The sequence below is a fragment of the Lycorma delicatula genome, chromosome 8 (assembly GCF_047948215.1).
Source record: "Lycorma delicatula isolate Av1 chromosome 8, ASM4794821v1, whole genome shotgun sequence".
NCBI classification, from domain to species: domain Eukaryota; kingdom Metazoa; phylum Arthropoda; class Insecta; order Hemiptera; family Fulgoridae; genus Lycorma; species Lycorma delicatula.
The window spans coordinates 128,861,446-129,005,624 of NC_134462.1; the positions used below are offsets into that span (position 1 = coordinate 128,861,446).

The window sequence follows — 144,179 nt, forward strand, 5'->3', positions numbered from 1 at the left end:
AGGAATGGAAAGAAGCCAGCAACAATTGCCCAGTCTCTGCGAGTTTCCCAAATCAAAGAAGGAGTTTAATCATTCACGTTAGATATTACAACAGTCCTAAATCCAAAATTTCAACATTCTACGGCTAATCGTTTTTGAGTTATGCGAGATACATACACACATATGTACTTAACGCCACGCCGAAACCAGTCAAAATGGATTCAGGGATGGTCAAAATGGATATTTCCGTTGAAATCTGAAAAGCGAGATTTTTCGCGGTAACATTACTTCCTTGTTAATGACCTTTGAGGGAACTAGTTTAAGGAATTTAAAGCCCTTGCCTTCTTGTCATTTTCGCTGAAGCATTTGCTAGTGTGGTGATTGAAATGGCATTCTGAACGCTCTCGTATAGCTTACGGATGTTTGCTACTTTTGTCGTTTATACCCTGTCTTTGACATAACCCCAGAAGAAGAAATCCAGAGGTGTTATATCCGGCGATCTGGGTGGCCGGGAAATTGAACCACCTACCAGAAAACATCTCATCCAGCCTTTCCCTTACCTTAAGTAGCCGGCGGGGAAGCCCCACCTTGAGGGAAGAGGATCCCTGTGCTCAATTTGTGGGAACGCAAGCAAACTGTTGCAACATGTCGAAATATGTAATTTCCGTTTCAGTACCTTTAGCGAAGAAGAAGGGTCTTACGACTGCATCTTCCATGATACCACACCACATATTAAATTTAGGACTGTTTCTTTCAAACCCCTACCAGTGCTAAGCAGGGAATAAGAAAGATTTCCACTTAAGAAACATTTAAAATTTACTCAATACGACAATGGTTGCATGTGAAAAAACGTTTTACATGTTTAGCATACGACAAGACCCATCTTCTTACAGTTCCAGTAACATTTTGGTCATCCTTGCCGTAAGGGTTTGTCATATCAAAATTAGTTTCAGACAAAAGTTTTAGGTAAACGAATTCGATATTTTACTTAATAAGAAATTTACAGCTATATTTTGTTTTTTTTTCGAAAAAGCTCTCCCATTTCCAACCCCATGGTCCAATTTTGCCCATTAACGAATCTACCGAGATTTTGTGTCGTTATATTTTATGTATCAATTTAAAAGTGATTGGCGCATATACTCGTATAAACTTTTGAACTGATGGTGGGTTTGGGGTCTGAGGGATGTGAAACGCGAAGATATATCGAAATTTTCCGGAAGTCGAATCATGGTACCCATTACGTAGCTTTCTTATGAAATCTACCTAATAGGGCATTTCAAATAGGAAACGCCCATTTATTTTCTGTTTGTGGAATCGATCCTTTTACAATTCTTTGTTATTATTTGCATTTGTTTTATCTTCTTTTATATTTTTTACAATTTTTTTCATATTTTGGAAGATGTTTTCTGTAATTCACTATAGTTTGAGATTCTACCCACTCGTGGTTATCGGATGATAATCTGTCAAGTTGTTCACCTTTCAAAAATAAATTGAGTAAATGTGTTTTATGTCTCCTACCCCGTTAGGTTCTAGGTTCTGAATTGTCACCGATGTTATAGGTGACACCGATCTATTTTAATTAGATTGACGCCGTTCATAGGAACGGTGGGTTTTTTTGTTGTTTTTGTTACAACAGTTACTTGAAGATAACCGCTTGTCCAAAACACGCAAGTAGAGGTACAACAACACGTAAAAGTTAAGTTAGTTGAAGCAGTTAGTAAATCAATATTTATAGAACTGTTTTTCGCGTTTTGTACAGACGTAAATTCGAGGTTAAAAAGTAATTAATAAAGGTCAACTTTTTTAATTTTTGGAAAAAAATTGTAATAATGAAACTGCAAAACTAACGTTAAAATAAACTAAGACCAGACTACCGACGATTTTTTAAGTTAAGCTTTAAACTTAGCTGTAAACATGTAGCGTGACTAGTATAATCTGGTTGTTTTTTTACGAAATATAACAAGGACACCGGATGTGTTATGGTAACAGTTAATCATTTAAACGGTAAAATCTTAGGGGGTAAAATCTTCCTAGAGAAAAAGTTTTCGCGAGATTTAAATTAGTTTAAATCAGCAATTGCGACTCCTCCGGAGAAGGGGGCGCATTGCTCCCTCCATATAGTTAGTGTCCCGTTGTGGCGTACTCCTGGATTCATCACCTGTGATCATACGATTGAAGAATTCTTAGTCGTGTGACCGATTCTAAGTCTGGTCACCGCTACTTATTCACGGCGAGTCAACTTAAAGTCGCTTTTCCATTTATAAGGAGAAGTTTTAACTGAGTTTAATTTTGTATTTAAACTCCTCCATTCAGCGTTCCACTTGTTTCTTACTATGTTTGTTAGACGGTTTTTAACATCTGCCACTGCATCCAAGTCATCGCAGACTGTTGCCTTTCTGGCAGCTTCGTCTGCGATTTCATTACCTGTAATACCAGCATGCCCTGGAGTCCATACAAATACGCATCGCTGTCCTCGTTGTTTTAGTACGTATAAAATGGACAGCATGTTTGCAATTAGGACATCCTTAATGTTCTTGTTCCGAATTGCGACGAGTGCACTTAATGAATCGGAACATATTAGCACTCTCTCTTCGCAATAGTGTTCAGTGTAGCGAAGAGCTTGCTGAATTGCAGTGAGTTCTGCCGTGTAGACACTGGCCACATCTGGCAGTCTCCAAAAGTGGGCTTCTTCATTTACATATATCGAGCATCCAACACCATGTTCGGTTTTAGAACCGTCAGTATAAATTCTAATATGTTCTTCGTAACTACTGACGGTTGCTAAAAATTCCTGCTGGATGATCACTGCTGGTTTCTTTTTTATTTCTCCTTGAGAGAGATCCAAACTCGTATTTACCGCTGGCAAGAGCCATGGCGGTATTTCTCTAGTAGAAATTGCCAGGGAAAGCCCATACATTTGCTGCATATCTTAACAAAAGGATCTCTCTTCTATAATATAGTGGCATTATTCCGGCTTCAGACGTCAGACTAGCCGCCGGACTTGTGCGGAAAGCGCCTGTTGCATATCTTATTCCGCTATTATGAACTACGTCTAACTTAAGTGCGACTTTCTAGCGGATGAATATACGATACATCCGTAGTCTAGTTTAGATTGAACCAATGCTTTATACAATCTCAATAATGTCTCTTTGTCTGAACCCCAATTTAAATTCGATAAACATTTTATAATGTTTAGGGCTCTTTTGCATCTATCACTCAAGTCCTGTATATGTAATCCCCATGTAAGGGATTTATCCAATACTAGTCCTAAATATCTTACGCTATCTTTATATTGTATTGGATTATCGTCAATTGTCAACGCAGAGGAATTATTGTCAATTGACTTTGATGAGGAATTCTCTTCCTACAAAAGTGTACACAGCACACGTTTTCTCTGGTGAGAATTGGAATCCGTTATTCCTTGCAACTTCATTTAGAGCATTGATCGCTCGTTGCAATTTGTATCTCACCATAGCAGTCTTGTTGCTGGCATATACAATTGCCAGATCATCAACATTTCTACTGGAATGGCTAGTATCAATTTATTAATGGCAATGGTAAACAAGGTACCGCTCAACGGCGAACCCTGCGGTATGCCATTTTCCAAGATTCTTTCACATGAATATTCATTGTTGACGCGTACTTGGAAGGTACGGTCATTCATGTAGTTGCTGAGCAGTATAGGCAGATTGCCACGAATGCCCCATTCATGTATCTGGAGCATTATTATCGTGCTTCTTGATACGGCGATTATGTATATAATATGTAAATGTATTAATCCTTTTACTTCATTATATTTCCGAAACCATCGTAACAGAAACACAGTTCTCCAAAATTACTAATCTTTTTTTTCTTTAATGAATATCAGTAAAATATTTAATATTCTCACAAACATGAGGATACGAACGTGTCGAGGATCCAGGAGGCTCCGCTCCCTGGCTAGACGATCAAGCGAGCGAAGCGAGCCCTAACCGGCTAGTGAATCTAGCCGGTCTAGTCGGCTAGTAAAAATTAACCGAACTTTAAAAATAATTTATAATAAATATTGATCTCCGGTGCGGAATGGTAGCGTCTCGGCCTTTCAACCGGAGGTCCCGGTTTGGAATTCCGGACAGGCATGGCATTTTCATACGATTTTCATATTTTTCAAATTTCCATTTTTATATTCCCATGCACAAGCTTCTTTGTAAGCTTTCGTAGTGAATTTATGATTTAAAATTAAAATTAATAAAAAGGATTTGGTTTTATAAATAAAATTAATTAATATGTAATTTGTTTTTATTCATTTTTCTGTATTTAAAATTTTTCAGTTTCGTGAATAACTTATCAGTTTTGTTGATTATATGATATAAATGACACAGCGTGTTAATTTGAAGGAAAAAATTTATAAATATTATTTAATGTTCATAAAACATTAAAACATGTTCATGTTCATTAAAACATTTCTGGAATTTTTATAATTTCACCATTAAAACTCATATAATTTTTATTTTTATTCTACTTTAAAATAAATAAGAAATTTTTCACCCTTTCTGAAGAAAATGGATTGAGTATAATGTGGGTTTTTATGCAGTCGGTTTTTTTAAATTTTATTTTTAACGTTCCATTTGTTAGACAATTCTGCCGCAGGCTTCTCTCTTTTCATTTCATCTTAAAACATCTTCTCTTTTGATTTTATCAACTTACTTAATATTTATCATTCTTTTATATCTTTATATTGATTTTTTTTTTTAATTTTTATTTTTATTTTACAAATCTTTAATAAAAACAATAAAGTAGTTTAAAATATAAATCTAAAAATAGAATGATTTTCTTAAAAATGTTTTCATAAGGTGTGTTTCTTTTGCGAAGAAAACATAATAAAATATAAAAATGAATAGAATAATAAAAGACAGAAAAAGATCTTTAAACTGTGACGTTGCAGAAGAACCAGAAGTCTAAAGGCGAATAGTAAATGTGAGAAGTTTGTTAAGAGGTGAAATTCGTTGATAAGTTATTTAGACATTTAGACGTTATTAGACGTTTAGATGTTATTTAGACGTTCAGTTTTAATTGATTTCGTAGTAAAGGGTAAAAACTGATGAAAAAGTCGAAGATTGAAATGTGTAAAACAAAAATTTAGAATGCAGTAGTAAGTATATATGTTGTTAAAACTTTTGCCAAAAAGAATAAAAGTATCCATTTTTCCAAAGCAGACAACGAATCTGTTTTCGTATATCTCAACACATAATACAGAAAGATCCAAAAGTCGCGCACATCAAAATTAAAACGTTCTATCGACTACCGCACCGTGGGTTTTAACAAGAAGCCTAGACTCCATTTTGATGTATATTGATCGTACGACGCTGTCAATAGTGCTTTATTGCTTGGTAAACATATCGTTTTCTCAAGAGCAATAAGTTTTCATTGTTGAACATTATTTTTCCTGTCGTTCTTATGCTCATGTTATAGACGAATTTCGTGGGAAATATCGGATACGGTAGTGACTAACAATTCGACCACAGCGAGATTAATTCTCTGTTTTAGAGAATGCGGGTCAATTTTAGACAAGAAGAGAACCGGGAGGCAAGCCTTTTTTGACCGATGCTAAACCGAGTGAGGTTAGAAATGTGATGCTACGTTCGTCTTCAGAAAGCTCGAGGAGATTATCAACGCAATCTCAGATTTCATATAGAAGTGCTCAGAGAGCGATGAAGCGGTTCAGGAATCGAAGAAGCCGGATAAGAAAAAAAAGCGCGTAGTGTACTTACTGTACACGGTTTCGGTCAATTGTTGGCAACCGTGAATTCGCAGAGCTTTTCATCAGTGTTTTCTTCACTGATGAGGCGTGGTTTCACCTTAGCGACTACGTGAACAGTCAAAACACTAGAATTTGATCGACTGATAATCAATATGTATTACATGAAAACCCCTTACACTCTCAGAAAATAGAAGTGCGGTGTGCCGTATCGCGTCGTCGAATAGGGAGCCCAGTTTCTTTGAAACTACAATGAACAGTGTCGTATCGAGACATCATTACACAGTTTATTGCTGTTCTTCCAGATGATGAACGAGATTGTTGGTTTCAGCCGGACAGCACCATATGTCACACCGATGAAACCGTGCATTTCTTGCGCCAGTTTTTTGGCAAACGTATCCTCTCTAAAGGATTATGGCTCCCACGTGCACCCGATCTGACTTCCTTAAATTTCTTCCTGTGGGGTTACCTTAAAGGAAACAGCTATAAAAACAGGCCACACACACACTGAAGGAAGTAAAGATGAACATAACATAACGGAGATTACAGAATGAGGTCCACAGAGTGGCCTCAAACATGGTAAAAAGAGTACGAACATACATAATTGAACGGGGCAGCCATTTTGAGCATGTGTTGTGAAAATAAATAATATCTTTAAATATTATTACTTAAGTTCTTCTTTTTTTTATTACTTTGATGTGCGCGAGGCCTTTGAATCTCTACGTTGGCTCACGAGAAAAGATTACATTGTGTTTTCGTGACCATTTTTAAAATTATTAAATATCCATTTGAAAAATCTTCCAATTTATTCTTTAAATACTTTCTTTTACGGTATCTCTGACAATGAATTATATTATTTAGATATAATTTTAAAATAATAATAATAATAATAAAAAACACTAATGTTCTACATCCCGATCAAGTCAATAGCATCGCTTGAATTGGGAATTATCTTGTAATTTGTTTATGTTTAATCACTTATTTTTTTAAATGTTTTTATGTTTATAATTTACGTTACACACAGTCATCGAATAAGGTTCCAGCAATTTTAAAACTACTAGAGATAATCAAACGAGTATTTGTTTTTAAAATTCACCAACTCAAAAGTTTCTTTACAGACCTTAGAATGTTTCAATATAAACTCCGTTGGTCGCTCTGCAAACAACCAGCGTTAATCGACTTCTGCCCGAGTCCGCTGGATCATCGCAGGCGTAACTGTGGCAATAGATGATTTCCGTCGTCCTAAATGTTCTACATCCCTGATTATTTTCACTTTAGACAACTTTTTTAACGTATCCCCACAGAAAAAAGTCTAGGGTGTCAAATCTAGGCTTCTCGGAAGCCAGAGTACAGGACCGGCCCTAGCGATCCAACGATTAGCGAATCTTTCATTGAGAGCGCGTCGAACGCCTATGCTAAAGTGTGAGGCACACCATCTTATTGAAACAATACAGCAACAAACTGCACCAAGCGTTTATTTTTGGGGAATCATACTCAATTTCATCGAGTTGCTACGCCAAATTATTTAAGACAACGGATCACCGTTGCCACAATTACGCCTGCGATGATCCAGCGGACCTCAGAAGAAGTCGATTATCGGATGGATGTTTGCACAGCGATCGACGGAGCTCATATTGAAACATTCTAAGGTATGTAAAAAAATTTTTTGAGTCGGTGAATTTTTAAAAAGAAATGCTCGTTTGAGTAACGATTTTTTTTTAAATTGCTCCAACCTTTTTCGATAACCCTATTATATTACGTGTATCGATCAGAATAAATGATCTATATTTATTTTATCTATTAACACAGAACAGAAAATAATAGAAAAAAGCACGAAACCAGTCAAATGATTTATAACCATAAAAAAAACTGTACTTCAGTTTTTTTAAAAAAAACTTTCGTTTTTTTTAACCTAATCTAATTTGTTAATTTCTAATTATTTACTTTTATAAATTGTGTTAAAATGATGTTACGAAATAAGTACGTATTTATTTTATCTTATGTTTTAAAAAAGCTTAGTCATTTTTTTTTGTGCGTTGCGTAGACTATATAAATAGCCTTCAACAAATGTAGGCCAACGCTTTTAATAAGAAATACCTTTTTTTTAAATAGAATTTCACTGATCTACATCAATTGCTATAATCACTAATTACTTTTTTTATAGAAAAGAATTTATTTTATTTTTTTAATTAGTTTAAAGAATTTAAAGTTATAATAATTTATCTGTTGTATAAAATATATATATTTTTTTAAATTTAAGAATTATGTAATATAACACTTTTTTTTAGTTGGCATCAAAAGCCAACTGCGACTATTAGCCATTTATGATTGCCAACATTGTGAAACGAAACATTTCTAAGATGTAACGGAACTAACTAACCAAGTTTATTAGACGTAGAATTAAGTCATTAGTATATAATACTTGCTTCACGACCTTGAATTATCCAGAATTTTTATCCTGAAATATTTCCTAACTGTTGCAGAACGATCAGACTGCAAATATAGTTTACAGTATTATATAGGATGTTTATTTCGATTAATAATTCACTAAATTAATGATATTATGGAAATGTTTGATTAGGAATAAATAGTTTATTAATGTCACGGTTTATTTTTTAATATAAAATATCGTAGTTATCGTGAATATTTTTATATGGATTCATACTCATTACAATTTTCGTTCAATTAACCACACATCTCAGGAATGGTCGAACTGAGACCGAACAAGACTACACTTCACTTACACTCATACATATCATTCTCTTTCATCCTCTGAAGTAATATCTGAACGGTAATTGCCGGAGGCTAAACAGGAAAAAGAAAAGTCATTTTTTTAAAACTTTTTTCTAACATAATCCCACTTTTTTACTAAGCTGTACATGCGTACCTTTTAAAAAAAATGTATCTTTACATTTAAAAAAAAATTGCTTTCCAAATTCCCCCTAAACAAATTCCAAACTCCCCCTTCACAAAAATCGAAAAAAGCTATCTTTTTATTTATCACATATTTTTAACCAAATTTTGTTTTATGTCTTTGTAGGAATAATAGTAGTGGAAACGACCAAAAAAAAAAAATATATTTTCGAGGCAATATTGGGGTTAGGGGGATCAATCAAAATTTTAAAATATCTCATTTTTGGTCTTTTTTAAATCTTTTTTGGTTTATTTAAACTTTTAATAATAATATTACAATAAAATTTCATCATAATTCGCCCCCACTCTGAAAAAAAAATTCGGTACCTTTTTTATTGGTTGTACATTTTTTCCAGTGGAATTTGTGTTAGTTTCTTCCGTTTGGTAAACGATGACAAATCAAAAAAATTTCTTGGGAGGTGATTTCGGAGGTGGTGGTGCAGAAATATCAATTTGTGGTGTAAAAAATATAAATTTTGGGAATTTTTTAGACTTTTTTCATTTATCATTATTTTTTAGTTCAATCACCTTTAAGTTTATCACCTTTAAGTTCAATCAGCCTCTCCAAATAAATGGTTCTACGAGCATTATTAGTTTTAAATAAAATAATATACAATTCCGGTTAATTAAAACTGTAATTTGTTTAATGAATTCAATTAACCGTCGTACTGTCGTCTCAAACATAGATCGAATTAAACCCGAACAAGGCCCGTATCTGATATCCTGCGTACATATCATTTAATCTCTCATAGACTGATTAAACACTAAATTATATCGTGGGTACCGATTATAAAAAAAAATTAATTATAAAAAAATTACCGATTATAAAAAAATTTACCTCGAGAATAAGTTAGGAATAGTGATTACGACCCGGTGAATTCGACCACAAAATATATAAACCTTATTAAAACCTTGTAGTACAAAATCGATTAATAATATTAAGCCTTTACTGATTTCTAAATTAAAAAATTATACTCTTTGAATAAGCTAATTAACTAGCAGTTAATGATGTTAAAGAACAATTTAGATTCGGAGTAACAGTACAAGGTGAATAGATGCTACATGAAATGTAGTAGAAATAACACAGATGGACCACTAAATATAAAAATAGGAAGAGAAAAGATTACGGAGGTAGAAGAATTTTGTTATTTGGGAAGTAGAATTACTAAAGATGGACGAAGCAGAGCTATATAAAATTACAAATTACAATTTGTTGCGGCAAATCGATGATGAAAGAAGCATTTGGAAAAAATAATTAAAAGAAGAGACAGACTTATAGACCACATATTAATGCAACCTAGAATAGTCGCTTTAATATTGGAGGGACAGGTAGAAGGGAAAAATTGTGCAGACTGGTAACGTTTGGAATATGTGAAACAAATTGTTAGGAATGTAGGATGTAGGATGTAGGGAGTATACCGAAATGAAACGACTAGCACTAGATAGGGAATCTGCATAAAACCAGTCAAATGACTAAAAATAAAATAAGCAAAGTAATACATAAATATATATCGATAGTCCACATTAAAAAAAAACTGTTTAAAATGACAAAATATTATGAACACAATAAAAAAACACAAATTTTTTTAATTTATTCTAAAAAATTTCATCTCTAGAAATTTTGAAAACAAGAGAAAATGCGTGCCCGGTTTCAAATGTGAATAAAAAAACCAAAACGGTTGATTCTTTCAAAATTTATAAAAAAAAAAAGAAAAATAGATTTAATTCATTTAGTTTTAAAAATAAAAAAGTAGAATAAAAAAATCCTGAGTTAACACCATAAAAGTATATTAATCATAAAAACCCTATTTTGGTGGTAGCATTAAAAAAACAGGTAATATCATGAAACTGTATTTTTCATTCTGTTAGTGTACAAGTAGGCTAAGTAGGCATCATATAAATAATCTCTGAATGGTAATGGCAAAAAGGAACTGTTCCTGCTTTCGCCTGGAAAAATCAAGGAATAAGTGGAAAATATTGATTACAGCAACTCTATAATGTAAAAAATAAAAATTTAAAATAGAAATTACTGAGTACTCGTATGTTTAAGTATTAAATATTTTTCATTTTTAGTCGACTTTTAGATCCCGAAATTGTATAAGGAATATAAAGTCTGCGAATATTTTAGTTATCCAAACAAGCCGAGTAGAAAATAACGACATTCTTTTGAAATGTAACACTAGTTTTTGAATTTTGATTATCAAATAAGATACACCTTTTAATTTATTTAATTTTTTTTAATTTTGTTATTAATGGCCTCCATTTTTAGTCAAATCAGGTCTGACCTGCAATTATGTTTGAATCCTGTAAAAACTAATTTTATCTTTACGTGTATTTCTTTTCCACGGTAAAACACTTAAAAGCGGATGTAAAGTTGTATCTATCAAATATTTCTATTTTTCCCCAGTTGCCATGATAATAAAGAAAATCTTTATTAGAATCAATCTGTATCGAAAATCTTTCGGTTTAATTCGACTTGATTTTAATAACTTTTTGTTAACAATTATTGGTCAGATTTTGGATATTTTTATAAATTATTTAGTTTAAAACTACTTTTTTATTATATAGGAAACCTAAAAAATTACCAGTACGTTAAAGCTCTTAAACTCTTCCAAACATTAAGAGCTTTATTAAAGAAAAATAATGCCGTTGGCAAATACTAAAAAAAAAAAACTTGTAAAAAAATGATAATTTTTGTTTTATTTCACTAAAATAATAAAAGATACATCAGAACTGGTTAATTAATAATAAAATATAAATTAAATTGTTTACGCACTTATAGTGAATCAATATCGTTCCGTCTTTAATACTGATAAGCATTTTTAAATTGGTCAAAGCAGTTAAATTAACTTTAACTGGGACTGTAAATAATGTTGTAATACATAGTTTCGTGTGGTCATTAAATTTAGAGGGAAGTCGATAGCTGCTGGCAGCAACTGCTGTGTAAAAGAAGAGTATACTTAACGCAATGTGTGAGTGTGTGTGCGTGTGCGTGTGCGTGTTGTGAATGTATGTGAGACTGGGGAACGAACAGTGGGCTGAAGTTCAGCATTGCGTTGTTGCAAAATGGCGGCAACTGAACTAGGTCAACTGAAAATGAGGTCACTGTAGCTCCACGTGTCTCGATATCGTCCCAGCCCGTTCGTGGGTTGTATCAAATAGGACCTTAAATTCTAAAATGAACTCTACTTCGATTAACTTAAGCGAAATCACGCTAATATTTCGTATTTAGATTAAATAATACGGTAAATTATTTTAATTTACCGAGTTTTAATTGTTCGTCGTATATTTAAACCGGTTATGGATCAATTAATTGTTAATAAACAGATTAACCAGACCTATATTAACTCACAAAAATGTATACAGTTAACAGTAATATAACTTTTACTTCAATTAAATATGACTGGTAATAAGTTTTAAGCTATAATAAAACCAACTTTCCTTGTATAAAAATTCGTTTTTTTTAATTTTACTTTCGTTTATCTGTTAATATTTCCCTGAAGCAAGGTTCAAAGCTGTTCACTAATAATAATAAAAAATCATACAAAATAAATAAATTTAATCAAAGTACAATCCACTAAAACACTGATACAAGCTATGTTATTATTTTTTAGTATGAGTAACAAATGAAAGTAGACATTGATCTGAGTGAAAAACATGGTAACACATAATAAATGCTTAAAAAATTAAATTATCCAAACAAATTACACAATAGAACAATTTTTTAATATTGATTACACAAAAGTTTTGAATCACATCAAAACAAATTTTTAAAATAGCAGGATAAAGAAAAAAAGAAAATAAACTAAGGGTTTGAAAAGGGGTTACACAAACTGTAGTATTTATTAAATGAAGGTGGCCTTAAATTTCATATCTTAGGAAAATAAATTAATAACAAAATATAGTCATAGAACAGATTTGAAGATAAAAATATTTTTTTTTACAAATTACCAATATTTTATATTCATGAATTATAGATCATGAATTTAAAATATTGATAATCATGAAGCGACTTAAAAGGATCCCGTTAAAAGTTAAAAGCAACACCTTTTTTTTGTATATAGATTAATTTGTATACTCAAGGGCTGCTGACAGTGTGTTAGCGGGTTTGCTGTATTTTTTTTCTGTAATTGCTTTGAAAGTTTTGAAAGCAGTATAGTAGTAACTTTTACTGAAAATGTTTTCATTTTTCAATGACGTAGTTGATCTATGTTTCTGATGAATTTTCCTGTCGCTAGATGTGATTTTGAGTTTGTTCTGTATTTGTATGTAGCACAATGTCTAAACATATCTGTGGTTAGCTATTATTAACCTGTGCCAGTTGTTACATTCTATCAAGTTCTTCAGTGTACTTGTCAGCTGATGATTTAAATAATTAGACAACATAGCATAAATGAGAAAGCAGTATGGAGTGGTTAGACGTGGAGTGGGATAAGTGTATGTCAGTTTTAGACTGTATACTGTATGTAAGGTCAAAAAAATTGAGCAATTTATTGTGCAGTTCACTTGTTTGCAAAATTAATATATTCTGCAGTGAAATGTAAAATAAGATGTAATTTGCTGATGAACAAGAAGAATTTATACCTCTCCTTATGTTACATTATTTGGTATTATGTCAAACTATTAATACCATTATAATAATTTGTACCATTATAATAATTTTCACAGAGTCAGCCATGAAAGTAGAAATGGGTGAACCCATCAGAAGAGCTAGATAAATGTAGTACTTAATATTTATTGTTATTAATGAAATTTTAAGAACTATCACACTCAACAATAGAAAACTCCTCCAGCCTATAGGAAAATGCCTTCAGTTTAGAGAATAATTCCAACTACACATTTGATAAATATAACAACTAAATATTTCAGGTTTAATAAACAACAATTGTACATAAATGACTAATTGAATTTTAGAGATAATTAGTTAATTCAGATAGTTGCTGGACTCTTCCTTAATAAGCAGATAATACAATGATGACAATTCAATAAAATTGCAAAAAGAGTGCTTGTAATTTTTTAATGTTATGTAATTAGTTTTTTATTGTTTTACATCTGCTACGGTTTGTGTTAAGGTTATGTGTTCTGGTGATAAGTTGCAGTTTTTTTAATGATTTTTTTAGTATGTTTATGTAAAAATTAGTATGTTTAAGTAAAAAATTCACATTGAAGGATGCAAGTGCAAAGCTAGTTAGAATGTGTATGGTACATCCTGAATTTTGTATATATGTGAAGATCTTTATTGTGAATCTACATCACAAATCTAACCGATTACAAATAACCTAACCTACATTAAAGGACAAAGGGAACTCATTAAACATTCTATGTGTGATGAACTACAAAAAAAGGAGCAATAAGTAGAACAAAACACATAATTAACAGCACAAACAAACTTTACTGAAACAAAAACACCATTACTCAATACAACTGTATGAAGTAAATAAAAATAAAAACCTAAAAACAAGGGTTAACTAAACAAAAAAATACATCCATCACTCATGAACAAAATCTGAGAGAAATTAGTTCATAAATTCAAAAGTTTAGATAGAGTATGGCCTTCAAATTAACAAGCAAAACAGATTAATACAGAACACAGTCATTAGACTAACACAATGACTCTGGAATATTTAAAATGATTTGCTTAATCTGCACACTAATCTTTTACACTGGTAAAAAGGCATTTTTAAAAACTAAACCTTAAAAGTTCTCCATACAATACAGAATCAACATTTGCCAAGCATTTTGTAGGCACAAATCACAAATTCACCAAAATTGATAACAACCTTGGTATTTTACCCATACACGAAAACAGACTACATTCTAATATACTTGTATATTATGAAATCTATACATATATACACACACTATATTAAAAAACAGACAACTCAAATTTCAACTTCAAAATATGCCCAAAAAATAAAAAATACGCCAAAAAATCAAAACAAACTGCCTTGCTTTCACTGATGACTTGGCACTGCTAGCAAACTACATTGACAAAGTTAAAACACAGGTATTAGAACTTCTAGCATTGCAAATAAAATTTGTCTCAGAATATCATTTGAAAAGACAGAAATTATGCCCTAAAAACCAACAAAATTAAAAGAAGTAAATATAAATGGTAATAGTCAAAATAGAACCCAGTTTACAAACTAGCTAAAGTAGAAACATTAACTTGATGCACTTGTAAAAAGATTTTTCTATAAAAGCAAAAGTAATACAACACAGTTATAAAACCAGCAGCCACATATGCAGCAGAAACACTCTTCCACCTTAACGAACATTTAAAGACCAACAGACTCCAGAAAATCTAAAGAAGAATTAGAAGACTTGCATTAACAAAAAGTACCAGAAAGACGGGCAGTGGTGGATCATGCCTAACAAAGTTGTGTGCAAAGAGTTAGAACCTATTACTGATACCATGCGTAAGAGGAAAATAGGATTCTTTGGACACATGAGGATGCAAGATTCAAGCTTCTGAAACAATACAATCTTGACTTGAAAAACACCAAGAAAGGATGCAAATGGGTAAGAGAAATTAGAGAGAATCTAAAGGAAATTGGCCTTACACCAGAAAACACCACAGACAAGATAAAATAAAATAAAAAATCATGCTTCACACTCACAAGAAAGAAACACAGAACACAAACATTTTCAACACCAGAAAGGGCACGAAGATTGGAACGTATGAAAAGTACTGGGAGGATCATAAGGCCCAACAGTCCCTTTGAAGAGGCTTGGATAATGGACTGACTAAAGTGATCCTATGTGGTCATAAAAGATGAAATTAAATTGTTTATTTAATCATTTTAAGATGGACACCAAGTTAAACTGCACAGAAGTTGAAAAGAAATAATGTAGGTCCTGTGTAAGCAATGAGAAGGATGGATAAAATTTCCTGTTTTCCTAAATTCAGTAGATTAGTATCACGTGCAATATACAGATATATTGACTAATGTTAGTTTTTAAGTCTGGTCAGTTGACATAGTAGTTTTAGCATTCTGGCTTCTAAAGCAGTGGATCTTAGGTTTGATTTCTGGTGAGATCTGACATTTTTTCACCTATTTCATCCACATCATAAAAAGCACATTCAAGATCGTAGTATAGTTTACATTAAGTATGAGGATAGGTTTATGTACCATTCCTCTAATCAAACTGAATTATATCTTAAACATGCTGGTCCTCTGAAATAAGTATGATACTGTTTTAAACATAACACATACTAGGTCATATCTTCTAGCACGAATTATATATGAACTGGAATTCTGTACTGTTTTATGGTCAGGTGTTGTATAAAATATTTAAACTGAAATTAATATGAGAGTGTATTTCAAGAAGCAGCACTAAGTGCTAATTTGTCATGTTGATACATAATTAATGTAACCAGAAATTATAGCGATAAATCTGGACTGATCAATAGTGCAGGAAATGAAATTTGAGATTTTGTGAACTTTAATAGACTATAAACAATAGATGATAATTATGCAATTAAATATTTTTATTATTATTTATTACCCCACAAAAGGCTTGTGTTTTAATTGCTTCATGATTTTTAATCTGGCCACCTGGATTACAAATAATAAATTAGCTGAATAACATTTGCATAAAAATTTTCTAGAATCGCATTTTAATTTACAAAGTGAATAGTTCTTTAAAAGTCTATTTCATCAAGTTTCCTACAGTTACATATTATTATACAATGCTAGAATAAACGAGAACTAATCAGCGTAATAGAGGGTAGTATACTCATATTTACATGCAAAAGCCATTTGTTCATTCATCATGGTATTTTCATCAGCCCAAGATTGTGAGATTTGGTCAGAAAGGTGTCTTTGGTACTAACCGAAAGCTTTTTAAAAATATCAATTCCTAAGATAATATAATGGACATAAACCCTTATCCCCAAAAGAGAAATCTCTGATTCTCTAATACTTAAAAAAATTATAAAGTTGAAATTGTTATGTTGATAAAATAATAATTTTAAATATCTATCTATCTATAATCCAAACACCACTTACTTACTTATCATGATAGCTCCAAAACTATGATGATTCTAAAAGGCTTAAATTTAAGAAGTGCGATCCTTTTAGGTCCTAGGTGTTTTTTTAAAAAATTCAGTTCTTAAGAGCATTAAAAGATACTAAAATCCCTTCTAACCAAAGTAGGATTAAGTTCAAAATAAATAATTATTGTGAATCACAAACTTACAGCTGTGTAGATGAACATTGTTATGTTTTTGCTCTACTTAATGAATTTGTCCTAGAACCAAACTTCATGAAAAGCCGACATCATTTTTTCCATATTTTTTCATATAAAGTTTTCTTTTCAGTATGCATTAGAAATTAATACTGAAGAAGAATTAAATAAAAAATGTCATTGAAAAGAATAATTACCTTGCTTGTATAATATAAAGTAATAGTTTCTTTGAAATCTTTTAAAAATAAAATGTTTTTACATTATTTTGCTAATATGTACCACATATATGCTAGAATGTTTTAGTAGTACTGTGAGCTATCGAGGCATATACATTGCCATAGTTTTCACAAAACAACTTGTGATAAGTGAAGAATTGACGTATACATGTAAAATTCAATAAGCACTTTGTAAGTTTATGAAATTCAATTTTGTCTTTTCTTTATTTGAAATTAACAAATACAGTCAAACCAAAATTTTAGAACAATAATTATAATTTGTTATATAATAATAATAATGTTATATAGTGATAATAGAATTTAAATCTTTAACAGAACAAATAACTCAATATTTATTATTTATTCTAAATTCAGTTGTCTATATTAAACTATTGATGCATAAAATAGCAGTTTATAAGCATTATTTGAATTATTCATAGAAAAAAACAATTAAAGGTTACTATGGTTTCATGTAAAACACATTTTTTTAAATTAATTCTGTTTAGAATTTATTGTTAATATTTTTTAGAAACAACTAGCACCAGATAGGGAATCTTGGAGAGCTACATCAAACCAGTCAAATGGCTGAAGACTTTATAAATTAAAATTAAGTTGACTGTAAACATAAATCATTTTATCAATATCAATTTTATCATTTTTTGTTTGTCTAATCCGGTTGGTTAGAGATAACAAGAAATGGTACATTGCAAATCAGCCGATTTTGAAATCAAAAGTTCTAAGGTTCAAATGTTAATAAAGGCAGTTACTTTTATAGGTGTTCTTTGGTTGGTTGGTTTTCAATTAACCACACATCTCAGGAATGGTCAACCTGAGACTGTACAAGACTACACTTCACTTACATTCATACATATCATTCTCTTTCATCCTCTGAAGTAATCCTTTCATCCTCTTTCATCCTTACAGTGGTTCCAGAGGTTTCAAGAAAGAAAAGAAATTTTCAAATCCCAGTCATATTTAAAATATATTATTTTCAATAATATTGTTTTATTGATTGCAATAAAAATTGTCTGAAAAATAATTATTATGACCATAGGATCTTTGTACTTAATGAATATTTTTTAATAGTAGTGCATAAAATTGCGCATTGATTGCTGTATTATTGTTAAAATTTGTAAGTAGTTATTTATACCAAACCATTATCTAAATGATTATCTTTAGTTCCCTGATTGATAAAATCATATTTATCTCAGTTTTGTATTGTAAAATTGTATATGAGGTTTTCAGGTCTAAGTATCTAATAAGACTGTTTTCATTATCAGTTAATTAGTTACATTATTTTGAAATCTTACATTTTGTAGACTGAAAATGTGTTATTTGTATTTTGTCCATAAATAATTGTCATTTTTGTTATTTGCTTATATTGAAAATTTATATTTGTCAGTATTATAATTTTGTGCCCTACAAATTCTTCATTCAAGACTATATAAGCTGAATTTTTAACATACAGATAGCATTTTAACACCTTTAATAAGCAATGGAAATTATTATTGATACATGTATTGAATATTCAAACATAAGTAACAATATATAAAATACATGACATGAATGCATATTACATAATATTTTAACTGCAACCATTTTTGCGTGTCTAGTTTAGAAAGCTTTATTTTCTTGAATACCATTTGTGAAATGCATTTAAAAGTGGTTGTTTAAATACTTATTAATAAACACCCTGTTATAAATACATGTAGTGTATCTATTTCTCTTCATCAGCATATTTATGGGTTTATACTACCAGACCTTGTTCCGTAAGAAGTATTTGAGGTGCAAGAGACAATAGTTAGTTGCTTGCTGTGAGAACAGTCAGGCCTTTGGAGTGAAAAAAATGAAAATCTTATAAAAATGAAAGTTACTTATGTGACAACGGGTTCATTTCAGCAATATATTTGGCATGAGCTATATAGTTACCTTATGAATTTTATGAATAATATGATACACATTGCACAAACTTAATGTACAGAACATATCACGAATCGTACAGTATCTACAGATACAGTTCTGGGACCTGTTTTATTTGATTTTTCAGGTCAAAAACCATAAGAAATCATTAATTCTCCATCTTAATTAATAACCTAAAAATTTCAGTCTGACTGAATTCTTACCTGCTGATTCTTACTCATGCATTTAAAGAACTGTGTAATATATCTCCTCCGCTTGAGAAGATCACGATAGCTACACAGACAGATGATTATCAGGTTTCTGATATTGAAACTAAACTGGCGAATGGGATAGATGATGAGGAGGTGATGCTGTTAGCAGCTCGGCATTGGCTGGCATCAACTCTGACAAATACAGAGATGGTTAAGGAGATCCAAGCCAACAATGATGATTGTGTACACTTGGTAGATCTGGCTGGAAAGAATGGTGTAGATACTGGTGGTAGAAGTTCCCTTACAGGACTGGTGGCATCACTGTATAGGGAAAAGAAAGTAAAACGTGGACAAGTTATTAAAGATAAAACAGTGTGTTCTGTGATTCTGAGAGAGGAAGCGACATTGCCAGGCGTGATGAATTATACAGTTTTCTATAACTCAAAAGAGGAGGAAAGAGAGGTTTTGGCTGATTTCATAAAGCCTTCAGTTTTGTGTTGGGGGATGCGAATAACCTGGTTTTTTATTTTCCAAGAAGAAAGGCAGGGTTTTCTGTTAGAAGACTCCTTGTATATATTGGAAAGTGTCAAGGGAAAACTACTTGAGTTTTACTGAACAAATTAGAGAAAACAATGAAGAATTCTAAGAAAGACACAGCTGCAGCAAAAGCAATGAATAGAGAGACCAAGACCTTGGTAATCAAAGCACAAGACAGATCGTACACCAATCTGCTTAAATCTGTGAAAGAACAGGTGTCGGCAGATGAAGTTAAGGAAATCCTCTTCCTTAGAATTGGAAACAATGAAGAGGTACAAATAAGAGTAGCTAATGTAAAAGCTGCAGAGGCTGTTAAGGATATATTTCAAACTAAGACTGAAAACCTACAAATATCCATGAGATCAAAGAATGACAGACAAACCGTGGTACATGTCTGCGATATTGACAGCACCACCAACGAGATGACAGATAGAAGATCAGTGGCTGCAGCATTTGGAGAGGAAGAGGACTTTAAAGTGACCTCCCTTCGTTCTGCCAATGGATCGACACAGAAGGCCACTCCAATAATGGCTTTTAGAGCGACCAAGAAGTTGACAGAGAGTTAAATGAAAATAGAATGGGTACTATGTAGGACGTAGATAAGGAAAAATGAAGACAGGTGTGACAGATGTTGGGACTCTGGCCATGAATCTGCAAATTGTACAGTAAAGATAGAATGAGACAGTGTTTCAATTGCAACCCACCGGGTTGGTCTAGTGGTAAACATGTCTTCCCAAATCAGCTGATTTGGAAGTTGAGAGTTCCAGCATTCAAGCCCTAGTAAAGTCAGTTATTTTTACATGGTTTTGAATTCTAGATCGTGGATATCGGTGTTCGAACTGCGACTGTACAAGACTACACTTCATTTACACTCATACATATCATCCTCATTCATCCTCTGAAGTATTATCTGAACGGTAATTATCAGAGTTGAGTTTATTGAAACTCTGTTTCAATAGAAGGGAGGGTCACCATTGAGCACAATGCTAGTTTCCGAGAGTATGAGTAATATGTGGGGAAGAGGGCCATGAGACGATGGAATGTGTTCTAAGACGATGAAGATTATTCACCTTAATACTAACAGATTCAGGCAATTGGTTGATGTGGTTTGGGAGGTTTGGGAGGTTGCTATAAGAGAGTACATGTGGCCTCAGAACCACATGTACTAGAGATTGGAGAATACTGGGGACTGGACCTACATGATTAGTGGATCGGACGCAGACGGTGGCTATAGGCTTTCCAGCATCTGGGGTCCTGGTTGCTGGTAGTTCCAACAGTGATGGATCTGTGTGAGCAGACTTGGTGGATGTGGTAGTGATATCTTGCTACCACTCCCCAAATATTTCAAAGGAAGAATATGTTATGTTGGATGCACTGAAAGAGGTCGTTCGCCAGCACCAGGGACGGAACATCCTGCTGGCTGGAGATTTTAATTTGGAGTCACTGGAGTTTGGTGGTGTAAGGAGGAATTCTAGGGGCAACCTCCTAGCAGATCAGATTAATTCATGGGGTTTAACATGCATCAATGGTGAGGGTATCCTTTGAAAGGATACAGAGTAGTGACCAAGAAATTCAGCCAGAAATTACCTGTGCTCTCAGAGGAGAGAGTTAAAGCCAGCATTGTTGTCCTGTTCCCTGAGTCCCCACCACAGGTACAGGAAATGGTTGAAGTAGAGGATATACAGCCATTCCGAATGGAGGAATGCTTAGAGGCCGACAGGCATATGAAATTAAGAAAGAACCTGGGATTGGATGGCCTGCCTGTGGAAGTTGTTAAAATCATGTTAGACGTGGTGCTGGTGGCTATACTAGATATAATGAATTCTATTCTGTTGACTGGAATTATAACTTCTGGATGGAAGGCAACTAGAACTGTGTTAATTAGAAAACCAAATGTGGCTGTTAAACCAGGGACATACAGACCCATCTCATTGATGAACAACTTTGGCATATTGCTTGAAAGATTGGTAGCAAGATGAGTTCTCAGTGATATAGAGGACAAAGGAGGTTTCCATGAGAACCAATATGACTTTCCGTGGAGACAGATCAGCAATTGATGCAACTAGTAGAATTATGGATTGGTTAGATCAAACGGCGGCCGGCACTTGAAGGATGAGGCTAATTCCAGTGCTGGTCACCCTTGATGTAAAGAATGCTTTCAGTTCTCTAAAATGGGAAGCAATATTTGATGCAATAAGAGACAAGGGTATCAGAGGATCACTGCCAAAACTTAGTCAAGATTATCTGAACGACAGGTTCTCAGGTTATGTTATAAGAGAACACAACATTAGATTTAGGGTATGAATGGGGTTCCTCAGGGGTCCGTGCTGGGTCCCATCTTGTGGCCTTGTGGCGGTGAAGCATGGACTTCCCACTGGGGGCAACAGTGGTTGGCTATGTGGATGACCTTACAGTTTTGGTAATGGTAAGGACTTCAGAAGAAGTAGATGAGATTGCTACAAAGACAATCAGGAAAATACAAGTATGGATGAATGACAGGGGCCTGAGTCTTTGCCCTGAAAAAACTGATGTAGTATCTTTGACAGAGAGAAGAAGGAGACCCCAGATAGATCTGTGGGTGGTTGGGCACCAGGTGGAAGTCCAGGATGCTGTGAAATATTTAGGCATCTGGATGGACACCCGGAGGTCTTTTATGAGGCACAATAATGAGATTTATCTGTGTGCTGATAGAACAGTAAGGAATTAGGTTGATTGATGGGTAGGGTGTCAGGCTCATGACCACAAACATCCAAAAGAAGACTTTATGCACATGTTATTGAGTCTATTCTCCTATATGGGGCACCAGTATGGCATAGAGTAATGGAGACTGTACGTGGTTGCTATGTGTTGGAATTGGTACAGTGTCTCATGGCCTTACACGTGCTAGCTCCCTACAGCTCGGTGTCATTGGAGGCTGTGATGATGGTGGCAGATATTATTCCTTTGAAACTGTTAGCGGACTATCATATAAGGCATATGATGGCAAAGAAGAGAAGTGGTCTTGGGAAACAGTGATGATTGATTGCCATTCCAGATGGGACAATTCAGAAAATGGTAGATGGACATACCATTTAATCCTGAGGGTGGAACCATGATATGGGCTAAGTTATTGGCCTTCCCAGTTTCTGACCGACCACAGGGCCTTTAAGACTTACCTGCACAAAAGACGCCCCAGAATATGTTGTGTTCCAATGAATTAGATGGATTAATGAATGACAGGTATGTGAAGCAGTAGTAGGGACACTGTAGGTAGAAAATATAATTACCAAGATGTTAGAAGAATGTTAGAGAATGAACGAACAATGGTATTGCACAATCGCTGATTAGATAGCCAAAATCATGAAGCACAAAGATTGGAGGCTGTGAAGATGATGAACGAACCATCTAAAAGACTTGCAATCTGGTGAAGAGCTAGACTGGAGAGCAAAGGGGTGAAAGACAGCCCTCTGCTTATCCATCGTTCATCTGCAAATGCGTGGATGGGCGATGGTGATGATGCACGGAGACTCTGGATCCCCTGAGCTCCAACACCTCCCAGGGTCAAGTAGTACTTGTGCAGATCTGATCTTGGGAGAGGAAGAACAGTGAAATAGGAGTTTTAGTCTGTAGGGTGTAGGTTCACATAGGCACTTAACAACATCCAGCTAAACCCGTGCGAGGCCAACACTCCTCCACTTGTGGGGGGGTATGTAAATTGTATTTCTCTAACTCGAGAACAAAAAAAAAGTGAAATGGAGAAAAGCTTATAAAAAAAATTTGTTGTAATAAAATAGAGAAATTAATATTCAAATATCTGTCTGTTTGATGAAAACAAACTAATTTTCTCAAAAATTTGTATGACTAAATGAATGTACATTTATGATGACCAGTACCAGAACTAGATTAATTTTTTTTTCTTCTAAAATCAAATCATTAGTAAATATTTTTTTAATGTTCAGGTAATAAAACCTTTTTGGCTATTTGCCTATTAACAAAAAATTAGTAAAAATTGTGTCTATTACACATAGTTACTTAACTGACGGAAATAACATCCAGTGTTAGAAAAATTGGTGATCTACAGGAACTGGTTTATTTAAAACAACCATATAATGTACAATGTCTAACTTTCTAATGAAAGTTATCAATCTTATACAAAACCAGTTTTATTTTGTTTTCAAATAATGCCAGCTGAAAGACATAGTGACAGTTGCCATCATGATAACAATATTGTAGAATTACACATACAATGTAGTATGGTATATGTCCATGAAAGTCAATGATGAAAATTATTTAAAACTATAAAATTCGTAAAGGACAAAATGAACCAAATTTAATGAATGTGTTTTTTAAAATTATGTTATAACATTTTCAATTGCGTTTGTTGCCATATTTAACGACAATTGTTCTGTTTTTATGGTGGTTTCTCAATATTTCTTAATATGTTAGGCAGACACAATATTTAGAACTGGTTGAAAAATGTGTTGTATTATTCTTGTGCCTATTCGTTCATTTCAGTAATTGTCTAGTATTTTTGTAGTAAATTGTTGTGTGTTTACATACTTCATAATAATTGTGTGTATTAAGGTGTGACCATTTCTTTGTGTACAATCAAGGTCAACATTGTCAATGTTGTGGATTTGTGATTTGCATCTATGATATGGTTAGAAAAGTTGACTATGTTACTTTGCAAGTGTTAATTTGTATGTTTTTTTTAATGCTGTGTCTCATCTGATTAGTTTAGTACATTCTAACCTATACCTCTTTGATTTCAATTAAAATTTATCTTTATTTTAATTCTTCTTTATATATGATTTTTGCTCTTATGAAGTCAGGCAAAACTTTTTTTTTATCTACTTCACATTAATTTAAGGTAATTACTTTCACTCAAAATTAGGCCTCTTCAGAGAGTGAATTGCTTTACAAATACACTCTGAATTAAAAAAAAGGCAACTTAATTGTTTTTAGAAAAATATTGTTTTTTTGTTGAAAATAAGAAAGTCCAAAGCAGAAAAAAGATTAGTTTACTTTTTAATAAATTAAACCAATCTTTTGGGTTTGAAGTCAGTTCTGCCTTAATGAAAGAATATTTATTACTACCTCTTACTTTTCTCTGGATTGTAGAAAGGCTATACTCACTGTTTTCTATGTTATTGTATAAGCTTTCCATTATTTTTAATTTCCCAACTATTATTATTTTTTCATTATTCTGCTGCAATAAAAAAATTTAATCATGATTAACTTACAAATATTATGTTATATGTTAAAGTCTGTATGAAAGTGTTTTTGATGAATGTAGTTGACAATTAAGTCTAACTGACAAATTGAAAACCTACCTCAAACCTTAACACATTTCTTTTTAAAAAATTTAATACAAAAGATTGAGAGCTTATACCAATTATACTTAAATGCAACTATCAAAGGATATTTCAGATTGACTGGCACTTGGACTCATTACATGGGCTAGTAATCAGTAAATGTCAACTCCTAGCCTATGCTGTCATACCCCTAGTGACATGACAGCATTGCCTTAATACAAGTTTGCTCTTTGTAATAAATCAGAACACATAGTTCTTGCAGATACTTTGATCTTAGGTTCATGGCAACTTCTTATTACCACTAGTAAATTAATTATAAACATAGCATTTCTAATCGTTAATTAAAATAAAATAAAAATGAATTACTATTTACTTACATAAGTACCAAAAAAAAAAAAATTGAATAGTTAATAAACAAAATTGGCAGAGTATTATTAAAAATATTCCTTTAACATCACAACTTTATGAAAAAAGAATGAAATAATATAAAAAATTATTATTGTTTTAATTTAAAACTAACAGTACCAATATAAATGTATGGAAGACTTTTTAAAAACAATTGAGAATTATGAAACACAATGTCTTTGATGTCAATGAAAGACAATATGTATGAAAGACAAATGATAAATGTGATCATAAAAATAGTCCTGAGTTCAAATCCCAGTCAGTCATGGGATTTTTCACATGCAACAAAATTCCATTTCCATATCCTATGCACAACCTTCAAGTTTAAGTGGTGATATCAAGGCAAAAAAAAATCCAGTTGAATAAAACAACTTTGTTTAAAAAAATCTGCCTGGAAATTAATATTTTCCAAGATTTTGTTAAACAACATGAGTAAAATAACAAAAAACCTTTTTAGGTAAAAAAGGATGGAGACTAAAAATTTAAAAATATTGTGTTGGGTAACAAGTATTGAAAAATACTTGTCGACTTAAAACACTGTTTGCAGTGTATTTGTAAATAGAAATGGCAGAAAACTACACTTCCATATGAGAGACGCAAAGCCCCAGCCTAGGATTTCTAAAAATTTTTTAAACAAAAAAAGAATTTTGTTAAGAATTAAATGCACTTTTATTCCATTAATGTTTAAATAAAATTCTAATTAACTGAGAAGGTAAAAAAAAATAGTTCTTGACTAAAGAGGTTGGTGCCCAAGCAATATTTTTAATATATACTAATTAATTAAGCTTTCCTCCAGTGATTATTCTATTCAGATTAGTCAGTAGGTATTAGTTGTAGAATAACAGACAGACAGATAAATATTTAAAATATTTTAAAAAAAGCATTAAAAACTCAAAAATTTCCATATATAGAAAAATATTTTTGTTGTATTAGTAAAACCTCAATCTCTTGATAATTATCACTAAAATCTAAATTTGTTTTATTTATAAATTTGCAGTCAGGACTTGATTTGCTTGCTCGATGGTCTAGCCTCCGGGCTTTGCCTTGAACCCCTGACGCATTTATTATCCTCATGGTTGTGAGAATATTAAATATTTTACAGATATTCATTAAAGAAAAAAGAATTGATCATTTTACTTCATTATATTTTTGTTGTCATAGTGACATAAATATAATGAAATAAAAGAATTAATTTTTGTTTCTTTAATGAATATCTTAACCCCAAAGGGAGTTAGAACTTCATTCTATAGCTTAAAACCTTCCCTGAATAACACAAATCTATCCTGAAAATTTGAAAGCAATAGTCAGTTGGTTCTCGAGTGATGCTGTTGCAGACAAATAGACAGATCAACAAACTTTTGCATTTTCTTACTGTGTTTTAATATAAAATATATATATATATATATATGATATTAATTCAATTCAAATTGAGTATTTTATGTTTTTATTTTTGTGCATAATAGGAAATTAAAATAATATTCACTCAAAAACGTCCATATATAGAAAAATATTTTTGTTGTATTAGTAAAACGTCAATCTCTTGATAAATTATCGTTAAAATCTAGATTTGTTTTACTAATAGATTTGCAGTCAGGGCTTGATTCGCTTGCTCGATGGTCTAGCCTGCGGGCTTAACCTTGGCCCCTGACGCATTTATTATCCTCATGGTTGTGAGAATATTAAATATTTTACAGATATTCATTAAAGAAAAAATAATTGATGAAAGACTTTCTTAAAGTGAATATTAAGTATAAGAAAAAACATATTAAAACACAATGGAAAATTATTTCATCATTATCACTGTCCTATGTCTTGTGTCAAACGAATTGGTAGGGAATGAATCAAAGATCTCCATTTATACAAATCATTTCATAGTTCTCATTAAATATCTTTTTTACTTCTTTACTTCATATCCTTCCTCACTCAATTATAACTCATCATCTTGGGTGTGCTTCTTAGCTTTGTCTTCAGTTTTTCATTTTATCTTATTTTCACTGTTTTACTTTCATTCATTTACTTAATTCACCCAAACTCACTGGAATCTTCCACTCATTCTCTATTTAATTTTCCATACCATCTTCCTTTTTTTCCTCAATCCTTATATGATATACTTTACTTCTTCTAATCATATTTCTGGAAAACTTTACTTCCCTTACTTGAATCATACATTTGTCTTTCCAACAGATGGTTTATCTTTCTACACAGGCCTTGCCATTAGTTTTTAACAGCTTCTTTACAGTGTAAATAATTTCTTCTCTGATTCATAGTTTGAATTAGTGAAAAAAAGTTTAATTTCTCCAACCAATTTGTAAGTTTAGTGTAATCTGAATGGACTGGTATATTATCCAGCAAAATTATAGTATTTTCTTCTTCTGGAAATAACTTCAGTTTGTAATTTGGTGAGCAATACAGAGATATCCAAAAGTCATGCACATCAAAATTAAACTGTCTATAAATATAGTTGAAGTGTTTATATGTATAATTGAAAAGGTTCTAACAGCTACCTCAAGATAGCACCATGGGTATTAACAACAACAACATTGCTATTGTAATGATGTGTATTGATCGCATGACACTTGCCGTAGTGCTTTGTTTATTGCTTGGTGAACATGTCGTTTTACCCAAGAGTAACAGTTTTCATTGTTGAACATTATTTTCCAGCCGTTCTTATACACATGTTGTAGACAAATTTTGTGGGAAGTATCCAGTTGTGGCGGCTCCTAATAATTCGACCATAACAAGATTAATCACCTGTTTTAGAGAATGTGGATTAGTTGGAGATAAGAAAACTGGGATACTGGCCATTTTAACGTGTAACATCATGTTTGCAGTGTTCAGAAATTGAAAGAGCCGGATAAAGAAAAATGCATAGTATGCTTTACATGGTTTCGGTCATTTGTTAACAACCATGGAATTGCAGTGCTTCACCATGTTTTCTTCATTGATGAGGCGTAGTGGATACTTGAACAGTAGAAAACACTAGAATTTGGTGAACTGAAAATCCTCATGTGTTACATGAAAACCCCTTACACTCAGAAAATGGGAGTGTGGTGTGCCATATCACGTGGTCAAATAATGGGCTCTATCTTAATAATGGGCTAAATCTAAGGCGGCAGATTTCTACAGAGAAGGAATTGAAAAAGCTTGTGCATCGTTATCATAAGTGCAATTTAAATGTCCACTATATAGAAAAATAGTTTAAGATTTTTCCTTTCTGATGTATATAATAAAATTTATTTTTTTTATTTGGTTGGCGTTTTATTTCAAAATGTAAGTTACTTTCAGAGCAGCTCTCGTATCTGTAAAAAAACAAAACTATACACAAATAGCTTTTTAATCTTTTGTTCACTTCGTTTAGAAAAAAATGCAATTATTAATCTATTTGCAATACAAAGGATAGTCATGATAAAATAAGATAATTTTTAAATACCTATTCTTTTCATCTACCATAAATTCTAACTTTGTAGCACGAATCACATCAATTATTTAAGAAAATAATTTCCAGTTTAAAAAGAGTGGATTTTAAAGACACTTTAAAATACATTGTTATTAATTATAAATAAAGTGAATCGTGTACAAGATATCATTACATAGTTTATTGCACTTCTTGCAGATGATGAACATGATTGTTGGTTCCAGCAAAACAGTGCCATATATCACACATCTAATGAAACAATGCATTTCTTGCATGAGTTTTTGACAAGTGTATAATTTCTAAAGGATTTTGGTTCCCACATTCACCAAATTTGACGTCCCCAGATTTCTTCATGTGGATATCTTAATCTCTACTCGCCAAGCTGAATCATTAATCGACCAACTGGTAATTGAGCAAGTTGTTGATTAGTCTTTAATACTGAAATGAAATCATTTTACACATTTTTCAAATGATAGATTGTATAACAATTTGACAATTGATAATCCAAAACATTTCATGAATGGAATTGTGAATTAACTGAATACCGGCATTCACATGTCCTCTTTCAATTATTAGGCTTGTTAAGTGTGGGTTAGGATGTAGAATAAGTTAATGTATATTAAGACATTTGGAGTTCTGAAGACTATTACATATATGATGCATATCTTTAGAATACAAAATGGATTGAGGAAAAATAATTTAATTTGTTTTGAAATCTGTTACCCAGATTGAATACCATTGATTTTGTAACTAAAATGCATTAATATTTTAATGAAAAAATTTAGAGTATCATTTAATTTTTTTGTGGATAATGTATCAGTGATTTTTTCACATGAGTTTGTCTTAGTGTTATGAATGAATCTGAATCAATGACTAAAAGTATAAATAATTTTGGCTAAGGATGAAAAATCTTTCACGATATCTGTGAATGTTATAGAAACAAACGAGAATTGAATCCTTTTATGTTCTTCACTATCACACTCGGGGAAAGGAATGAATTTATTAGACAAAAAATTGTTATTTGACCAGAATAATGAATCTTGTAAGAACCATCAAATGATGGACTGTGCCACCACAAATATCAATTTTTGAAGTCATTTACTGTAGCAACCATGAAACAGAACGTCTGCAGGATTGTCAGCTGAATTGATATGATGCCATTTGGCATTAGAGCTAATCGTTGAATTTCTGATACTCTGTAGCAACAAATACTTTCCATTTAGACAACTTACTATGAATCCAGTCTAATGCAGTCATGGTGTTTGAATATAAATGAATTTCATATATTTATTATCATTTGTCAAATGAGCTAAGAGAAAACAAGTACATAACTTAATTCTTGGTAGAGAAATATGCTTCAGTGGTGTAATTCTAGACTTTGAACAGAGTAAATTAGATGAAATTTTATCATTAGAGTAATTAGATTCTGACATAAATACAATTTACATAATGCTTGAGTGATGCATCAGCAAATCCATGAATTTGAAATGATTTAATAAAACTGTTTTTTTTTAATTGATCTATTAATGATAATATTGCTAGCTAATCTTAATTCACTGAATAGATCTTACCATTGGAACAATTAATTATCCGGTAAGATGTCATCTGAATGACATTTAATTTGCCACAATTGTTGCATAAAATGTTTATATAAGAATACTACTGGCCCAATTAAGCAAACCAAGTGGGTCGTAATTTCAGCAATTATAGCACATTTCTTTTAGTAAGTGTGTTAGTTTCCTTTTTATTAAATTCAAATATTAATTTAGCTGAATGATTATTCCATAAAATTTCTAATGTGCATATATTTTCATTTTTTCTTATGTTACATTTAAGTTATTGTTCAGTGGAATTGTACTTAGATAATTAATTAGCAAACCATTTATGGAGTGGAAAACCATATTGCTTCGACAAATAATCCAATTTTGATTTTTTTTATTTCATCTAGATTGTCACATTCCGAAATGATAACTTCGACATAAAATTGTTTCTTGAATGGTTGACTGAATACTAGAATGAGAGACTGATTGAATGCTTTAATGATGTAAATTAAAATTAGCTATGTTGAAAGATTCTGCTGCCAGATCATCAGTTAAGTTTGGTAATATGTCACATTGAACTTCAAAGTTGTAATCTTCATAATGAGACTAAGTTAAATTTTACTCTGTATTTGGATTGACAAGAAGAATTATTAATACCGCAAATCAGAAGATAATTTTTCATAAGATTAAGTGATAATTTGTGTGCAAATTTAGCTGAACAAAAATTTTGCTTGACTACCAAAATCTAAGAGTAAATAATTTAAGTAATATTAAATAATATTATTCCCATATTTATTAGTGTTGCATAGTGCAGTAGGTAAAAGAATATTTCTGTTTATCTGCTTAAAAATATATGTCACAGTAATGTATATTGTGAGAAAAATGAAAATTACTGGATCACAGGTTTGTAATTGTAGTATAAGAAGAAATACACTTGCGTAACATATTGTACCTGGAAAATAAATTTAAAATATGTTCAGTAATTAAACTGTTCATATTTCAATTTGTTTTCCGTAGGTCTAAAATTACTGTACCTCCTAGACACATCTGTTTTCTTTTTTTGTAACATTTTCTTCTAAGTTTTCGTCAGTTTTGTTGTTAATAAAAGTCGACATGTTTAAAATTTTATTTCTTTTTTGTTGACATTATTTACATCAATCTTTTTATAATTAAATTCTCTACAATTTATGTTTAAAAAATGTATGATTTATTGCCAATTTAACAACGTTATTGTACGTCAAACGTAAAAAAAGTGTTTTTTGACCCTATTTTTGGCGTTTTACATGGGATATCTTAGAAACTAAGAGAGATACAGTTCTGGGACCTATTTTTTTTCGATTTCCTAGCTCAAAAACTAGAAACAATTGAATTTGCCCCTTAATTGACCTTCCCAGAATTTCAGAAGGCCTTAATTTACCCGGAGAAACTGAAACTCAGCCGAAATCTTTCACCCTGTATAACTCGCTAACGAAGCATTTTCGGACCTATGTTTATATGAATTTTTTTCTTATTTTTAGCCTCTAGAATGAGCTGTCAAAGTATTGCCCTATACTCCTGAATCACTCTGTATATATATATATAGTGTGGGATATAAATACCTTGACGATTTCTGATCAATTGTCAAGGTATTGACAATATATATATATATATATATATAAATAACGATTAAAGAACAACAATGTTATGTTAAGGCTATAGGAAGTCGTGATTTTGTATCCTTGAATGTTTCAGTTCTGCAAGACTGTCAGTAAACATGTGCACAGCCCTCTTCTCAGCCATTTTCTTCAGTGAGCCATTTCTATTCTTCACTATTGTCATTCATGTATTGTCAGCTGTTACAAATTGATGAAATGATTTCTTACGTAGAACTGCTGGATTTTAGAAGTAGCATAAATCATACAGAGAGAAAATAAGTGATGGCCACTTGGTATTCTATTTAAAATGCCAGTACCAGTTCGTTACCAGTTTGGCTGGTATGAAATGGACTCAATTGAGTTCAGTTTGGTTCTTAAAATAGCATTATCATAATATGACAATTCTTCTGTGAAAAATATTCAACTCAGCCAGTAAGAATGTTTTTAATATCATTCACTTTTTGTATGGAAATGAGACATTCATATTTAAAAGGTTACAAACAATTTGAAAAAATACATTTCACTAATTGAATTAAAAATGATTTCTATAATTAGTAATAATAGAACACGTGATTGTCAGGTATCATTTTATTCATAATAAAACGCTTAATATTTTATTTATTAAAATATAATTAGTATTTATTGAATTATTAATGATTAAAACATTTTAATTGCTGCCATTTTGTAATTAAGTAAAATTTTAAAACTTGGTTATTTTGTAGATGTTGTTGGGTACATATGTACCAAATTTAATTAAAACATCTAAAATGCATCTAACTTCATATCTAAAATTAAAGAAAACACAAAGTGGCAGACAGAGAGAAAATGAATTCAGATAGAATGATAGTTTATGAGGTACGGTAATAAAGTAATGAGACCGATTTTTTTGAGTAAAATATGGCAACACTGCCTTCATAGATTCTTCATCTTTGATCTTGGTCTTCCCGCCACTAATAATCCAAGCGGCACATCCATACACCTTCTCAGTCTTGAGTAGTGGTGTAATAAGTGAACATGTACAGTTTTTAACCTCAAAACACATTTCAGAACAACCACAGCCATCTTATTCAGCAGATCTCACTCCTACTTTTCTTTATTCTCAAGAGTGAAATTGGTGGTCAAGGGACAGAATTTTCAAACAACAGAAGATGTCCAAAATGCTGTAACAAGGGTGTTAGTCAACATTTCAAAGTAAAGTGTGTGCAAGCAGAAAGGAACTACTTGGAAGTAAACTACATTACAGCTGACTAAATAAGTAAACCAAAATTTTTATCACGTCGGTCTCATTACTTTATTGTACATGAACGTTTTTGTTTATTTTGATGTTCTGAATCAGTTCTTAAGTTTGTCCAACACATCTCAGGACTTTCTATATATTAGGAAGGCCAAATCAGTTTTTAATTTAAAAAAGTATCATTTTCTCTTCCTAATAATAAATAGTTTAGGTAGTTGTAAAACATTTAGGATTAGATTTAAGTTGAACTTCTTTATGTGTTTTTCTGAGTCACCAGAGGATTAAAAATACAATTAAAAACTATATTTGTAATCAACTACAAATCCAAAGATCTTAATTGAGTTTCAAAACACCTTATATTCATAAGATTCTTCTCAAGTACTGACTTATGTTCGAGAATGTTTGAAAGCATACAGTGTAAATTATGAATTGACTAAGGAGAGTGATTTTAACAAAATTAATTTATTGTTGATGACTATCACCAAGTTCTTAATATTACATATTTTGAAGTGATATCTAATGATAAGAAATTTTCCTGAACTAAAAAATATATAAATATTTTTTAGTTCAATAAAAAATAAGCAACTTAGTGAACAATAAGCAACCCCCATAGCCCAACGAGATGAGGATGATATGTACAACATATAAATAAAGTGTCTTGCACCGACCCAGGCTTACCATTCCTGAGATGTGTGGTTAATTGAATCCCAACCACCAAAGTACACCAGCACCCATTGTCTAGTATACAATCACAATACACATAAAATATTTAATTTTTTTTCAAACTGTTCCTATTTTAAAGAATGAACACTAAGACAAACTATCATTCCTAAAGCAAAAAAAAATTAATGAAAACTGTGAAAATATTTTGGAAAAGTTGTCAAAGATGTAGAAGAAAACAAAATAATTTTGTTAAGTAGATTATAAAAAAATAATGATGAAAATAAGAGAAAGATAATTTTTTTAAATATATAAGCAATAGATTGCTTTATAGATATATGCAAGTACTTTTGTACCATCTAAAGCATTCATTGCAAGTAACTGATGTAGGAGCACAAACAATAGGCTACTTTTCCAGAAGATGCTCACTACCAATTTTTCAGATCGATATTTCAGTTGGAAAAATAATCTAGTAACCTGATACACTAATTTGCTGTTTTATACCAGTCATTTTAAACATTCTTCTTATTAACGTATTTTACATATTAAAAGCATTATTGCTTATAATTATAGATCACGAAGTTCGTTAGTATTTCAACAGTAAGAGTCTGCAGAACTGGATGGATGGTTCCATCCAGTCAGTTTACAATTCTAAACATGACCTAACTTAAAAGTGAATTGAAAAGGGGGAAAAAATAAAAAAATAAGGATGAAAACTTATATTTCATTTCAGTTGGATTTGTAATAAAGAATACTTTCAAAAAATACCTTGAATTTTGATAGACAACGATTTTTTTTTTCCATTTGATGAACCGCGGGACTCGAATACGTCATTTTATTCATTTTTTAATGTACCTTTACAAATTGCGCTGCTAGATAGGAGTACTTGATAGAAGGTACTACGTAGCGTACAAAAACTTGATAATGTACTTCAAATAATGAAATTTAAAAGAAAATATACTACAGCTTGTTTTAATAGTAAATGCTGTTATGTAAATGAAAGTACTGAAGATAAAACAATTTTTTTAATTTCCATCATTTCTTTAAAAAAAATAAAACTATTAGTTTACAACAACAGATTACACTAGTTTTATTAAAAAAGGAATAAACAAAACAGAAATAAATACGATCGGTAGAGTTTTTACTCTACAGTTAGAACTATTTGAACTAACTGATAGGAAAAACTAAAAAGAATTCATTTAATCATATATATATCTATATATATATATATATATATATAAAATGAATCTTTGTTTGTAACGTATGCATTCATATACCATTTATCCGATTGCAATGAAACTTTTGTGAGTGTATGCACGCTTACGAAGGTTTCTGAATTAGTTTGTACCTGCTAGGTGGCGCTGTGGTCGAGATATTTCAAAAAATTGTATTTACGGTCCGATTTGGCTCATATTCAGAACATAAATTAGTTACATGAAAAGAAATATTTTTGCAAAAGAGGGATGAAAAGGAAAAAGGTAAGAGGAAAAGAGGTGATGATGGGAAGGGGAAGAGGGTAAAGGGGAATGGTTAAAGTTTGTGATGTTCTGTAATGTTCAGTTTTTTTATGTTTCATCAAATTTCATTTGTGTTCATTTAATATATATATATATATATATATATACTCAAATCTAGCAATAGTGAGGCATTTGCCAGGTAAGCTAGTAACAAAATATATAGTGTGTCCACAGATATGATAAAAATCGAGGGTTACACTTTATAATAGAAATGTAGTGTCTTACCTTTTTTTTCATATCAGTATCATTTTGTTAAAACAGTTTTATTTATATTACAGAAAGTTTTGTTTTTTGAGCAGAAGAAATGATATCTGCAAGACTCTTACCGTACGGTTTACAATTTCATTGTATTTTTTTTATAAATTATAAATATAATCTAACCAAACTTAACCTACACTTGTTTTGCTCGCTAACCTCGACCACTTAACAGTACTGTTTTGATTTAAATAATAAGTAGATTGCTGCATAGACAATTGCATGGGCCTACAAGTTATTTTCCTTTAGAGACCTACAACCAGCGGGAGACATCTGAAAAATCGATGGTGGGCATCTTCTGGAAAAGTACCAACAATAGAATTTATGAAACTAAAATATGTACAAAATACTACTCAGAAAATTAAATTACTCAGAAAATTAAATTACTCAGAAAAATTCTTAAAGAATATATTCTTTAAATTCTTAAAGAAAAATTCTTATGCTTAAAGAATATTACTCAGAAAAATAAATTACTAAAATGTAATAAATAATTCTTATTACAAAAAGTATTCAATTACTATACTACTGCCAACCTCTTTGGCATAAGGATAGAATCTTTGACTTTCATTCAGAAGGTTTTATGTTCAAATTCTGGTCAGGCTTGGCATTTTTCATACGGTACAAAATTCATGAAACTGTAATTGACCATCAATCTGTTGATTATGGTGTAAATAAATATGTATTTTATTAAAAGGTAAAAATAAGAAAATAAAATTGTTCAAAACTAATAATAACGAATAATTTACATACATGAATCAAATTACTGAAGGAGGTAATGTATAGAGTCCTTTCAAAAAATGACGAGTAACAGAAAATACATTAAAACCTTAAAATAAAAATCTAACTTCAAGAATTTATAACCTTTTCAATTTCAACCTCATCATCACTCAAAACACCTCAAATTTTGTGTGCTGATATATAACACACAGAACCAAGTAGAACGTGATGTACTGTTGTATGTCAGTTTTCCAACATACTGGAGTATCAACAGAAGACGTGAAATATCTATGCCATAATGAAACGAAGTGGCCCAAACGCAAACAAAAACTTCATGGAAATTTTCTTACATTAAAAGCTTCCTCATTTAACACTACCTTTATATAATCCAGCTTATTGTCAACCACTCATTTTGTCAATTGCCTTCAACAGATGTTGGACAAGCAATTAGAATTACTAACTTTATAATTGGAAATCATTTCCTTGTCTGAATTCGTTTACAGTATCATGAAAGATTAAGAACAATTCAATGGTAAATATTCTGCACTGTTGAGCCAACTCAAACACAAAGGAACACAATGGTATTACATAGATTCATCAGAGTAAATCACTAAAGTAATGTGACCTAAACTATGATTTTTGTAAAAGTTCTTAGGAATTGTTTAAAATCATTTTTATATCTGCATTTATCTGTACACTGATTGATATATAAAAATTTATTTGTTTTGGTTATCAAGAGATTCAAAACTAAAAAGGAATTTTTACAATTTTTAATTTTAATACAATATTTTTTTTTTATTCTATAAAAATATTATTGTGTGCTAACACATTTATTTACTAACAAAAAATGGAAGAACATAAATTACTTCATAAATTTTCTATATACAAATACGGTTTTTATTTCACGTTAAAAAATATTAAAAAAAAGATTGATTATATAAAAAATAAATAATTTACATTCAGAACAAAAATCTATACTATACATAATTTACACTATACATTTAGGTACAAGTATGTGTGTTCTATAATATGTATATATCTTAAGAAATGATTTAAGGAGTTGTGGTGTGTTATTTTCAAATATTTTTTTATGTGCAATTTGCTTTATACAGAATTTTTTCATTATAATATATGATAAATTTAAACTATTTGTATTAAATACAAATAATATTCAAATAATTTGTCAATAAATACATTCATTGACAAGCTAATGAAATATAATAAGATTCCTTTAAAATATTAAAACTCACTTCCAAATTCTATAAAAATCTTCTTCCAAAACACATTTTCAGAACTAATTATGCACCTCCTCCTTCAATGAGTTTACCGATAGCACTAGTATGAGAGTAATATCCATGTAATTTAAAAGTGTAAAATATTTGCTTTTAAAATTTACATTACCTAATATTTTCAATAATTGCTTTTAATCTTTGCCATAAAAAAGGATGGGGCATGGATTTGTTTGTTGTATATGCTCACAATTTTATTTTAGCTGCTATTGACGCATAGCGAACTAATGAAGGTGCACTGGGCGGCTGCATGCAGCAAATGATTAATTCATTCTAACAATTTATACTTCTTGAATAATTCATTCGTTCTAACAATTTATACTTCTTGATATTAATGATTTATCTAAAATTATATTTGTGTTTTGTGTTTAAAAAAGGAAAACATTGGGGTTAGAGCTGTGTTAAAAAATCACAACTTAGAAACAGCTAAAAATATTCAGGATTTTGAAGCTTTCATTGTAAAAGTTTTTGTTATTGTTAGTACGCTAAATTCATGATGGTATGATAAATTCATATACATCAAATTAGTTAGCTACAAATGACAAAAACATTTAACAAAATCATGTGTAATGAAATGTAAAACATGTAACATTTTTGCGGCAGGCCATAAGCCTGCCTCTTTCCTAGTATTAAAAAAAAAGCGCTGTATGTATTTCAAAAGAATCTTTCTACTATTCTAACATCATGATTACATCATAGTGATCAACATATTTATGTATACCTAAAACTAGTAATTAAACAATCTCAGAAAACTGTAAATGTAATTTTACATCAGATGCCACAAAGATTATTTTATTAATTGACAGAACATTTAGGATATTATTTTACCAGCCTAATTTATAGAATTTTACTGATGTAGTCATACCAAAATATACCAATTTTATAGTCACACAAGATATCAATAAACCAATCACTTATTCATACCAATATACCAATCTTATATTCATACCAAACTATTATTATAATCAAATTATTTTTAAAAACTGAATGATGCTTAAAGACAAATTTAAATATTAACATTCTCTAACTCGATAAGGTTGGAAAATTTCTTCCTGCTCCTCCTCCCTCATCCTCTGACCACATTTAATACAATCCTTCCATCTTTGCTAAGCCCCTTATTACAGTAAAATGTGATCTATTACACAGCAGAATATTGAAAATGGTCAACAACAAAATAGTGTAAATTAATAAATTTTTAATTAATTTAGTACTGGATATATTTTTAATTTAGTAAATTACTAAATTTTAGTAATTTTTTTTTATAAACTAATTTTTTTTAACAATTTCAATTAACTTCAAGGATTATTGACAACAAAATCATAAAAACAAATTTACGTTATGGTATTTTGAAGCATAGTTTTAAAGTGATACAAGTTACAGTAATAAAAATTAAAGCAAAAGAGAAATAGTAAATATAAAAATTGACAAAGAAAATGAGAGAAAATATTACATTTAAACATATTCAGAAGTTTATTACTAATTATTAAATATTCCAACAAATGGATGGAAAATTAATTAATTTTTTTAGAGTATTGACTATATTTAAGCTGCTTGTTTGAGTAAAAGTATAGATGAAGTGAAAATATTAAACAAAAAGTTCAACCCTAAGCCAGTTGTTAAGCATGACGTTGCTTTACTGATTATTTTACTAAGGTCCTTTTTTTTTTGCTCCAGAAACATATAAGCTTAACCATTAAATAAGGAACAAAGTACTTTTCTAAAAGCATCATTGACAAAAACCAATAATATCAACAGACCACAACTCCACTTTTTATATTAGTGGTAACCTTATATAGTAACATATTTGGTATTTTTATCATTAAAATTATTTACACTATTGTAACATAACTATCTTATACAGGTTGTGGAAGCGTTGTGCAGATCACAGTTGGTGGCTGATGGTGAGACTGATGTTGATTTGTGTTTGGATAACTATGGCTGCTGAGAATAACTTTATGCTTTAATGCTTCTTCATATGAAGGTGGCCTAATCGGAAGTAAAAGACATGATGGAAACGGCTGATTTGTCCTCGCATCAATACCATTCACTGAACTGAATACTATAATTAGAAAAAAAATAAAAAATGTAAGTATGTTTGTTACTCTCCATTAAAAAAATGTTTGATTACTACAGTACAAATTTAGCATGATCTATTTTATTATTGAGTAAATTTATACATATAGTACATATAGATACTAATACCAACAAAAATCATTAAATTTATAATACAATATATGTTATGAATCCATTATTTTGATTTCAGTATATTTCAACTAATTTCTTAGTCATTTCAATTATTAACATACTGACTATCTTCATAATGCTAAATAAAAATTTAGCAAATTTAAAAAAAAATTTACTAAAGATAACAGGTCCATTTAACTGCAAACAGATCTTTTGTAATACTGCCCACTGACACACCTAAATAGATGTTCTATGAGAAGATTTACCAGACCAGGGTAATTTCATGGGAATGTGTGAGAGCGAATGATCATTCTCACGGTTTGAGTTGGGTCCGGTCCAGCAGATAAAGAGGATAGTAGTATAAATATACTCTGGGGAAGACCAGTTGAAATCAGTCTAAGTGAGATGTTATGATGTCAGTCTGTGAGGAGTGTCTGCGAGATCAGTCTAAGCAAGACGTTATGATGTGAGTTCTGCAAGGAGAGTCTGCGAGAGTGCCATGATAGAGGAATTATTATGCGAGTTTGATGGAATTAAGGTTACGTCACAAGTAATTCCAGTACATGAAAACAAGAAATGGTTCGGTGAGTTGCTGTAAGACTATAATTGAAAGAGATAATGTACTAAATTTCATTCATAAATTGTTAGGGTAGTTTTATTTGTGAACAGCAAAGGTATTAGCAGTGAAAGGAATTTATACTTGTCTTATCTGTTGTACTATTGTTGTTAATATAAGACTAGCGGTTAAAAGTATTAAGACTAGCTGTCATGCTAATGTCTTGTCAATGGAACTGAATTCTGGTTTTCATTATTTATCTACCTGTGAATAAATCCTGGCGATTACTCTAAATTCTGTTTTGTAGGTAATCAGGGTTTTTTATTATTATTGTTATTGACATTTAATATTATTATTGTTTAATGTTACCATTATTGTCATTATTCTGATAATTATCGTGAGTTGTTTATTACTGTCTATTATTATTACTACTATTGATTTGACTTGTTTTACTTATGTTCTTTAACTAATAAATTGTAATTATATAAACATTTTCAATTGTCAGTCTCTCAGCATCCTGATACAGCCAGGAACACACGACAATATTGATGGTTTCTTGTAGTTTATGTTAGTATAAAGAAGTTATGGAATTTTTTGGTATGAATGCGTTCATAGTTTCGTTTAGTTGTTTTGTGCTCTTTATTTATGAAAAACTTGTGGTACTTACGTATTAACGCCACCGCAGCTACAGCTTTATTTAAAAACAAAGTAGTCAATCGGATTTCGGTGGAAAATGAACAGTCTCTTTATTAATTTTAATAAATGGTTATTTATATTTATTTATTTTATAAATTTAATTTAACCAAACTTAACCTACGCTCGCTTCACTTGCTAACCTTGACTAATTAACAGCGTAATTTTTTGAGTATTTATTTAATACATTCAGTAATTATTGCAATTATTTATTATTTAAATAATCAAAACACTGTTGTTAATTAGTCAAGGTTAGCGAGCGAAGCGAGCGTAGGTTAAGTTTGGTTAAATTATATTTGTAAAATAAATATAAATAACCATTTATTAAAATTAATAAAGAGACTGTTTTGAATCTATGTTAAACTCTATATTGGCCCATTTTCCACCGAAATCCGATTGACTACTTTGTTTTTAGATAAAGCTGTAGCTGCGGTGGCATTAATACGTAAGTACCAAACTTGTTTTTAAGTGTTATCAATGAACTTGTTTTTCTGTCAATTTATCTAAATAGTTAATGTGTTAGTTTAATAAACAAGAAGTATGACTGAATTTTATGAAAGCACAAATTCTTAACTGTGAATATTTACATTGAAACTTGTCTATGTAAAAAGAATACTTGTAGGTGGCATATACAAAAGTTTACCTCTGTAAGAAGCGACCCATGTTGTCTGTGGTGCAAGTTGAGATTCCATGTCCGGTAACCTTCTTCTTTGTCTTCTACCACTAAAATTTAAAATTAAATTATTATTGCTGTTATTAAAAAATAAATTTAAAAAACATCACCTTTTAAACATAGAAAGATATTTTTGAACCTTTATTTATTTATTATGTTTCTTTTTCGTCAGGGATGCTTGTTTATTTTTTTAAGTAAAATACTAGAGTTTTTATCCCTCCCCATCACGAGTAAATGTGAATGCATATAACATACAGATGTAATAGTAATGAATGAATTGTTACATATTATTTAATGTATTACTGACGGGAATTTTTAACCAAAGTGGAAGAAATTTGTTTTTTTATTTGTATTTTCCCTGATTAAAAATGTATTTATGGTAAAATCCAATACTTGAAACTAAATTTCTTTGGAATTTTCCATTATTAATGCTGAAATGACTTAAAGGCATGAGATAGTGGATAATTTTCACCTGAGTTTTACCAGATTGTTTTGTGTCCTAGGTGCACCTAGGACTACCACCAAGTGTCATAAGAAACTATAATTTTCTAATAAACATACCCTTCCTAAAGGCCCCTTTCATGTAAGTAATGAATGTTCCCATAGATGATGATGTTAATGGGCTGTTGTTGATTAATGTTATGTTGTGTTGTTGTTGATTAATGAAAATATATCTTTCATCTTTAACATAGTTTATACTTTGTTTTTAACTACCAATTTCTAACTGCTTTTTTAAAAATTTTAATCCAATTTTTTAAATTTAATTCAAATTACACTTAAAATTGTGAAATGTCTTACAATAATTGGGTGTTACAGAAATACAAATGGTATTGACATTTATTTTAAAGATTTGGAGGTATAAAGAGGTAAACGCTGTAATTAATTATTTGATTGAAAAATTCTTCATATTCAATCCAGTTTAACTATATATCAATTTTATCACCCAAAAAACATAACATTTAGTTTTGGAATTTCATTATGTAAAACCAAAATTGTGATTCTATACTTTCTCCTAATAATTAATAATTTACTATGAGAAGGCAATTTTTATTCTTCAGTTGTTAATTTTTTTATAAAAGAGGATAATATTGCTAATGAGTTATAGTGTCATATGTAAAAGCAACAAGATGTTCATAATTCGTAATAACCACTAGTACATTATCTGCATAAAGAGTGGGCTTTATATAACGGCCCCCTTTTATAGGCAATCTGCTAAGATGTTTGCTAGCTAATGAAATTTCATTGTATTTATTTTTGTCACTCATCCTACATTTTTTAAAACTTATTTCCTTATATTATCTTAACATTTATCAGTTATGGGGTTGAAAAATTGATTTTTACTGTTAATTTTAGTCATTTGATGAAGTTAGCTTAATAAAATTTTTACCTTTCAGAAAATGTTGGTCAGTAATGAAGTAACCTCAAGATTGAATTTCATTTACAATAGTGTTCTCCTTGTCTTTACCAACATTCCATAGTTTCTTCACAGATTTAATGAGTGACAAAATTCAAGAGTCCCATCCATCTGCCGGACATAATATTAGGTTTTTAACCTATATACAAACCTAATTATACCTTTATACAGATACTACACCTATGACTATTATAGAAATTGTTTACTAATGAATTACCTTTTTTACAGCAAAAATAGGTTAACTGCCCAATTACAACCACTAATAAGAGAAGAATTTTTGTAGTTATGAAAAAGATCCAACTGGGATTCAAACCCAGAATCTACAGAAATAAAGGCAGAATGCTACGACTCTACCATAAAGATTAATGGATAATAATAGTGATATAAAACACTTACCAGTTACAAAACAGTTTAAATCCCAAATAGATCATTGCTCCTAATGTTATTAATATAACTCCTGGTAAAATCATCTGCCTCATTGGATCAAGATAACCTACAACAATGTTATAATGTAGATGAGTTAAATTAATGAATTGTAGTAGTTTAATTAAAAATATTTGAACTTAAAATAGCTATATAACACAATGCCACATAATACATACATAATTAGTATGTTAATTTTTTCATAACTTATTAATCTCTAAGTGCACCCTAGACCAAGCAATCCTTTCTTTTACCAAGTAATTTATGAAGTTCTCTACTATGACCCATTCGGCCTGGTTTCATCAACTAACACAGAGATCTAACGCCCAATAATAACCCGGTAATAACAAGCTTACATATAGTCTCCATGTGCATCTACTCATACTTCGAACATTCATACAAAACATAGTGAACGTCACCCAACTGTCCGCATTGTGGACAGATTCCTGAGTTTACCAGGCTGAATCTCTGCAGCCTGTCCCTAAAAGGACCATGCCCAGAAAAATATTGTGTCATGTACTTGTTCGGGTTTACCCAAGAGGCACCCTGCAAACTAACAACATCTGGAAAGAGACCATGCATGCCTTTCTGTCATAAGCAAATCTACTTATTTCACACCTGCAATCACCAAGATCGCCTCCCGTGAAATCGTGCAGTAGCCACTCCCTACCGTTAACAATATTAGGCATTGAGCTGCCCTCAACAATACATCCTAATAGCTTTTGAGTTTTAGCCTATCTGCCTAGACTGGCATCGCATATGGCTTAATTGCTCCAATAGATTCAATTTTTTAAAGATATAGATTCAGAATTAAAGCACAATTTTTCATCATAAATTTTAAGTTCAATATTAGTATAACCAACTTTGAAATTTCTCAGCAAATTAATACTTGTTCTAAAGAATAGGTCCTTTCTAAATTTTTTGTTCAACATTAATGTTGTTTTTTCTACATAAAATGAACTCAGAAAAAATCTTAAAGCTTGTCTTAAAAATGTTAAAAATCATTTAAACACCTCTATAATGAGCCCTTGTCACCAATGTTTTTTCCCAATAAACTGTCATTTTCAACAAGAACCTGTCTTGTAATTTTCTACTGTTTGATAATCAGTCAAATGTAAATTTGAATAAATTGTCAGTTAGTAACTCAGAATTGAAGTATATAATTAAATTTGACAAAAATAACATAACACTACATGCATCAAATACTCTAATCTAATCAGATAAAAAAAGGATTTTCTGAAAGATTTCAAAATAATAATCGCCAGTACCATTGCCACTACATCATCGATGAAGAAGGTGTGTATCAGCTTTATAAAGAATTCAGGAAAAAAATTTCCATGTATTTAAAAAGTGAGCCTTTTTAACGTTTGTGTTATATCAAAAAGGTTAGTTACCAAATAACCTATTTTACTTTCCTTAATTTTTCTTTTAAGTTAATTATAATTTAGTAATATTTGAAGACAAAATTAATGATTTATACTCTGTCATTTTTCAACTTCAAAATTAATGACTTATACTGTGTCATTCTACAACTTCTACTTTGGCTGCTGAAAAAATTAGTGGCATTTTATTAATTAATTTTGGGTTTGTGTTTATTAGTGTGTACTTTGTTATTATATGGTATGATTTCTGTATTTCAAATTTTAGTAATTTTATTTGAATGTTTACTGATGTAAGAACGGTCAATAGAATGTTTTTTAAATTTCTTCTTTCTGTACTTGGTATTCTGTTGTCAATAAATGTAGATACATCGACATTTACATGTAATGTGAATATTGTGCAAGATTTTTAAGTATTATTCTCAAGCAATATTGAGTAAGCTTAAGTTAATGTTTACATAAACAAACCTTGTGCAGTAAACTTAAATCAGTACAATAAAAAATATTTTCTTCTTGTAAAATAATAAAATCAAATTATTATAAAAAAGGTCTTCAATGGGACTGTTTGAGCCTTGCGGTTCTCGCAGTACTTTTTCATACGATCCAGTCTTTGTGCCCTTTCTAGTGTTGAAAATGTTCATCTAGAGAGTCTGTCCACCTTTGATTGTTCATTCAGGTGGAAAAGTGTTTCCACTGCATGGCTTCAGGTTTTATAACTATATTGTAACGTCTTATTTTCTAATTTATTGATAGGCATATTTTATTGTAAGTGTACCATGTAAATTTTTGAGCTTTAGCTAGTTTGGTTCTTCTTATTTGGATCAAGGTTTTTTCGTTTAGGTTCTTTATTACTTCTTTGAGGTATTTAAATTGGGTTACTATTTTGATTTTGTTACTGTTTATGTTTATACTTGTTTTAATTACTTTGGTTTTTGGGATATAATTTCTGTCTGTGATTTAGCTTGGTCGATATCATTTGATATTAGTGGCAAGTCATCAGCGAATCTGAGACAGTTTGTTTTAATTTTTTGGCCCATTTTTTACTTTGGGGGACATTTTTTGAGCAATTCCTTGATTACCATTTCTAGATCGTAATTAAATAATAGCAGTGAGAGCCCATCGCCTTGATCCTGTTTTGTTCTCAAATGGTTCCAAGAGCTCACCTTTGAATTTTAACTTCAACTTAGTGTTTGTGAGGGTCAGTTTTATTATATTTATTAATTTGGTATTTAGTCCAAGGTGTCTTAGAATTTTTGGTAGGGATTCTCTGTGGATGCAGTCATAAGCTTTCTTGAAATCTACAAATGTTATCATCATGACTCCCACAACAGGTAATGACTCATGCAATAGGTAATGAATAAATGTAAATTAAAAGTACAATAAAAATAGAAATGCAAGATAAATGTGCAATATTGTCATAATAGTTAAATTATTAGCATGGTAATATTTTTTATACATTCTCTGTGATACACTGTCATAATATAATTACATAATTTTATCTTATATATACCATAACATAACTAACAATGCTTGTGAAATGTTTCTGTTGTGTATGGTATTTAGAAGTGTTATGATGTTACAGAATGTCATTTGTGATGGATAGGTTTTATATAAATTTTTTGAAGATATTATGTTTTTTTTTTTTTGATATGTTGAAGTCTAAGAAACTGAGTGTTTTGTTGTGTTCATATTCTGATGTAAAATGTATGTTACGGGGTAAGGGAATTTATTGTCCCATTAATTCCAAACTAATTTTTGGCGATTTTCATTAAGCAGTTTACCTGTATTACAAAGTGTTAAATGAATATTTCAGTAAACTTTATACAATTTAGTATGTGAGGAATAGTTATTACTTGTATGCGAGTGGTTTTGCTTTGTTATGGTTTGTGTTTAGATTAATATTTGAAGGTGGTTATGGTATACTACAAAGTGATATTTTTCTTTTTTTTTGTAATAAGTTGTTAGTCCTTTTACAAATACATTATTATACAGAATGCTTACATCAAAGATTGCAAGTGTGTAGTTAAATAGTATGTACGAGGGTTATTTTTTTTTCAAGGTCCGATCGGTTACAAAATTAAAACCACAGTGAAAATAACAAATTTTTTATTTGTAACAAGTACTTACATAGTTATGCTATTTCTCTAGATAGTCACCACCGATTTAGACATTTGTCGTAGTGTGGTACCAACTTTCCAATAGCCTTGTCATAGAACGGAGCCGCCTGAGGCTGCAGTGATGGTCGTGCCACGTTCCATGAATTCCACCAAGAGAACTCCATTCCGGTCCCAGAACACAGTAGCCATGGAGAAGGTTCGCTTGAACTTCTTTGGTTTACGATGATGAGAATGCATCCACTGTTTGGATTGTTCTTTTGTTTCTTCAGTTTTGAAATGGACCTATGTCTCGTCCCCTGTGACAATTGTTCAAAAAATCTTCTTCTCCTTCATTGTGGTAGCGCTGGAGAAACGTTAGGGAGGCGTCCATTCTCATTATTTTGTGATGGTCGGACAGTATCTTGGGAACCCATCTCGCACACAGTTTGCGGTACTGAAGTCTCTCACTCACAATGGTGTAGAGAGCTGACCTTGAAATTTCAGAAAATGAATCACTCAATACAGAAATTGTGAACCGATGATTTTCTCGAATTGCTTCATCCACTCGCTCAACGAGATCAACAGTTGACACTCGCTTCCTTCCCTGACTGCCTGCAACATGAACATCTGTACGTCCTGCTTTAAAGTTCCTGCACCATTGTCGCTCTTTGCTGTCACTCATTGAAGTTTCACCGTACACATTACTTATTCGTCGATGAATTTCAACTGCATTCAACTGAAGAAATCGAATTACCGCAAGCACTTCATACTTGGCGGGAGATGCTATTGTTGTAGACATGTTTACGTGCTAGCTGCATGTTCAGAACTAAACGAAGTGACACGGTGTGATACTAGAGATGCTGTGCAACACATGTGCACAAAGGTTCATCTGATCTTTGCGCAGGTTTTTATTTCGCAACCGATCAGATCTTGAAAAAAAAACCCTCGTAAATTCTTTGGTTTAAGAAAAGTGATGAGTAAGACAACTTAATTGTAGGTTTAGAAATTTAAAGTTTTTTTCTGACAGAACTAAATTATCTATCTTAGCATAAAATGCATGACAGTACATTTAAATTAATTAAATGTTTCTTTTAAAGAAATATAAAAAAAAAAATGATTTATTACTTGATGTTAATATTTATTTTTACTTACCAAAATTATCAGCTCCATCATCACCTAAGTAACACCGCTTAGCATCAAAATCCCATAAAAGACCTCTAAGAACAGAAATAAAGAATTTATTAACTGGTGCATCCAGAGTATGAGATGTTTGAAGATTGAAGTGTTAGTTTATGTAAAATAATGAGTACTTTAAAATATATATATACATATATCTGGGTTATTCAAAAGGGACTTAATCGCTTTAAAAACATATAACAATTTATTTAGATAACTTACAGAGTTGGTTGAGGTCTACTTCACAGCAAAACACATCAATTTTTTACTCACATAGTCCATTAGTACCAAATTCAGTGTGCAGTTCGGTCACCAGTGTTGTTAAAAACAGATACATCTATTGGTACGGACATGCTCATATATGTTTTGATTTCACAATTTGCAATTAGTAACTGCAGTTTAACATAATTTTTGTAGAAAGTATGGTAGGGAGCCACCTAGTAGGCATAAAATTCACTCTTGGCACCAAAGCATTGTTGAGACAGTTGTTCTATTAAACATACAAAATCATCATGATGCCTATGCGTCCTTAAAGCTGCTGTGGAACTACTCAAAGCTTTGCATGTAACCAAAGAAATAAACTCTGTGTGTCATATGAGACTGGCATTCCATAGACTGTTTGACATGTATTACATAAAAAATTGCACTTGAAATCATACAAACGAATCATAGTTCAACACATTACAGATGACAATAAAGTTGCTCAGCTGCAGTTTGGTGTGGAAATGATGAATAGATTTGCAGCCAACCATAAATTTTTAGACAATGTAATTTTTAGTGATAAGTCAATGTTTCACATCATTGGCAAGGTGAAAACCCATAACTGCTGAATATGGGGCAGCAAAAACCCTCATGAAACTTTGCAGCACATTAATGATAGCCCTAAGGTCAATATTTTTTATGACCTAAGCAAACAGAGACTGTACAGCCCATTCTTCCTGGAGGCAACCTTTTTTAATTCCTCAGTTGGACAATGATGACCAAGATGGATGCCATTACTATCAGCAAGGCGGGGCACCACCTCACTACCGTCTAGAAGTCCAAGATTTTCATGACACTCAATTCCCAGATTGGTGGATCAGTTGTGAAGGTTTTGCATGGCCACCTTGCTCCCAAGATTTGAGCCTGCTAGATTTTTTCTTGTGGGGATTTTATTATAAATCGGGCTTATGTACAACTTTTTCCTGCTGACCTTGTTGAGCTAAGACTGAATTAATGCCGCAGCTTCAGAGTTAACGCCCAACTTGCTGGCTACAGTCTGAAATGAAATCGACTTCAGGTGGGATACATGTCACATTACAAATGGAAGCCATATCTAACCATGCGAATGTTGGGTGACAAACTTGATGTGTTTTTCTACAAAATCAGACCTCAAGTGAATCTGTAAGTTATCTCAATAAATTTTTATATGCTTTTAACAAATAAGTTGTGTATAATAATAACAAAACAGAAATTAAATCTGCTTACAACACCCAAACCCTTGACATCATTTTAAGAAACAAAACAATGAGAAAGCAAGACAAGAATTTTTGAACCAATGGATAATTTATGAATTTCTTTAAAGAGACTTCATAAAATTATATTTTAATATTAAATTACATACATAATATAACTTTATTTTTTCTGTTTGATTGCATGATTATATTCTACAAAAATATATTTACTGTTTACAAAACAACACTGTTTGGTCAGCTGTTATTAAGTTTTTTGACTTTTGTTTAACATTGTCCAGTTCAACAGCATTATTTTTGTTTTATTGTTATTTATCATTTTTCTCAGTACACTTTAATCTTATTTTTCTTTACTGAAATAAATAATAAAATTATAATAACTATGACGTCCTTCCTGTTCACAACATGAAATATTATAGCTAAATAAATTATAGTTTTATTCTATGGTTTTTCATTTAATTAAATGTAGTAAAGTAGGTATACTGAACTCAATTTTTAACATTGTTGCTTATTACAAACTTCTTTATAAAATTTTTTTTCTAATGCATTTTTGGATTAATTGGCTAAGGGTGTGATCTAAGCCACTTTTGCTTTAAAGTGCCTTAATAAAACTCTAAGCGTGTCAACATGATTAAATTCTATTATTTTTATGTATGTGAAGTATAACATCATATCTTGGGCTAATTCAAAAATTCTGAATGAATTTTCAAAATACAAAAATGGACTATAAGATCATTGTTTGGCACTCATAATTATCAATCATGTAGGACTTATATTTCAAAAATTAAAGAAATAAAATACTAAAAAAATAATTACTTATTCTTAAAATATAACAATATTCACCTCTATCAAACAACTGTTCTTTTTTTACATAACTCAACTCTGTCTTACAAGAAAGGGCCTTATTTTATAAAAATTACCAAACTATTAAAAAATTTTTGCACAAAATGTAAAATGCAATTAAAAGATTTTTTTACATTCCTATTTTTGCTCAACCACATCCATAGGACTGGTAATGTATTTAACTGTTACGTATGTCTGTTTGTTTGTTGCCTTCTGTATCTTCACAGATCCAACTACAACCAACTTTTGGGAAGTAACAGGTAAAATCACTTTTTGTCTCTTGTGAGTTTTTAAAAAATCAATTGATCTCAAAAAATTTGCTTAACTAAAGGAGCCAGGAATGAATCACGGCTAGCGCCCGCCTGCACACTGGCATGTGTTGCATTTCTCATATCAATATATAAGTTGGAGCCTGTGTGATATCCCTACCTCTGTTCAAATATTGAATTTAATTAAAATAATTTTAATAAACTCATACACATATACATTACATGCACATACATTACTATTCATAATCATTCAAATTTTTAGGACATTTAAAAAGTATACTAGTATTGTATCTAGAGGTATGAATGTTAACGTTATGGAAACAACAACAAATAGTACTAAATAAAATAATTATTGCAAAACAAAAAACCCAGCTGCTAACTGTACCAGCTGCTTACCTAGAATAATATGAAAAACTAACAAAAAATTGATTTTTTTTTTCATTTTCATAATTATTCTACGTAAATGTGTATAATAACTGGGTTTTTTTGTTTTTAATAATTTTATTATCCATTAAGTAGTATATCTTCGTGATGTAATATACTATTACATAACAATCAGAACAAAATATTTTATTTATTTATCCCAGCTGGACCAGTTAACCAAATCTGTAAACTGTAGTCTTATTTCCTTTATTTCTTATATTTATAATAAACAGTAATATTTACACATGAAGACAGATTTTGAGGCATTCATTTTTCAAAATTGTGAAATATGGAAAAATGTATCCAATATAAAAAACAAAAATTTATCTTAATAAATGATATTAAACAAAATATACTAACCTCCTACACCGACATCTTCTAGTATCTGTTCTTGTGCAGACAAGATTGATATCTCCAGTAAAGCATTCATAATCTGCTCTACACTGATCGCCATAGGTTTTCACTGGAAATGAGGCAAGATAAATTATAATTCTTTTCTGTGATTTATGTTAAGTATAAATAATTCTAGAAAGATTATTGATCTCAGAATAAATATTAGTATAATCCTTTTTGAAATTTGTATAATTGTAGTTATTAGCTTAGTTTTATCTCTTCTTTTATGATTGTTAGTTACTGATTCTATGTTATAAACTCTTTAGACATATTTTGGTACTAATATTATGAAAATTATTTAACTAAAAGAGAAAATTTAATTTGTAAGTTTATATCGGTTACAAATTTTTTTTTTTTTTAATATTTAAAATAATTAAATATCACTTTCAAATCATCTTTCTTCTATGGAATTACTGATATGATCTGAAAAATATCTTATGAAAGAAAAATTTCCATGTAGTTTCCACATAATATTTTTAAAAACAGTCATGTTTTACCATGGTGATAGTCATCAGTTTTTACATTAGTAACTGATGTGAGATTAAGTCTCTAGTAATTTTTTTTCCAAAAAGACAATTATTTAAAGAAATGCCATGAGAATAAACACTATAGTTTGAATCTTGATATCCATTCTGACGTATTGTGTTTCAAAAAATTAAAGTTTTAAAATTAACTAACACAATAACTATTCTAAAAATTTTATTTTTAAAAATAGTTTTGTCTGAAGTACGTTTTACTCCACAAAAGTAAGAAATAATTAAAAAAAAGAACCAGGTCTTCTGTTCTGATAATGCCCATAAAAAAGTTGTCATTTATACTGAGAATCTAATGGTAACAGGAAACTGAGATATGAAAAAATGTAATTTTCCTTTATTTAACTTGTTTAAAATTTAAATGTTACTGAAGTTGTAATAGTAATTTGTAACAAATTGGGAATGACACACCTACCTTGTTTTTTAGTGTAGATTGTTTATTATTTTTTTAAAAACATTTCTCAGACTTTTATTAAAGTTTTCTCTATTACGGTTTCCCGTGGATCCCTTTTTTTGAGTAAGCAAATTATTCATAAATCAGTAGCAAAATATTATATTTTTACAATTAAACAACATTAAACAACTCTCTCAAATAGTAGAAATTTTTCTTTTTAGTAATAATTATCTACACTTTTTTTAGCAGAGTCACAGGTAGGGCTGTTGTTAATGATGCCAGTCTTAAAAAGGTTAGGAAATCCCCTTCCTTTAAGTATGTAACTGAATAATATGTGCAGTTTTATGTATCCATTGTTATATAGTGTAAGAGGGCCAGTAAAACGAACCAGTGTAACGGATTTCTTCCAATTACGAAAAAAGAGAAAAAATAATAATGAAAAGAAGAATTTAGAAGGAATTAAAGAGGATACTTTTCTCAGAAACAGATCTGTTTAACAATCTGTCCTTTGTAATACAGCCAATGACACCTCCAAAAGCTCTTGTTTGACCAGAGCGTTACCGGACTGGAATAAAAATTTTAGAACAAAATAAGGGCACCGACAATGAAAACTATTACACTTCAACAATTAGAGATGAGCAAAATAACAGTGGGTTCTGTAAGCCAGAGGATATAAATTCTGTGAGGCCATTTCAGCAGAGGCATGATAACAGAGTAGTATTGCAAGCCTGAGTTTGATGCAGTTGTGGTGACAGCAATATCAGTAAGCATGTGACAACGAATGAAGAATACATCATGAGTATTCCAGCATAAACAATGGGTAAATGCAGTTAGTTGTGATGAGTTAATGGTAAACAGTAGTGAAAGTGACAGTATTCTACTTATTCATAAAGTGTAGGGTAGTTGTATTATAAACAGTAAAAATAATAACATTTGCAGAAAGTGAATTGTATGTATTATACCTTACGCGTAAAACTTTTTTGTGTTTTGCACAAAATGACTTATTATCTTATTATCTCATTAATGACTTATTATCTTTTTATCCAGTGTATAATTTACCCGGTTTTGTATTAAGGTTACAATTCCAGATAAGAAAAAGAATTACTTCATGTAAAAAAATAAATATTGTACTTAGCCAAACTTACCAATCGCGTTACCCGTTTCTAATGTACTGGTTGAAATGCTTCTGTAAGTATTCAATTGTAGTTTTTCTGAGTTTTTTATAAAAAGAAATACAAAGCAAAAATACTATCCAGTTGTCACTATTTTGATTTACATCATACTCCTCTACAAAGCAAACATTCCTCACATCTACAAATTACACCTTATTTTTATATTTCCCTCCAGAATACGGACACAACAAATCACCCACTTTCTTGACTTCAATAGATTTAAAATAAACAACAAATACACATTTAAGATTTGCAGAAAATACATTGCAACCTACACACTCAGCCACAACACATCTAACCAGTTCTCAAAGCACAAAATATACAGCTTTCTTACACTATCTACATCGCATACTTGAAGAGTATGAAATTTACAAGCACAAAAATTAACAAACACTATTTACTAAACAAACACAACATAGATCAAATATATAACATGTTATGTACTTGATAAAAGTGAAATTTTTTTCAGTGTTTTGTATTAATTTTTTTAGATCACTCATTTTGAAATAAACATATGGAAATGTTAGAATTTTTAATTTATTAATTATTGGTCTATATTCACTAGAACCAAACAATTATGTCCTAAAATTTTGTTTTAAGTTTCTGAAATAATTCTTCTTAAAACTTGTTTCTATTATGTTGTTTTTTTTCTTCATTTTAATTAATAACAAGAGAAAACATTTTGGATATTAATTTAGGATACCATATTTCAAATACAACAAATTATGAAAATTTGCTTTTAAAAATATACACATACACACACATATATATATATATATACACAAACTGGAAAGAAAGAAAAAGGTTGGTTAGGAAACTTTTATTTCATGCATTACAAAACACTTTTTATGAAATTTTACTTAAAAATAAGGTGTGTTTCTACTTGGATGTGGTTAGGAATTTTATTGGTTTATAGTATTTTGACACAAAGTTAGAACTGTATTTTGTGTAGTACTCACCCATATCTACCCCATATGTTTTTACTGAAACACAATTATTAACAAATTTATAAAGTTCGTTTGGAAAATAATTATTGTATTGTGCTTGTTTTTGTACATGTTCGTGTTTGTTTTAGTGCATATATATTTCTATTGGATTATGTATTTATAACGTAGAAGAAATGAAAAATAAGAAGTATTAATTATTATTTTTATATTTTAATATTCATTCATTTGCATTTAAATACAACATAGATAATTATAACATTTTTGGTTATCTGAACCAGTACACAATAAATCCATACTTGAGGAAATGATTTTCATAGGAGAATAATAATAAAACTACATGATTAAAAATAAAAATTTCCCAAATGTCACCTTACCGACCGCAAATTTTTTGTAACCTGAACCAAGCCAACATACTGATACTTCTTATTTCATCAAATAGTATATTTGATATTTTTTATTGAATTTGCTTGCTTTAGTATTTTACATTTGTCAAATTTATTTTGTTTGTAAATTTCATATTATTCAAGTATGTCGAGTTATGAATTTTATCTGTTCAGTACTAACAAAAAAAATTTGAAAAACCACATACCAATTAAAAAAGTACAGATAAAACATAACATTTAACTACACACTAATCAGGATACTTATTCTTTCAAATGCCACTGGTAACAATGCCAACTGCAATATCATTAATGATTATGATAACAAAAAGGTCATATTTATCAGAAGCAGTTATTTAAAGAAAATTGTAATTTTCATTTTATATGAGGGTTATTTTTTTTCAAGGTCCGATCGGTCACGAAATTAAAACCACAGTGAAAATCACAAATTTTTTATTTGTAACAAGTACTTACATAGTTACGCTATTTCTCTACATAGTCACCACCCCGATTTAGACATTTGTTGTAGCGCGGTACCAACTTTCCAATACCCTCGTCATAGAATGGAGCCACCTGTGTTTTCAGCCATGTTTCTACGCTGGTCTGCAGCTCCATGTCTGTGCCAAAATGTTGTCCTCCTAGTCAGCGTTTCATGTGAGCAAAGAGGTGAAAATCGGATGGAGCCAAGTCTGGGCTGTATGGTGGGTGATCAAACACTTCCCAATGAAAACGCTGCAGGAGCGTCTTTGTTACAGCTGCTTCCGTTGCTTCCTTCCCTGACTGCCTGCATCGTGAATATCTGTACGTCCTGCTTTAAAGTTCCTGCACCATTGTCGCACTTCGCTGTCACTCATTGAAGTTTCACCGTACACATTGCTTATTCGTCGATGAATTTCAGCTGCATTACACCCTTCAGCCTGAAGAAATCGAATTACCGCACGGACTTCACACTTGGCGGGAGATGCTACTGTTATAGATATGTTTACATGCTAGCTGCATGTTCAGAACTAAATGAAGTGACGTGGCGTGGCGTGATTGAAGGCCATACTAGAGACGCTGCGCAAGACATATGCACAAAGGTTCATCTGATTTTTGCGCGGGTTTTTATTTCGCGACCGATCGGACCTTGAAAAAAAATAACCCTTGTAATTTTGATATTTATTTGTTAACAACTGGGGGATCCATGATTACACTCATATTTTCAAAAATATATGGCTTGCTAGCCTGTTTACATATTTCAAGATGATTGTACAAATTCATCTTGTACAAATCTGAGGGTATTATTTTAGTAAAATCCATACTGGCTCTTCAGATTTAACATTTATTGAGTACTTTCCATTTTTTTTTGAATTGAAGTTTTTAATTTTTAATGTCTTGAAAAAATTGACGTTTTAATATTGTCTGATTTTATCTAAGGATTTGTTTCATTTCTGTTATTGATACTCAGTACTTTGTTAAAATTTAATGCAGTTTGAATTACATGTCATGCAATACAGCCATGTGGAAGAGGCCAATGCATATATAACATGTTTCTGGTGCTTTAGATAATGTATTAATATGCATTTCTAATCTTTGTTGTCTATTATATACTCTTACCTTTACCAACAAAATCTCAATTTAGGAATACTCTCCTCAAAATACCATTTTACTAAATAAAATTTCTCTACTGAAAAACTTTCACCACTGATAAAATTCCATGGAAGGAGTACAACAGACCATAATGTAAGGACATACAAAACAGATTTAATAATAAAAAGTGTAAATTTATTCTAATTTTTTATTGAAATAATGCATTTTTGAAAAAAGAAAGGAATAGGACATGATAATCTTAAAATGAAATAATAATCAATTTGTTATTGCTTTGAGAAAAAATCCAGTTGAACGTGAGACAAACAATTTGCTATTTTATCTAATTCATAATGAATAATTTTTAACATATTTACTAATTCTAATATGTCTTCACTGTATGTGATTTTCTTTAAATTTCCAATTTTAGAGTTGAAGTATTTGGAATTTCACAGTGTTCAGGCAATGGTCAATGGTACGGTGCATTATCCATTACTATGACGGATCTTTCAACAACAATTAAAATTGTTACTGCATAAAATTGTCACCATTCATTTCATCGTTCCTCTTGGGAAGATCTGGATTCAAATACTGTAAACCACTGTTCAGAAACCCATTTTCACTTCCTAAGTGCATTACTATTAATCATTTATCTTTTCCAGCCAGGGTTTTCAACCCAGTTGACAAACGTTTCATAAAAGCATCATTTGCACTCTTCATTTCTTTGTACACTCATACACGCCCCTATTAACTCAAGTTTCATGTAGATAATCAATTATAAACACAAAGTAAATTAAAATTAATGAAAATAACACTGAATAAAACTGCTATAAAAGAAGACTGAAATAGTTTCTTTCACTGAACTGAATAATGGTGTGAAGCATTACAAATGATGTTATTGTTATTAAACATCAATAACAAAATGTTTAACGGTTCATTGATGTGCCATGGTGCCACACAAGTAATAGCTTACAGTACATGAATATACACATAAAACAATAATTGTACTTGCACTTTGGAGTGACAGAATTGATTCAACTTTAACTAATTAGATATAACTCATTCATGCTGAATTCATATTTATATCTGCTACACCATTTATGGCACAAGGAGCAAATTTGGATTTTTTGAGCCTGAATCACCTGGAAATGATTCAGATCACATTCTAGTAAAAATAAAGGTGAAAATAAAAAAAAAAAGATGAAAGTAATGTAAGATACGAAAGCAGGGAGGCTGAAAAGGAAAAATTGAAAGTGTTGGTTTGCTGAAAAATTTTCACACTCCACATTACATGGGTAGAAGGATTCAGCTAGAAAGAAACACCTGCAGACTTCTTTGAGGGGAAAAAATCAAGGCATTATCCAGCTAAAAAGCTTATGACAAGCAACAAGCTGTATGAAACTGAATTTTAAACATTTCAAACTGGATTTCACAGAACATTTCTAAGAGGAAATAATAAAAAAGAAAGATGATTTTAAGCCAAGGTTGACTGCTGAGAAAGATAGAACAGTTTCAGAAGAGGTGGAAAGGACATTGAAAAATTATTAAATATAAATCTATGAAATGAGTGAGATACCACAGCATCGAAAGTAAGATAGAAATAGATACCATAGTGATAGAAAGTAAGATGAATAATGTGCTGATGTGATATATGCAGGTGATATTAACCTTACTAGAAAAGTGAAAGTATAATAGTAATTGAAAAGGGACAAGGGAGACTGGCCTAGTTATAAATAATCATAAAACAGTTTATATGGTTATTAGCTGAAAGTTTATTTTTAAAATGGTTTCTAATAATACAGAACAAATTTAACAAAGAGGCCACACTCAAAATAATGTAAGGTAACAAGGCATTTTTGGCATTAACCAATTATTCTAAAAAACTGAAGCTGGCAGTTTAACCGAACTGTATGGAGGCCACACTCAAAATAATGTAAGGTAACAAAGCATTTTTGGCATTAACCAATTATTCTAAAAAACTGAAGCTGGCAGTTTAACCGAACTGTATGGAAGCAGTACCTGGGTGAGGGCACTGGCATATAAAAAAGAGGCTTCTCAGATTTAAAAATAAGTACTAAAGAAAAATACTGGGGCATATTAGACTGGAGTAAAGAATTCAAATCAATAAAGAAAATGATCAGGCATACTGCAGTAAGGATAGTCAATAAATGAAGGTTGGGAGTGGGTAAGCTAAAAAGGCCTGATTCAAGGAAGATTCTGTTAACCTGGATAAGCCTATTGAAAAGAGATCATCAGGATAGGAAAGACAGCATTTACAAGATTCAAAGATCAGCGAAGATGAAGACCAAGGTACAGAACTACAGATTTATTTAAATGGAGTTCTGCAAGAGTTTCAAGCCCATGGGAAAAAAGTATTTACAATGTTCATAAAGAATAAAAGAAATGAAATAAAACAAATTTTCTTGTTAGCTGTAAAAGGATAAAAGGCAACCAGAAAGGTGGAAACATTACTCAAGAAGAGTGACTGACAAAGCGCTATGAAACAGTTTCTTGAAAACAAGAAATAGCCAATATTGTTGTTACTCATACTAAATTAGTCTGTCTACCACAGTTACTTAGCATTCACCAACTTCATGTATAGTTTAACAGTAAATATTGCCAACAGCATTCAACAAGTAAAACAGTGATTTTTTTGTTTTGTTTGTTGATTCAAGTTGAGGGCAAACCCCTGAATGATAATAAAACAGATAACTGAGAATGCAGGGTTAGATATTGAGGTTAAAAGTTAGAAGGTTAGTGCATTGCAGAAAGTACTGGAAAATGCCAAATCATGATCCATTTGTTAACATTCAACAGTTTGTGATCAACTTGAGCCAACAATCACTTATCCTAAATTCTCAGTTTTACTCTCCAGTCTCTTTCTTTCTTTGAAGTTTTTATCTCATTCATATCCCTCTTACCAAAAAATTAACTAATTAGAGAAATATGAAATATTAGTTAATTAGAACATATTTCTAATTAACTAATTAGAATATACCGATTCTAAAAAACAAATCTTTATATATAATTTAATAATATGTTATGAAGGAAAAAATCATTATGAACTAAAGAAATTATTTACTTACTAGCACATGGAAATAGACTTAGATCTCTATCTGTTTCACAGATGCATTGTGAGTTACGACATATATGTCCAACTAACATTGCACAGTCCATAGAATCTTGACATCCTTTAATTCCTGTAAAAGAAAATAAAATTTAATTATAATAATGTACTTATTTTTACCAAAATACATACATTTAATATATGATCAAGAGAGGTAGATAATAAGGTAAAACGGGAATATTAGATCTTTTACGAAGCAACCGCTGATTAACCAGGCAACATTAGACGTATGTAGTTGGAACTGTTGCAGCATGTTACAGCTGGAGAAGACTAAAAGAAAGCACAAACATTCTTCTCATTCAAATAATAGACAGGAATGTTTAAAAATTGAGAACATTAATGTGGGTAAAATAGTGTGGAACTGCTCATATTGCATGGCTATCAAAATATTTAATAAATAAGTACAACAGCAAAAGTTCAATATTAAAATCTATGGCAATATTCTTTCCATAATTTAAGTCTTATTCTTAATTTTCACTTTCACTTAGAGTTTTGAAAATTCAATTATCTAAAACTCAAAGCTTATGAAATGACAAACTAGATCAAATTTTAAAAACAAAATTATTTCTCATTACTAACTTCAAAGCATTTTTAATCATTTTTGTGACCATCTACAGTGTTGTGCTGCTATTCTCACTCAGCATCAGCTGAATTTTTTTTTTAGTTATTTAAAATGACACTTATTTAAAATGAGATCAAAAATTGTAAATCAAATAAACTTTTATTACTCACAATTTATGTCTGTTCATTGTGTTAAAGGTTCTATGTACATTTAATATGTTCAACCATGTTCAGATGCTGCCTTTTTGTTTATGCATTTAATATCAAAGTTGTTGGTTTTAATGGATTTATATCTATGAAATGGTTGTTGAAAAATACTGACTTTGTTACTATGAAGGGCTTCTAAGTGTTCATCGTATCTTAGAACCTAATATTATTTGACTGATACAGTACATTGTGCAAGGGCACTGTGTTATTTGGGTAATAAATTATTATTTGGGTAATAGTTTTAAATTATTTTGTTTTAAAAATTAAACTAGACAATTTCAAAGTTTGTGCTTATTTTTAGAGGTTTCACGTTATTTTATGTACTACTTATCAACAAATAAAATTCTTTCAACTGAAACTTAATGCCTTTTTGTTGAATTGATAAAATGTCTTTAAGAAAAGTGGTTTTTATAGCCCAATTTTTTCACTGATTAAAAAAATGCAGTAGCAGAGACAAAAACCATATTGTGAAAACAAATAGAAACAGAAAAAATATAACAAATTTATTATGTACTTTTTTAGTACATAATAATTTCCGTAATTTTAAACTTACCGTTAATAGCTTCGGCTCGTACCATTCGTAACGCTACCGCCAGTAAAAGTATGGAAGACTGCCATGTTTCCATCGTTAACGTTATCAGCCCGCCTTCCCTTCTCTATTGATTATAGAGCAAGAAAACACCCTTTTAACGTAAACGCGTTGCATTATGGGTCGTTTAATAGTGTCTGACGTCACTTCTCCAAAACTCATTCATACTTGCCCAGAGTAATTTAATTTTACTTTCCAAGTTTATTAAAACTTCCGTTTTTCTAATCATTTGCTTTGCTCTTCCTACTAAATCAAATGTTTAATATTACAGATCGGAATACCCCGTATACATATTCTTTGTAAAAGGTTGATCTTATATTTTTCTTCATCGTTTAGAAATTATGCAGTTCAAAATTGCATATTAACTTTGATCTTTTTCGACTCTTTCTATTCGTTTTTGTAGTTTGGAGAATTTACTTTTAAATCTGTTTCATTTTCTTGAAAGAAAGAGCAAAAGCTTCCTTTGATGCTCGATTACATCAATTTCCGTACATATTTAACTAAATTTTTTTCGTAAAACATACGCTTAAGAACTAGGAAGAAAAATACTCATAAAACTTCATGCCAATACATATTTAGATCGTAATTTTTGGTATATGCCTACTTAAATTATCATTTTCAAGAGATCGTACACCTACCGAGAGGAAGTAAATGAATGATTTGAAATCTTCATTGAAGCGTAGATCTGATAATTACTAGAGTGATCCCTCCATCAAATTTGTAAATGGTGTGTCTAGAGTTCAAAAATGACTCTCGGATACTGCATCTTTGATACGATGATCTTCGTATCTTCAAAAAGCCGTCTCTGCGTGTGTGTTTGGCGTATTGGTTCTTACGGAGACAAATATAACTACTGATATAAATGATACAAGTGGGGGCCTGAATGTTGAGGCGTTGAGGACGGTTTATGTTGCTCTTGTCAGCTCAGTTCTCTAGAGTTTGGGAGTGTTGTTTGGTCTTCTCATCGGCTTGGTTACTTCCGGGGTCAACAGAGGAATAAGGACAGATTTTTTCGTGTTGTAAGGGGTTAGGTTTGGCTTTGAATACTGGTCCGTGCTGAACGCCTTGGAGGAGATCATGGGGTAGGAAATATTACTGAGAAGGCGACGGTTCTTCGTTGAGTTTTGATCGGCGAGGTGGATTGTCCTGAACTGCTTAATATGAGTTCCATGCCGGACTCGTTCGTCACACCTGTTCAACCGTCGTGTGTGTTCTACTAGTAACGAGGTGCATAGCATTCTTCCGCGACTTCACAGCCTCGGTAACTTCGTCTCTCCGCTTCATGACTTCTTTCATGATAGCGGCTATCATTTGAAAAGAATGTTTAAATCTTTGTATATATTACTATGCTCTGTTTTCATTTTAAATTTGTTTATTTATAGCTAATTTATTGTTGTTACTGATTACATCTCATCCATGTTTTGTTGTACGTTTGCTTATCTTATTGTTGTTATTACTGTTGCATTCGGGTCATCGATTATCACGTATCTTCCTTTTATTGTTTTGAATTGTGGAAATCTGTTACTATTTATTACTGAAACTCCGTTAATATTATAATCTTATAGTCATTAAATCTTGTTATAGACCTATAGTTGTTACTTGTTCTTTCTTTCTTTTTCCTGTTTAGCCTCCGGTAACTACCGTTTAGATAATTCTTCAGAGGATGATATGTATGAGTGTAAAGATCTTGTACATTCTCAGTTCGACTATTCCTGTGATGTGTGGTTAATTGAAACCCAACCACCAAAGAACACCGGTATCCACGATCTAGTATTCAAATCCATATTAAAATAACTGGCTTTACTAGGACTTGAACGCTGTAACTCTCGACTTCCAAATCAGCTGATTTTGGAAGACGCGTTAACCACTAGACCAACCCGGTGGGTTTTATGCCCTACTTAGCACCGGTGAAATTTACCTCCGCCTTCCGGCGTGCCGAAAGGGATTTTTTATATACTATTAAAATATATCTTCTATAAGAAAATTTTTATTATTATAACCGTATGATCAAATTTATCTTGCTCACCGCTGTGACTTACTGCATAAAGGCGAATGAAAAATATACAATTAATATAACCTCAAATTTAGGTTACGTTGTCTGTTATCGGCTTTAAATTGGGCGTAACTGAAGAACGACATAACCAACTTTCATAAACGTTTCGCATAAAAAACTTCAGTTATACTAGTACAGCATAAATTTTAATGAAATTGATGTAATTAGTTTTGGAAATTTTCGGGCCATAAAATTTTCAAATGTCACATTATCTATATAGTGTATGTAAAATCTAAAGGCAGGCCCTCCTGCAAGCTTCCTCTACTTGCCTCCTCTAAACCAATCCTATAAGCGGCATGTGGAACACTTGCTACTGGTCACTACAAAAATAATGAATACATGCTATTTAAAAATAATTTTTGTAAATAACTATGCCTTGTCAAAGAAAATAACATTATAGCCTATAATAAACAATTCATTTCATATACTTTTGCTTTACATAATTGTTCTGTTTATTTATAGCAAACAGACTTCGAAAATAAATACTTGAAAAAACCATATACTTTCAAGAAATAAATAAATAAATAAATTACTTCAAATATCCTGAACAAAATATTAGGCATAAATAATTTTATTTTTAATAACAAGTTACCAGAACATATTCCGTTGCTGTAATAGTAATGTCATAATTAGATACGGTGCAAATCATTGTAAGTTAATGGAGATGACTTTTGGAATACACTACTTTGGCTGCTGGTGTGAGGAGAGATCGCTGAGTTATGTTAAGAGCAGGTGAGGGGATGCCATAGCACACTACTGATCCACCTTCAGATATTACATACACTACAGTGTCTAGTATCTGCCCTGTAGGAAATCCAATTAAGTGGTAACATGGATGCCCTTGCTTTTAAAATTGTGCAAATGAGGTATTTCTTGCATTATTATTCATATAATTAACTCTACCTGAATCCAAAGAATATTGAAATTATTTGAAATTCTGATCTATCTCATTAAATTAATCACGTTCTCTATAGAACCCTTTCCAAATTAGTCATTATTTCACTTAGTTTTGTTATCAAATGCTCCTTTGAGTATCAAAATGTAGTTTGCTCTTATATTTTTTTACACTCAGATCATTGCATATTTTAGAAGTTAAATAAGAGACTAGATTTTCAACATGAAAATTTGATTAAGATTTGACTTCAAAGTTAATCTGTGTTTTAGAAGGTATAACGTCTTGTACAATTATTTTTAATTAATAGGTAAAAATGTGCTGTTTTTTATTGCTTAAAATCAATGTGATTTTTTAAATTATTGACTCTTAATAAAAGTCTTCAAAAATTATCCTAGCATAGTTTTTTATAAATCATTTATTTTCTTGTTATTGTACAACAGAAAACCTTTCTAAGGTGAAATAAAAAAATGGACTTAAAAATGTCTGCTTTTGCAAATTTGCACTTAAAGGAAAGATTGTTTATTATAAATGAAATTTAAAAAAAATTAAATATCAGTACAGTTTATAAACTTGAAATAAATTGCCTGTCATCAAATAAATAAAAAATTGTAATTAACTTAAAAAATAATATAGATTTAAATGTACAACAAATAAAATTAAAAATTATTATATATATTTATGACCAGTTTCAATCAAACATCATAATGACAGAAATCTGAAAAATGTCTGCTGAGATCTCTGTGGCAGAGTAGTCGTGTCTTCATGTTTCATCCAGAAGGTTCTGAGTTCAAATCCCAATCAGGGATGGCATTTTTCATACACCACAAATATTTAAAATCATGTTTCCTTGCAGTTTGCTGTTTGATTTTACTGCTGTCATTGCATCAATATCATTGGCCTTACCACAAAATTGATAACTTCATTTCAAATGATATGTCATTTTTAGAAGTATTCATTTCAGCCAATCATCACTTTGAATTCATTTTTTCCTCAAGATTTTCATTGCTTGTATAATTTGAGTCTAAATAATTGATACTGAATTAGGCATCACTTTTGGTCACGCACTTACAACCACATCCAAACATTATGATTATCTTTGTAAATATTGGAAATTGTTTATTTGTCTCAGTTTTCTGTTCAACCATTTATAATTTTCTCCATTTTTTTTTTATTATACTAAAATTTTTTATACTGTATAAAATAAAAGTATATAATTCATTAAATGTATGAACAGAATCAATTACATTTACATAATTAGCATGTTTTGTTAATTGTTTGCAAAGGAATAATTTGTTCCAAATTATTAAGATAAATAATGAACTGAAAGGATCTTATCAAAGAATTTATTTATGATATAAGAAGCAAGCAATTACTTAAACAAATTTTTTGTATTTATGTTATCAAATAAATTTATATAAATATGAGTAATAATGAGGTTTAGGATGAGAAAATGCTGAGAGTGGAGCTAAGTCTAATAGTAGATTGGATTATGAAAATTTTGGTATAACAATTCTCCCTTTCCTAAAAATAAAAAAAAACCAATGAGCAATATGATGGCTTACTGTGTTTCTTTTACAAGTCACTACATTGGGACGTCATTGGTAATATCTGAATGAACAGTTCAGATTTGTTCACAACAATTCGTGATTTTATTTTCAATTAAATCTCTTTTCTTTAGCAGATATCATAAAACTTTCACGTTAACTATGAAGAATCAGATTTTCTTAGGTTACCTCCTGACAGATTATATCATGTTATATGCCTTTTAACAGGTTAACTGATACACAAAAAAAAGTAATACTTGAGTTCAGTGATGCAATTTTTTTTATTCAATCTGAACATTTTCAATACAAAATCTCTTCTACCTAAAATAATGTGTATTTATTACGAAAAAAAAGAAGTGAGACATAAATTTGGGCCTCACAGCATTTCAGTGAGTGAAACAAATGTTGATTCCAGTGAATGAGACAAAAATGGGGATCTCATAATTATAATACACTGTTTTGTTTACAAAAATGAAATAAGGAATAAGGAAATAAGGAAAGATGTTTCAATCATCTGAAATAATGAATTCCATGCCTGTAGGGTTGTCACAATGTGCATAGAAACAATTTATATCTGATTTTTTTGCATCACTTACTTTTTATTTTATTTATAAGTTTGTAATAACAATTCAAAAGGAAATTGTACAAGGAAAAAATGAAATATTTCAAATTATAGTAGAAGTTTTTAAAAAGATTTATGTACACTATTTACAATTTTTTTTCTCTATAATTGTTTTAGTCTAATAATGATTTAGAAAAAAGCATCCAGGCACATATGCATAGCCCATTTCTAACAGGGTTTTAACTTGTTAGCCAATCTTAATAACAAAACTGTTCTACAAATTAAATTTATTTTGTAAAAATTTGTTGATATTTTATAAAAATAATATAAAATTTATAATTTTGAGGAAATAGCTTAGTAACTTTTGAATAAGGCAATGAACAAAGAAGCTAAGTATATTGTTGGAATCACCTTGTATTAGAGCAAATGTATTTGCTCTATTACAAATACATTTTTTACTAAAAAATGAGACAGAATAAAGACCCTCAGTAGTTGGAAATCACTATTATACTAACAAATCAAAAGGGTCTCATAGTCCAGCTGCACATTTAACTTAAGACCAAGAATGGAGTTTCATAGTTAACATGTTAAAGACAGTATTAAGGAACCGCCAATTTTCTCAATACATATCTATGTAGGCTAGATCTCTGACTATCAACCTTTTGTGAGGGAGGGCAAGTGGCAACCCTTTGCATCATCCTAACCATGAACAAAATTCATTAAACACAACAAAAAATGTAATTTATGAGTCACATGATCTTTTGACTACTTGCATCACATGTTATCATTTACTGATAACCCCCCTTACATCTGTGATGTAATTTTTAAAGTTGCAAATATTACAACTTTCATAATTAATATGTGAAGTTTTAATTATTGTTACAAATATGCGAGTACCTTAGGATGGAAATTAATTCCGAAAACCCTTCAACGCATCAAATTCACTTGTTGGTAAGAGATTTTTTTGTATATTGACTAGAAAAACATGAATATTTTCTAATTATTTCTGATTTTAATTTATTATTACTACTATTATTATTTTTAATTTTTTTTTATTTATTAATTTATAGTTAGGTCACCGAGCAACGTAATTTTATTAAATTTGTTTATTGTGTCCAAATTGTTAACTCTTGGATTCTATAGCAACGTCGTTTTCGTAAATAAAATATCACTATAAAACAATTGAAAAACCGTAAAACACTATAAAATAGCACCTTAAGAAAACTCTTCTGATAAAGGTAAATACAATCAGCTTACGATATATATATTAGTTATATTGTATATATATAAGTTATGTCTTGCATAATTAACATTTTTAGAATTATCTTTAGAAAAAAAGGTAAGAAAAACGAAAAAAAAAAGAACAATTAGAAATGATAGACGATCTCCTAGATGAACTCCAACTTCTTCGTGAAGAAACCACTCTTGATTTAAGAAAAAAATTTAAGAAAATCTAAACTTAAATACAGATAGAGAAGAAAGAGCTATCTATAATCTGTACAAGAATCAATTATAATAATAGGAGATGAAGCGAGACAAGAATGTGGTCTGCCTTCAATTGCTTTTCAATTTGTATATAAAAGCAATACAAGAATTGAGGGACAAATTTGAGAGTAATCTTATTGTCTATCCGAGTGGAAAACATAAATATGTTAAGATTCGTTTGTGAAATTATTCTTTTTGCTGGAACCAAAGATGTATTAGAAAAATACTGAATGCATGGCTTTATTGCTAGGAGAGAATTTCAGTCTGAAAATAAATATGAATAAAACAAAGGTAATGAAATATGATGGAAAGAAATTAAATATTAGCATTGGAGGTGCAAAATACCAGCATTGGGGGTGTTTTATTATTTAGAAGATAAAATTACTCAAAATGGACAAAGTAATCCAGCCTTCAAAAGCAGAATAAAACACAAAAAATGAGAGCTTTCATGCAGAAAAGAAATCTGTAATTATAAAAAACAAATCTAAAAATTAGAAAGATGTTTGAAATATTTGAGCGTTTATGGAGTGTTAGTGCTTTATGATAGTGAAATGTGGATGATAGGAATAGAACGGAGGCCTTTGAGATGTGGGTTACTAGAGGATATTAAAAGTTAGGTCGATTGATAAAGAATGAAATGAAGAGGTTTGAAGCAAAAAAGGGTTGGTAGGTTGGTAGGCCATTTAAAAAAGACATCGACGTTTAGTTAATGTTAGAGATGAGGGGATAAATAAACGGTAAATCTGTTGAGGAGGACTAGACTATATGAGAAAGATAACTGATGATTTACACTACAATAAATATTCTGAAGTTAAAAAATTAGCACATAATAGATAGGAGTAGAGCATACCATCAAGTAAAAAAATAATTAAAGAAAATGGTCACACCTATTGTGATCCGTCGATGATCAGTTCATGGTAATAATGTTCATGGTAATAAAGTCAAATTCATGGTAATAATGTTATAAGTGACAGCTCTGTGATACACTGTAGTCAGAAGTTTGAAAAGGATCATAACACATAGTGCACAATGTAGATAAATATAAACATTCAACTGGGACTGACGGCAACAGTGTGTTGAATCCATAAGGGAATTTTACTAACGACTCATGGAAACTACCTCCACAATAACGTCAGATGTTTATTGTGAAATGCTTCAGAGCATTTCAATCTTTCTAATGAAAGAAGGTTCAAAGGTCAATCAAAGCAAAAAAAGTGAATATGATCCTCATGATAAGTGTTGTTTTTCTGCATGAATATATACATTCCTGACATCACACAAATGTTTTATATGAAGTTCAGAAGTTCGAGCAGGAAATTATTTACCATCTGCTACAGTTTGGACTCAGGATCAATGAATGCTGCCTCTTTACTAAGAAGAAAATCTGACTTGGTACTCAAAGCGCCAAAACCAGTGAGAATTTTTTAAGCAGTGTTAATAATTCTTGTTTAATACCCTGTGTTGTAATATCCCACTTATCATAGACTAGGTATTCTGTAAGCAGAGGTATTCTGTATTCAGTAGTCTTCAGAAGCTGGTAACCCAATACAACAAATGTCTGAAGGACTATTTACTGAAGTAAATAGAATAATATATCTTATGCTTATAATGAATATGTTTTATAACTTGCCGATCAAAAATTAGTTTTCGAATAGCTTTTACATTAATTAAGAATAAGATAGATTCAACAGAACATAAGGATGTCGTTTTAAAATTATGTTTAATTGTAATATCAAAATAAAATGATTGGAAGCAGAGAAGCACAAAACCAGTTTTAATAATACAAAAACAGTTTGTGTTGGATAAAAGAATTTAGAATTAACAGGAGGAAAAACAAATAAGATTATCATGTAGAAATAATGATATTCAATTGAATTATTAAACTAAGACACTTTTTTACCTCCAAGTTACTTAGTGAGAAAGTGAAAGAATTAAATGAATCTTAGTTAAGAATTGGTTAAATCAAAAATTAACATTTTTGGGAGGCTTTAGAATTTGTAAAAGGAAATGAAATTGTTTGTTTTACCAGTTTTCACATAAGTTTCTTAAATATGTAATTGTTTTTATTTATATGTCAACTATATCAATGTAAGTTTTACCCTGACTTATTATATTACTGACATTGTATCTACAATTAATCAGTATTATTTTATCTCTTGACAAAAAATCTGATATGGACACCACATGACTTCCTTATATGTCTATTAAATTACATATACATATTTTTTTTTTAAGTGAAAGTACATAAAATTTTATTTCATTAACTTCTGATATATTATCGATATATTTAAATTAAATAAAAAAGTATCCAAAAATTTTTTGGACGCTTTTGGTTCAGTCAATTGCAATCAAATAGGGATGTGCACAACTAGATGTTACAACAGTTATAAATCCAAAATTTCAACATGGCTAATCGTTTTTAAATTATGCGAGATACGTACGTACATCATAGGTAAATACTGACGTCACGCCGAACTAGTCAAAATGGATTCAGGGATGGTCAAATGAATATTTCCGTTAAAATCTGAAAACCGAAAAATTTCGCGATCACAATACTTACTTTGTTTCGTACAAGGAAGTAAAAATTGAGACAACTAATTAATTTTTCTGTTCGATTTTATTTAAATCTAAAAATAGGTTTAAATTTGTCATATAAATTTTATAATTTTTAATGTTCTGAAAATTTGAATCTTCACTTGGAGATTGTATTATCGTTGTAAAATAGGTGTACAATACTTAGTTTGTGCTATTATAAGCTAAAAACATTGTTATCTGATCTTCCAAACATCATTAATCATACATTTCTGGAGCCTGTCATACCTAACCTTCGTTCAGACAAACTTTTTTCTCAGATATATTTTAACATCCGTTATCTACATCTAGACCTACCCGAAATACTTTATTATTAGTTTAATGACTGAAATCGTAATAGCTGATATGCATTATTTCATGATTTGTATTATAAATGCACAATCTAATGAAATATCAGTCAATTTCAATTTCTTGGGGAATTCGGTTAATTGTTTATATATTACATTTAGTATATGCTCATAATATCTTACAGCAGCGTTTTTCAATTTAGGGGTCGTGGTGATATGAAAGAGGGTCACGAAATTAGCGTACAACTTTACAAGTAAACATTAATGAAGTAGTCATTTTATAAGAAAAAATCTGAGTAAGCCTTTTTTTCCTACTCCCCTGGGCCGAACATACAATTAAGTAAAGCTCGGCCTAGGAGAGTGTCCTTTTACTCTAAGGGCCCCACCTACCGGCTGAAAGTTCGGCATGACAGTTCAGCCCCCCCGGTCGGCTCTTTTTTTATCTTCTGCCTGCCTCTAATCCCCGAGAGAGAGTATTCCGGGCCCGACTACTTCGTTCCCGGGCCGCCGCACCCGGAGACCGGGTTCAGTCTGTACAATTTCGCGCCATTTGCCTCTAATCACTGAAGCAGGCGGAGCAAGGCTTGACTACATCTCTCCCGGACACCTACCCAGTGGCCGGGATTCGGTCTTTTGTTTACCCCTTGTACCTCTTAACTACCTAATATTCCCCCGGAGTCCCCACCCGTTCATCGGAACCGGCACACCTTCTTTTTTTTTCCCTGTTTAGCCTCCGGTAACTACCGTTTAGATAATTCTTCAGAGGATGAATGAGGATGATATGTGTGAGTGTAAATGAAGTGTAGTCTTGTACATTCTCAGTTCGACCATTCCTGAGATGTGTGGTTAATTGTAATGTGTGGTAAATGTGTGGAAACCCAACCACCAAAGAACACCGGTATCCACGATCTAGTATTCAAATCGTAAAAATAGCTGGCTTTACTAGGACTTGAACGCTGTAACTCTTGACTTCCCAAATCAGCTGATTTGGGAAGACGCGTCCACCACTAGACCAACCCGGTGATCTTACTTGTTGGCATTTTACGGCTGTTACGTTATTTTGCTGCCGTTTAAAGAGTGTTACGGAAAATTATAATAGCGTTTTGGAAAACTGCTATTCCTGACCAGAATTTGAAGACGAAATACTTCGGATGAGATAGATGTTTGTCATTAGATTTTACTGTATTCTACCTAACATGTAATCGAAAGAATAAATAAATATTTTTTATTTTTTCATTTTTATTTATCCTGAATATATTTCCTAAAGCAAAAAGATAAAATATATATAAGTGCAGATAATTTCTGTAAATATTAAGTTTTTAAATGTGCATTTTATAATTTGAAATGTCCGGTATTACTCTTAGTAAAAAAATAATTATTATCCTTTTCGGATAATAAATAATATCCTTCATGGAAATACGTCTGGAAAGTTTTCGTCCCTGAAATCTTTTAGTAAAATCCATCCGCATTGTGAAAAATCATTAAAAACTGTCCATTCAATAAAATACTACTATCCCCAACGGTAATTTAAAACCGGTCAGAGATGTATTTTTGGATTAACCGTTTAAATTCTTTACACCCCTCATTTGAGCACGTTCACCGATCCAACACACCCATTCGTAAAATCATGTCATGCCCCCCGTTCATATCTACGGTCGTTGTTTAGAATTGCGTGTTCCAGAAAAAACCTGAAAAATCCTACGGGTAAAGATGCTAACAGTATAAATAGCCCGGTAAGACCAGCTAAAAATCAGTTCGGTGGAGATCCGCGAACCAGTCTGCGAGGTGTTACGACGTCGGTCCCGTAAGGGCAGTACAGCGAGGAGAGGCTGCGAGTTGCGTGGAGTTGTGAGAATTCTGCGAACCGGTCTAGCGAGACGTCTTTAAAATCAATACAATATTAGTAATGAAGCGATTAATTTGGATAACATCTAAAGTTCCAGGTTGTTTTTCAAATTACTTCATATAAGAGGTGAAGCATATTGTGGCAGATTTTAATGTATCTACCAAAGACAGAAACCATCTGTTTAATTTTCATGAGAAAGTTTTTTATGTTTTTTGGGGTACATCTCCACTTTCACTGTTGGGAAATGATATTTATAACCACCGATATTCTTATGCAGAATTTGCTAGAGTATTATAATTTTCAAACCATATAAAGATAACTTATATATATATATTTTTTGAATAAGTGTTAAAAGAATAAAGCTCACAGAGACGAAAACCCTTTAAATCATCAATTTCTTTCATATTAAATCAATCACTTTCAGGCGTGATTTTTAATTGCAACTTACCTGTAAATTATGGTAGTAAATAATTTACTTTGTTATCCACTAAAAATTTGTGTACCTGCACTTACATGTAGTTTCTGCCTTAACATAAATTATATTTAATAAATGATGTCATTTTGTGATAATTAAATTCTTAACAGTTAAACCAAAAAATATAATTTTAATAGAACATATTAGATGAAGAGGTAATCATTGAAAATTAACGTAATCATGACAGCTTGTTTATTGACTAATAAAGAAAAATTGTATTTTAAATCAAATTTTTGGCATTCTGCAATGTTGTTCAGGAGAGGTACAGTGTTGGGAAAGTTTCTATTATCAAACTACAATTTCTAAAAACAATGACTTCACCTTAACAGCTGCTGTTGATGAGTCTACTATCGACATAATTTGTCACTTCCAATCTATTCTCAGCAATATCATATAAAATACACTTTAATGATTTATTACACCTTCAAAGCTAACATTTGTCTCCGAGAGCATTACACCATTACTTTGTTCATAGTACCATATTAAATTCTTAATCTTATTAATTTATTACTTTTCATTTTACCTTCATATCTTTTGTGAAAACAAAAACACAAAAAAAATATGGGGATATAGGGGTTGTAACTTTTAAAGTATTGTTGCTATAAATTTATATGTAAATTACAATTCAATACTATGGCCAAAAATAATTCCATTTTACAATTTAATTTAATCTTCACTGTAGTTATTCTATCTCTTTTTAGAGCTTAATTTATTATTAAATTCATTACAAAATGAAAGCTGTATTTGTCACATATCTACTAGTTCATCTGAAAATGTAATAACTATATCAAATATTTGGTGGTTGGGTTTCAATTAACCACACATCTCAGGTATGGTCGAACTGAGAATGTACAAGACTGCACTTCATTCACACTCATACATATCATCCTCATTCATCCTCTTGAAGTATTATCTAAACGGTAGTTACCGGAGGCTAAACAGGAAAAAGAAAGAAAGTCTAGCAAGACGTACGATGACGGTCCAGCGTGGAGAGTCAGCGAGACGTCAGTCAGAGTATCCAGTTCGGGTGACACCACGAGTAATTCAGTAACCAAGAAAGTACTATCAGTGAAACTCTCTCGTGTGTAATCTGTATTTACTAATGACATTTATCACTATTTGATGTGTAATATCTTGATTGTTATTCTTTGTTGATTACGCCGTGTACTTTTCTCAGTTTTTATGTCATGCTTACTGTTTTGATTATGCCGTGTACAAGGGTTATTTTTTTGAAGGTCCGATCGGTCACGAAATTAAAACCACAGGGAAAATAAACATTTTTTTAATTTGTAACAAGTACTTACATAGTTACGCTATTTCTCTACATAGTCGCCACTCTGATTTAGACATTTGTCGTAGCGTGGTACCAACTTTCCAATACCCTCGTCATAGAACGGAGCCGCCTGTGTTTTCAGCCATGTTTCTACGCCGGTGTGCAGCTCGATGTCTGTGCCAAAATGTCGTTCTCTTTGCCAGCGTTTCATGTGAGCAAAGAGGTGAAAATCGAATGGAGCCAAGTCCGGGCTATATGGTGGGTGATCAAACATTTCCCGACGAAAACGCTGCAGGAGCTTCTTTGTTACAGCTGCAGTGTGAGGCCGAACATTGTCATGAACAAAGACAATGCCTGATGACAACATTCCTCTCCGCTTATTCTGAATCGCCATTTGTAGACGTTGATGAGTCGCGCAGTATGAGGCTGCAGTGATGGTCGCGCCACGTTCCATGAATTACACTAAGAGAACTTCATTACGGTCCCAGAACACAGTAGTCATACGGTTTCTGTTGGAGAAGGTTCGCTTCAACTTCTTTGGTTTACTGGGATTGGGATTATGAGAATGCATCCGCTGTTTGGATTGTTCTTTTGTTTCTTCAGTTTCGAAATGGACCCGTGTCTCGTCCCCTGCGACAATTTTGTCCAAAAAATCTTCTCCTTCATTGTTGTAGCGCTGGAGAAACGTTAGGAAGGCGTCCATTCTCATTGTTTTGTGATGGTCGGGCAGTATCTTGGGAACCCATCTCGCACACAGTTTGCGGTACTGAAGTCTCTCACTGACAATGGTGTAGAGACCTGACCTTGAAATTTCATGAAACGAATCGCTCAATACAGAAATTGTGAACCGACGAGTTTCTCAAATTGCCTCATCCGTTCGCTCAACGAGATCATCGGTTGACACTCGCTTCCTTCCCTGTCCGCCTGCATCATGAACATCTGCACGTCCTGCTTTAAAGTTCCTGCACCATTGCCGCACTTTGCTGTCACTCATTGAAGTCACCGTACACATTACTTATTCGTCGATGAATTTCATCTGCGTTACGCTTGTTGTAGACATGTTTACGTGCTAGCTGCGTGTTCAGAACTAAACGAAGTAACGCGGCGTGATTGAAGGCCATACTAGGGACGCTGCGCAACACATGCACAAAGGTTCGTCCAATTTTTTCGTGTTTTTATTTCACGACCGATCGGACCTTGAAAAAAAATAATCCTCGTAATTATCGTTTACTACTATTATTTTTATTATTATTGTGGTTGTAATTATTATATTAATATTTGTGTTCATTATCTGTTTCATTATTGTCACTTATTATTACTATTACTGTATTTATCACCATTGTTATTATTATTAATTTGCCTGGTTGTAATTTGAACATTTTAAATCATAAACTATAATTATATAAACATTATAAATTGTCAATAACCTCTCAATACCCTGATTGAGCCGTGCGGTAATGTAAGATTACATATAATCTTACACGTAAGATTACAACTTAACGGAAAACTAAAATTACTGTGACTAAAAGTAATGCAGATAAGAAATTAAAATTTACTTGAAAAATATTTTATTATTATTCTAATAATTATAATTATTCTAATTTTGTTATTATTATTCTTTCGCTAGTTTTTTTTTTTTTAATTTCTGGTTGCATTTTTCTTTTCAGGGCTCACATTCTTCAAATCGTCTTCTAGAGCTTTTTACTGCAGCGGGAATTTTTTATTTTTACGTTACGTATTACGAATTAGTAATTGTTTGCTCATTAAAGAGAAATAGTGGTCCAATATAAGCATTATTGCTTATAATTATAGATATAAAGTTTTCCGTAGGAAGTGGAAAAATTTGCCTAACCAAACGCCCAGCAGCCCGCACATATTGGGTGTGTGGGGTATACCGCCTATGCGGTGGAACCCAGTTAATCCAACTCTCTCACTCAGGGTAGTGCTAGAATTGACATACCACTTCAGATATAAACTAGTAGACATACCACCCGCGTCATATAATACATTCAGACACTATTTACACTCAATATTTATAATTAATAATATATACAGCTCAGAATTTACACTAGAGCTATGCCGGCCTCATACAACAGGAACGCGTCCCGCGGGAGCCATTGGTGACAATGCCGAGGCACCCCGCCACCCATTCCCGAAGTCTGGCGCCCACCGCCGTCCTCAACCGACCTCTCCTTGCCCTCCTCCATTAGTTTCTGCTGTAGCACCCTTATAAAATACCAGGCACACGCAGTCCATCCCTCACCGGAAGAGAGCATCTACCTCATGTCATCCCCCCTTCCCCCCGACGAGTTGCCACGCGAAATCTCCTGTCTCTCTCTGGGGCACACAAAGAAGGGGCACTTCACCATATCCACGTCATCGCAGTACTGGCAAGCTTTATGCTCCTGTTTTCAATCCTATAGAGGATTTACAATTAACAATATTTACGTTATTTACAGCTCCGAATTTAGACTATAGCTACGCCGGTCTCAGACAGTATGAACGCGTCCCGCGGGAGCCACCGGCGACGACAATGCCTAGGCACTCCCGCTATAAATAAATAAATTATTTAAATATAAACAGGTAAATATGTAAAATATAATAAACTATTACAAAAAATGTAACAACTCTGAAAATATTATATTGAATTATATGAAAAAAGTTCCGTTCTGTAGTTTGGTAGAAGTGCATATTGTTATTTTTTAATAACCGACTACTGTTTTTACCAAAGATTGCAAATTCGTAAATATTAACACAAGGGAAAATTTTTCTAAATGTCGGTCTGCGTGGCTTAAAACTTATCAAATAAAATAGCAATTTTTCCAAACATTAGTCGTTTCTGGTCTCCTTCACAGTACAGCAAAGTTTTCTATCTATTGCCGTGCGTGCGTGTTATGTACGTTTTTATATATATATATATATATGTGTGTATTTCATGTTATGTATTAATCTTTAGCTTATACATACTCTTTTCTGTACATATTCTTTTCTGTTCGCCCCCTCCTCACGCTCGCATTCTCTCTCTCTCTCTCTCTGTGTGTGTACGAGCGCGCGCGCGGAGAGTAATAAAAACAAAAAAGAATTGCAGCTGTGATGTAGTTATGTTGATGTTAATTTAAAACAAAAGACGCCGGTTAGTTAAATGTTCAAGGACAAAAATGAGGACGTGCAGTAAGAAATACGATATACATAATATAGCTTGCAATAAACAACACAATGAATAGGATAACGGGGTAAAACGAATAAGAGGGAGCACAGAAATATGAGATTAATGAAGAGATTATAAAAAAATATAACTTTAATCTTTAAGTTTACTACCACAAAATATAATTTTAATAGAACTTGTGAGTAATGAAGGGCCCTATTTTAAATCAACCTTTTGACATTTTGTATGTTTTTTGGGCGACTGTATTGTAGTTCCAGGAGAGGTACAGTGGTGATTAAGTCATAGCTTCTTCAAAACCAGCTCATCTTCCATCTGCTCATGATGCAGCCTACCATCAACATCACCTGTCATCAATCTGTTCTCAGTAACTTCTTCACATAAAATATAGTTACATGTTTTATTACGCTTATAAGCCTAACATTTGTCTTTGAGATAATTCTGTTATTGTATAGCATTACTTTATTCTCAGTACTGTAAATATATTTTTTATCGTTTTACCCTCAAATATCTACTGTGTACAACAAAAAGAGTTTTTAAATTTGGAAATATATTGGAAGTATCTTCTCTATACTGCTTATAATATTGTTACTGTAAATTATATATGTAAATTATTATACGGTCACAACCATTACAAACAAAAGTCTCATTTTAGACTTTATTTTAATTTCACTTTATTTAGAAAAGACAGATAATATGTATGGAACGTTATGGTATCAACTTTTATTATGGTATTAACTTTTATTATGTAAAAATGAGATAATGGCTCCTTTTTACATGTTAAGTTATACATGGGTTTTCGTTTGTACTTTTTTTACCTTGATTATCCACTTGCTTTGATTTTGAAAAGAAATTTTATTTGACCCTTTTTGCAATATGAAACTGCAATTTTTTTAAATCTTTAAATTCCACACATTTTACAGATTTAACTTCTTCAGGAAAACCAATTCTGTGTTGTTTAGGTTAAAAGTTTCTTACCATTTCATTTTAAATTGTTTATTATTAAAAGTAGAAAAGGGATCCGTTTTTGAGTCATTGGACTGTCACTAAAATTAATTTTGCTTACAACTTTTGCAGCAATCTAATTCTTACCTTGAATGAACTCTACCGTTGTTGCAGAATTGGTCATTTTTACCAAAATGTGTTTCATAAATGTGTTTGTTTATATGTGTTTCATAAATCCCATAGTATTTATTAAAGATTATTTATGAAAGTTTACAGTTCCATATAGATCTTTAATTCAAATTTTCATTGCCGAACTGAATACAAAAAATTATCAGGAAATTTTTTTCTAAACAAAATTAATACGGCTTGCGTGAGAAACATCAGTGTTCCACAGAAAGTTTTTCTGAGAGGCTGCGAGAATCCACCGTGGTTCCTCAGTTCACATAATTTTAGAATGAGTTATAGAAATGCATGGCCTGTTTGAAACACTTTGAATCTGTCTTGTGGCCCTGGTTGTTATGAAAGTGTACTTTTGTTCAGTGCCGGATTTACCTTGGACAAAGCCCCAAGCAAATCGATATTTTTGAGGCCCCCCTCCCCCCTATGAGGCCCCCCCGGAAGTTCCAATTGCCTATTATCCTGCAAAATTTCATTTGATTAACATATAGGTTATGATAACAGAAATAATCAGACACAACCTGATACATTTTTTAATGAATTTTATTGACCTTAATAAAGTTGTCAAACAGTAAACCGTTTCGTCATATTCGCCAAGTATTTTACTTCGCGCGTAAAATTAAACGAAAAATAAACACGTTTATTAATCTTATTTCCTCACAGATGGCACTACAGTCATTTGACTATTAGTGGTCACATGCGCTTAATTATAACGACGAGCGTTGTTCGTTCCATTTGTAGGTTATGTAAACCATCTGTAATCTTATATGCTAATTACGTTTTAACTTGAACTTTTATGTAATAATTTATGTTGTGAATTGAAAAGTGCAACTTTGAATTGTGTATCACTCTTAATCGAATGGATTGCGATGGAACCCCTCCAGTTTTAGAAACTAGAAAAGTTCTTACAAATCATCTTAAAGCAAAAGTTCAGTCAATTAAATCCTTTGCATTAACAGAAGAGTTATTAGAAGAAATAACGGAGAACTTGTCAAATAAGGATATTTTATTTTTATTGGAAAATGAGAAGGAGCTTATCGAAAGAATTGACAAATCAAAATCGTATGTATTCCATAAATTGTAATTTTTTTATTCAAATTCGTTGTAATTGGGTACTTTTTTATTTTTATAATTTTATATTCTGTAATGGTTTTCAAATGTCGTCAAAATGACATTTGAATTTTTATATGTATATTTGTATGATTTTACTAGGGTGTTTGTAATAAGGAGTAAATGGTGAAAATTTGAATTCCCAATTATCTATCATCATTACAAAGAAAAAAGAACATACATTTAGGAAATATTACATATAAGATAAGGTGGTGCATTTTCCTTAAAAACTATACTTCTCCTATATAAATGTGAGAATTAAAAGAAAAATTATAAATAGTAGCCATTAGTTTTGCAGTAAGGTTTATCAAAAGGTCAAAAGGCATTTTGTATCTCCGAAATAAATTCAGTGTTTATATTAATTTGATTAAGAGGGGATGTATTTTCAGACACATTTTAGTTACTGTTGTTCGCAAAAAATATTTGTTGTGTTTAAATTTGTTTCTGTTAGTCATTCAAATTAATTTAATTTAATGTGTTGTTTAATATTTGTCTTTTTTTTGTAAAAATTAATATACACCAGAGCTACCAGATTTAAACTGTATTAAGGTTAGATTACAAAGATGTTTATTTTATGAAGATGGCTCTAGCTTCTCACTAAACTAATTTTATTATTAACATGCATGTAAAAATAAAAGTAATATAAAGACATTACTTTCAAAGAAAGCAATCCTTGAACTGTTATCTCTTAAATTTTTGTTTTACAGTTGTCAACTCTTAGAAAAACAAGCTATTGGTGAAGATTTATTTGTGGCTGTGTCACAAGTTGATACAGAGTTATGTGCTCAGTTAACTGGGATGTTACTAGAGCTTGATATTAAAACTATTAAAAATCTATTAAAGGAACCTCATCTTCTTACACAAGCTGTATACAAGGCAAAACAAGAGTATATGAAATACACTAAGGTATTAATTTATATGTTTTAAATATTTTTTGTAAATATTCTGGTGATGATAATTTTGCAAATTTCTAATACAAAAGATTTTTTAAGCAACCAGTTTGTTGAAATTGAGATGTTGAGTGGAATTTATGATTTTAATAGTATTAAATATATCATTTAAAAATAAATAAAGATGAAAAACATCTGTGTGTACAAATTTTGCTAAAAATAAATAAAGATAAAAAACATCTGTGTACAAATTTTGAATTCATAATGTGATTTACAAAAACATTTCATAATGTATATTTTTATCACAATGGGTCATTTTTACCAACACAAAAGAGCTCTTATTACTGCTAATTAATAACTACTTATCAAGCTAGAAATATTTTCTTATCAACAAAAAAATCAATTGCCACTCAGGAATAAAATGGTTCGTTTATGCACCTTTGGCATATTATATTACAATTTATTAAACTAAAAGTAATACAGTTACAAATAAACTTTTAATTTTGGGTTTTTTTAATATAAAAAAATTATTTAGTATTTATAAAATTAATTAATTAGGAAGCATATTTCTCTGATAGTGCCGATCGCAAAATAACCTTTTTCGTTCAGTAAATTAAGTAGATCATATTTAGAAGAGAAATTGTCAAAAAAATTGTATGCTCATTATGGTTGGTACAACATTTATCTTTGTTTGCACCTCCGTATGGAATAAATTGGTACCAAAAAAAAATAACCATCTGAACTAAACAAACACCAAATCTAATTAATTGGTTTTCCCTTAATAAACATTTTTGTCTACCAAAATATGGCACCATTTCTTTATCAGTAAATGAATTATGATAAAAAACACCAAATTGTAAATTCCGTTTGATAAACTTAGAAACTGAACATTTTATAAAATAATGTCTATAGTACAGCATGTGAACATTTTATAAAATAATGTCTATAGTACAGCATGTGAACATTTTATAAAATAATGTCTATAGTACAGCATGGGATTGCAAAGTTATTATTTGTAATGTAAGAATAATGTATTGCACGCCTTGCGTGTGATTCATCACTGCATAAGGCAAAGATGCATAATCGCACCATTATTTTTAATGAAAATAAATAATTTTCATGACCAAATGAATAAAAGCTCTCAAAATAAATAACTTTCATGAACTAATGAATAAAAGCAACACTTAAATAAGCAAATAAAATAGGTAGATAGAATTTTAATTTATAATTTGTTAACACAATTGCTATTTTCATTTAGATTGTGTTTTAATTATTTATTTAAAAAGATGCCTACCTAGTTTTTTCATCCAGATCTACTTGATACAACTACTTCCTGAATTGGAAGTAGTTTTTTTCGCATGAACATAACAATTGTGCATAGATGTTTTTTTTTTTAAATATAAGATGCGCCAATAGTCATTTTCCTTAAAAATGTTTGTTTTCTAATATTCTTTGCTTACTGGTAAATTAGGAACTTTAATTTCTATGGAAACTCTTTTTTAATATTGTAAAAATCAAGTTTCCCTGACAAATACATATATTTAATTTAAATTTAATTTATTAAACTTTTTAATTTTGCCCAATCTTAATATATTCTTTGAATTTTTTTTAATAGAATTTGGCTGCACATGATAAAATAAAGATGGAGGTATCTCTGATTATATTATTTGTAATATAATTATATATTTTAATTTACTTATGTGAGGTAGGATTGTTATATTCCCTATTTTACATTAGATGTTTAATAAAGTTAATTATTATATTGCTGAGAACTAAGTTCATAATTTTGTTTTTGTTTCTGTTACACATTTATAGCATTGTTTTGTTTTGAAGAATTGAGTTCAAAACTATTCCTAAGTCCATAAAACATTATTTTAGAAATATTCTAAATAGTTATTCAAAACAATTACAGAACAAACAATTACAATTTTATTGTACTAAAATGAAGGTAAACTCTTCAGATTATGTTAAAAAAACCACATGAATATGGTACATATTTTTTTGCTTGGTGACAGTAGTTGCAAAATTGATGCTGAATTGATTTGCGAAAATGAAAATTGTGAATATGGGTAAACCATATCCTTCTGACAGTGCAGCAATGATTTAAGCAAGATTTCAGAATAATCCACCTGTATATATCAGTATCATGAAGTATGAAAAGTTTTGAGATGAAGACTACTGCTTCGTGGTCAAGATGTCCAAGGTGTAGTTAAGAGGCAATGGATCATGTTAGACAACATTTAAATAAATACTATAATAATTACTTAGATTATTGTATAAATGCTTAGCCCTCATAATTTACCGAAGATGAAACTTGGTGACATCCCGCAATTACAGTTAGGCTGAAATTTGTAATGTTTAACATACTTATAGAAAATTAAAGCAGTGAGCCTTAATTTCTGCAATAAAATTCTGGAAAAGTTAGAGGGTAAATATATTGGGCTGGATGTGTAGTTGTTACACATATGAAAATCAATATGGTATTAACAATAGTATCAGGTTCTAATGATGAAATTAAGATTCCTGTGATATTCCATGTTTTTTGGTTTTATCTTTACAAATATGTTTAGACGTGATTATACATTTGTGTTCTATTACATTTTTTTGTATTTTCCAAATTTACAAGGGCTGTTTTTTTTTCAACCTCCAATCGTGCATCTAAGTAAACAAGAGATAGGTGGGAGGCAGGTTTGCGTATCGTGTGATTGTGCCCCCCCTGCACTCAACTTCTGCCATTGCTGGCTCTATTGTATTAGTCTGAGCCAAGCTTCAGGCAATTGACATGGCCACTACGATTAATGCTCCTGCAAAGTGTGATACATTTTCTGCAAACAGAAGGATGTAGTGCTGCTGAAATCCATCACAGAATGGTGAAAACTTTATGAGTGATGGTAGTGTATGGGAATGGTGTAGAAAATTTAAAGAATGGCTAATGGCTGACCATGACGAGATAGGCAGAACGCAAGACTGTTTGTCACTACTGTATGCTTGGTTGATTGTGTTCATTATTTTGTCCTTGACAAACTGAAGTTTACGATAAGTGAACTTTCTGTAGAAATTTCTAGGTCTTCTCTATACACAGTTGTGACTAAAGACCTAAGATACCGGAAACTATGTGGGTTCCAAAAATGCTGAGTGATCACAAAACGCAGCAAATAGTGTAAGCCTAATGTTTCTCATGTTACGATGATGATGATGAAGAGTCCAGAAACCAAAGAACAGTCTAAGCAGTGGATGCACACTTGTCCAAACAAGCCAAAAAAGTTCAAACAGACACTGAGCAACAAGAAAACATTGGCTACATTTTTTTGGAACTATGAAGGTATCTTTTTGGTGGACTTCATGGGGCAGAGGACAATAATAACAAAGGAAGTTTATTTTGAATCTGTACATCGCCTCCGCAGAGCGATCCAGAACAAACGAAGAGGCATGCTCTTGTCTACCGTGGTGTTGATCCATGACAATGCACAAGCGCACTGAGCCAATGTGATGCAAGACCTCAAGTGAAATGATCTCAAACAACTCAAGTGAAATTTCTACCCTCCACTGTCCAGTCCAGACAGACCCTAGCGATTTTCACCTCCTTCAAGAATTGAAGGTATGGTTAGTTGGACAACACTTGACCACCAACAAAGAATCTCAGGAGGCTGTCAAAATGTACTTTACCTCATTGGCAGTATTTGAAGAGTGCATCAGAAATCTGATTTCACGATACAACAGATGCCTCAATTGTTTTGGCAATTATGTAGAAAATTAAGTTTCTACTCAACTTTTAGTAATAAAAATCATTTGTTATGTCAGTGTGTCTTTTGTATAGCTCATTGGATGTTGAAAAAAAAAACAGCCTTCTTATATTATTTACCCTTCTTTATGCTTAATACGTTTTTATACATTATTGATAAATTAAAAATGAAAATTTTTTCGTCTGTTTTGCTTACTATGATGCTTTTTAGAGGATCACACTAATAACAGTTGTCATGTATCACAATGTAAGGGTTTTATTTTATGCAAAGTCATAAAGATAATCTAATGTTTCTTAACTAAATACTGACAAAAATGTCATTGATATTTATTTAGTATATAATGGTATAATTAATTTTTCTTTCAGGGTAATGTCAAATATGTATTGGGTGAAGAACTGTTTGATCTTGTATTGGATCGTTATTCAGATCAAGAATTAGCAAGCCAGTTAACTGGAATGCTTTTAGAACTAGATGCTGATGTATTACACAGGCTAATCTCTACTCCTAATGAATTGGAAGAAAAATTAGATACAGCTTATTCTGTTCTACTGAATATCAAGGACAAAGAAACATAACAGTAATGTATCTCTTCATCAGTAGTTTTTGTTTGAACTATTATTATTTATATGAGTATTTCTCAACTTGTGGGTTACACCTCCCTTGAGGGGCATAACATTAAATGGGGGTCACGAGCATTTCAAAAAGAAAATATTAAAATATTTATTAATTCATTGAAAGGAAAGGAAAACAAACTATTCTGACATATTATATAATAAAATACACATTTACATTGTCAGCAAGAAAATACTTTTTGAACTTCTTTGCCAACATAGCTAAATGATTTTCAGTGGTTATAAAAACAACTTTTACATGTTGTTCTTCAGCCATGCAAGTTTTAACACATTCATCCACATTTGCAAACATTTCTAGGTTGTTTTGCTTTGAATTTCTGCTCCACAATTCCAGTTTGCTACAAAAAGCATTAACTTTATTGCTCGTATCCAACATATGTGTATTTGCTCCTTGGAGTTGAAGATTCAAGGTATTTAATTTCTCAAATATGTTGACAAAGTACCTCAATCCCATCACAAAAAAACAATCTCAAAACTTCTCGGCTTCCAGTTGGTTTTCCTCTTCTAGAAAAATGGCGATTTCATTTCTTAATTCATAAACACGTTGCAAAAATTTCCCATGTAATAACCATCTTCCTTCGCAACAAAATAGTAATGCTGAATGTACTGCATCCATGTCTCTACAAAGTGCAGAAAAAATTCTTGATTTTAGGAGTCTCATTTTTACATAATTTACTACAGTTACAACCATCGTTAGCAAAATATTCAGACCAGGACTCATTTCTTTGCAAGCCTCTCTGTGGATCGTGCAACGTGTTCAGACACTGTGGAGATTTTTGTTTCACAAGTCCTGTGTACTTTGAAATATTTCTGACATTGAATGAGTACCATCAGTGCATATTCCGGCACAATGTTTCCACTTTATGTTTGCCTCGTTTATAAAATCATTTAAGATAGCAAATAATGTGAGTGCTGTTGCTTTGAGTTCTATTGGTTTGCAGAAAAGTAGTTCTTCTACTACTGACATACGATCACAAAATCGAACATAGGTAATGAAATGAACATCTTTGTCGCCCTGAAAAGCTGATGCTGTACATCTTCAGCTATATTACCAATTCGATGGGCAATATGTGATAGAGGTATGGACTGAAATTGTTTGGCAAAATTATCTCTAAATATAGTTTCTACAATCTCAATTGCAGATAGCAAAATAAGCTCTTTACCAATGGAATGGAATGGAATGCAAAGTTGGCAGGAGTTTCACAAATTCTCCCTACAGATCGCAGAACCTGGACAATGTCCCTTGCTGATGGATGATTCTAGAATCGGGCGTGTTTTAAGGGTTTATTTTTAATGACGGGTCTAAATTTTAAGTTTTATATTTTAAATTTTAAGGACGGATTTAATAGCATTCCAATCCGTTTTACCAGCATTCTCAAAACCATTTTATGGTCCGACCGCAGGAGGCTAGGCTTATGAAACCTGTCCTCCCGACGTAATTCCCCTTCAGGTTACCAATGGTTTGATGATTTTTACATAAGAGGCAAGTAAAGCTTTTTCATTCACAAACTCTTTTTAAAAATGTTTGCTTTTCATATGATTTTAATTTTAAGAATTTTCGCATTTTGTACTCACTATGAAGCGTTTCCAAATGTTTTTTAAGTGCAAATGACATATAGAGGGACCTTTCTTCTTCATTTACTTCAGTACTGATAAACCCAAAATTTAAGTATTCTTGAGAATATTTTCTTGATTTTATTTTTGTAACCATGCTTGTCTGTGCACTTGTTGATGCTTCACCATCATTTAATGCTCGCTTATGCCCACTTAAAAATTTATCCGTGATTCTGTAAAATCTACTACCATGAATTTGCACAATTAACACACAAATTACAACATGCACATTCACAATAGATTTGATAGCAATGTAAGGATCTGATTGAATGAGGTGTGTGTAGCATTTATACATGTTTGCGCGGATGTTCCAGACAAATTGGAACTTCTCATGAGAATGTTCAATATGGTGGACGCAAGACAGAGAGCAATAGAGAGGCATCAATTCTGGTTTTTTTCAATGCAGCTGATCGGTGTTGCCAAATATCAATAGATTTACTTATTCTTGGTAATTTTTAAGGTTTGTAATTAAGGTCGTTGATATTGCATGACAGGGGGGGGCGCATTGAAAATTATGATTGAAAATTGGGTTGCAAATATTGAAAGGTTGAGAATACTGAATTATATAGATTAAACTTTATTCAGTAGTTGAAATAATTTCAGATTTATTGACTGTTAGTTTAAGGGGAAATTATGGAAGGTGTATTAGAAATGCACTCATTCTGATATCGTATAACATGGTTAGGTTTACTGATTGCCTAAGTTTGACACATTTAAATTGTATAATCTTTATCTGCAACCAGTTTTAAAACATTACGCTGTTTTTCTATATTACATGTTAAATGGTACCCTTGATGTAACTTTCAGATAGGAATTGAGAGACTCACCTCAAGCTTTCCCACCCAGTAAAGAAATAGGTGGCTACCATCTTCCTACCTTGCTGTTGGAACCTGTGGCTGCCAACCAAATTCCTGTAGTACTTAACTAGAAAAGAGAGTAAAGAAGAATCACCTCACCCCACAAAGGGTTATGAGCTTAAGAAGACCAAGTTATTTAACATATTTCCTTGGGCCAGTTTTTCAGTATTACATAATTGTTTATATTACATACATTCGTAATCTAATTTTGAAAAAAAAATTATTTATACATATTCAGGTATCTCAGTCAATCTTTTGGTCAGCATTGACTCAATAATGGGTTTAATGTGTTCTTTTCTTAACTTTCCTATTAAATACTGCCACTGATCTTATTTAGGATTTAACAAATTTTCTACTAGTTATTCATACACAAACAGTGTTAGATTAAATTTTAAAGGATTCTTTAAAGCAACACATTCCCCTTCATTTTTGATAATATAAAAATAGGCTGCTGAATTTAAACATGGTCTTACATTCTTTCTTTGCTAACATTGGAGACCTGTTTTGCATTGATAATTAATCAGTATATTAAATATTATAAAAAGAGGAAGAAGGTTTTTTTTTATTTTGTTTGTGAACTACTACAATCAATCACAATCAAATTTTTACCCATGTTTCTTGGCATAACTGACAAGATTTTTAGATATATTTTGTATCGAAAAATCTCTAAAAAAACATTTATATGTTGTAGAAGAAATTTGCCCAAACTTTAATCTGAAGCACGAACTTTAATGAACTGTGAACTCTGAGTCTCTATGATCTATGGGCTAAGTTCGAACTGAATGATTCAAATCAATTGAATGATTAATATCACAAGTATAATAGAATTAAATTTACATTAAATAAAATAAATTAAACAAATTTCTGTTTAACAATAACAAACAGGGTGCCCCTGTTTTGGAAGGTTCACTGGGGTGCTCTTATAATATCTCTGCAAATAATTGTACGATTTTCAAAATTCAAACGGGATATTTGTTAGTCTGTATGCATTAAAAATATTCCTTAAGGAATTTCACCATAGCAAAGAAACAGTAATAAATTTTTCATTATTGAAGGTGTGTGTACTTTAGTTACCATAGTTACTATTCTATCTTTTGTAATTTAGTTTCTCTTATAATTATTATTTATCAGTATTATTCTCACAACTCTGAGGATAACCTACAGTACGGGGGTGGAGCCTTCTGAGTAAATGGGAATGGCAACCGAAGCCAAGCTCTGCGGGTGTCGAGGACATTGATCCCCCTGATAAATTGGGAATGGCGAGTGAAGCAAACTGTGGCCATGGGATAGCCCTTGAGGAGCCTCTGATTTGGCTGCATGATTCAGTTGTGGTGTATGAGCCCCAAGGGTCCAGGCTCTGGTTAGATGGGTCGTTTCATAAAGCATATGAAACATGGATTCACCATTAAAAACCACAGACCAAAGTGAAAGCAGCAAATGAAAGTGAACATAAGAAACTGTAAATGGTTCCATCTTCAGAAAAAGTCATGGCTATGATTTTTTGGGCTTCTCATTGTGTTCTCACAGAGCATCTGGAAAAAGGCAGGATCATCACAGAGGAGTATTACATTTCACTGTTGGACCAATTGAAGGGTTTTAGTCTGACTAAACATTCACATTTGGTAAAAAAAAATGTTCTTTTATGTGCCTACACATACATCTCAGGTTTTGTTTCTAAAGTCCATGATCTACACCTTAAGTGCTTACACACAGGGCCATATTTGACTCCTAACAGTTGCGCTTCCTTTTCCCAAACCTTTAGAAATGGCTCGCTGGACAAAGATTCACTTCAAATGATGAAGTCAAAGCTGAGGCAACTGCTTATTTTGCAGAGTTGGGCAAATCTCATTGTACTGAACGTATTAAAAGTTAATCTGAATACAGTGTGTATCACAAAGTTCTCCTGGGACTTTCAACAGACTACTAATGTTCATGAATATCATCAATTATTAATGAACAGCAATTGGTTTGAAAAATTGATCAATAGTCCAACCAGAAGGGAACGTTGTTTAGATCATATTTATATTAAGAGTAATTCAAAAACTTTTTCCTAGGGCGGGAGTCAGGGATTCTATTTTCCTTGCACCGACAGATATTAGTGAAGTTTCTGGCATAATAAAATCATTGAGTCCTGGAATAGATGCAATCTCTGCATTTTTACTTAAAGTTGACTGTAAGCACATAGCACCTATTTTAACATATTTTATTAATTTTAGTTTTGAAAAAGGTGAATTTCCCCGTCATTGAAGACTGCAGTTGTGATTCCATTAAGAAAGGTAAAGCCACAGCTATACATAATTATAGGCCAATTTCATTACTTTGATACTTTTAAAAAATTATAGAAAAATTTGTAAAGAAACGTTTATTACATTGTTTAATCTAAATTAAATTTAGTCAAAACCAATATGGCTTTATTGAAGGTAAATCTACAGAAGATGCAGGGTTAATTTTTTTTTCAGTATCTTTGATTAAATTCGGGTTCAACTGTTGCTGGAATTTTTGTGGATATCACAAAAGCATTTGATTGTGTTGATCATAATATAATCCTGCAGAAACTTGAGGATTCTTATATTAGGGGTCTAGCACTAGACCACTTTAAGCTATACATCGGTACAGTGCAGTGTGTAAGGGTAAAAAATAATTTGTGTTGATGTTCATCTATTTCATGCGGTACGCCACAGGGTTCAGTGCTCACTGCTTGCTCCAATTATGCTTTGCTGATGATATAGCATTGTGTGTTATTCAGCTAGAATATCGATGAACTTAGATTTAGAAAGCAGAGTGATTTAAATCATCTAAAACTATGGTTTATTTGATTTAATTTTAGAAACAAACAAGAACCTTCTTGCAATATTTATTTTAAGTGTAAAAGTAGTCTTCAGAGAAGGGTTGATGAAATTTGTATTCAATGTGTAAGTATAGAAAAGGTTTCTATTATTAAATACCTTGGTTTTTATATTGAGAACTGTTTTTGGAAAGAGCTGGTTAGAGTGCATGTGTATAAGGTTTTGTGCAAAATGTATTTTTTAAAAGTTTATTTGCCAGTTACTGTTTTGAAATTAGTATATTACGCTTTGGTAAATAGTACACATTGCAGGATAAGTGTGTGTGGTGGTACCTATTGTTCCACAATAAAACCAAATTGTTGTAGCTCAAAAAAAACATAATTAGGTAATCTGTAGAGTAGGGAGATCTGAACATTTTCCCCTGTTTAAAGACCTGGGTATATTCCCACCTAGGCATCTTTTCATTTTCTGCGTTACAAATATTTTCTTCATTATAGGAGGGCAGACAACTGCAGGCACCTTCTTTATTCAGCCAGGCTTTGAATTGTTGTGAAGGTGCTTGAAAGTTTTTGAGAAGTGGCAGGCAGTTACAGAATAAACCAGCAGGATATGAAAATAGTTTTTAATGCTATTGCACCTATTGGGAAAATAGTTTTGTTCTGTTGTGACACATGGTACATTTTATATTAATTAATGAATTGGAAAACAGACTAATTACATTTTCACAATTTTAAATACTGAATTCAGTTCACCTTTGAATATTAAACTATGTTTCTTGATGATGCAAACCTTCTTTCCTCCTTTTTAACTAATTACATTAATTTAAAGAAAAACCTTAAATTACACTAAAATATCATCCAGTTTATCTTTACTTCCTTATTAATACAAGGGTAATAGTAGGTTAGCATTTATACATCTTTTAAACAAGTCTCATAATTTCATCAATGAGACCTCGGTTAAGAATTTTAAATATGGTTTTGTGATACCTATTGTTGATTTTATTTTTATTATTAGGTCTGATTGAAAGTTTTACCATCAGTATCACAAGACCATATTTAAAATTTTTAACCAGTAATAATAATCTTAAGTAGAAATAATAATAAAAATTGATTGTTAACATTTTCGTAATGACATAATGTTTCATGTATTAAATATATGTCTACTCATTCTTATATAGTGTTATGATATATTCTTATTTTTTAGGAATGGCTAGTAAAGAACACCAAGAATTAGCAAATATTATAAAGAAGGTTCATGTTGATCTTCGATTAAAAGCAAGAGAAACTGGAGCTGATGAAGCCTGGAATCAACATGTAAAGTGTATTGAACAGTTACAGGTAACTTGAAATATATTTGTTAGTAAACTTTTTTTTTCTTATGTGTGTAATTTTTGTAAGTACAGTTATTTCTGTTAACTGTACTCTGTTAACAAGTCTCTTAGCCGGTTAAAGTACATAGTAACAGTACAAATAAGTCAAGATAAAATCACTTGTGTGTATTGAAAGGAAAATCATTACGGAAACATTTGAATTTATATGTGAGAATTGCGTGTTGCTAATGAATGTACCAAGTGATTCATGAAGAATGTAAAAAACTTTCAGGCCATACTCTACTGATGAAGATAAAGAAGAAAGTTTATATAAATATAGGTTTGGAAGCACCAAACATAAAATAGTGTGTTTTTCGACCCCAGTTTTTTCTCTTTTATCCCAGATGTCTCGAAGACTACAAAAATACCATCAATTCTTTTCCAATTTTTCAGATAAGCATCTTTGTATATATATAACAGAATTGCTATTTTCATTTCGGTGATTGTATTTTAATTGTTTATTTTAAAAGATGCTTACCTAGTTTTTTCATCTTTCAGATCTACTTGATGCAGCTATCTCCTAAATTGGATAAAAGAATTTTTCATATGAACATAACAATTATGCATGGCTTGTTTTATGTTTATCAATTATCAATTATTTTTATTTGTTAGTTGTCTGTTTGTCTTTCTTAAATATAGAATGTACATAAACAGTTATTTTCTTTAAAAATACCTGTATTCTAATGTCATTTTCATATTGAAAAATTAAAAACATTTATTTCCACGGAAACATTTTTTTAATATTGTTAAAGATAAGTTTCCATGACAAATACTTAAATAGTATTACACTTTAATTCTGCCCAATCTTAATATATTTTTTGAATTTTTTTAATAATATTTGGCTGCACTTGTTAAAATAAAGAGAGTTATCTCTGAAAGTATTGTTTGTAGGATAATTATGTATCTGAATTTAGATATGTGAGGTTGGAGTGTTATATTCCTTACTTTCCTTAACTGTAAATAGTTACCAATTATATCAAATAGTTAACATTAAAAAAATTACAGAACAAACGCTGGATTTGATTGTACTAAAATGAAGGTAAACTCTGTTGGTAAATCTTTTTCTGCTGGGTGACAGTAGTTGCAAAATTGAAGCTAAATCAATATAAGAGCTGAAACTGTGAGTATGGGTAAACCATATCCTGTTCTGGCAGTACAGCACTGATTTTACAACACTGAACAATCCACTTGTATATAATAGTATCATGAAGTGGTATGAAAAGTTTTGAGTTGAGGACTACTGCTTGTTAGTCAGGTGTCTGAAATGCAGTTAAGAAACTATGGATCATGTTAGACAAGTATAAACGCTAGTCCTCATAATTTACTAAACATTCAACTTGCTTACACTATAACAAAGCATCATTTCAAGCATGTAATAAATAGAATTAAGTTGCTAAATTGATTTTGTTTATAAATGAACCATCTTTAATGAGATCAAACAAAAATATTATCAACAAAACATCATAATGAATTACCATTGCTTTTAATTATTGTTTAAAATATTAATTAGTAAGTATAATTTGACTCACGAAAAAACATTTCTCTCTAACTTATGTCAACATAAACCAGAGTGTAACTAGACTGTTTTTTCTTTCAAACAAATTGTAACTGAAGTAACAGCTTCGCAACTAAAGTTCATTCACTTAATGCGTTGGTGTAAAAAAGTTTTATTTTTAATTTTACTTTACTAGGTTCCTTTACCAAGTGGTACCACGTGACTTAACGTGAGAAATAAGTAATTTCCCAAAATTGTATAGTCTTTTTCAAGAAAATGATCTTATGCTAGACGTAGCGTAGAAATTGGTTTTTGTTGTTCCTTTGTTCACCGAGCTAAATTTATAATTTCTTGTCAGCAACCCAAACTTACCAAAGAGAAGATGATTGTCTTATTAGTAAATACACATCCAACTATACATCCTTAAACATATGAAATAGTTTTTGCATATAAACTTAACACAATCTTTTATGATATTTTAATTATGAACTCTACATCCTGCCATTGTCTTTTTTGTAGGCAAGAAAAGTAACACATATATTAGTGAATACAGATATATATGTGAGTTTGTGTTTGCCTCTCTTGTTTGTTGTCAGTTATCATTTTTAAAATTAGTTTTATGCTTACTTTTTGGTGTTTTCCTGTTTGTTAATGAAGATAAAGTTTTATTTAATTCTGTTGTCTGTATATTTCCTTTTGTATAGATTTGAACACGTATTACACTTAACAATAATACATATATGATAATATTATAAAATGCATTTGGGGAAAAAATTGTTTACAGGACAAAAAAAATTACCTGTTTGGAAAAATTATTAAAAACAAGTTACTATATTGAAATAAAAAATAAAAATGGAATAAATGTATGAATTTTTTTCTGATTATTATTTTTATGTTTTATGAATACTATAAATTGTTATTTTTAATTACATTGTGTGTTTTTTATAGATTTATGCAACAGCAATGTTGAAATTAGCAACAGAGCATTGGGATAAAAATAATATGAACAACAGTTCATTATGTCGGATTCAGTGGGTTGTTGATAAGTGCTGTGATTATTTTAATAATGGTGGATTAGAAACGGCTATTGAAAAGGAAAGTAGACTGTGCTTAAAATACTTTGGTACCGATTTGTCACTGATGTCAGATTTTAAGAAACTAATTCCTTTTCAGAAAGATAACTTATATTTACTTGATGTTGGTAGTTGCTATAATCCATTAAAACATTTTAATAACTTTTACACCGTAGCAATAGATTTAGTACCTGCTACTGAAGATGTTTTAAAATGTGATTTTTTAAATGTTGAATTAGTATCGGATAAAACTATATCTGATATTACAAATCCTTGTATGTTTATACCGGAGAATAGTTTTGATATTGTCTTATTTTCATTATTATTAGAATACTTTCCGTCGGCTAAACAACGATGGATTTGTTGTAAAAAGGCGTATAATGTCTTGAAACCAAATGGTGTACTTATTATACTGACACCAGATTCAAAACATGCTACTGCTAATTCCAAAATTATTAAATATTGGAGATATGCACTTGCAGGTATTGGTTTTTTATTAGTTAATTATGAAAAATTAAAACATTTACATTGTTTAATGTATAGAAAATGTATTAATAATAATGTGCCGAAACATTGGTTGTCCTTACAAAATAGATCTGACAGTATTTCAGTAAATGCTGAAGAAATTATGTACATTCCACAAGATTTTCATGATTATGAAAGAAAATCAGATGATGGTGGTGTTAAAAAGATAAGAACTGATGGTGAAGATAAATTCATTACTGATGCATTTATTGAATTACCAGAGATAGATCCTGATCTTTTTATTTAATTTCGCTTTTCAATTTTCATTTATGTAACAAAGTAAAAAGAATATTGCTTTACTTTGAAGCAAGGAAAATTTGTTACTAAGGTAGACTCAATATTTGTCATTTATTATACCTGGATATACTCACATCCAGAATTTTATATTACTTTTGAAAATAAACTAATCTTTTATTTTCACAAGAGACTAATGTACCCTTAGTCAGCTCTTGGATAAAGTGTGAACCTTTTTGGTTTTTCAACTACCACTTTTCTTTTTCAAGGAAAGGCAATATTTAAAATAACTGCAGATCTCCGTGATGGAGTGGTCACATATCAGCCTTTCATCTAAAAGTCCTAGGTTTGAATCCCATTCAGGCATGGCATTTTTGGTTTGTAAAAAATTCTATTTTCCTATTCCCTCACACAAACTTTACGTTTATGTGATAAAATCATCAATCAAAAAAAAAAAACTACTTATATATTGTGTGTTTCAAAACGAATATTAGGGTTTTAAAGTTAAGCAATATTTTTTTAAGTTTTACTTACATTGATAAATTATACATGAAATGAAAGAGCAACTCAAAATTGTTTTTCCTGTAAATGTTCAATGTGAGCACCATTCATCACACGGCACACACCAAACTGATAGAAGAGTTCATCCCATACTTTAATTAGCAAATCTGGAGTAATTAATGCAATAGTTGCTTCAATCCTGTGTCTCAAGTCGGGTGTCTCAGCTGGTAATGGTGGCACATACACTTGAGCCTTTATAAACCCCCAAAGAAAAAAATCACAAGTTCAGATTGAGCAAACTGGCAATTTGGCAAACAAGCCTTGTCATTGGTCCCCGGCAACCAATCCAGCGGTCGGGAGAATCTCATTCAACCAATCATGTACAGCGTTATGCCAATGAGGAGGCATTCCGTCTTGTCGCCAATTAAAGTTCTGTAGTTCATGTTACAGTTGAGAAAGAGCCTTAGTTGTAGCATATCCATTTTCATATTCCAGACACAGACTTCTTTGAAAAAAAATGATCCATGAACTTGCCTTCGAGATATGAAACAAAAAAAAAATGGTTTTGGAGAGTGTCATTCACACTGCAATATTTCATGAGGACTTTCTGATCTCCAAATATGCACATTGTATGTGTACTTTTTCATTAACATGAAATGTTGATTTATCACTGAATAAGACATGATAATGAAAGTATTATCAAGGTGTGTCTTTTGATTTGTGAAGCTAGCATGCAAACCGTAGTCTATAGGCTTTAGAGCTTGTAACAGCTGTAAATGATATGGACACAGTTGTAAGCATTTCCTTAAAACCCTCCACACAGGCGTCACTGTAATTACTAATTCATGGCTAGCCTTCCTAATAATGGATTTCCAATGACTATGCACAAAAGACTCTTACACATTCATTGTCTTCAGACACATGCGTTCGTCCTTTACTCTTCCCTTTACCTGTACAGCGAGTGGCTGTATAGGTAAAATTGTTTATACCATCTACAAATATTATTGTCACTCGGGGGATCACAACAGAACGCACGTTGAACAGTAATTACAGATTCACTCTTTGCAAACTGCAAAACGCATATTTTGTGGCAGTCGTAGTCTTTGCTACTAGAACTTAAAAGCGGAAGGTACAGGAAACAGTTTGAGCTTGCTCATAGCTGTAACTGTTTGAGTTTCTCCTTCATTTCATGTATAATTAATCAATGCACATGAAACTTGAGAAATATTACATACCTTAAAACCCCGATATTCACTTTGAAACACATGGTATTTAGAAATGCTTCAGTTTTATTGTCTAGTTTTTCCATTATAGAAATTATTCCAAGATCCTTCATCTATTACTAAAAAACTGGTTTTTGCCATCAGCCATCATCTAGTACAATAATTAATTTTAATGCCTTTTGTTCATCAATACCATCGTGTTTAAAATTAATGCAAATACCTTCTTGGTCTAAGAAATATTCATAACACCAACATAATATTTCTCAAAGTGAATTTTTAAGATTTTCCATTATGAATAGGTTAATCATTTTTTAAATCGTGGCAATACATGTAATCATTTGGAAATCTAACCCGTAATTATTGTTTTTTTAGAAGATTTATATTAAAATCACTTATCAAAATACTGGGTAGACCTTTTGATTGAGATATTGGATCAAGTAGGCTTTATGTCGATATATACCTATATGTAAATCTATAAACACAGAACAATATTGGAATCTAGGATTTCAACAGCACAAAATTCTACATTCAAGTCAGAAATAAATAATATCCTCTTCAATTACGATATTTCTAAATTCATTATTTCTTTTAATAAGATTGTTTTATGTACGTACCCCCTTACTTTAAAATTTTTTTCTACTTGATAAAAGGTCTTCGTAAAATAATGATAGGGTTTTTCTATTAAAAAAACCACAGTGTGTTTTGCGGCATACCAAACTGGAAAACTCATAATTTTAATTCAGTGTACATATCAAAAACAGCCACCACATGAAAACAATATATGATGCCAGTTCAAAGAAATAAATTCAGTTTTCAAACAGAAATTGCCTGGAAGATCACCACCATCAAAAGAAAGTGCTAAATGAATTTAGCTATCTGCAGTCAGAAGTCCTAATAAATCCCTTGCTTGTCAAAGGTTCATGTTACAAATTTCAAAAACAATCATTCATAAAATTCTATGTAAAACGTTGCTTTTTGTGCATACAAAATGCAGCACTGCAAGAAATAAAACCACCTCATGTGGAAAATATTTCCAGTTTGCTGTTGAAATGTTTAACAAAATTAGTTTAAAACCAGTCAATGATTGTAATTTTTATGGATGAAACTACTTTTCACCCTGATGGATGTTTTTTTCGCACACGATACACATAAGTTAATGTGTGGTAATGTTTAATGAAAAATTGTGTAATCAGGAAAAAATTATGAAAGTAATTATAATCTTAACAGAAGACATGTTGATATATTGAAGATATGATATATCAAGCTAATAATGAGTCGATCATCATGGTTATTGCCATAAATGTTAATATAATCAGATTTTAATTCACTACTTTATATTGCCTAATCAACAGTTCAACTTTTTTATCCACTTTACTCACTCCTCCTATTAGATGTGCTGTTTGAGTTATAACTAGACTGCTTTGCATTTATGGCTTTCTTTATTTACTTTGTAAAGATCCTCTTTTAGCTTAGCATCCTCCCTTTGATCATTAATTATACAAACTAATATATATATATATATATATACAATAGAACATTCAAATCAGTGTCAGCACAGAAAAATCACTATACAATTCAGTACTATTCCAGCCAAACACTGCTCCACCAAATGAGTCTGGGAACCACTATTCTTTATCAAAATTTATATATAATATATATAAATTTTGAAAAAGAGTTTATTATTACATTCAAATTGGATATAGTTTGATTTAATTTATTTATTTCATCTATCCTAGTGATATGCCTAGTTGTTACCAGGCTCATTTGGTGGAGCAGTGTTTGGTTGGAACAGTACTGAATTATATAGTGATTTTTATGCTGTGCTGACACAGATTTGAATGTTCTATTGTCTGCATGACCAGTGCTACAGCTGATAGTGAAAAAAAAAGTATTTATAGAATAGACATTTTTTTACGAGATGATTAATGCCAATGTTATAACTAGCATATTTCCTTAGTTAGCATTTCACAATGTAAGATTTAGCAATCTTTACATAATTGTTAATTTGTAAGTTGTCAAAAGCAGTTGTGCTTGTACTATGTTGAGTTGGAACAGAGTATATTGTACTGTAGCAGTAGTTGATTTGTACAGTTCACTGCTTTGCATCTCATGTTTGTAGTTACATTACAGGAGTTAATAAGAATGTAATGTTAATATGGAGCAGTGAAAAACAGTTTACTACACAATTTACAGTTCCAATTTGCATCTGCTCTTTTGTCGAAGCTGTGACAAAGTAAGAATACTTTCTTTTGTGCCATCATTAATCTACACACCAAGACACATGACTTGGGTTAGATGCCATTTTTGTTTACCATGTGTAATGCGGATAATATATTTACCCAAATATTTATTAATTGTATCGATTGTTTAGAATACTGCAAGACTTCTAAACCTAACATTTTCAAAAAACTGTTTAGTACAAAAGTTGCAATAAATATCCATAATTTTCTTAGATGGTTATTGTTAGGTGATAATAATAAATTGAATTCTTTTATTATACATGATTTATTATATATAACAATAAAAAAACTATTTGGACTTGTTGTTTTCAAAAGTAATCGTTATTTAACTGTATAATTCTATCTTAACATTTTAAACAACTAAATCTTAATTTACATATTACTTGTGAAACCGTAGACACACCAAAACAGTGGTACGAAAAAATTATTTTATTGACCAGAAAGAAAAAACTTTTTAATAATCAGCTAGCTGTTTGAAAAAATATATATTATTAGTCACCACTTAATGTTATCACTAGTCACTTACTAGTGAAACACTAGTTTTCATGTGAAACACTAGACGCAACAGTAATAATCAAAAAATAATATCACAAAAGTTAATAAAAGAAACAAAAATATTAATTTAAACAAATTTAATAAGCAGTTGTGTAAAACGAAAAAATATTATTATTATATCTCAGATGTGTTAATCAGTGCTACATCCATCACTGCTTCCTTTGTCATTCGCTGCTGTTTTCCATGATATGTCATCGTAAAAGGCTGTATGTTAATCTGGTACATACTTACATACTTTAAAAGCGTTTCAATGTCTTAATTTTTTTGAATTAATTGGACATCGGGCAGAGTATGCATTAACAGTAGGAAAATCGGGTATTTGTTTTTTATTTAGCAGATTGAACCAGTGTGATACAATATCATTTATTACATGCGTAGTTCTCACTGTACCCATTTGATCGCAGCAATACTCAAGCATAAAACAAGAAGATATGACGAAATGAACTTTTTTATCTTTTGAGACTTTCTTGCCATATGTCTCAACAGACAAAGCATTATGTTTATCAAATTTGTGCCACCAGTTTTCAAAATCCAATGAAAAGTTATTTTTTATATATTTAACTGTGAATCAACTGCTTGATTCTGTAATGAGTTTAGCATACTATTATGGATGGTACACTCTTATCACAACTGTTACATTTTCTTTTAATTAGTGCGAATTCCCTATTGTATGGAAGAAAACTGTCCACGGACAGGAAATTATTGATATATTTTCTTAAATTTGTTGATTGAAGACAAATTTAACAGAATCCTTATTGACAATGTTACGATTCTACCTTGGACACCATTTGAAAAAGGTATAATTTTGTTATATTACTGGACACTTTATCAGATAAGTAACGATGTAGCAGAGTACATCATTTGGACTTTTGTGAGCAACACCCTCATGATAAAGATATAAATATGACTCATCAGTTTTCAAATTTTTAATACCGCATGTAATAACAAAGTTGCCTGAAATAAAAAACTTCCTGTATAGGAAGTTAGGCAACGGTAGATTTTGCATGCAGTTGATTGCAATTCCCAAAATGTTATCATATTTTTTAGATTTACTTTGAACTTCCTTCATAATAGAATAACATTTTTTACTTTTTCTAATATGAACTACTAACATGTCAGCAATCGCTACTCTCTTAGCAACATCATTTGAAAATAACTGCCATAAATACTACTGTCTAAAGTGTGTCGACTTCCCTCCTGTTTATCTCTTCCTTCTACAAGGGTAATTCACAAATGCGCCTAGCAGTATACCATGCAAGTTTATAAAACGCTGTTTTATAATTCTCATTTGTCCTGTTGTATATTTACAAAATATTTATAAAATTTATTTATCATAAAAATTACAAAATATTTATCATAAAATTTTGTTTGTCAGAACAAGGCCTCTTACATTTAACAACAAACTATCATTTGATTGCATATTATTTAACTTTGCTATTATTTGTGCTTTTTCATTATCATTTTCAAAGGACAGTTGCTAGCTGTTTTTCTCTCATGAACCCTTTTCCCAACATGATGTATATGGTATCCCCTTAACCATAGCTATTCTTATTGAAGTTTGTTTATACTCATCAATGTTTCTTTGTCCTCTCTTCATCTTAGCTGTAGATGTTGAAAGCTCATCAGTAATATCACTATCACTTCTTTGTATACAATTTATTATTATTTAATAAAAACAATAATTTTCTTCACAAAAATAATTAAAGAAATACTATAATAAACTTACAACACAAATAAATATAAACGACTGCTAGCACATGCTTGTGGAGAATATTAACACTAATCTAGTGTTAGTTTTGAAAACTACATGTTCTGTATTAGCGTTGTTTTTTTCAAAATAAAATATCATTTCCATTCATTTTATTTCAAAAAGAGCAATGGGAGTAATGCAGTTTTCAGATAAAACATGTTTTACTTAATATTAAAAAGGAAAATGACAATATCTCAAAATTGAAAAAACTAGAACCGTGCACTTGACAAAACAAACAATTCAATTAGAATCTTCACATGTTTTCTTTTATCTGTACCAATTCCACTTATTTAGTTTGTTTACATTGTTGTACCGCAATTATAATTTTCATATAGTTATTAACTTTTTATATTAATGAGGTATATAATATCATGTTGTCGAAGCTATGGAATTAGCTTATACATTGAATACAGTGAATTGAATTTTTCTTGTGAAGTTTTGCAGAAGATTTTCTCTGTACATGATGTACGGATGAGCAGGCATTTTGAATCTGAGTTATGCAATTAATTTATGAGAATATGTACATTGTTATTGTATTTTAATAGAATTTTTTAACAATATCTTTTTATTGCATCTAAAAATTAATAGTTTTAAGTGCAATATTTTAACAACAAATTATGTTGTGAGAAATGAAATAAATACAGTGTTAAATTATAATAATATGTATATTGGACTTTGTAAATGTAAATAAAAATTGTTTATTTTTTGTTTTTTTAATCTAATTTGATTATGTTATTCCTTTTTTATCTGAAATGAACAACTATCTTGGAAGTCTTGAAATGAATAGGTTTCTTGTTTGTTATAAACAGAATCTGTTTCTTTTTATACATTAAAAGTTTAAAATCTAACTTTTGTTTATGTTATAACATACGAGGGTTATTTTTTTTCAAGGTCCAATTGGTCACAAAATTAAAACCACAGTGAAAATAAAAAAATTTTATTTGTAACAAGTACTTGCATAGTTACACTATTTCCCTACAAGGTCGCCATTCCGATTTAGACATTTGCCATAGTGTGCCAACTTTTCAATACCCTCGTCATAGAACGGAGCCGCCTGCATTTTCAGCCATGTTTCTACGCTGGTCTGCAGCTTGATGTCTGTGCCAAAATGCTGTCCTCCTAGCCAGCGTTTGATGTGAGCAAAGAGGTGAAAATCAGATGGAGCCAAGTCCAGGCTGTATGGTGGGTGATCAAACACTTCTCAATGAAAACACTGCAGGAGCTTCTTTGTTACAGCTGCAGTGTGTGGCCGACCATTGTCATGGAGAAAGACAATGCCTGATGACAACATTCCTCTCCTCTTATTCTGAAGACATCCTCTTATTCGTAGACATTGAAGAGTCATGCAGTATGAGGCTGCAGTAATGGTCATGCCATGTTCCATGAATTCCACCAAGAGAACTCCATTCCGGTCCCAGAACACAGTAGCCATACACTTTCTGTTGGAGAAGGTTCGCTTGAACTTCTTTAGTTTACTGGGAGAATGAGAAAGCATCCACTGTTTGGACTGTTCTTTTATTTCGAAATGGACCCATGTCTTGTCCCCTGTGACAATTTTGTTCAAAAAATCTTCTCCTTCTTTGTGGTAGCGCTGGAGAAACGTTAGGGAGGCGTTCATTCTCATTGTTTTGTGATAGTTGGACAGCATCTTGGGAACCCATCTTGCACACAGTTTGCGGTACTGAAGTCTCTCACTCATAATGGTGTAGAGAGTGACCTTGAAATTTCAGGAAATGAATCGCTCAATACAGAAATTGTGAACCGACTATTTTCTCGAATTGCCTCATCCATTCACTCAACGAGATCATCGGTTGACACTCGCTTTCTTCCCTGACCACCTGAACATCTGTACGTCCTGCTTTAAAGTTCCTGCACCATTGTCGCACTTTGCTGTCACTCATTGAAGTTTCATCGTACACATTACTTATTCGTCGATGAATTTCAGCTGCATTACAACTCTCAGCCTGAAGAAATCGAATTACCGCACACACTTAACACTTGGCGGAAGATGCTATTGTTGTAGACATGTTTACGTGCTAGCTGCATGTTCAGAACTAAATGAAGTGATGCGGCGTGATTGAAGGCCATACTAGAGACACTGCGCAACACATATGCGCAAGGGTTCATCCAATTTTTGCACGGGTTTTTATTTCGCTACTGATTGGACCTTGAAAAAAAATAACCCTCATATAATTAATTTAATTATGATTAAAATTGGATAAATTATTTCTCAGGTTGATATAATATTGTCAGTTGCAAGGATGTCAATGCTATTAGTGATAATTATGTATGTCCTGTACAAGCATTTAAGGTGAGGAGGCATTTATCTTCTTGATTTTCATTCTGCGTGGCAGTAAAGTATTTGTATTATTTAGTCACTTTGCTCCAGTACTGGATGTAGAGGACTGGTATGGTAAAAGCCTTGAACAAAATAGACATTTCTACATCTCATAACACTACTGAGTAACACAAATAGTTTTGTCAATGACTGACAGAATGTGTTGAGAAAAGTGAAAGCTTACAAGATATGGGTGTCCTGTAGTGCATTCGTGGAAACACAAATACAGTGGAAACTTCTAACAAACAAAGATGCTGTGCATTTAAAAAAATACCTCAGCCAATGTGTTTAAAAAAAGTCACAAATTCCTAAAAAATAACTATACTGATCTCTGTCAAAAGGACAGCAGAATTGTTTTTCATAACACCATATTATTCTGATCAGTGAAAAAGGGCCTTGTTGTGCTTTGTTACATTGTTATTTACTTACTTCTTACTTAAAGAAATTAAATTTTAAGAAAACATTTTTACAAAACTAAATATTAGTTTGTTGAATTTAAAAAAAAAAAAATCTGAATTTTGTAATTAAAAATCTAAATTTTCACAAACAGTAAATACCCAAATAATTTGACCGATTTTATTTACCAATCTTCACATATTTTTATGCTTTTTGAAAGCAATTTCCTCTTGGTCAACTGCTTTTATGCTATTAGCCATGAACAGGTATGTAATTGCTTAAGGAAGTTATTTAACAATAAAATTGCTGTATCAGGAAAAAATTGAATTTTTTGTGACGAGTGCCATAGTAGGTTTCAGTAGAAATGTAAAGGTTGTCTACAGATTGAACTTTGAATTGCTACACTTCTAAATATCCTTATTGAATAGCCAGAATAATCAGTACAGAAAAAATACTTCTTGAGGTTAATAAATAGTACTGTTTTGTAATATAATTGCAAAAAATATTTCCTTAGATTTCAGTCGTTACTGAACTCTATGATAGTGTGATGAATTTATCTCCTCTATGTTAACCATCACAGTTGACTCATTTTATGGGTACAAAAGTATCCATGTTGTAAAATATTTATTATTTCTGTGAAATATTCTTTTAATTTGTAACAATTTTTACAGATAGTCTCCCTGTAATGGAAAGGTGCTACAGTTTCTAAGTATATGAAAATCTGATTGAAGATAATATATTATTTAAAACTTTAGATTATAAATTTATTATCTTCATTCAGATTTTAATAATATATCTTTTAATAATTTTTGTAAACTATAAACTTTCAAAAATGCAACCATGAACAATCCATATGGGCCCACAACGAAGTGTCATTATCAGTGCCTGGACACAACATTACTGTAGGAAACAATTTAGCTTAACTTAAAAATTAAATAATAGCAATGTAAAGCAAATAAAGTTATCAATTAAAATGTGCTATATCATAGTGAAAAATATTACTCATACAGTACAGCGTAGATATAAAGGTGAAATAGAACCACAATGAAATACAATTTTACAAAAATCATGTAAAACAATAATTGTTATTTTACTTCTATTTAAAGATACAATATTTTTTTATTACCGATAACGGCGAAAATTACTGAACCAATCATTATGAAATTTTATAAATTATAAATCATAAAAAAAAAATAAAAAATTAGAAAATCTTTTACAAAATTTAATGTTGTTGCCTATGTCAATATTGACTTCTTCAGGAAATTATTACGTGATTTACTAAATTTAATGCCATTATCTATAAAAGAGCAATTTGTATAATACACATAAAAGCAAGTTAGTTTGATAATAAAATTAAAGGCGATTACAAATATATACATATTTAACATGGTTAATATTTGATGGTTTGAGGAAATTTCGATATCAATATAAAATTCTACAAAGAATAAATTCTTTGCATAAGTATTTATTATATGTTTTACCAAATCTAACATCATTGTCTAATTTGGCGACAACCCATAAGAACTCATTCTCATGTAAGCAAAGTAGTCCCTGTAGATTTTTATAACCACAGGGTAAGCCAACTCTATACCATACTAAGTTCCTTAAGGGAACTAAGAAGATCCATCAGGATAAACCACAGACATAATTGGCATAGATTTGACTTTCAGTAGGGTATTAATATTTTCATAATGCCTAGGTTGGCAAGGTCACAGATAGGAAGAAGAACTGAGCGTTCTCAAAGACTTAAAAAGTAACATACATATATATTTAGCTCAAAATCAAATCCAGCCTTTCCTAAGAAATATGTTAGATCTCAAATCAGCTTTTGATTATCATCTTTAAATTGACTATCTAAATTTGAAAAATATTCAACCGGTCCTTGCTGGCTGGAACAAAAATAGTTCTTGAGCATCAATATCATTCTGATTATTATTAAAAATTTGATTTTGGGAAGACTTCTTTTATCTAAACATTCTATTTTTTCAGAAAGTTGTGAATAGCAATAATTCTGAGAGCAACAGTCCACACACAATTAATAAATCACTATTTCCTATTTTTTATCTTATTTACTTATATTGTGTTAACCGAGGTTATGACGGGGGATGCTAATTAAGGAAATAAAATTGTATTTTTAATATAATTTATAAAATATGTAATTTCCAAAATTACCAAATATTTTAAAATACAAGGAAGAGTTTAATTATGGTTGTGAACTAAATATGAATCATAAATGAAGTAATTGTTTTATATTATTATTTTGAAATGTGAACACAAATTTGTTGCTAGGTAAAAATCAGAATAAAAATTTCTGTTCTCAGTTCTTGCATTCAAAATAATATAAAACTATTACTTCATTTATGCAACATAAACCTTTGCTATCGTATGTTGATTAATCTTATCAACCTTTTTTGATACTGATAAGAAAGTAAAAACTAAATTATTTTTAAACATAAGTAATTTATGTGTAAAGCTTTTTATAAGTGACAACAGTCAGTTTTCCATGGTTTAACTTGTTAATGTTTACTACAAGTAAATAAATAAACTGAGATGTAATCTGTAATCAGTTACAAGCGTAGGTAAATTGTGTTACTTGTATAGCTATTAAAGTTTGTTAACTGACAAAGCTCTAATTGTCATGTGTTTCTTTTCACTTTACATATCTTTTGTCGTTTACATTTCCATTTATATTTGTGATTTTAGATTATTTTTTTGTTTATTCATTCTTTATTTATGTTTTTTCTAATAGATATTCGTTCAATTCAGTATTACTTAAGATTTTACAAAATTCAATTAAGTAGAAGAAACAAATGATAGTAATGCAAGGCTTAATACTGGATTAGTAAAAGTGTATTGTTATCAATTGAAAAATTTTGACATTAGAATAACTCAAAGTCCAAATTATTCTACCTAATCAATTAGATATCAGTCTAAATTAGAAAAGTATTAAGCTGAAAGGAGAATATATCAAAACAGATAGTTACAAAATTATTACAAGTTGTGCAAATTAACTGAAGACATTGAAGTGGGCAAAACAAAAATAAACGTATAATAAAAACACTGTCTTACAAATTATCTTAAATGATAAAATAATTATTATATTTCCAGATTCGTGGCTGAATTATTAAATTTATATATATGTAGGCAAATTGAAAAATCAGGCTTATTGCAATATGTCTGGCAAATCGGAAAATTATCTAGCAACTGCTAATCAGCCTATATCTATTTTTCACGTGTATGGTAATGAGCCCATATAACTTTAGGCTAATTAGAAAATGTTCAATTGTTTGCTCATTAAAAAGAAAGAAAGGTAAATAGAGGTCCAATATAAGCATTATTGCATTTAAATATAATTAACCAAACTTAACCTATGCTCACTAGTCAAAGTTAGTGAGCGTAGGTTAAATTTGGTTAGATTATATATATATATATAATTAAAAGCAATAATACTTATATTGAACCTCTATTTCTCTTTAATGAGGAAGCAATTGCACACTAAATATAATATATATTGCACTTAAATATTATCATAATATAAAGTTAAAAATATATGTAATGAATTGAAAAATCAGGGTTTTTGTTGAGCAAGGCGCTCTTTACAAAAACCCTGATTTTGAAAAATTATCTAGCAATTTCTAATAAGCCTGATATTTTTCAGGCTTACTGTTATTGTAATGAGTCCATACAACTTCAGGCTAATTAGAAAGTGTGCAATTGCTTCCTCATTAAAGAGAGATAATATTTATTATTTAATTTAGCAACCAAAGAAAATAATAAAACTTTAATTTAAGCTGTACTAAGCCTTCTTGAAAGTTATACATTATGCACAAAGAATATTAACTTTTCTTATTTACTTGTTAGATAAAAATAAATCTTTTGAGCATGCAGTATTGTGTAAGGGTAAATCAGTTGATATTGTCCACTGTCTGCTATATACAATTAAGTACAGAAATTAACTCATTAGAGATTAGCTGGTTGTGACTTAAATGTTTATTGAATATTTATTGAAGATTTTTTTTTTATGTGTGATTTGCTTGTTAAATATTTTTGTAGGACGTTTTTCTGTTTAGCCTTCAGAATCACCAGAAAGTATTACTTCAGAGGATGATTGAAGATGATATGCATAATTGTAAATGAAGTGTAGACTTGTACAGTCTCAGGTAGACCATTCCTGAGATGTGTGATTAATTGAAACCCAATCACCAAAGAACACTGGTATCCACAATCTAGTATTCAAATCCATATAAAAGTAACTGAACTGCCTTTACTAGGATTTGAACCTTAGAACTTTGAAATCAGTTGATTTGCAATGACAAGTTTAACCACTAGACCAACCCGATAGAGTTTTTGTAGGACCAGGTTGCAGTCTTATATCTTTATACTTAAGCCTTGTATTTATGTAAAATAGAGCATAAACACTTCTTCATACTTATTTGAGACAAAATTTAAGAAAAAAGGTGCAAAAGAAAAACTATCTTTATTAAATAATAGCAGAGGTTAAAAATCTAGATATTAATTTGTACCATTAAATTCAAAATAGACTTAATTGTAAGTATACTTTACCAAGGTTAATAATCTTACAACTTAGCCAGTATTTTAGTTGAAGAAATTAAAGTAATTTATTAATATTATAATACACAGTTTTTTTCTTGAATGAAACTTATGCCAACTGTTTTTTTACTAACAGTTTACTAATATTTTTAGTACTGTTTTTGAAAATATTTACTTCAAAAAAAGTTAACTAAGAATGTCCAGTGATTAATGTGAATTTTTTTAAGTAGATATACATAAAATATTCGCATCGAAGTTCGATTACGTATAAATTGGTACTTATTCTTTAATTTGAATTTTTAAGATACATTTTAATATCAAGCAATACTTCAACGAACGTGGCAAGCACAGCGTATGTTGAATGAATAAACGCAGCTAAAGATCAATTTTGTTTTAAGTGGCGCGGCGATGTTCAAGTGCAGACAAGCTGTATCACTGCATTCTGGTGGTAAATTTGCGCAACTCATAGCACTCTAACTTCACTGCCAGTGCCAGTGCATTATTTACAAAATGGCTCGAGATGTATCTGTTGTTTGTGTGTGGTGATGTGAGTTAATACTAAATTTGTGCTGTTTTGTGGGTTGCTTGAACATGGCGGAATTTAATATAGACATTTCAAAGCTACCGGAGGATGTAAGGGAAAAAATAGCTGAATTGGATTTAGAATTATCTGAAGGTGAGCGTTTATATTTGGTATTCCTAACTAGGTCTGGGTTGGTCTCCTTTCGGCAATAATGTGCCGTCTGTACTCAACTCCGATATCAGTACTTGTATATATTTAAGATACGTCAAAATCGTAATACTTATATTACTTTCCATTTTTATTTTATTAGACTTTAAGAAATCCTGCAGTTTCTGTAGCCTACCACAGAATTTACATGCCCATTATCCCCTAACAGTTAAACTGTTTACTTGACTTTTATGACTTAATATTATAATTATTATGCTTTTAGCAAATTAGATACATCGTAAGAAATATCTTTCTTACATTTTTATATAAGTTAAATGCCTTTTATTACCTTGTTTATTTCATTCTTATCACTTAACCTAAGAAAATATTATTACTTTCCTAAGTGTAAAGCTTGCTTTTTTCCGGCTGATAGGGTTAGTATCATTTAATGTGGAAATAGTATTTTTCGTTTATTAATGAAAATTTATCGCGTTGTTTTTTTATCTAACTTATTTCCGTGATTTTGATTCCACATTAAATCTCTTAGGTTACTAATTCTTTTTATCGTAATCATATTTGTTTTTGGTTTTGCTATCGGAATTTATATTATTTATCAATGAAAAAAATTATTTGAATCTTAATTATTGCGGTATAATTTTGTGGTTACCTTAATATTTTTATCATTCTTCAATTTTCTTGTGTTCTATTAACTATGCGTAGTTCAAAATAATTTTTTTGACATAATGACAATGTCCTGTATTGTAGTGTAACTGCATTTTAGCGTATGTATTTTTTTCTTTATCAAAATAATGTACCTGTATTTGTTGATTGATAGTTTTTGCGTCTCATTGAATTTGTTTAAACATAACTATATTATTTTGATGTCGTACACTTTTTTTTTTTAATTAATACCTATATTAAAAACTATCATGAGTAACGTGTAAAATATTTATTACCTCTCCATGTTACGCAAAATTATTCACCAATGATTTTATTAAACTTACGACTGATTATTTTCTATTATTATTATTTCAATTAATTGTTTATAAATATAGATTTTTTTTTAGTTTCTGATGATATGTGTAATAAATTTCATAATGTAATTTCAAAATATTATCCAGTGATATTACCTTAAAATTTATTATCAAAAGTAGAAATATAATATTTTCTAAATAACAGTATTTACCTGCTTAGGTAAATGTTTACCTACTTAAAAGTTTTGAGAAAAATATTTTTATTTTGGTGTATTATATTAGGTGATTTTTTAAAAAAAATTTCTTTTGTTGGAAAAATATAAATTAATGAATTTATATTTTTATTTTGGTGTATTATATTAGGAGGATGATTTTTAAAATTTTTCTTTTGTTGGAAAAATATAAATTATGAATTACAATTTTAACAAAGAACAAAATCTAATTGTAAAAATGAACTTTTTTATGTAATGATATTAAATTAATTTTTTCTTTAATAGAAATATTATTATTTTTCATTAAAAATAAGCCAGAAACCTTATTTTTTGGTAATGCTTAAGATATCAATACATTTTTGTTATTTTTTATATTAATTTTTGTAATGGAAAATTATTTGAAGAATGGCATATATACAAGTATATATATTATTTCATTTTGTGGATATATTTTAAAAAAAATTGAAGTAGTAAAGAAATGTACTTGTTTTTTGGGCATAAAATGAAATTAATTCTTTTATAAGCCTAAGTGGTAATAGTCTTAGTTAATTACTATTTTTTTCCATTATGAATAAAATGTTTGGTGATTTTTTATTATGAATGTTTGTATTATTTTTAGTTTAGTTTAAAAATATTTTGGAAAAATATTTACAAACAATATACTTTATTTACAAACAATATACTTTTTTATTTGTTTTTTTTTTAAAAGGAATTTAAAAAAAAACAAATAAAAAAGTATATTGTTTGTAAATATTTTTCCAAAATATTTTGGAAAAATAATACAAACTAAAAATAATACAAACATTCAATTCCTCTATGTTATTTTAATTTGTCGTTGAATCCTTTTTTTATTGTTGTGGTAATAAGTAATTTTTCATCAATATGTTATAAATAAAGCTGTTATATAATTAATTATTTTTCTGATCTCTACCTAGACAAATAGTTTTAGATTTGGATAAATTTTCAGAAACGCCAAATTTGTTCAACTTTTTATTTAATATTTAATTTTTGTATAATTTTTGTACGACAAAGTCAATAAACAACGTGTTTATGTTTATGAGTGTTTTGATTATTTAAATAATAAGTAATTGCAATAATTACTGAATTTATTAAATAAATACTCAAAAAATGACGGTGTTAATTAGTCAAGGTTAGCGAGCGTAGGTTAAGTTTGATTAAATTATATTTATAAAATAAATAAATAAAAATAACCATTTATTAAAATTAATAAAGAAACTTTTTTGACCGGATTTCTACCGAAATCAGATTGACTACATTGTTTTTAAATAAAGCTGTAGCTGCGGTGCCGTTAATACCTAAGTACCTATTTGTAATACCGATAATATATTTATATTAATAGTTTATTATTTTACGTGGGATTATAAAGATATAGCCTTTATTGGCTACTGTGTAAGGGAAGTTTTCTGTTACAATGAAAAGTAAGTTTTTTTGTCTGGAGTAGTTTAATCTTAGGAATAAAATTTTAAAGATATGTATGTGTAGATGGTAGATAAGATAATTCAACAGGATAAAATTTACTACAAATTTTTTTTAAATATGGAATTTGTGACGGGTTCGTCCAGGACGTTTTAAAATGATGTAAAGCAGAATAAACTACTTGTAAATATTATAGAGAATTTGTTTAATATTTCTTTTCTTAGGCATAATAAAATTTATTCGAGGTTGTGTTTTAATACATTTATCATAGGGAATTTTTTTTTGATGGAAATAATTTATGTCTTGTATGAGGAAATACTTAAAAGCGACCACACCACCCGAGTACTGCAGATGTGTAGTATTTGTGTGTATGTATATATATTATATATGTATGTGTGTGTGTGTGTGTAGTGAGCGGCTGTATGTTTAATAAATGTGTAAATGACCAACAGATATTATTGTCCGTTTCATAAGACTTTTATGTGCAATAAAAACTTTAATAATACTGAATTGAAATTTTTAAATAGCCATATTGAGACGTATACTCGCTCGTATGTGTACCGTTCACATTAAACAGCTTTAATTAATTGTGCGTGACCTCATAAACGTGATATTCATTGTCGGTACTGATTTATTGTTTTTATTAGATAAGGTTATTGACCTCTTAACAATTTGATATTTTTAGAAATATTTTTATTAATCACAATAGTTTTAAATAGTCTATAATTGTATACTTGTATTTGACTGCGTGTCTTATAAAGTTGTGTGTGGGCTTGTGTATTTTTTATATACAGCAACTCCTGTATTTTTTTTTTTTTTTTTTTATTAATTTTCATTTATATGTTAATATCTATGATTATATTACGACTAAAGTTAATATTACTTATCATTTATTAGGTCTATTGCTCTGTTTGTGTGTATATATTTGTACGTTTTATCAGATATCTTAATCTGTTTGTATTGTAATTAATATGTTATATTAATGACATATTTATATTAGCATAAATCTAAAGTATACATTGAGGTTAAAATGAGGTAATTGTTTTTATTATTAAAAACAAAAAAATAAATCGATATACTACATTATGGCGAGGATAAATATTAATAAAATTTAATATATAACTATTAAGAAATGAATCATAAGTTGTTGTAAATCATATTGATGAATAAAAATTATACATAGTTACTATCAGTTAATTTTTAAAAATTATTTTTATTTTAATGTAATAAAATCGTTATTCAGCTTATTTTATTACGTAGACACACGCGCGCGCGCGCATGCGTATCGAGTGAGTAAAGTTACTTTTTCATAAAGTTAGACAGTTTTTTAGATAGGTAATTTTTAATAATAAAACTCCCGGGTATCTTTTTCTACGAGCAAAACTAACGGCGCTAGCGAATTTTACAATAACGCCGATATTGCGCTATGGTAGAGTAGCTCGGAAACCGGGTACCGTATACAGTAAGATTGAATGGATAAATTAACAATTTATCCATAATTTCTTAATTTTGCTCGTAGAAAAAAGTACTCGGCAGCTTTTTTATGCAAAATTGTCTTAGATTTCTACTAGAGGTATTTATTTTTTTGATAAGATTAAAAACAAAAAAAAATATTGACAAACTAGATATTTTTTTTAACTAAGTTTTTTCCACAAACAGCAAAAATTTGCAAAATAAATCAAATCTAAGGTTAAATATTAATAAATGACGTATTTTTACATCAATTTACGGAGTTGCATACAAATATCTGTTTTCATTAATTTTTTATAACAATCTGTTTATAGCATCATTTGCACGTGTTTACGAATTATACAATCATTTACTTCCTAAATCTTGTTGAAAAATTAAAGTCTTTGATAAACCATCTTAAAGTTCATGTTTTATCTTATAAATAATAATTAAAATATTTTTATATTTGGAAAACCGATAACGATCGGTTTTGAACGTTAGCCAAGGTACCAAAACACGTTTTTTCTAAAAAATACGATATTCAAATGTCGATAAATAAATAATTAAATCAGATATCCCTGTTTGGCAGCGATTCCCAAACAGTGCGCCGCGGCCTCTTCACAGGGGCGCCGCGAAATATTGTAAAATGAACCAAGACATTTATAATTATTAACTTGATTAAGTAAAAAAAAATTAAATAATAAAGATACACGAATTTATTTATTTTTATCGCTTACGAGTAGTCATACTTTTAGTTAGGGTAGGGAAAAGGACGCCGCGACTCGGAAAAGTTTGGGAACCACTGCCTTAAGGAACGAGTAGGTTGTAAGCTCAAGAACGGAATGCTGTATTGACTTGTATTGTTTTTTGCAGTTTTATTGCTATAGGCATTTTATCAACAACCTGCAAATTTTCATTGCAGATCCGCAGAAATTAAAAATACTTTGTACCTTTTTGAATTTTTTAATTCAAAAGTTTTTAGTTATGGAAGTTTAAATTTATTGCGCGCCCTCGAATTATAATACCTATTTCTGATAGCTGTAGCGCGGTTTTAGTACCTATTATAAAAATCGCTACCGCCCTTAGTTTTGTTCATATAAAAAATACTCGGGATTTTTTATGCGATTTTATTTTTACATGCGATTAAAAATAAAGCTGCTATTGGCGAAAAACTAAACCGTTCTATTTAATTTAATTAACAAATCGTTATTTGCTCGTGTCTGCTAGGGTACACTTTTATTCTACATATTTTTCTGAACCGATTCCAATAATTTATCTGCTTTAAGTAAATTTTTTCGATGTTAAAATCTCTATTAACTCGCTTATTATGTTGTATTCGTGACAGCATTTAATCGCTGAATTTTCAATGTTCAGCTTAAGGCGGTTCTGTTCATTTGGATTTTAATAAAATACAATTTTACAGGACGAAAAATCTCAGGACTTCAAATCACATAAATTGTTCCGGGATGTTTTATGCGTTCAGACATTTTTTTATAAAGGTAATTGAAGAACGTATGAGTTTTCCACCTGGCTGCCAAACATAAGGACCGCCGATGTCAAATTATATTTTTTTTTAATAGCTCGTGTATAACAATATCGTAACATTACAAAATATGAGTGGCCAGTTATACTTACGTAGACAAAATAAGGCCCCAAAGCTCTATAGTTTTGGGTTTTGGTGATTTTACACCAAACGAACTCTAGGTATGTTAAGTTCCCTCTTCATAATTATCAGAAATTTTTATTCTATTTTGTTTACTACGTCGATTTAAAGGATGTTTATCATGAATAAATTCCTTAAAAAATACTTCCTCTGTTAAAACCATCTTAAAACACCAATTACAGTCAAAAATTACAAACATCTAACAAATTAATATAAGCTACTGATTCTGGAGTCGCCATCAGGAAATCTTCAGGATTCCCTTCATAAACTGTCCTAGGAGCAAACTTCTGTGATGTGTTTAACGGTTTGATTTTCACCACACTCGCAAAGGGGTGAAAATTTTCACCACAAATAACGAACTAATCTTGGATAACACCTCACTTCAGTTTCTATAGAATCTTTTATAAACTTGTTTAAAGTATTTCCTGCCTAATGGAAGTCTTTCTAGTTGACTTTTGAGAACTCATTAATGGTCTATCCCAATATGTTCATCGGTCTAAATTTTATCGGCTTTTCTACTCGGATTATATAGTTTCTGTAGTAACAAGCGAGTGCGTTAAATGATAACTGTAATCTGAGTTATGGAGGATGGGAAATTTTCTAAATTGGTCTAATTTTTATCGGATTTTCTATTCAGGCTATATTGTTACCATGGTAAGTGGCGAGGGCGTTAAATGATAACTGTAATCTGAGATACAAAAGACCATCGCTCAATTCCGACCGGGCCCTTCTTTTTTCCGGATGTTTAAGAGCTGTTATCGGTCGCATTGTTCATCGACTATCTAGGCTTCAGAAAGGTTTGTTCACGTCGGGTGCCGCACGTCTTAACGGAACGTCTCAAAAAATTCGAATGGGATCTGCTTTGGAATTGTTGATGCGCTACATAGAAAAAGGTGATGAGTTCGTTAATTTGTTTGTTACCGACGATGAAACGTGGATTTCGTATTGCACGCCAGTGAGAAAACGGCAGTCATGTGAATGCCGTCATCCTCAATCGCCAATCAGATCGACAGTCAAGCCACAACCATTTGGACGCAAACTGATGCGACAGTCTTTTGGGATCGATTTGGCATACTGCTGATCGATTTCATGCCGCTTGGGAGAACTATAAATGCAAAAGCCTACTGCGAAACTCTACGTTAGTTATGGCGCGCCATTCAAAATCGGTGACGTCGGCGGGTGACGGACGGTGTCGTCCTGTTGCACGATAATGCACGTCCATATGTTGCGGGTCCGACACGTGATTTGCTGAGAACGTTTGGGTAGGAAATTTACGATCACCCACCATATAGTCAAAAAGACTTAGCGCCTTTTGATTACAATTTGTTTGGGAAATTGAAAAAATTTTTCGCGGGTGACGAACTTAAAAATACTGTTAATCGGCGGCTAAATGCACTGACGGTAGAAGAATACGACGAGGGTATATTGAAGCTGGTGTATCGCTACGATAAATGTTTTAATTCATGTGGAGATTATATAGAGAAGTAGTATAAGGTATGTAGTTAAGAAAAAAAAACATTTATAACATTTTCAGAAAAAACTTTTTACAATGAAATAGTCTTTACTTTAGAGATAACCTCTCGTATTATGAGGAGAATGAAAAATCGACGACTAGCTCCCTAATAATTCATAACTTTTATTGGAGTGTAAATGTGGATTATGAAAAAAATTATATATTAACATGATTCTTACTTGCGTAGTAAATGATGTATTAAATCTAAGCATATGTTTTGTATGTTTCAAATGCGATAAAGTATAAAAAACAGTTTTTCAATATAAAATGATTTTCATTATTATTATTTTATCGTTATCATCAACAACCCTCTTAGCCCACCCCTGAAAAAAATCCTTAGCTATGCGCCTGTATAAATACTTATTTATTCAAGATAACACATTTTTGTTTGGCTAACTTACCAATCGTTACATTGCAATTTGTACTTTTGAGGAGAAGGAGAGATGTGCCGATTACATTCCTTTGGCCGTAGACCATTTACATAATGTAAACAAATTCTGTATTATTTATTGATGGATTGTGCTCTTAAGCTTATGAAAATAATAAGCGTTCTATATATTATTAAATTATACATTATGTTAATATTGTTTATTTTGAAGACTTTTTTTGTTTTGTCTTATTGCCGCTGATACCCATTGTGACGAGGGAGATAGTATATTTAGAGATTTTTTAGCCTCAGTTGGAATAACTAAAATGGATAAAAATTATTTTATCTTTTCTAGTATTGTCAAGTTTTTTCCGGCCTCCATGGCGCGAGTGGTATCGTCTCGGCCTTTTATCCGGAGGTCCCGGGTTAGAATCCCGGTCAGATATGGTATTTTCTCACTCTAAAAAATCCGCTGAAGGAAGAATACTTAACGGTGGTCAACAAAAAGAGTTTTGTAAAGCATTATTTTGTTGTATGGTAGAAAGGATTTTTTTTTTTGCTTTTCCTGAAGTTTATAAAAAATATATACAGTCCCTTAATAAATTTCTTTTAATATTTCTATTTAATATATATAATTTTTTTTGAATCGTGTTCTCTTAGAAACATTTCATAAATATTGTTTTGAACATAATGCTGTAGAATAATTTTGTAATTAAATTGCAAATGGTTAAATCATTATATATATTATTTGGATGCTTGTGCTTGAATATATCGATGATATTTTTGTTTTTTTGTCTTCAGTCATTTGACTGGTTTGATGCAACTCTCCAAGATTCCCTATCTAGTGCCAGTCGTTTCATTTCAGTATACCCTCTACATCCTACATCCCTAACAATTTGTTTTACATATTCCAAACGTGGCCTGCCTCCACAATTTTTTCCTTCTACCGGTGCTTCCAATATTAAAGCGACGATTCCAGGATGCCTTAGTATGTGACCTATAAGTCTGTCTTTTCTTTTAACTATATTTTTCCAACTGTTTCTGAGACCTTCCCGATAAAAGACCGAGATTGCTACTACCCTACCACGGAGGTCGGCAGTATGTAATATGATTTTTTATATTTATTTTACATAAATTTTTATATTTAAATTGTACGTAATAATATTTCTTTAAATATTGCATAAATTAGAAGAAGTGATGTATATTATGTTTACTTACCTTAATATCTAATTCATCGTTGTTTTTTGTTCACAAATTCAACTATTTTTGTTAATTGTTTAATTTAATTAATTGTTAATTTAATAAATTTAATTTAAACATAAAAATTAATTTATGTTTAAATTAAATTTATTAATTAAAATAAGTCCAATACCATTCAGTCCTGTATTTCCTAAAACTCGTTTTTTTTACTACATACAAATTGTACTTTGTATTATATAATTTTTATTTATTTCAAAAAGTTCCATCATGTGAAGCAGAACTTTCTATGTTATTAAAAAAAAAAAATGAAAATCAGTTAGGGTTATTGCTCTCAAAATTTGACTTTATAATGTATTCTCTTTTATAAATAAACTCGTTTCAGTACATAAAAAAGATAAAATACAGTAATATTTGCATGATTGCATGCTAAATGAAAGGTTTTTTCTCATTCTGTAGTTCTTTTAAGTAATATGAACAGTTTTTATATAGAAATATTAGAGAGCTAAAGAATGAAACGATTTAATAATTTTACTGTTTTACAAAAAAATAAGAGTGAAATCTATACTACTACATTGTTATTATTGAATTCAAAATTACTGTAATTATCGCACGAATGCTTACTGGAAATTGTAGGATTATAGTTTATCGCAAAGATTTTCCTTTCTACGTCTATATAAAAGGAAAATCAGAAAAAGTAGAATGTTTTAATTTTTAATTGCTCTCTTGATAAAAGTGCCTTGTGGTAATACTTATTATTAGTGTTAAATTGACATTTAATAGCTGTTAATATTATTCTAATGTTATAACTCTGTCTTTAAATGAGCAAACATTCATTCAATTTGCTTAAAAAATGGTGTTTCTTTTATAAAATTGTCAGTTTTATATATAAAGCCGAGTGTTTCTCTTTGGAGGTGAGAACCAACCACCAATTGCTTTCAAATTTGCAGGACACAAATAACATTTGTGTTATCCCAGGGAAAGTTTTAAACCATAGACTGAGGTCCTAGCCTCCTGGGGGTTGAAGTTGTGAATTAAAGATAATTGAATTAAAGGAATTAAAGTAATTGAATTAAAGGATTAAAAATTTTACAGTTTGTCTGAAGTTGTGTGTACTTCTTAGTTACTGTAGTTACTACTATTCTGCCTTTTCTAATTTAGTTCCTTTTTCAGATTTCTATAAACCCTGAATACTTTGATATTTATCAGTATTATTCTTACAACCATAAGGGTAACAGACATTGCAGGGGACCAGGGGACGGAACCCTCTGGCTAGGCGGGAACAGTGAGTGAAACGAGCTCTGTGGCCCTAAGTCGGCTCCGGGGTGCAGGGGATGAAGAACCAACTAGGTAGTTGGGCAAGCAAACCCACTGGGTTGGTCGAGTGGTGAACGTGTCTTCCCAAATCAGCTGATTTGGAAGTCGATAGTTCCAGCGTTCAAGTCGTAGTAAAGGCAGTTACTTATATACGGATTTAAATACTAGATTGTGGATACTGGTCTTCTTTGGTGGACGGGTTTCAATTAACCACACATCTCAGTAATGGTAAACTGAGGCTGTACAAGATTACACTTCATTTACACTCATCCATATCATCCTCATTCATCCTCTGAAGTAATACCTGAAAGGTAATTCCCGGAGGCTAATCAGGAAAAAGAAAGGAAAAGTTGGGCGAATGAAGTGAGAACTGACCAGCTAGTGATGTTATAATTTGATATTTAATATTTAACTCTACAATATTATTGGAAATTATATTAGCATAAATATTATTAGAAAGTTAAAGAGATTAAACATGATGTATTATTATAATAATTATAATATTTGTATTTGTCTATTTTGTGAAATAAATCTTTGTGAAGCCAAAGTAATTCTAATTGGGTAGTATGAGAATGTATATATATATATATATATATATATATATATACGTTTTGTGTTTGTGTGTGTCATAATTGTTATTGTATTAACAAGATGTAACTAAAGGACATGACCGTTCAAATCTAGTTAAAAATTTATTATAATTTAAATAGATTTGTACCAACATCGTCTATGTAATTTAGCTTTCTTTTTTTTAAATAATAAGCATCAGTGTAATTTAAACCTCTCAGGATGTTTGTATAATTACCTTTTTCAAATGATAAATTATTAATTTAAATTATTAGCAGAGTTGAAACCTTGTAATTGGTTCAAAACGTAAAGGGTATATTAATTTGTTGTTTAACTTTCCTATCCTTTCTTATAGCTATGATGCATTTAAATTTCTTGAAGTACAAGTTGTATTACTTAAATTGCTTTTTCTCTTAGTACCGATTTTCACTACACATTCATTTCCTGTGATAAGTGTAGGTATCATGATACACTTGAAATACATCTATATTTCATCAGGCATAAATTATACTGCATGCAACCAGATTTTTAACAAAATGAAGAAGACAGGAAAAAATAATTTACTCCTCACTTTTTCTTCTAAGACTAGTCAAGGATGCTTGTTATTCTTTGGGATCACCCTTGTTATCGGTATTAATTGTACTCTGTAATGTTTTTAACAACCATTATGTTTTAAACAAAGAAAGAAAAAAAAATTTATTATTTCTGAATGTATTTCAAATTATGTTAATAATGTAGCAAAATAGAAAATTAAAATTTTAAAAACACACTTAAGATAGGTCACAAAAAATATGGTGGTATATTTACTTGAATAATCAGCACATAGTTTTTTAAGTTTTGATAAAGTTCAAATTAGCACACAACATTAGTAATATATTAGGTGATGGGACTGGAATAAATAAATGTTTAAAATTTTTGAAAGCTGTTGTGATAAAGATTCATCTCAAAATATGACTTAACTTTTCAGAATATTCTACAGAAAGTTCAAAAACTGACACAATCTTATGGGAAAATGATTTAGTTACAATAGTACTTGAAAGTGTGATTCATGTAATTGAATGTGATATGTAATGCATGCTGTTAAACACATGTTTTAACATTTGTTGAGGAATTACAGCAACACATCGTTCAATTTTGCTCTGCAATTCAGGTATGATGGTGTTAGGATGATTTTTGTAAGCATCATCCTTATTGTATTCTCACAAGATAAAGTCAGGAGGGATTAAATCAGGAGACTGAAGGTCTGTTGGCTGTATGAGCATAGCATTGTCCTGCTGAAACCACATGTATTCTAGCCAGTCTGCAGGTATAGTGTTTACAAATTGTTGCGCCATCTGCATGTACTGTTCACTATACCGTGAAGGAAATAGGAGCAGTTTTTGCTGTTATAGCAAGAATTATTGACTTATTTCCATCAATAATAGGAATAAATAAAAAATGATTAAAAATTAAATTCTCAATTATATTTACAGGAGTAAATGTCATGAAGATTCGCCTACGTGACATTGCACACCAAACATCCACTTTTTGTCCGTATAGCTGATGTGGGTTTTCCATATACCAAATCCATGAATTCTGTGCATTCATTTATCCATCAAAGTGGAACAGAAACAAAAGGTGGCCTTGTCAGATCGAAACCAATCATCGAGTTTACCCATTTGTCGTTACAAATGACATGAATCGCTGACAGAAAGCTACATGTTTTCCCGTGTGTAGGTAACAACTCGAGAACAACACAGATTCTGTAAAGATGCATCTTTAAACATTTGTGCAATACTGTGTGGGCACTACCGATGAGAGACAAGAATGGCTATAGACATCGCACAGACTTCTTGGGATTAACAGAATATGCAGGTTGCATGTCAACTAACTTTACTCGTGTTAGAACTTTTGGATGTATCTATCACATTCCCTGTCTCTTGAAACTTGTCGTCCAACCACTTAATGGAGGACTTGCTTGGTGCATCCACACCATACTTTTTGTGAAGGCGCTCTGGGTCTGGGAATAACTTACACATCTAATGCCTTTGGAGACAATGAATATTCTCTGTTGCATTCTGTAACCTATTTTTCCTCATTTAAACATGCAACAAAAGAAGGAAATATTCTTCTATAAGGTTGCATCTTTTTTTGAACACTTGGTAGTTTGGGGTATGTGTAAATGTAATAGATATTTTTTAATGTTGGTTATCTTAAAATTTTATTAAGTCGCTTCAAATCAAAACATTTGATTTTGTTGCAAAACATTTTCAGTATGGTAAACAAAAATCAATCATTTAACCATAGCCCTGTAAATTTTACATTTTACATAAGTAAGCTAGAAATCACACTTTGTATCTTCATTTTATTAGTAGATTTTCTTACCATAAGCTATCGATGCATACGATTCAAAGAGCTATTTTAATTTTATTTTCAATTATGAATTATTTTATTTATTTTCACCATTAATTTATTTGCTTCGTACATTCTAATCTCTATTTTTCCTTGCTATTAATATAATTTACATTTCTAGAAACCACATTGACTTATCCTCAGTTATCTTAATATTTGGCCTACCAGGCTTGTCTTTCGTTATGCAAGATTCTGTTACCATTTTCTCTTTGCTAATTCATCCTAACACATTTTCATCTTGCACACTACTTATCCTCAAAATTTTTAGTATCTTTCTGTAACAACACATCTCAGAAGCCTTTGTTTCTTACTTTCTGTTTTATTTGTTGTTCATGTTTTGTTTTTTCTTTTCTTTTTTCTTTCTAATTTTTACTTCCTTGTGCAAAGTAAAAAAAGTATTGTGATTGCACAAAATTTCAGATTTTAACAGAAATATTCATTTTGACCATCCCTGAATCCATTTTGACTAATTTTGTCGTGACATCTGTTCGTATGTATCTCGCATAACTCGAAAACGATTAGCTGTAGGGTAAATTTTGGATTATAACTGTTGTAACATCTAGTTGTGCTCCTCCCCTTTTGATCGCAATCGATTGGTCCAAAAGAGTCCAAAATTCAAAAAAATTTGGATTTTGGACTTTTTCTTAACTGCAGTAATAAATCCTCATTGAGAGCTTTTCAATGATATATCATATTTGGTACTTATTTTCATTAGTTCCATAGTTATAGGCAAATGAAATTTTAATTAATGAAATATTTGTGTCTTACAAGGGCACATCGGTTCGAATGACACTTCACCTGCTTATTTTTTTTTTTTAATTTAAATATTGATTTATTAATAATTATTAACCTATTATTTTAATAATAAGTTAAATTATTCAATGGAATTTAAAAAAAAAATTCCATTGAATTTAATGAAATAAAATTTTATGTACTTTTCGTTTAAAAAAAATGTGTTTAAATTTAATAGACATACAAGGAAGACAGTCATATGGTGTCCACATCAGATTTTTAAATCTGTTTTTGTGAATTTTGAAGTCTGCTTTCAATATTTTCTTCACTTCATCCTCCATCCTTTGTAGTTTTACTATTTAAGCAGCACAATTCTTAATTTGTAGTATATATTGTGTTTTCCTACCTCAGTAATATTTAATTCTAGTTCTCCTTTCTGTTGCTTTTTTATCTTCCATTTTATTTCTTGTGTAGGAATGCAATTACTACTTGTTTAAGCCAATTATAATAATAATCAGTAAAACCTAACGCTTTTATTTTTTGTCCTTGGACTGCAACATTACTCACAATCCTTTTTTTTAGTTCTTTTATTGTTTCTTTTGCATAGAAATTAGGAGATAGGTTACAGTTATATCCTTGATTTCTTGACACTTCTTTCTATACTATTTTTGTCTTTTGTAATGTTTCTTATTCTTACAGATATGCGATACATAATTATACAATAAATAAGATAATATATAATCGTATTATCTTTGTAAGTATAATTATGTAATGGTTATTTTGTAATTTTCATTAATGTGAAGGTTTCATTTAAAAAAAATATATAAATGTGTAATATAATTTTGATCTTATAAAATATAATTAATTTTGATTAAAGTTCGTAGAGGTCTGCGAGTAATTTGATAAAGTAAAAATATTAATTTTTTATTCACATTCTATATTTAGAAGTTATAATTTTTGTAAATAAATAATGACATTTATAATTGGTGTGATAAATTAGGCGTTGAATATTGATTAAATTAATTTTACGATAACCTTAATGATAAACCTCAAGATTAACTGATGAACTTTAACGAAGAAGATCAATGTGCTGTAAATATAATTTATGTACTTTGGTAATATAATTTTACTTAAAATTTGAAGTTGTAGCAAAATAATTGTAATTTCTTTTTTTTAATTGTTAGTTTTTGATTATGTTTTTTGTAGAAAAAGTTTTTGTGATAGGAGAAAAGTTTTGGCTGTCTAATTTTTACATTTGAATGCTTTTCATGGTATAGTATTTAAAGTAAAACTTTTTACACATACACACACACAAAATGTTTTGGTCATTATTTTAAACTATAATTCTTTTTGACATTATCTTATCTTATTATGTGTCTTCTACCAAATGAGTGAAACATTAAGCTTTTTTTTGACATTTTGAATTATTCAACTTTGTTATGGTTTGTTTAATGTAATAAAAGGCTTCCTGTCCGTAAAGTTCTTTGCCTGTATTTGTATGTGACACTGTTTGTGTCGATGAAAATATTATTATTATACTATTTTTGTTATCGCGCTACTTTTATTTTAATTTTTCATGTGAAAATAGGTTTTTTCTTTGACAAACTATTGTTTTGTTATAGAAAGATAATGCAGTGTTTAACTTACTAGATAGTTAGTGTATCGGTCTTGAGTTTTTGCTTTAGGTCTTTTTGTATTTTTATTTTATTAATATTTTGTGCCATTTGATTATTGGTGTTTGATGCAATTGTTATCAAAATAAACTCAAACTAATCGATTTTAAACATGTGAAGCTAATACTTTTATTAAACATATCGTTTTAATAATTTTTCAAATTTTATGTTTAATAATTCAAAAGCTGTTAAATTAGAATTTATTAAACAAGTATATCATTTAGAGATCGGGCTTTCAGTTGATATGACCATCTGGTGCAAATGCATATATCCCAATTGCCAAGATAATTAGAGGCAAAATTAATTAAAAGAAGAACATGAAACAAAAGAAAAAGAATGTGAGAGAAATATACTTTAGATTGACTGGCAGAATGTTAAAAGAATGGTTGAAAGCAAAGCACATTAGTGGCTGAAGAAATTTGATGATTTGCAAACAAAAGGATGTAAGATAAAAAATAAGAAAAAATTGACTAATCTGTAGTTATATTATGTACTATATGTCTTTTCCTCCAAGATCAGTTCTAATTAAATAAAATGTCAATTACTACATATTAACAGCATGCTATCTTTTCAACTGTACTGAAACTGCAACCAGTTTTACTCAACTGTAGTGATGTGGAGGAACCAGTTTATTAAACAAAGATTCTGCTGTTGGCATCATTTCTTTACTTAGTTTCTTATACATTTCAAAAAACCTACTTCCAAAGATTGTAAACGTAGTAAATGAGTACAGTTTAATGTCTTGTCTGGGAACTCAACAAAAAAATCAACTGAGAATTTCTGACTAATTTGTATAAGTACAAGTACTACGATGACTCAGTCAAGATAGTAGTTTAAATGATGCAGTTACTCACACGAAATAAATCTTATTTTTTTTTTTTTTTTTTTTTTTTTTAAAGAGCAAAGTATAAAATATAATTTTTAGTTTAATTTTTTTTTTAATGAAATGTTTTGAAAATTGTATATTATATGTAATTTGTATGAAAATGTCATTAAGATTTTGGAAAATACAATGTATTATGTGATTGCTTGCAATTCCTGTCTGGTTAGAGCCTCTATTTGTCTGTTTTAGCCTCCGGAACTACTATAAGCTATTACTTCAGAGGATGATATGTATGAATGAAAATTATTATGAAAAGTGTAGATTTGTGCACTAGTCTCAGGTCGACTGTTCATGAGATGTGTGGTGAATTGAAACAACTACTGAAGAACACCAGTATCCACGATCTAGTACTCAAATGTGTATAAAAACTGCCTATATTAGAATTTGAATTTTAGAACTCTTGACTTCAAAATCAGTTGATTTTGCAATGACAAGTTCACCAACAGACCAACTCAGTGGGGGTTTTGGCTTGTGATGTATTAAGCTTACGTCTCATTTTTATATATATATAAAAATTAACTTTTATATATGTAAAGTCGAAAGAAAATCATCCTATTTCCACATTCTACCATTAGCAAAGTAGGAATTTATAATCACTGAAGCCAAATAAAAATAATAAATTAAAAAAAAAATTGTTTTTGAGTTATTATAATTGAGTGTTGCAATTTCTTTGTATTGTTGTAAGTTTATATAATTAAATGTTCTTTCTCTCTTAATTATCAATATGACACATCATTGTGTTACAATTTTACACTTGATATTATTTTTTTTTGCAATCTTTTTTCCTTCTGAATAGATAAATTTTTTTTAGGTATCATTTTGGAAGATAAATTAATGAAGGTAAATTACTACTTAAATAATTTTCTAGAATCAAATACAGTGGTAGACAGTTTGAAACAAATTTATTGTTCGCAACATTAAGTAGGCTATATATATATATATATATATATATATATTTTTTTTTTATGTTTTCGTAGGAGGTCATTAAATTGTTTAATGACCTGATACGTATCTTAGTCTCCCCATTGTCAACTCGCTGGGTTGGTCTAGAGGAGAACTTATCATAAATCAGCTTATTTCAGAGTAAAGAGTTCTAAGGTTCAAATCTTAGTAAAGGCAGTTACTTTTATATGGATTTGAATACTAGATCGTGGATACCGGTGTTCTTTGGTGGTTCGGTTTCAATTAACCACACATCTCAGGAACGGTCGACCTGAGATTGTACAAGACTACACCTCATTTACACTCATACATATCACCCTCATTCATCCTCTGAAGTAATACCGCATGGTGATTCCGGAGGCTAAACAGAAAAATAAAGTTTGCCCATTGTGTTCTCTCTTGTTTTTGTTCAAAGTTGTCACTTAAGTGCCGCTTGTTATGCCATGATGTCCAACTGTATATTCAGTACAGGAAAAAAATTTTATTCCTTCATTTTAATGGCAATTCCTTAGGATACATGCCATGAGATCTTGTTATTCTTGAGAATTTCTTTCTCCATAATTTCAAATGATGCGTCTCATAATATTTTCCGCTTCAGTCTTGTTAGTTATAACAATTAACAGGTGTTACAATACTTTACTGTGAACTGTAAACCTAATTAAAATTGTATAGTTGGTTTAGTTTAAGGGGAGATATTTTCTATTATTTTATAAATTTATGACATTTGAAATGATAGTACATTAATTTGAAAAAAAAGATAAAAAATCATTAATTACATGTTTTTATTTCAGGTCAGTCCATATTAAATTTGGTCACTTGTATCTATGTTTACTTAGCGCCACCTTCTGCAGTTTTACAATAATACCCGACATTTATTTTGGAAAGTAATACTTTTTAGTAATGTTTTTAATTATATTTCAAAATATGTAAATGAAGGAGGTCTGGTTTTGTCTGATAGGTATTGAAAGATAATTTCTACCTGCTGTACAGAAAATCAGACTCCTTGATCTTTACTTAGGAAGCCTCCTCCCTAATTAAATATCTAGGATGCGTTGGTTGTTCAGGTCATTAGATGGCATCTTTAGTACGAACGATTTCCTGGCAGGGTCATATTTGCATCCTCAGAATTGATAACGGAGAAGGGATTAAAGATAAGAAAAAAGGTGGGTGGTATAAAAAAAGTATAATCTACCCATCTAGGACTATCTTTTCCCGGACCCATTTGATTATTATCATTAAATTAAGTTAGGAGTATATATTTTTTATAATTTTACTTTAATGTTATAAGAATTTATAGCATTAAGTCATAAAAATGAAAATAAAATTACGGCTGGTAATTTAAAAAAAAAACTATATTATTTTTTTTCTTATTCACTTTCTTAATAGAATGAAATTTGTTTTCTCCTTTTAAATAATATTTTTAAAAATTTATCGTACTTACTTTTGTACTTGGTATTTTATTGTCTCAAGTCAGTGTTGCTTAAAAAGCCATTGACCTCCAATGTACTTACAAACAAGTTTTTTTCTGTATCTATTAAATTTAACCACCATTTTGTTGCTTTAGTTTTGAATTTAGTACTTTATTATTTTTTTTTTTTACAAAACAAAATTTTATTTATTATATTACTTTTATATTTTTTCTTATTCAGTTTATTTCCCTTGAACTTTTAAATATACGAGTATAAGGTTTGTCTGTGTGTGGGTGTGTGTGTATCCGTGTGTCCTTTATTTTATGATGAATATATTTTATTATAACAGATTACATTAATGCTGTAACAATGGTTGCATTATTAAAATACTTGAATCGTTCTCAGAGAATTGATGTAAAAAATCATCATTTTTATTTGTATTGTTGTATATCATTTAGGCAATAAAATGATTATTGAGTAAGTTGTCCATACGGCATTTTAGTATATTATAAATATTGTATATTGGTTCGATGGTAATTTTGGTTCAACAGAACGATTTTCAGTGAAACGTTTTTGCATTTTTTCACGTTGATGTCGTTTAGTAAGCGATGGTCCAACCGTGTCTCCGATTTCATCTTCTGTCATCAATATATTTTTTTTATTCTGTTTTTTAATAAAAGCATTAAGATTACGTTATATATATATATATATATATATATATATATATATATAACGGATTATTCAAGAAGGATTTCAGAACTTCAGAAGCATATAAAAATTTATTTATATTTAAAGTGTGGTATATTGTAATGATTGTAGGTGCCCTGTGATAGGAAATAAAATAATTATTCTCGTAAATAATAACCAATCTATGCCAGATTTACGAAGTAAAATTAGAAGTGAGATGGTTTCCTGGTCTTCATTAAAAAATATATATATATATATGTATATCTTTTTTTTATTATTATTTAAACCTGCCTCCCGGAACCAGACCCCGATTAAGTATGAACACGGTTCCGGGAGGTGCCTTCGCCTCTAGCCGCCAGATGAGGAAAACGCCAGGTCCGGCTATGCCGTTCCCGGCCTCCATCACACAGCAACCGGGACTCGGTCCTTTGTGCTTCGCCTCTAACCGGGTCACCCCCAAGGGACGGCCCTGCCGGGATATTTTCGGTGCTGTACTCACTCCAAAAGGGCGTAACAGAAGACTTTTGGAGGGAGTACAGCGCCGAAAAATATAGTTTGGCATACAGCACGTCTACTGAAAGATCATCGAAAAAGGTTGCAGTAATTTAAAAAAATCGTATCTTAGAAACTACTAGAGATAATCAAACGAGTATATATTTTTTTTAAATTCAACACAAAAGGTTTTTTTTTTACATACCTTAGAATGTTTCAGTATGAGCTCCGTCGGTCGTTCTTAAAAAATCCATCCGACAATCGACTTCTGCCCAGGTCCGCTGGATCATCGCAGGCGTAACTGTGGCAATAGCAGCCGTTATCCGTTGTTTTAAATGTTGTACATCCCTGATTTTTTCACTGTAGACAATGTTTAACGTATCCTCCATAGAAGGGTCAAATCTGGACTTCTCGGAGGCCAGAGCACAGGACCGGCTCTACCGATTCAACGATTAGGAAATCTTTCATCTGGAGAGCGTCAAACGCGTAAGCTAAAGCGCGGGGACGCACCATCTTGTTGAAATATTACAGCAACGTTACTTTCTTGTTCGACTTTGTGAACTTGAGAGAAAACACAGTTGTAACATCTAAATAAACATTCCCGGTGATAGTAGGTTCATGAAAAAAGAACGGGCCGATCATCATACGATCGGACATCAAACCGCAACATAATTTTTCTGCGGAATCTCTAACATACTCAGTTTCATCGGGTTACTAAGATCCCAATATCCTACAATTATCCCGGATTACCGCTGCTATTGCCACAGTTACGCCTGCGATGATCCAGCGGACCTGGGCAGAAGTCGATTATCGGTTGGATGTTTGCAAACGTTGGCGCTCTTCAGATATCCAGTATGTAAAAGAGAAGGAGTGACAGTGGATCACCCTGAACGGGTGTTCCGCTAACGCTTCTTTTTTTTGGAAGTCTTCTAAGTAATACAGTTGTCTATTAGACACAACTTCCAAAAAAAAACTCCAGTATGTAAAAAAAAGTTTTGAGTGGGTGAATTAAAAAGAAAAAACTCGTTTGATTATCTCTAGTAGTTACTGAGGTACGACTTTTTTAAATTGTTGCGACCTCTTTCGATGACACTTTCATTCTGTTCGGCGTAGGGATTGATATTTCAATAAACATCATTAATATCAGAGAAAGTAATTGTGACTTGTACCGTAGGGGCTTTGCATGCGTTACACAACCACGAAATAGTCTGAGACAAATTAATTTAGTTACGCTTTTTGTTGTGAAACTTAGTAATGGAATTTACTGCGTTAAAATTTTTTATGGAAATTACCTTATTCTTCGCTATGATATAATTGTTGATTTAGATCAACAGTAAAAAAAAACAATATTTTAGTAGTTGTGGTTTTTTACCCTAATTAAGAAGTACAATTACTCATACGCAAGGTCTTTTTTAATCAAATTTACTGGTTTTAAATTTCTATTTTTAGTACGTTTCTATTTTAAGTAAAACAAACCGGTATAATGGCGTATTTTAAAATTGTTATATTCGTTTATTTCCTTGTTATGGGAAATTAACCTTGATATGGTTGGCAATGTTGAAAATCTGTTACCAACGAAGCGTGATTGAACACATTTTCTTGCTGTGTTTATTACATTATACTGTTTAATATTGTTGTAATCAGAAGTTGAGATCGATTTGTTACCCTTGTTAAACGTTTTGAAACCATCTATTTTAAAGTTTTTTAAATTATTCTGTTAGCAGTATTATTTATAAATTGCGTTTGTAAAACACAATTATGTTTTACTTAATCGATATTAAAATAAGTTAAATTTTTACGGCAAGCAATTTACAAAGATCTAATTTTTACGTTTCGCGCAGACGTGTTCCTTGTAGAGTTCTATTTCGTTGGGATTGGCGTGTTGATATGCTAGTACGTATCGTATTTGGCTCTACGAAGAAAGTAACAGAAAATTATTTCATTCCTCTCGTTCCATCGTAAACTTGGCATGGGATGCTTCTTATTCTAAGGGATGGATTTTGTTATTTTTTTAAGTGACCTGTTATGTTAGATCGCCTAGATCTGTTACGATTATGGCAGTTAACATTAGAGAGTTAATAAATGTCAAACTTAAATTTTAACTTTGTGTTTTTTTCGTCTTCCCGAAATCTATATCGGCTTTAATATCGCAAAACCTTTCTGTATAATTTTTATTGAGATTAAGAACGCGATGAAGGAATTTTGCTACAAAAAATAAAAGTTGTAGAATAATTTTTTCTACAGTAATAAAAATAAAATAAAAAATATGATTGTACCATATAACTTCCTTGTACGCCCATTAAATTACATAAAAACATTTTTTTTTCTTTTTATGAAAAGTACATAAAATTTTATTTCATATTTTTTTTTATTGTTATTGAATTGCTATTAATCGTAAAATTTTAACAATTGGAGGTTAATAATTATTAATAAATCAATATATTTAAATTAAAAAAAAAAAAAAATAGTTAAAAAAAAGATGAAGTCTGATTCAAACCGATATGCCTTATTTTTTTTGTCTTCAGTCATTTGACTGGTTTGATGCAACTCTCCAAGATTCCCTATCCAGTGCCAGTCGTTTCATTTTGGTATACCCCCCACATCCTACATCCCTAACCATTTGTTCTGCATATTCCAAACGTTGCCTGCCTGCTTAATTTTTTCCTTCTACTTGTCCCTCCAGTATTAAAGCGACTATTCCAGGATGCCTTAACGATCCAATGCCCTATAGATAGATCCGACTTTCATTAATTAAAATTTCATTGGGCTATAACTCTGGAACCAATGAATTAAGTACCACTTATGATATATCGTTGAAAAGCGCTCAATGAGGACTTATTACTGCAGTTAAGAAAAAGTCCAAAATCCAAAAAATTTGAATTTTGGGCTTTCTTGGACTTTTAGTTCAGTCGATTGCAATCAAAAGGGGAAATGCACAGCTACATGTTACAACAGTCCTAAATTCAAATTTCAACATTCTACAGCTAATCATTAGAAGGAAGTAAAAATTAAATTTATAATTTTTAATAATGAATTTAACCTTTTTTTCAAAAAGTAAAACCATTTTTGTTTAAGTTTCCTTTACATTTGATTTTCAAACATTTTTGTCTATTGTACGATCTTTTTGGTGATGAAATAATAAAGAAATTTTATCGATCTGCTGTATTTATTTTTCCAAAAATAATGTGTTAGGCTTTTCACTTATATGAAAAGGCTTCTTTCTTTTTCTTCCAGAAGTTCTTTAATCTTTCGAACTGTTTAGCCCTTCTTCCTTCAGCCCATTCTCCTCTGTAGAATGTTTACTTTTCACCTACAGTAACCTTTGATTCAAAAATTTTCTTTCTACATATTCGTTTCGATCCTGACAGACGTTTTCTGTAATATTGAACTTGTTGAGCTCTTTTTTTCATCATTTTAACGTATAGCCTTCTTGAGCTTTGTAGATACACACTTTATCGAAAATCTGTTTGTTTAGTTTAGATTGGTTCATTCGGATCTTGTGTCCAAAGAATTTTAATGGTCTTTTTCTTGTTGTTACTTCCAGGTCTTCAGTTTTAATGTATATCTCTCTTTGATGATCTCAATCTGTAGCCTTTCTTGTGTTTTTCTAGGACCTTAGATCCTTCTTAACATTTTTCTTTCTCTCTGGAGTACATTTTTCATTCCAGTTAGATTTGTGGTTTCCATGCCGTATAGCATGACTGGTCTGACAATAACCTTTTCTTTATTATATATATTAGCTGCAGAGGCGTGCCGTAGTCACGCCCTCCGGACGGGTTGCCTGGCGGGCGGCGTCTCGGAATAAGATTATTAGGTCTCCAAAATTGATTACTTCTTGTGAAAAATATTTTTTTTTTGTATGATGAAAATTGATATAACGAAAGTTAAATTAGAAATTTAACTTTAGAAATTGATACTAACGAATCGAGATTTTCCGCTAGTGATCGATACACTCCGGTGCCTACTTTTTGGTTATAGTTCATTATTTTATAAAGACAATCACATAAATAAAAAAAATCTGATATGAACACCACATGACTTCCCTGACACTTATTAAATTATATATACACTTTTTTTTAAATGAAAGGTGCATCGAATTTTATTTCATTAATAACGATCGAGTTCGAAACCCACGCAGACCGAGTTACTTTTTTACACTTTAAATATTCTTCATTTGTTTAATTCTACCGCTCACGTGTGACGTCATAACATAGCATTAGTTAGAGCATTTTTTTTTGTGTTGGAGTGCGATTTTGTAAAAGCCTTTTTTTGCAGATATTGTTATTTTTTAATCGTTAACAAATGAAAAAAATATGACCATTTAATTAGGCGAAATCTCGAAATACTGAGGATGACCTTACTGTACAGCCTCACCCCCTTGACCTATTAAGTTGAAACATTGATGAGATCAACGCATCATATATAGAAGTAATCTGACCGTGTTTGGTCAAAATCGGCCCTGTAGTTTTGGAGATAAGGAGATTTAAGAGGACAACACTGAACGTACGAACATTAACATCCGGAAAATTTGCATCCGGTTTTGATTTTTTATGTTCCTTAGGTGTCAAAACGTCAAGATCCGTTGAAAATTTCCTTTGCCCAAATTGGACCGATTACAATTCTTTCCCTTCTAAAACTATAGCTCTGCTATAGCGCTATCTAGATGGGAAAGTAAAAGAAAAACGTTCGTAAGAATGAAACCTTACTAGGAAAACGAAAAGAAGCTAGAAAGCATAAAAAATAATTGATTTAACGTACCCCTAAGTTTCTGATGACGGATGATTCGGAATTTTTTTGGTCAATAAAAGAAATATTTTTTCAAAGTACAAATTTTTTTGTATCATTTTCTTTTTATTTTGTAAATGTTATTTAAATTTAATAAGTTGTCTATGACATTAGGAGGGAATTAGTATGACTAAAATTACGTTTTAATAAATTGATAATAATTAAGTGGTAATTTTTTCGTAGGTTAGAAGCTTACGTATTAATAAGATGCCGATGGAAACTCATTCCTTTTATAACTTATGCTTTTATGTAAGTGAGGAAAGAGCCACAGTTGTAGCACAGCCTAGGATTTCCTTGGACTACGCCCAAAAGGTGGAGGAACCCCATTTACGGGCGCCTGGGCAGTGTCGGGCTCGCCAGCAGGTTTCACAAGATGTTATTGAATGCGTATGTGTTCCTGCGCATTACCGACTAAAACTCCACCCCTGGCTGTTCACCCTTTCTGGTACATCTGGTGTGCATTACTTCAGGAAGTGGGGAATACGCCCTCACACACATTCAGACACGGACCTCACAGCCACAAGATACCAAACATCAGACTAAGTCTCACCACAACATCCAATCATCACTCAGAAAACGTACCTCACGCCGCATACTCCACACATCATATCAAAGCCAGTCACATCAAATCACATAAACAAACACATCACAGACAATCGAACACTATCTTACCTTACTGATCACTATCGGACGCGGGAGCGGGGTGCCCACGACCTCATCGCACCCAGGCGATCCCCACGCGTACGGGGAATCCCCTAGGCTCTCAGCCGCGCGCCTGTCCGCCCCCGCATCATTCGACGACTCCTTCTTCTACCCCTGCGAAACTCCTCCCAGACGTACAGCTCCTCCATGATCTTAGCAAACTTTACTACAGCCGTCCAGTTTCTCGCGCTTTCCAACATGAACTGCTGCATTTCCTCTGGGAAGCACATTTCCCTTTTATCTATGGTGTACACTTTGTCGTCCTGTACTCTTCCCTTACAATTACACCCAGTGGTATCAAATTGAATATACCATCTACGAATGTTACTGTCATTCTAGGATCGCAACGGAAATTCAAACATACTGTTTGTTTAACGGTAATTACAGATTCACGCTTTGCAAACTGCAACGCTTTCTGTTCTGGGTAGGAGGAGTTGTAATCTTTGCTACTAATGCTTTCAAGCGAAAGGTACAGGAAACAGGAGTTTGCGCACAGCTAAAACCGTTTTGAGTTGCTCTTTCATTTCACGTATAATTTATCAATCATTTTGAAACGCATATTTTTGAATTATTTCTACTCGGGATAGTTTTGGCTGTTGGAGAGGGTAAAGGAAGGGTAGACATAGATTTATGGTAGTCCTGTAATAAATTTAATTTACGAGTAAATCATTCGACGGGTGTGAATATTAAGCGTAATAAACGCTGTTACCTGACTTGCGTCACGTTGTCATAAGTTAACACTCTGTAGAATGACGTAGATTTCAAAGAAATGAATGAATAAAATCATTCCGTCGCTTTCTTCATCGAATTAAATTTACGATTGCATATTAGCATATCGAGGCCATTGGATTGCAGATGACATTTAGCCCTTCGAGTTACACTTTCATTCTGTTTACTACAGGATATGGGTATTTGGTGGTGAATCGTTTACCTTCTAAGAAAGCAATCATTAATTGATGTCTTGAAGCAAATTGAGACGGATAAATTAAGAAAAGAATTTATCTGTTTTTGTGGTAAAGCCTTGCGTTCAATTTAACAAGGGAACTAAAGTAATTTTTGTTAAGAGCTATTAATACCGGTCGGTGTATTTTTAATTTAAAAAATTTTTGCAATTTTCTTACTTAATTACTTATATTAAATACTACTTACGTTCAAAAAAAAAATTTCTTTAAGAGTATTGTTAAAAATCCATAATTTTTGCCGTTTCCCATGTTTTTAAGGCGAATTCTTTTAATCCCATTTTTGAAATCTCTTTAGTAATGTTATTTATTTATTCCAGCAGTTAAATGTCATTACATCGATCTGTACTTGCATTAATCAAATTATTGTTATTTTAACTTAATATATTATTTTTTATTTAACAATAATAAAATTATTTTAAGATTATCACAGCAACAGTACTGTATATATGAAAATAAATTATTTTATTTTAATGGAAGTTAAACAAAAAACAAAAATGGGTTTATTGACGATAAAAATGTCTGCCTAATTAATTTTGAAGTTTTGTAGATATGATGTTGCTGCTATTCTTTTAATATTACATTAGATTTGTGAAAAAATAAGTTCATGTAGGTTCTTTTAATCGATATTTAGAATAATTTTAGTGGATATTCCATTTATACTTTATTTTTTGGTGGATTTATTTATTAATTCCGTTCTTCAAGTATGAGTAGTGTAGGATCGTCAGTCACTGAATACAGACCGTGCGTCGTGCTCTAAGATGTATAAAAGCTGTATTACAAGTTTTTAAATAAGAAAATCTGATGTGCACACTACATGACTTCCTTGTACGCCTATTAAATTTTATATACACATTTTTTAAAAAGGAAAAGTATGAAAAATATAAAATTTTATTTCATTAATAACTTCTTATATTTTTTTATTATTAAATTGCTATTTATGGTAATTTAGTTTTTACAATCAGAGGTTAATAATGATTAATAAATCAATATATATAAATTAAAAAAAAAAAAAAAAAAAAGTTAAAAAAGGAGATGAAGTCTGATTTGAACTGATGCGCCTTTTCCTTGTATGATCCAAATATTTTATTAATTAAAATTTTATTTGGCTATAACTCTGGACCAATGAAAATAAGTGCCATTTATGATATAACGTTGAATAGCTCCCAATGAGGGCCTATTACTGCAGTTAAAAAAAAGTCTAAAATCCAATTTTTTGGATTTTGGGCTTTTTTGGACACTTTTGGTTCAGTTGATTGCAATCAAAAGGGGGCGTGCACAACTAGATGTTACAACAGTCCTAAATCCAAAATTTCAACATCCTACGGCTAATCGTTTTTGAGTTATGCGAGAGATACATACGTACAGACGTCACAATGAAACTAGTTAAAATGGATTGAAGATGGTCAAAATGAATATTTCCGTTGGCATCTGAAAACCCAAACTTTGCGATCACAATACTTCCTTTCCTTCTTAATAGTAAAAAAAGTTGCCTTTTTAAGAAGTAGAGTGAATGAAGCATTACGTTGCATATAAACGTAGAAACTTTTCACAGAAGCCCGGGAAATTCGTGCGAGTTTATAACTGGGAATACCAAAATCTGCGATTGTGAAGGTTCTGAACAAACGCCTAAAAAGTTTATGATTACACGATTTAGTGAACGATGATAATACGTTTTAAAAAAGTAACTTCCAAAAAGATGTCGCACCACCACGTAGAGGTATATATTAGGGACTACCTACCTGAACAATTCCTCAACGTTAGATTGACCGTAACGGGCCAATTTTTCCCCTGGAAACGGGCCACCTGCATCCCCTGACATGATGCCTCTCGATTTCTTTGTTTGGGATTTTTGAAACACGGTTATCATACACCCGATCCCGTTCAGATTTATGGCAGTTATTAGGCTGACTTTCTTGTCGCCAAATAAATTTCTCTATTCCGAGCCATGTACGGAGCATATCCAAATAAGCGACCCCAGTTACCCTTGCTTCAGCGAAAAAGAATGGCACTGTCGGGATATTGCGCAGAAAACATTTAATTTTATGGAATTCCTTTTGCATGGTAAAAGTTCTTGGAGATTTTCTGACAACAGAAGTTGTCAGATACGGACGTTATTTGTGTTAACCTCTCCACTATGATGAAATGTTGACTCATCGCTAAACACAATACGATCAAGAAAGTCGGTACGCGCAGTGCAGTCGCTAGGTTTGTACCCTGTAACAACTGCAAACGGTATGGACCTATATTGTAAGCGTTTCCTTAAAATAAACGACACGGTCATTGCTAGTTCGGGGCTGGCCTTCCTAACATTTTTAGGACTGCGCAGAAAGGACACCTTGACACTTTCAACATTTTCACACACCCTTGATCGCCTCGTACTGTTCCCTCTTTACATAGTTATCCGGTCGTTTCAAACCGATTATGCCAACGACGAATTTTATTGTCCAAGGAGGATCACAATTAAACTTTCTACGGAATACGATGAACTATATCTATAGATTCACATTTAGCAAACTGCTAAACAAAAAAAAGCTTTCTGTTCAGGATTCATCTTTGATAGTGGCTTTGTCAAGGGGAAAGATAAGGAATCGATCTAGGGCAGTGCGCACGACTAAAACTATCTTTTTACTCTTTAATGCTAGCCGTAAATTAACTCTATGCACCTCATCTCAGACATATTATTACAAATTAAATCCCGATGCTCTTTTTTATTCACCCGGTATGCGTGAAGAATTTACACGTTACGCTTTATATATTTTCTTTATAAACCTTTATATTTTCTATATACCTATATATTTTCTTTATAAATTTTACTATCCGGGGTGGGGATTTTTGCACAATCCATCAGAGTTAGGTAAGTTTTTATACTTTCTTTATTCTATTATTTTATCTTTAATATTTTGTCAACTTTGTCTGTGATATTATTTTTGGGTTTTATTTTGCCTTCTTGGCTTATTTTATTATATGATTAATATTACATTTGCACCTTGTATAGATTATTATTTCGGAGTTATATTACCCTTTTAATAATACCTACCGGGCGATGATAACGCCCAAGCGTTTTTCGCCCACAAACAACAAAAAAAAAAAAAAATCACTTAAACGACATTTACTGTTTAAGCGTATTTTTCCCCTTCATTAAAATAAATGTCTTTTGTCTTTTCTATCTTATGACGTTGTTTTGCCCGTTTTTTTACCTTCTTATCACTAGTAATTTTATAGTATTTATTTTTTTATTTACATTTTGAAAAGGAAAAACAATGGTTGTTGTATTATTCATAGGTTGCTGTTACCGATAAAACGTACGCCTAGATTAAATGTATTTTTGTTCTGTATTTTTAAAAATTATTACAAAAGTGTCAATATACAGGCTTGGTGATAAAGAGTATGTTAATTTATGTTGTTTTTTTTTTTTAATTCTAGCTTTATATATATATATATATATATATATATGCTTAGAATTTATTTTTTAATGTTACGAAGTGGTAAAAATATTCTATTATTACAATTTACGGTAACTAACATTTCTAATAATATTTTTTATGGAGGTTTTTTTACGGAAAATTATTTTATTTATTGTTTATATTGAATTTGTTTATATGTGTGTAATCGTGCAGTGTATTATCGTAGTTGCCTTTTAACCGCTAGATTATTACTGTATTTAACATCTTGTAATGTTAGGTTTGTATTAAATGCTTACACATATAAGCTCATAACACAAAGTCAGTCGAGTTGCCGTTTGTTCGCCAGCCAATCCAAATCTAGTAACGTTTAGTGTCTTCCTTATTGAGTTTCCAGACCGCAGTCGTCGAGTTACGTCTTCCGGTAGTCTGAGCGACTTGCTTTGCTACGTTGTCACTTCGCTTTGGCCGTATTTATTTATTTGTTGTTTTATTTTATTACTTTATTTACTTGAAAAGGAATAAAAAAATCGTTTGAAATAATGAATAATGCATTAATGATAAACGGTTAATTACTTAATAGTTAAATAATTTATGGGTTTGTGGTTTACTAGAATTCGTAATTAACTCTCATTTATCTATCGATTTATCATGCTGTTGAAGAATAAATAGATTTTTTGGCCTTGAACTGTAAAAATTATTACATGAATTAATCGTAAAATTTGAAATTAATTTCTTACGTCTAAATAATGAAACCGTTATTATAGAGAAAATAAAGGTATCGATTAAATATATTTTTTATTCGTTCTAAGGGTATTACATGAAAATTGTCCAGGATATTTCTGATTTAATCTTCAAAGTAATCATAAGCAAAAAGAATCGTGTGAAAAATGGCAATTTCCTCTTAGTTTACGTCTTTCTGACAATTTTTTTCTGTGTATTTTTTATTATAGATTTTTATAGTTCTAGAAAGGATCAACATGTGATAATTATGTTTGACGTATATCTTAACCTTCGTAATAAATTGATGTATGATTTAATTTTTTAAATTTCAAAATGAAATGAAATTTCATGTGTAAAACTCATGAAAAAATAAGTTCCTGTTAAGGCGACCCGGGCCTTGATGATTTCCTATTGTAATGTAAAGAACCTTTTCCCAGTTCATATTCATCTAATCGGTTTCAAATTTTCACTTGTTTTTTTTTTTTCATTTTTTTGAAGATTGTGACCAACATATTCTTTTAAATAAATTTTGAAATAGAATTTTTTTTGTGCGTTGTTCCATACTCGGAAGTTCCACAATTGAATGGACTATAAATTTATTTAGTCTGAATTATCAAAATATCTTTTGGTCCTAGGTTGTATACTAATCTGATCGTTTTACCCTGAAAATTTTATCTAGTTATCTTGGAGAAAATATTCGTTATTTCCTGTAAAAGTAAATTTACGGAAATATGATGGAAATTTTATATGCCTACCGATTATATACCTAAGATGTCATAGGTAATAACATACTTTTTTGGAAAAACAGCGCTATCTATTGGATGTAAAAGAAACACGCTATACTAAATATTTTACGATGCCATTTCAGTGTTTCCGATATATGTGTCCGTTTAGACTAAAAAACTACTAGACCGATTTACGCGCTGGGAGAAAGGGAAAAATCGATAAAGGGAAGAAGGGGAAAATGGAAAAAAGAAAAAAGGGAAGCGGGAAAAGGAAATAGTAAGGGAAGGGGTGGGAAGAGGAGGGAAATGTGGGGATTAAAGGGGGAAACTGTGGAAAAGGGGAAACGTGGAAAAATAGGAAATGGGAAAAAGGAAAAAGTTAAATTTTGTGAAGTTCGTTAATGTTCATTTTGTTAATTTTTTATCAACTTTTAATTTTGTTCATTTAATCTATATATATATTCAAACCTAGTAATAGTGAAGCATTACCGGGTCTGTTATTAAAAAGTAAATAAAAACTTCTAAAAATCGATTTTTTATTGAAGCAAAGGAAACAGAAAATCGTACAAAACGCTAATTACTGGAAATTTTAAAAGAAATATAAAATTTATAAAACGATATCTTAACTGTATTTATTCAATAACTTACACGGGTAAAACGAAATAATTACGTATAAGTCTAAATTGAGATTATGTTATTTTAGAAATGTTTAAAAAGAAATTTTATTGCATAGGTTGGCAATACTAACAGCTGGTCAACAATGAAAATTGTGTATTTTGTTTGAATCTGTTGTCATACAGATAAAGGAAGTTTACTGTTATCACATCGTAGTTAAAAATTTGAATTTTTTATCGAGGAATATTCAGATATAATTTTTGTTTATGGATTTTGTAACGGAAATTCTGTAGATGCTCAATGTAAATATCAGGAGAGATTTCCTAGAAGCTGGACTCCAAATACGTAAACGTTTTCTTTGGTGTATCAGGGTTTTGAGAGCGATAAAGTCACTTCCAATCTGTTCGTTTTCTGTTGAACGGCAATTAAATCATCGTGTTAATGATAAACAGAGTGTGATTCAGTCTAGCCCAGGGACTAGTACAAGGCGAATTTCATGTCACACTGGTTTATCAAAAACAAAGCGTGACGCCTCGTACAGAAATAATATATTTATCCTTTCCACCTGTAGAAGGTTCAAAATTTACGGCCAACAGATTACTCCCAGCGGTTAAACTTCTGTCGTTGTCTTCTAGACAACGGTGTAAGGTAAATTCAATTTCATTTACTGATGAAGCCACTCTTACGAGAAACGGAGTCTTCAATTCTAAAAATGATTATTTATGGAGCGAAGCCATTCCATTTGGTACCGTGGAAACTTGTTTCCAACATAGATTTCATATTAATGCTTGGTGTGACATTATTTATGACAAAATTCTGGGACCGTTTCTTTTCAATGGGAACCTTATCGGAGTTAATTTTTTGAAAAATAGTTTTGCCGGTTCTTTTGGAGGATGTACTTTTACAAGCTAGATTGCAAATGATTTTCCAGCACGACGGTGCAACGTCACATTTTTCTTTAATAGCTAGAAATCACTTGATTACTAATTTCTTAAACCGGATTGGACGTGTGGACCCATTGATTGGCCACGACGATCACCTGACGCCACTAGATAATTTCATTTGGGGCCATATGAAAACGATAGTATACCGACAAAAAGTTAATACTAAAGATTTACTCATTAAAATACGAAATGCTTTTGAATTTACACGAAACAATCCTGAGGTGATAGGGAAACCGACCGAAAATATTTTACGTCTGATAAAATGCTCAGAATGATCGTCACCCAATTTTAAGCGTCTTTGGGTTCCCGTTTGTTAGCTGTATTTCAGGCAATAGCTGTTTCAGTAAAGATTAAATACATATATAAAAAGTTGAATAATAAAGTGTATAGATATATAAAGTAATGATTCATTCGACGGTAATGTAATCTATTTGCAAAAGATTATTTTAAAGTAACTACTGCTCTAGCTAAGAGGAAAGTACAGTAATAATCCTGTTATAGCATTTTTTTGCAGCTGTTAGTACGCGCTACTACTTGTAATGTAAACTGCTAGCTAATAATTTTCTTACGGAATTACTATGCATCGTTTACTCTGGAGCGATACTTTTTATCGCGCGCGCGCATACACACGCACACACAAACATATTTATTACTTAATTAATTTTTTTTTTTATAAAAATATTCCTGGTCGATAGAAATTAAAGAATAGCCGATAATCGTAAACCTGTCGGCAAATTTTAATTATTAGGCGATTAATAGAGCATATTTTTGTTTGTTTTTTGCATATAAAAAGTAGTCAGAAGAGAAATTTGAATTACGTGTTAAAACATTTTTTTAAGAAGAAAAATTTCACCAATAAATAAAATTATAAATTAATAGAAAACTGATTTGTAGGTAAAAAATTCTTATGTAGACATCACATGACTTCCTTGTACGCCTATTAAATTACATATATACATTTTTAAAAGTACATAAAATATTATCTCGTTAATAACTTCTGATATTTTTTGAATAATTATTGATCGTAAAGATATTTTTACATCGTAGGTTAATAATTATTAATAAATCAATATATTTAAATTAAAAAACAAGGGAGATGAAGTGTGATTCGAACCGATGTATCCCTTCCCCTTCAAAGATTCAAATAATTTATTTAATTAAAATATCATTTGGCTATAACTCTGGAACCAATGAAAATAAGTACCACTTATGTATGATATCGTTGAAAAGCTCTCATTGAAGGTTTATTACAGTTAAAAAGTTCAAAATCCAACTTTTTTTGATTTTGGGCTTTTTTAAACAGTTTTAGTTCGGTCGATTGCAATCAAAAGGTGAGGTGCACAACTAGATGTTACAGCAGTCCTAAATCCAAAATTTCAACATCCTAAGGCTAATCGTTTTTAAGTTTTGCGAGATACATACGTACGTACGTACAGAAATCACGTCGAAACTAGTCAAAATCTGAAAACGAAGTAAAAATGGTCGGTAATCGTATTACTTACTTCTACGAAGTAAAGTAAGTATTGTGATCGCAAAAAATTTCGGTTTTCAGATTTCGACTAGTCTCGGCCTGACGTCTGTACGTACGTATGTATCTCGCATAATTCAAAAACGATTAGCCGTAGGATATTGAAATTTTGGATTTAGGACTGTTGTAACATCTAGTTGTGCATCTCCCCGTTTGATTGCAGTCGACTAAATCAAGTGTCCAAAAAAGCCAAAATTCAAAAAACTCTGGATTTTGGACTTTTTCTTAACTGCAGTATTACGTCCTCATCGAGAGCTTTTCAACGATATATCATTAAGTGGTACTTATTTTCATTGGTTCCAGAGTTATAGCCAAATGAAATTTTAATTAATGAAATATTTGGATCGTACAAGGGAAAGGCACATATCGGTTCGAATCCGACTTCATTTCCTTTTTTTTTTTTAAGTTTTTAAATAGTTATTCAATTATAATAAAAAAAATAAAAAATGAAAAAATGTCATGTAATTTTCATTTAAAAAACGTGTATATGTAATTTAATAGGCGTACAACGAAGTCATGTGGTGTTCACATCCGATTTTTTACCGTTATTATGAAATGATTATTATGCTTTAAACTCATCAGGAAAAATATATCGCATCAAATGTAATTTATAAATGAGCCGCAGTAACACAAAAAAACATGATCAAAGGAAGAGATAAGTTTTAAGATCTCCAGGCAGTTGAGTGGGCAGCTTCTAATACCTGGAATATCCGAGCATTTTAACTCAATTAGCAAATGGTTCAACATATGATCAACAGTTTTTAGGACAATCAAATTGTCGAAAATACGTCGTTTTTTTTACCAAAATTAACTTCCGTTAGGTCAGATAAAAAATAGGAAAAATTCCGTAGAATTGAATGAATTACTTTTCTACCCTCTCATTTTTCCTCATCATTTTCAAAATGGCGTCCAAAGTTGGCGAAAACAGTTTTTTCTTTTTTAAAAAAA

At 30.8% G+C, this 144,179-nt stretch overlaps 2 protein-coding genes across 3 annotated transcripts; one reads left to right on the forward strand and one right to left on the reverse strand.

The window, feature by feature from the left end:
- Window positions 1-39,176: 39,176 nt before the first annotated feature.
- Window positions 39,177-61,143, reverse strand: LOC142329575 (uncharacterized). Of its 2 annotated transcripts, XM_075374264.1 has the most exons (8): window positions 61,057-61,143; window positions 59,695-59,808; window positions 54,675-54,698; window positions 51,584-51,686; window positions 48,214-48,278; window positions 43,560-43,656; window positions 41,720-41,799; window positions 39,177-39,702 (listed from the first exon to the last, which is right to left on the reverse strand). In XM_075374264.1, the coding sequence occupies exons 1-8, from the start codon at window positions 61,127-61,129 to the stop codon at window positions 39,497-39,499; spliced, it is 762 nt and encodes a 253-aa protein (XP_075230379.1). In that variant the 5' UTR covers window positions 61,130-61,143; the 3' UTR covers window positions 39,177-39,496. The 2 variants fall into 2 exon arrangements, with proteins under 2 accessions (XP_075230379.1, XP_075230380.1); XM_075374265.1 differs by lacking the exon at window positions 54,675-54,698.
- Window positions 61,144-79,111: 17,968 nt separating this feature from the next.
- On the forward strand, window positions 79,112-101,708 carry Samtor (S-adenosylmethionine sensor upstream of TORC1). Its single transcript, XM_075374266.1, is given in 6 exon segments — window positions 79,112-79,451; window positions 80,207-80,405; window positions 84,498-84,709; window positions 89,235-89,239; window positions 91,225-91,358; window positions 93,834-101,708. Coding segments are annotated over 6 exon segments (1,650 nt in total). The 5' UTR covers window positions 79,112-79,248; the 3' UTR covers window positions 94,731-101,708.
- Window positions 101,709-144,179: the final 42,471 nt, after the last annotated feature.

Coding starts and splice junctions, on each gene's coding strand:
- LOC142329575 (XM_075374264.1), bottom strand. CDS start 61,129: ATGGAAACATGGCAGTCTTCCATACTTTTACTGGCGGTAGCGTTACGA. Junction 54,699..59,694: donor AAGTCTATTTCCATGTGCTA/GTAAGTAAATAA, acceptor ATTGTGTTTCAG/TAAAAACATATGGGGTAGAT. Junction 51,687..54,674: donor AACATATGGGGTAGATATGG/GTGAGTACTACA, acceptor CCTCATTTCCAG/TGAAAACCTATGGCGATCAG.